Here is a 144,179-nt window from a genome sequence, read left to right on the forward strand (position 1 = left end):
CAGCTCAAAAAAACCCTTAGAGAGATAAAAGTTAGGGTTTGGGACGTTCTCCCCCGCTCTCTTTTTCTTTCCTTTTGCTCTTTCTTTTAATTAATTCGTCCTGTCGCCACGAACATGGCCGTGTTGGGAACACGGTTTGGTGTTCCTAGCCGTGTTACTCTCTGTGGCCGTGCTCCCTAAGAACTACTTATTCTTTGATGTTTGATGCACCCAACACGGACGTGTTGGTGCCTGTGTTGGGAACACGGCTAGTGTTGAAACTAACACGGCCATGTTCAGCTTCCTCATGCTCGTACTTAGCTTGTTTCGGCAGCTTCGGCATCTAATTATGCTCCAATTCTTCCCTTTATCATCCTTTGACTTCTTTTGGACCTAATGCACACAAACAGACGCATAGGGTGAGTGTTGGGACCAATTCACATCCAAATGTCCATAAAATCAATCTTAAAAACCCCATTTAGATGTGTGTATTTTATGCATATCAAATAACCTCACACTTAGCTCATTGCTTGTCCTCAAGCAATCAAAAGTAAAATAAGGAAAATAAACCACTAAGGAACAATACTTAAACTGATAGACAAGCTAGAGAGCTCCTGCACATATCCTTAACAAGCGTAAGTCAAACAAAAAGAAACGAAGCAATCAATTCAAGTATCACAACCAAGATGCCAATAAGTCGCAAAATACTGTCTCAACAAAATTATCAGAACCAACTCCTCACCAGATTCACTCTAAGTCACTCAAAGTGTTTAAAGGGTAGTGTTTAATCGCTCAATGCATCAACTACTGCCTTACTTACTATAAGCTTGCTCTTAAATCCTACTCCTACCACTTATGGAGAGTCAACAACCATGTCAAGAGGTCTTTATAAGGGTTGTAATGAGGATTAGGTAATGGTAGGTAAATTTGGTCAGAGTTGAACCTATGGTGTTCTGCAATGAAATACATGACCTGCACATAAGCCACAATGATCACAAGGGGTAAGCAATGGACAGTAGTCCAAGGTGGGAAATAGGAATCAAGTCAAAATGTGAACTCCCAAAAGCAATTAAACAATTAGCTCACTTACTTTCTTTCTTTTCATCACCCTTCCCTCGATTCTTCTTTTTTTTTCTCTTTTTTTTTTCATAAGGGAAGAACATTCACATAATAGAGTGAATTTCTTTTGGATTGAAGAAAGCTGCTAAAAGATTCCACACTATTCCCAAGATAAAAATTCCAAATAAAAATAACTCATGCAAAATCATAACCTAAAGCAGAATAAAACTAAGTGGTAATGGAATATGATAAAAAATGGTGAAAGAAAGGGTTATCTACAGAATCAATAAACGAATGAAGGCTATTTGGCTAGAATGAAAAACCTAAGTGCCTCTATCATACCAAAGTGTTAAACTCTCCTTGTGGCCCTCATAAGCATTACCGAGCAAGTTCTAAAAGTAAAAACAGTAATTGGCACTCTCAACAAGAATTAAATAAAAGCATATAACGTGTATGCTTACAATTTAGGCTCAATTGCTCACAAGTGTGCTTTTTGAGTAGGTTCCAAACAAAAATCATCAAAACAGAATTAAATAAACCAAAGCAACTTATTGCAAAACTCAAACTAATTATCTTACATTCTTCCGCAAAACTCAACACTATCGGTTTTACCCGATCACATGGACATAAACAGAATTTCAAAAGCAAGTCAACAGTAAGAGCATTGAAACAAAGTGAAAAATTTTCAAAATTTTACAAAAAATGCACAAAGAATAAACAAATAACTGAGATGGGATAAATTAAATGCGATATATACACTAGAAAAGGATCTGAATTTCATATACAAAACAATAAAAACACGAAACAAGTGTATATAAATATCACCAGTCCACACTTGAAGGACACACTGTCCTCAGTGTACAAAATATAAGAAATGAAAAAGGAAAAAGAACTAATACTGCCCTGACTATAGCTCCGGAGTGAAAAGAGGTGCATCGCCAGTATTGTGGTGGAGGAATGGCTGCTCTCTGGGGATCGGAAGGAGTGTCATATGCAGGAGCTGGTGGATCAGCAGGAGCAGCGTCAATAGGAGGCTCGTCAGGCTGTTGTGTTGAAGGGTGCTCAATCGGAGAGGGAGGGCCAGCTGGATAATCCGCTAGAGGGATGTCAAAATGGTTCTGCTCTGGAACTCGGCTCTATGGACAGGCAGGTGCAAAGTCTGTAGCAAAAATATCATCAAACATGTCATTGGCCATAGAGGCCTCTAACCTACCTCCCTGCTCAATCAGGGCCTGAAGCATAGCCCTCTACCTCTCAAACTGAGCCATCATCTGGCTCTGAAACTCAACCTGACGCTGTAAAAGGTCCTGCTGAAAAGCCTCTTGTCGAATGAAATGCTGCTGCTGTTCCTCCCGCCAACCTCTCAGACCACTTGTAGTGCAGCTCTCTAAACTTAATTGGAGAGACTCCTAAAACGGTGATGAAGAACCGAAGGAGTCAAGTAGATGGTCTGGAGGAAGACTCTGAAATATCAGAAGAAGGTGGGACATCCTGTGTACCATGGGCTCGTGGGGCAGGTCGCTCCTCTCTGAGTGCTGCCAAGAGAGCATTCCTCAGTCTATACTCTAGTCCTAGCGGATACGAGTCACCATCCCCATACTAACCAATTGGGGAAGTCCCAACGTCTCCATCACCCCCAGCTCTGTCAGATGTGGTATCGCCTCCTCCAAAACTCCTAAGCTCCAAACCAGTCGAGTAATGTAAGTCCCAAAACAGAAAAATACCATCTTTGAGTTGTTGCAGAAGGCACTAATCTGTCTGGCCAACAAGTATCCCATGTCGACGGACTAGTGCTGGTGCATGCTGTAAAGTATAAATAGGTCCGGCTGGGTAACTACACCACCGCTATCTCCCCTTGCCAGTGATGGTCCTAGCTAGCAATGCATGCAAGTACCGCAGTCCCTCAAGCAAGTTAGATGCCTTGGACTGGCTGGCACTGTACCCCTCAATTTCATCAGAAATCTCGGCCCACATCTGCGGATATGACACACCAGACGTGTGTATACAGCGACTATAAATCTCTCCAGCTACATCCTCCTCAGTCCACAAGCCCAAGTGTACCCCAAACTGCTGTACACTCATCGTGAAAGTCTGCTTTGCTAGTCTGAAACTGATCGCATCCGGTTGTTGGAAGTCTCGCAACTGGCTCTGTAGAAAGAAAGTGCTGGAAAACTCCACAGTCAACTCCCTATATATTGGTTCAACTATCTCAAAGAAATGCTGAAATGGGGGCGTCTCAAGATATCGACGAACTGCAGTTGCAAGTCCGACGGTTTCCAGTGCTGGCCAGTCTATCCTATGCCTCTTTCCCAAATCTTTGTGCCTTATTGATTGATATCTCTGCTCAAAGGTGGGCTGCCCTTGGAAAAGTAGGAATCGATGGCGCTGCGGTGGTCTAATTTGGCCTGAACTAGTCAGTGCAGCACCTGACAATCGAGAGGAAGAGGAACCATCGGTCCGCCTCCTCTTGTAAACTCCTGATCCTCGTCTGGTGGACATGGTACCTAAAAAAGAAATTTTTAGTACTAAGGATCAATGAAATTCTGGCAGCATAACGACATAAAATGGATAAACCGAACGATTTAACTTGATAAAATTAAACTGCTCAATGTCCTGCAAAGAAAATTTAATCCACAAAACTGCCAACCAATGCTAACCAATTAAATTTTCAATTCATCCACATGGAATTTAACTTCGCCATAATCCATCACAAGGCAAACCAACATGCTAATATAAAACAGATACAACAGAGTCCACTGTAAATGACAGAGCCTATTGTTTAACTGCCAACAATAATAATAAAGAATTAATCACAATCATGAATAATGGTAGAAAAGAAAAACGGAAAATATGAGCAAGTTAGGTATATAAATTAAATTAAAGAAAACAAAAGAAAATTAAGCACAAACATGAATATAAATGCATGCACTAAATAATAAATAAGGAAATAAACTAAAAAAAAAATGAAACACAAATTCGAACACAAAGAAAAACATAAATTCGAACTAATATCAAAATAAAATAACGAAAAATGAAGTTGGAGGGTACTTACTTGACAAACGCAATATCCAAAGCCTTCGAGATGAGAAATAAGAAGTGAGAGAGTAAGAGAGGAAAGAATTGCTAAAACTAAAAGGAGAGCAAAATTTTTGGCCATTTCGAAATGAAGTGGTATATATAGGCAGTGTACGGAACACGCCCGTGTTCACCAACATGGGCCGTGTTCCTCAACACGGTCTGGATATCGCGTCGTGTTAAGCGAATTAAAACGTGCTGACTTACCACTTCTGAGAACACGCCCGTGTTTATGGAACACGGGAGCGTGTTGGGGATACGGTCGGACATAAATGCCCGTGTGGCCTACTATGAACGTGTTCATCTTAGTTTGATTTTCTTCAATTAGAACACGGGACGTGTTAATGAACACGGTCCTGAACACGCCCGTGTTGATCTCCAGAAAATGCAAAACTTGCGATTCTCAGCACTTTCTCACTCTTTCTCACCTGCACAACCTATAAGTCCTCAACTCATACACTCAACATAAATAAAACTTACTAAAAACAAACTGTAAAATCTAATCAAACTAAGTCCACAATAAAGGGTAAATTATTAAAATTGAAAAATAGAATTTGGGGTGCCTCCCAAAAGCGCTTCTTTTTTATGTGATGAGTCTTCTTAGCTGGACTCATAGTGAAAAGCAAATGGTGGGGATTGACGACCATCCATCCTTCTTCCAAGTAAATGGCTTCAAGTATCCACTTAAAGGGATAATCATCGATTTCCTCTTCCCGATTGTCAAGCAAGCTGCCAGTATGATGGGCAAGACTTGCTCCTCGTATAATTGCACGTAGTCATGATGCTCTAGGGGCTCTTCCAATTTGAAAGCTGAAGTTTCACCAATTGGAAGGATCGACGGTTAGGCAATTTCTTCAGGATCGTTAATGTTTTTCTCCAGTCCTTAGCTTGGTTCACTTGCTAGAAGAAATTCGAGCTCCTCTAAGACTTCTTCATTGGATAACTCGTGCTCATCTTCCATCATCGAAGGGAATTATGGAAAATCCACCAAAAATTCCTCTAATTGCAACTCAGCATCATCAACTGTACATTCCTGTTGATAGTCTTTCAGAGGAATCATATTCGCCTTTTCCTTTTCTGGTTCCATCTCCATGTTCAAGAATTTGTCCTGCACAGAAGCATCATCGCCAAACATAGTAGATAAACCAGAAAAATTCTCACCTGAATGCAAAGTAATGGCGCTCAAATGTTCCTCGGATTCAGTAGCGTTTGATGGAGTTCCCAATTGCTCTTCAACTAGTAACTTGAAGATCAAGCCTACTTGATGCTCTATGTTCTTAATTGAGGCTTGTTGACTTTCAAGTACCCTCTCTGTTTGTTGGAATCTATCATCAACATTTGTAATGAACCTCATCATCAGCTCCTCCGACACTAACTCTTCATCTTGAGTTAAAAGTGCAAGATTAGGCTGCTGAAATTCTGGTGGTTCTTGGCCATTTAAGCTCCATCCATAGGGTAAATGAATGCTCAACTCTTGATTGTAGGTGCTTCCATACGAGTCATTTAGCCAACTTTCCGTATAATTCACCTGTTCATAGTTATAAGAACAATGAGCAACATCACTATATAATGGACAATCATTACTCAAATGTAAACCAAAATAAAATTTACAAAAAACTTGAGATGAAAGGATAGGAGTGGAGAGTTGATCGGTAGCCCTGCAAAACGATTCCACTCGAGCTTCTAAAGATGCATGGGTATCCCAATTTTTAGCACTCTCTTGGTTCCTAATACCATTTTCCAATGCGTCATACAAAGAGTTTAGCATTGAACCTCCTTATCATCCATTATCTGAATCATAAACTTAACTAAATAAATATGTAAAAATAAAATAAAATAAATAAACAAATAAAAATAAAAATCATAATGTAATAAGAAAAAAAATTGGCTAAATTAACAAATAGCGAATTTCACTCTAGTTTTCAAACAATTCCCCGGCAACAGCGCCAAAAACTTGATGTGTGCTACTTGTGTTAGCTACAATCTAAGGCAGTGTGCCTATCAATGCAGTCTAGCACTAATGGCGAGTATCAAGGTCGTATTCCTTGGGAAAGTGAAAGCCCAGAGTTACTCCTTTGTTCTTTGTTATATTAACCTAAAATGAATGATGAATAATTTCTAAACTAACTAATAGCTACAAGCTAAGTTCTAAGGGAGATGCAAGAGTAATTGATAACTAAAATAACCAAGGCAAGAGAGCAAACCCAAAGAGAACCTAAACTAGTTGGCAATCAAACAAAAGATAAAGGATTGGTGAGTCTAATTATGCTACTCGTGGACGAATTCTTAATCGAATTCGGTTTCTCTCTCGAGATAACCGAATTCCTAAATCTAATAACCTAAAGTTGGAATCTCTTCCTAACGATTGATTCTTAAATTAGCATTAAGCTTTAATCTGCCTCTATTAAGCTTTGTTAATTCTTAATCCGGCTAGTTAATTATCCTTATCTCTAAGCGATTATTAACCAGTTCTTGCTATTCAAAATTCCAATTGCCAAATGGACTTCTCAATCACACAAAGCAATCTAAACACATAATTCACAACGTCTCATGAATAATATATTATCTTATTAATACTGAAAGCAAGAAGAATACAAAACTAACTCAAACAATCCAACAATATAACATTAAGCCAACATAGTAAAGAAATCCCAATGGATTTAATCAATCTAGCTAATCATGTTCATTATACACAAGAATACAATTATAACAAAGAGTAAAGGTAGAGAAACTCGATTGCACCCTTGGATGAGAGTAAACAACCCCAATTCCTCTTGCTCGAATTGAATCGATTCTTGTTCCTCTTGCTCGATTTGAAAACCAATCAACGAACCTCGCCCAATCTTCAATCTTTCAAGGGAATCTGATTGAAACCTTGATCCAAGTCTCCTTTTCCCTTGGTTTCAGCTCAGAAAACCCTTAGAGAGATAAAAGTTAGGGTTTGGGATGTTCTACCCCGCTCTCTTTTTCTTTCCTCTTGCTCTTTCTTTTAATTAATTCGTCTTGTCGCCGCAAACATGGCCGTGTTCCTGGCTGTGTTGGGAACACGATTTGGTGTTCCTGGCCGTGTTACTCTCTATGGCCGTGCTCCCTAAGAACTACTTTTTCTTTGATGTTTGATGCACCCAACACGGACGTGTTGGTGCCTGTGTTGGGAATACGGCCAGTGTTGAAACCAACACAGCCATGTTCAACTTCCTCATGCTCGTACTTAGCTTATTTCGGCAGCTTAGGCATCCAATTATGCTCCAATTCTTCCCTTTATCATCCTTTTACTTCTTTTCGACCTAATGCACACAAACAGATGCATAGGGTGAGTGTTGGGACCAATTCACATCTAAATGTCCATAAAATCAATCTTAAAAACACCATTTAAATGTGTGTATTTTACGCACATCAATACTCTAGTCAGGAAAGTGTCTTTATAAGCTTGGAAATTGCTAAGTTTTTTGCAGGTCAGATTGTTGAGAAGCTCAACATTCTTATCTTTCAGAAGAGATGAGTCTCCTATCAAATGGAGGGAAATCGTAAGAATTAGGGTTGACACAGCATCTTCAATAGGATTTCCTAGCTCATCTAAAATAGGGGTCCCTTCTATTGTGGTTTGGATGGCACCTAGGATTTGCAGCTGCTGTGTTTGGGTGAGATGGTAATCCCACCATCCTTTAAGCTGGCCTGAAAATTCGGTTATAAAGAGTTCAGCTATAGCTCTATCAGAGGTACCGCTTTGGGTTTTGTAGGCATTAGCTGCCATGGTCATCTGTTGTAAGAGACCAAGAATGTTGTATTCAGACATTCCATCTATATTCCATTCATAGACGGAGGAAGCATTGAACCTAGATTGGGTAAGGACATTATTTATGTTTTCTATGCTTAAATCTGGGGCAGTATTCCTAGGAGTATGCCAAGTTAATCTAGGGGCTTGCCATCCCAATCTACTAATTTGAGAGGGTTTTCAGTGACACTTTCGAGCTCTGAATCATTAGATTCATTGCTTTGGGCTTGATCTATAGCACTGATATTTCTACTGCTTTGAGGAGTGTCTGGTATTAGGTTCTTGGAAGACTCAAAAGTGGTTAATTTGCTAAGCTGTTCTCTAACTGCTATAGCAAACTCAGTTTGCTTGTGGAATTGGTCTTGACTATGCTTTGAAATCTGGTAGGGTTTGAAGATGGGGTTTTTTTGAGTTTTTCTATTTGACTTACCTCTCTTTGATGAACCAGTATTGGGGACAACAGAGGTTAAGACTGTAGTAGGTTTCTGGATTTGGCTTTCTATCCTAACCAGCTGTTTTCCTATTGTGTTAAGCTAGGTATTTGAGAAATTGTTCTGTTGAACAATATTTTTGACATTTTTCTCAAACTCTTCTCCTACTAATTTGTAAGGTGCGGCTTCGATTTTGTTTTCTCCATAAGGAATAGTTATCTTCCTAAGGGGAGGATGTTCAGACTGGATGGTTTGGTTTTCTCCGACCTTCCATTCTGGAGCTTGTTCCTAACGGTAACTGGACTAATGTGTTTATCTTTAAAAGGATAAGAGATACTGTTTTCTTTGCAATAAATTTGAAACCAATAAAAAAATGATTTGGATCTTGTTTTGCATGCAAAATTCATAGTATTTTTCTTGGATACTATATTTTTCTTGTAGAAAATTCTTAAAAAACCAAAGTTTTTTGGAATGGTTTTTCTTTGAATAGAAATCTTTATGTAAAAGCTTTTTATTGATTTGAAAATCTTTTGAAATCAATAAAAAGCTTTCTGCCTCTAGATTTTGGGTTATTGCTGATGGTGATGGTGAAGAGGGGGTAGAGATGGTTTCTATATCATCATCTTTCTTCGGTTCATTGTAAACGGGTCTAGGGACATTGCTCTGGTAATCAACATTTTGTAACGGGGTGTTTGAGCTTGGTAAATTTGATGTTGAAAATCTCGGTAAATCTGATGTTGAAAATCTTGGTAATGTTTGTAATGAAGTTGGTTCTTTGTAAGGGGCATAGATAACAGAGGTATATTTGATACCCTTCCAATATCTATGGTCGAAATTGAAGAATTGTCATAAAAAAATCTAGAGGAAGTTGATTTCCTGTTGAACGTGAGTTTTACTTTCCCATCCGGCACTCTTTTCTCACTATATATATATATATATATATATATATATATATTTATATATTTATTTATTTATAATTCACTTCTATCTATCTTACCTTACTTTTCTCTCAAACCATTCTCTCCACTTTCTTTGATTTCATGTTCATTTCTCAACAAAATTTTGCAAAATCAATCTTGAAATGGCTAGCTCTTCATCAAGATTCTCTGGACGTACCCAATTCACACCAAATTGGGAGTTTTCAATTTCTCACTGAAATGATATTGGGCTTGTCAAAGGGGAGGAAATCCCTCTTTTGGCGAAATTGAAACTCATTGGCATTTTCAGCCGTCGAAAAGGTATTCTTCTTACATTAAATCTTGTTTCCTGTGATTTATAAACTAGACAAATGTTATTTGCTCGAAATGCATGAAAATTGGATGAATTTCTTAAAAAAAATGTGTGCCCTAACCTACAGAGCAGATTCAAAACCATTGTGCACGGGCCAAAAGCTAGTTTTTAGGGTATTTTGACAAAAAACGATAATAAATAAACAATATATTTTTTAGCATCCATTTCTGGATCTAGATATTGAGAAAATTATGGAAAATCCTATAATGAAAGTTATTGCCTTCTTGGGTCTCGGGAGATGAAGGACGGGCAAATTCGAGGTTAGGTTTGAGGTAATCCAACTAAAATCACCTATTTGAAATAAATTTGGATTTAATTGTTAAGAAAAATGAAGTTTAATGGTCAAAACAATGAACTCCACAATGTTCGGGAACTGAATTACAAATTATCATGAACTTTTCCTTTTTTAGAGCTAATCAGCTCTGTATAGAGTCGTCAGGTTCCTTATAGAGTCGAATCAGCTCTACAAAATCCATCAACGGTTTGGTGGTAGCCTCATCCTCTTGCAAGTATGCAACCAAATCTCTTTTCTTTTATTATTATCATTTTTACCTAAGCCACCCGTTCAGATTTTCAACTTAGTAGGTTTTTATCTTAACTTTTTCCTAAGTCGCCTTTTCGGGTTTTCAACTTAACAGACTTTATCTTTGCCTAAGTTGCTCTTTCGAATTTCAACTTAGCTTTTTTCCTTTTTTTCTCTTTCTTTTCTCTTTTTCTTTTTTTTCCCTTTTTGCAAGGTCGATACATTGTTACCCTACAGGACCTGGATAATGAAAGGCATTCCAGACACAGTCATTCGCTGGTCTTGCTCCTGGTGGAGGATTAAGCATGTCATGCTCATGGTGTATGGTGACTACATACCTTTATCTAGACTGCAGGAATCCACCTTCTACACACCTTCAAGAATTTGCCGCCAGTATGGGTAGAAGCAATGAATTCTAGAATTCCCTCCTGAATTCGAAGGCTTCCCATTGAGACAAGACTGAGAGATTCTAGCCCCGTCGAAACATAGAGTGCAATGATTTCGATGGTGATCTGACCATCGATGATAACTTCAAAGCTTGGGTCTAGCTTCAAATTAGCACTTCTCATGGATTTTCCAGGATCAAAAGGACTTGAGAACTAGCTGTTGAGTCAAGGAATGTAGATGCTAAAAGTAGAAAATGAAAAACATACTTCTTTTTAGATCTCATTTATTTTGTTAAGGACTTTTAGCTTAGTTTTCCTTTTAGTTAGAGCTTAGAATGATAAACAAATATACATGTAACGATTCTAAACAATTTATTCATCTAGTAAAGGCTTAGGTAGGTACATTTTGATTTCTCATGATATAACTCATGTCATCAGCTAGTCTTTTCAGATCTAGTTGATTATTCTCTCTTATTGCCCTAATTTTTATCTAGCCAACCTTTTCGGGTTTTCTAATCAGTAGACTATTTTTTCTATTATTTATTATTTTTTATACATAGTATTTTTTGAGACGATCTAGGTTAATTGGCTTAGAGAAATCATTTCATTCTAAGTCCGAGATCTTAGTGGCACCCTTAGGCAGGATTTTCTTTACCAAGTACGGGCATTCCTAGTTAGGCTTGAACTTCCCCCTCGTGTCAAATGCAATAGGTCTTATGTGCTTCAACACTAAAGTACCGACTCTGACCTTTCCTGGCTTTACTTTCTTATCAATTGCCCCGGCTATCCGTTCCTAGTGCAACTATATGTGGTATAGGACTTTCATCCTTTTCTCATCGACTAAAGCCAGCTATTGATATCTTTGTTGGACCCACTAATATTCTAGTATTTCAGCCTCCAATGCAACTCCCAAAGTTTTCAACTCTAACTCAACCGGCAAGACTGCTTTAGTCCCATAAACCATAGAATATCATGGGGTCTGCCCAGTTTAAGTTCATTCAATTGCTCGATATCCCAAAGCATGAAGGATAAGCAAAACGACCAATCCTTGTGATTCTATACCATCTTTGGGAGTATTTTCTTTAAGTTCCTATTAGCTGTTTCTACCACTCCATTCGCTTGAAGTCTGTATGGAGAAGACCTGTGATGCCCGATCTTATATTCTGCTAACAGGTTTGCTGCTTCGCCCATAAACTGCATGCCATTATCTATTACAACGTGATGTGGGACCCTGTATCTACATATCAGGTTCCTTCCTATAAACCTAGCCATTTGCCTTGCCCACACAATAGTGAACGACTCGGCTTCAACCCATTTAGAGAAATAGTCGATTGCCATTACTATGTATCTATGACTATTCAAAGAAGGTTTTATCTCTCCGATGATGTCGATTCGCCAAGCTGGAAAAGGCTAAGGGGATGTTAAATTATGCAGCTCAATCGGAGGTATGTGATTCAGGTCACTGTACAACTGGCACTCATAATATTTCCTTACCAAAGCTATATAATCCTTTTCCATTATTAATCATTAGTAACCTTGACACATAACTTTTATAGTTAACACTATGCCATTCATATGAGACCTACACACTCCTTTACGTACCTCTTCCATGACCACTTGTGCTTCTGTCTTAGTTACACATCGGAGATGCACACTTGAATCCATCTTTTTGTATAGTACTCCTATACGGCTAATGTAATTCCTGGCCCAGATCTGTAGCTCGTACCTATCCTTTGTAGTCACTTCCTCTAGGTATTCGCTGTCTTTTATAAACTTTTTCAGATTATGAAACTAGGGCTTCTGTTCTTGTCCCATCTAGACTTGCATTACTTGATCCTCTTGATAACAAGGCGCACCCAATTTTATTGGGAGTTGAAAGGGGTTTTCCCAAATTAACGATAGGGTAGCTAGTCCATTTGCCATCTAGTTATCATCTTATGGCAAATGTATGAATGAACACTTAAATAAGTTGCAAACCAAAGTCCTTAAGTAATTGACATATGGCCTCAATCTTTCTTCTTTCACATCCTATTCCTCGATGGCTTATTGAATCACTAGCATGGAGTCCCCATAGACCATCAGTTGTTTCGCTCCTGCTACTGTGGCTGCTTCTAATCTAAATAAACATGCTTCATACTCTGCCATGTTATTGGTCACTTTAAGATCTAATCTCTTGGCTATTGGTAGCATCTCTGCCTCCAGCGTGATTAGAACTGCTCTTAATCCTGCTCCTTTTACTTTCACAGCTCCATCAAAGTACATCTTCCATTCTTGAATCTCTATTGCCCTAGATTTTCATGAGGAAACTCTAGATCCCAAGGGTCATTACCTTAATCCCATTCTGATCTAAGAATTTTGCTATAGCCCTACCCTTGACTACCTTATTAGTAGCGTATTCAATGTCGAATTTCATTAGGAGCACTAACCATCTAGCCAGCTTTCTTATAAGAGACAGAGCTTTAAATAAATACTTTAGCAGGTCTATTTTTAAGATTGCTTGAACTCTATAAGATTAGAGATACTGTCTTAATTCCTTATAGCCCATATCATGGCTAAACACGTCTTCTCTACGAGATTATATTTGAATCATAAGGCAAAAAATTCTACTGAAATAATAGACCACATGCTCCATGTCATTAGGTACCATTACCCCCATAGCTTCTTTTTTTAAGGCTAAATACAGAATCAATGACTTTCCATATTTTCACGGTTTCATCGGATACTCTTTAATCTTGCCGAAGACATTCTGATAGTGTTCATTCCACACAACGGGTTAGTATTTCTTCAAAAGCTTGAATATGGGATCATAAACCATCATGAGCTTAGAAATGAACCTGTAGATATATTGTAGACGTCCCAAAAATACTTTGACTTCTTTTTCTATCTTCGGCACTGGCATCTCTTGAATGGCCTTAACCTTATCTGGATCGATTTTTATCCTCTATTGACTCACTATGTGCCATAAAAGCTTCCTTGATATTACTTCGAATACACTCTCATTTGGATTTAGAATCAGGTTATACCTTTTCACTCGTCCTAAGAACTTATCAAGAGCCTAGAAATGCCCTTCCTTTATGTTAGACTTTACCATATCATCTACATACACCTCCACCTTCTTATGCATCATTTCGTGAAATAAGGTAGCGGCTGCTCTCTGATAAGTTGCCCTCACATTCTTTAGTCTAAGAGGCATAACCTTATAGCAGTATGTCACTATGTGCCGTTTCAACTTGTCCACCATTGTCATCATGATCTTATTATATTCGAAGAACCCATCTATGAAAGAGTACATCGCATTCGAGGCGGCACTGTCAACTATCACATCTATGTGAAGAATAAGAAAATCGTCTATAGGGCATGCCTTGTTCAAGTCTTGGTAATCCACACACATTCTAACCTTACCCCTTCTTTGGGACTAGGACAATATTCGCCAACCACTCAGGATAGTCAACCACATCGAAGAAATTAGCCTTTACTTGCTTAGCGACTTCATCTCATATCTTCTCTGCCCATTCCGGCCTTAATCTTCTCATTCTCTGCTTGACTAGCTTAATGTGTGGATAAGTTGGAATGTGGTGCTCCGCTATTAGCCTATCTAACCCTAGTATATCATCTATGACCAAGCGAACACCACTTTTCTTTTCTTTTTTATTATCCTTTCAAATTATCTCCTCTCTTAAGGAGTCATATAATGAGCTATTAAGATATTCCTTACATTTGCATATGTGCCTAAATTAAATGAATCAATTTGGATGGAGTTAATGTCAAATATGCACATGTCATGTACACTACCGTAAAGAAAAAACATCACACGGATAAGCAAAACTATTATTCATATCATTGATCTTTGAAATAAAAGAAACATCATCCTTATAAAGATCAAATGTTATTACATCATCATAAAATACATTGACAATATTTTCTTCTATCAGAGCAGCTAACTCTTGTTGACTCAGCTTCTCAGCCAGAGCGATGAACTCTTCTAGCTTCAGCTCCTCTACTTTAGTGGTGACCTTTTTATGAACTTCCTTAATGCTCTACTCGATCATCTTATCGATGATCAAGTTCTTGAATATCTCAAATCTCGGCATCTTAGTACCAGCTACTGTAATAGGTTCGAGGTCCCTAAAGACGGCTTGTACTCCTGGAAAAATACGTCTTTTAGAGTTTTACCCTTTGGTTTACCCTCATCTTCATCCTCACGGTAACCCAGCCCATGCCAAGTCTTTTGACCTTTGAAGTCCGATAGCTCTCCGATACCCTGTTGGTTTTTTCCTAGCCCTATTCTAGGTATGAAGTCCATCTTCTTGAACATGTTGGCTACTTTAGGATCCATGTAGTTCTCGTAAAGAACAACAATTTGGAATCCAGTAGGGGCTTCCAGCTCCTTGATAGCTTCTTGAATGCTCGAGACAACCTTACTACCTTTCGCATTAATAGTCACTATTTCGCCTTCATAAGGGAACTTGACCTTCTAATGCACAGTGGAAGGAACTTCCCCTAAGGCATGGAACCATGGCCTTCCTAATAACAGTGCAAAATTTACTAGGATGTCTAAGACAGTGAACTCCACCTAGGATTTGGTAGGACCCTTCTTTACTAGTGCTGAAAATATTCTTTCCATGTCTCTCTTTGTCTCATCATAGGCCCTCATAACCATATCTGACGGTTTCAAGTGTTTTATAGTCATCCCTAGCTTAAAGAGTATATGATAGGGACACACATTGATGGCTGACCCATCATCCACCATCACATATAGAGTTCTTTTCCCTTTAATCTATGTTGTTATATAGAGAGCCTTGTTGTTGTCTCTTCCCTCAAGTGGTAAGTCTTCGTCTGAGAAACTAATCATCCCGGTGATCTTTATTTTCAAATGTTATCTTTTGTATTTTAAATTCATAACTTCAAGTAATTCATTATTATCTATATAATGCATGCCATTATCACAATTAAAATCATCATAAGAGTGGGATATGGAATATACCTCATTGGAGTAATCCTCTTGTGCTATGAAACATAGGTTGGCCACTTCTTCATCTTCATCTTCACTTGAGAAGAGTGATCCTATGTAGCTTTGAAGCAATCAACCTTAATGTGTTCATAATTTCTTTGATTCTCTTAGAAAGCATGGATAGTTCTACATCCTCATCTTCACTAGACTCAAATGCACTAGAGCTTTCATTCTCTTGTTACCTTGTAGAGCTCTTGAGAGCCAAAAGCTTTCTTCTTGATTCCCTTTTCTTTTCTCCTTCTCCTTCTTAAACTTTTTATTTTTGCTCTTGAAGCAATCAACCTTAATGTGCCATTGCTTCCCACATCCATAGCGAATGAGATCATTTTTCTTCTTCTTGCTTTCCGTGAAGCTTGAGTTAGAGTTGGAAGATGACTTCTCGAAGGGCCTCTTCTCTCTCTTTCTATTCTTCATAATTTCTTTGACTCTCTTAAAAGCATGGCTAGTTCTACATCCTCATCTTCATTAAACTCAGATGTACTAGAGCTTTCACTCTCTTGTTACCTTGTAGAGCTCTTGAGAGCCAAAGGCTTTCCTCTTGATTCCCTTTCCTTTTCTTGCTCTTCTTTTTTTAAAGAGCCATCTCATGGGTAAGGAGGTTACTAATAAACTCATATGTTGACAACTTATCCAAATCTTCATTACCTTCTTCAATACTTGTTACCTTGAACCATAGTCCTTAAGTGGTAGAGCCTTGAGGATCTTGTTGACATTTTGATGGGCGTAGACTAGGTAGGCTAAGAAATAGAGTTAATCTAAGTAGGAAAAGATCTTGCTTCATCTTGAAGAGTTCATACTTCGTCACTAAGAGCTGGATTTTCTTAGATTTAACTTGCTTGGTACCTCATGGTAGTTCTCCAAGGCCTTCCAAATTTTGTAAGCGGTAGAGAGGTGTTGAACTCTCTCATATTCCTTTCTAGATAGTGAACTAAGGAGGATGATTATTGCTCTTTTATTTTTACCATCTACTCTTTTATGAGCATCCACCCATTCATCTCTAACACGAGGAATGTCTACACCATCTTCTTGCTTGGTCGGTGATCTCAGTTCCTTTCTTATACAATCCTATACATCCACTATCTTACTATCCAAGTACATCTCCATTTGTACTTCCAATGGGCATAATTAGACCTATTAAAATATGGTCTAAGGTTGTATATTCCTTCATTGGCCATCTTGAATCTGTAGCTCACGCATTTATGCTTGATTTGTGAGTACAATGCTCTAATACCACTTGTTTGCCCTTAGCAACTAAGAAGAGGGGGAGGGGGGAGGGGTTGAATTGGTGAATTATAGAAAGGATGGGAAATAAAAATTTTGATGATAGAGGGAACAAAAATTGAGAAGAAAGAACACTATTACTTATAGTGGTTCGGATATTAATCAACCCTATGTATACTCTCCAATATCTAATTGGGTATTTAGTATACCTTCAATAAATTATAATGGAGTTTTCACAAGCTCACTCCAAACTTAGTGTCTAGGGCTCACATAACATCTTTTACAATTATGGTTTTATGGCTCACATGCAACCCCCACAAGAATTTTACCTAGGCTAACTCTCAAACTCAATCTCAAGTATTTAGGCTAACACTCAAATCTCACTAGAGCATTCAAGCTCTTCTAATAAACCAAAGATTGTTAGAATTGATTGCAAGAAGGAAAATAAATTAATGCAGAATAGTATAAGCTTTTGAAAGTTGTTGATCAACCATTAAAGGTATTTTGAGGTGGTTTTTATAGCCTACCAACCTTAAGGATCTGTTGCTCATTCTTTCCGAAAAACTTCACTAACTTTTGCTTTAAAAGAGTGCATTAAATGTACTATTAGAGTGCAAATCGTGATTGCGCTTCTTGCGTTATGGTTGCGAATCTTGATAAGCCTCCAATGGTTATCTAATGTGGCATGGAGACATTAGCTGCTTCAAATGTAATCGTTGGCGATTTGTAACAATCACAATGCTTCATGAATTTTATGGTCACGCCTTTTATGGGTGCGGTCGCGATTCTCAACTTTAGAAATCGTTTTTATCTCTGCCTCAGAAGTTCTTATTTTCACAGTCGTGCCTTTCAGGGTGCGGTTGCAATTTTTAACCTTAAGTCTTCAAGTGCTTCTATCCACAAATTTAAGCTTTTTGTGATTGTGCCTTGGAGGGTGCAATCATGATTTTTAGATAGACTTAAATTTTTAATCTTGAGCAATGCTACACAAACAACACTTGAAAACACATTAGTCGAGACTTAATTTGAGTGACAAGATCAAAATTAGAGACTTTAGCGTTATAATAAATCATATAGGTGAACATTACTCTTGTAGGACTAGGAGACCCTCAGTCCCTATATAAGGAACTACGACATAACATGTCAAATACATGCAACTTTACATAATCACTATATATTATACTACCTTAAATCTTTACTGACTTAGCTATCGGAGTGAGTGACTTGACAACTCCATCTGGCGCATTCTAATCATTGTTTCAAGAACTCGTAACAGCCTTGAAGACCTTGTTGGTAGCTTATTTCATTTGACTAAGTATCACATAGAATTTAAATCGATTAATTATACTTAAAATGTATTTATTACTCAACAACAACCAAATAAACCAATCAATTTAATTAATTAAAATTAGTCCAACATTCACACTTAATTTCGACGTTGCTGGAAATAAAGATGGAGGACCAACGTAAAGCTCTCGATGAGATGAGCCCAACCATATAAGAATTGCCGCCTAACTCCTTACTGTTGTTGCAAATCAGGCCGGTGAAGAGTTGGCACCTTCTAGCTCCGATCACCAGTCAAACGATAAGGAGAACGGCTGTAATTTTCCAAATTAATATTTTAAGGGGCGGGAAGTCATTCTAGACTAGTCTCGAGTGCTGGTGTCGCCTAGAACGGCAGGTACAAAATGTGGTAGTCATTTAACTTTTTTCTCTCTTCAAGCTCGATTTTTTGACGATTAAATAGTTTAGAGGGTTATAAGGGTGACATTTGCTCGTCATTTCATAATGATCGGCAATGAAATGGGTGGTGGCCAGAGTTCAAAATAGAGAAAGAAAGAGTGTGAATATGAAAGGAGAGGAAGAGTTGAGGGACTTAAAAGCTCTTTTAGAAGTTTTCAGAATATTTTTTAATACCCAAATAAATATTCTCTAAATTGAACCCTTATTTAATTAATTAAATATTTATTATATGGTATTTGTACAACTAAAAAGCTTAAATGCTTAATATGTAATTTTTAAGTCTAAAAGAAATCATAAGAATAATTAACACATACTAAACTTAACTCTAGTTATTTTTAATAAAATAAATAAATAAATAAATAAATAAAAGAAAATCAATTTCTTGATAAATACATAATTCACCTACAAAAACTAATTGAATATATGTGTATGTATATGTATTAGCAAACGAGGTTAGTTATGAAATAAAAAGAAGAATAATAATGGTAAAAATAAAATAATTTAAAATGAAATAAAAAAATAATATGCCTTTTACAATTTTCTCCCACTAAAAGAAATTTATTTTTAAAATTTACATATTTAAAGATGGGAAAAGTTAAAGGATGTTGGACATACATATATATGTTTCTCTCCCAAATCACCGATCTTGTTTGAAGTAGTTGTGCCATAATGAAGGAATCACCATGTCTCTCAAAATCTTATGTTTTCTGGCTAAAATCTCAACAAATTCTTCCTTACGAGTCAAATTAGTTTTCAATTCTACCGGTTGCCTTTCAAGAATATGGGACAAATTACATTTGCATCTCCTCATCATAGGAGTATGGAAGTCATAATAAATCTAGACAACTAAAGGATTAGAGCTAATATGTAAGCAACTAGACTAATCCTATCTATAATTTCATATGGCCAATAAACTGAGAAATTAACTTTCTCCATTTCCAAAAGTGCATTATACCTTTCTAGGATAAATCTATAAGAACACCTTGTCTCCTAGATCATATTGAATACCTTTCCTCTTTTCAAGTCTACTTAGCCTTTAGTCTACCTTGGATGGTTTTAGTTTGCACCTGAGCTTCTCGTACTGTTTTCCATCAGGGTAGGCCTATCTTGAGAGTAGCCAAATTTATCTAAACTATTAATTGTCAAACAATTTGATTTTAGACCCAACTATTTGTATATCCGAATTTTTTTTTCCTTAATAATGATTATATTATTAATAATTAATAAATGAGTTTTTATTTAAATTAGTTTTATTTTATTTTTATTTGGTTTAATTTGAAATGATTTAATGGAAATTTTAATATTAGAATGAGTTATTTTCTATACCCAATTAGTTTGATTTTTAAGGAGTTAATTAAGTAAATTATTTGAGGAATAAATTATATTTTTGGTTATTCAAATTTTTCCCAAATGTATATATATATATAACTATATATTGGAGAATTATGAAAGAATTTGTAAAGGGTATTTTTTATAAAAGAACTTTGGGAAAATTGGTATCTTAATTAGCTACTGGTATTTAATTTTAAGTTGGAAAATATTTAGCAAATTGGCTATTTAATTTAATTGTGTGTTAGGACTAAATTAGAAATTTATTTTGAAATAAGAATTAAAAGTATAATTTTATTAATAGGCATAACTATAGCTATCTCATAATTATATCTATCTATACTATATATACGTATCTCCTTTTACTGCAGTTCTATTTTGGACAGCGCATGCTCTATCAAAATTTATGGGGTTTTAATGGAAGTTTGTAAGTTTGGTATTTTTATAAATAATAATGTTGGCAGGGGTATATAGGTAATTATGTATTTTCAATAATTTTAATTTGGCCCAAATTAATTAGTTAGGGGCTTAATTGAAAGGCTAAAGGAAAGTTTAGGGTTAATTAGAAATTTTGCTGAATGAAATTATAAGTAATTAAAAAAGTTAAGGGGCTAAATTGTAATAAAGAAAAGTTCAGGGGTCAAATGCCAGTATTGAAAGGAAAGAAATCGGAGAAAGAAGAAAAGGAAGGAATGAGATGCCAGGGAGAGAGAAACCAGCGGGGCACTACTGGCGCCGGCGAGTCTAGCAGCGAGGAAAAAAAAAGCGAGAGAGAGGCAACGGCTTTCGAAGGCCGTTCCGACTGATCTCAGTGGCGATCGGCTCCCCTCGAAGAGAGCTTTCTTTTGGCGGCAGCGCCGTCGGTTTTGGTGGCCAGAGGAGGGAGTTCTGGCGAAGTAGGTGGCAGTCACATTTTTCAGCTTTTTCGGCGAGCTCCGGCGAGCTATGGATGATCGAAGAGCGTATCCCGACTCTCCTCAGCTCAAGCTTCGCAATGGCACCGATTTCGTGGCGATCGGGCTCTATTTACAAATCGACGACCGAGATTGTCCGAAAATCTCTCCGGACGGTCGGGGGTCAGATCGGAAAATCGGAAGTGGGGATCATCGTCAGAGCGTCGTTTCGAGTCCGATGGTGTGCTCGGATCATCGATCGGACTCTGGCGGCTGGAAGCGAGTCAACCAAGCGATCAAGTGTCTCGGTAATTTTCTCTTGCCCGTTAATTTTGGAATTCTTTGATGTAATTTGTACTTATTGATTGTGCTGAGTATTAGATGATATTTGTGAGTCGAAAATAATTATCTGTCGGTTTGCCTGCCCTTGTGTTTTGTGCTGTGTGGCAGATTCGGGAAAATAGTGAAGTCTAGGGACCCGACTCCCGTTGTTTTGAATTGTTGGATATTTGAAGTGTTTTTCTGGCAGGTCCTGGACCTTTTTTACGGGGGGTAAATGTCTGTGTTGTAGGGGAGGTTCTGCCGGATTTTCGATAGAATTCTCTTGAGTCGAGATTCTTAGACAGTCAGTCCTAGGAATCTAGACCTAGGGTTAATTGTCAATTGTTCAGCATAATTGATAAATTGTTTTCCGTGATTAGATGATCTTTCTGTTCGGCTCACTCCAACCGAGGCATCGGAGTAGAGCTAGGAGGTTGCCAAATCTGTGAGTTAAAGTCACTTAATCGTTGCACTATTGCTAAGTCTGAATTTAATATGCTATTTTAGAAATTTATGCTTAATATGATTATTAGTATCGCAATATAAATAATTTCGCTTGATTATTAATTATTGAAAATAATATAAATATTGTTATTAGTAACGTCATAATAAAACATATATTATTATTTTTTCGACACGAATTGCACGTTGCCTTACCCTAAATTTTTAATCTTTATTTCGATATGTGTTGAATAATTTCATTAGACAATGATATTTATTAAATGTGATGATTGTGTTTTGGGAAATGTGGCTTTCGTAGAACATGCCACCTGGTGGGTTACATCAGGACCGCGTGCGCACCGGTAATGATCATAGACATAAGATTATTATGGATTTGTTTGTCCTGATCGAGCATTGCTCTGCCTCTAGCTTATTTGGAATTCAAGTGTTCAGGCTGGAGGTAAGGATCCTGATCGAGCTTGCTCTTTGAGCGCCAGACCTATTGGACTAAGAGAGCCGAAAGGCTACTAGAATTTGGGGTTAGGGTTCTACTGAGCCACTCGTCCCGTAAAAGTAAAAATATATTTTTATTTTTTTATTTATTTTCTATTATGGTATGATGATATTATGATTTGTGTTCATGTTCAGGGTTTGATATATTGATTCGAATAACTAATATTTTCTGTGAAAACTGCAATAGTCTCTAGATTATTTGATTTTAACTCACTCTCGAGACTAACAGTCTCATTTTTACTGTTTTTCAGATTCATGACTGTTAGTCTTCCCGTGATTCTTACTTAGTAACCCGACTTCTTCATTATCGGTTGGTGTTTGATTTGATATGTCAAATTGTAAAAATTTTAGATTTTCCGCAGTAGTAATAGTAGAGGTATCAGTGGTAATTTTCTGTAGTTTCGGATCTCGCCTAATTCTTCTGGCAGACCGATTCAATTGTGTAAGATTTAATGTTAAGATAATTTGTGGCTTACATAATATTAATTTGAGATGAGATTTAATTGAGTCAGTGAGAGTCAGGCTTACTATGGAATTCGGTGGCCTTACACCTACCCATTCCCTAGTGCCGGTCACGGGCCCACAGGTGGGGTCGTGACACTATTAGTCTTAAATTCTTGTGCATTTACACTCTCTTAAAATATACATTCTCATGAATGCTATAATCCTAATCTCGTAGTTCGTTGCTGCGATATAGCTCTAATTTATTTTAACTCTATTTTATTTCTCTTTTCATAAACATATTATATCCATATACATAGTCTAATTTCCAGTATAATTACCTAATTCATGCCCTTCAATTTCTATAATAAATCTCTATTAGGCAATTCTCTCCATGAACTTGCAACTAACTAAGTCTTATTCTCACCTTACTGTATATTCCATATATGAAAGCAATATACTTATGACTAATAAGATCCTATTTCACATTCCAATTGACATGGATATTTATGTCCTTATAGTTTTCACAAGCACAAAAGATCTTGAATTTAATTCTCCAAATACATGCATCTTAAACCAACTCATGCTTAGTAGGATCCATAATTCGAGTATTACATGTAATTCTACAAAATCGACAGTGCAGTCCCAAACTGCTGCTGTCGTAAATGAGTGGCTGGCACTACAATAGCTTTGCTCTACTCTGTTATCCGAAAACACATATTCAATAGACTAGACATGACTAGAGAATTGATAAAATTTCTATTGAAGTGTAACATTCAAGGGTCTGAGAACTTAAATTAAATATACATAATACACCCACTTCAAAAACTTTCATAAAACACATAAATTCGGCAATATTAGTCATAAAAGATGCACATATAAATGTCTCTAACTATATCATTTTGAAAAAAAAAATTTCATAAGATTGACCTCCAATAAATATAAAAAAAAATTAAATTGTAACTAAAACACTATTTAACATAAGTCATTTAGAAGATCCAATCTAATGTTTGTTTATTACTCGAAGTAATAGAGATTTAAAAATATTTAATAAAAATTATTCTATCAATTAAAACGCTTTTTCTGATTTGTAACTGCATCCTTATATCGAGAATCAGTAATCATGATATATCACTAAATATGTGTGACCAATGATACTATATAAACTGAATGACATAATTTTACATATAAATAGTCAAATTTTGAAATAATAAAAATTTATTAAGAGATTTAAATTTCAAAATTTATTTATAGAGACATTATCAATAACCACTTGCCATTCAGAGACTTGCTCGTTATAATTAGACCTAAAGCTCTCAAATATTTAAGATACGTAAGAAAAAAAAAATCACTTCAAAGCTCTACTGAACTGGAATCTTCTTTTTTTCTTAAGACATGTTTCGAATGTATAATTCCATTGGCCTATAAGCATTTCTGCCGGTGCCTATTCTGACTGTTATCGAGAGACGCCGTTCATTGTTTGTCATCATTATTTTTATTTATCTGGATGATGAGATTAATTGGAAGATGGCAGTGGAAGTAGAAATTTGAATCTTGTGATTCTTTACTTCACTACCTGTTTATTGGTCTATGGTCCGCAGCAGGTTATATATACATTCACGTGAAAGGTGAATCAAAATCAAAATCACAATTTTGTTCATAGGTACAGAGCAATTAGAAAAACCAATTATTTATGCACTTTAAGATTAACCATTTTAGAAGTTCTTTAATTGTTATATTTATTTCTTAAGATTGCAAATTCATCAACAAATATAAGATTCTTTCAAAATATTTCATACTCAATACTGAGGCTACAATATCAGTTTATTTATATGATACAAATGAAAAAGAAAAAAAAGGAACTCGTCCATAGTGAAAATAAATAAACAATTAAAAATCACAAAACAAAATTTCTACTCCTCCCATGTTCTTCTCAGTCCCCCTTGTACTCTTAGTTCTCATTGATAAGGGCTCCCTTTCTAGTTTCGAGCGCTGCAAATGCAGTTGCTCTCTTGAATTTCTGTTCGGTGTGCCTGTCAACTTAGATTCTCCTTGCATCGTATCAGCAACAGATCTGACTGGAATCGAGTTTGGGGATCTGTATGGAGGCTTGTTCCCGTTCTCATCTGAGCTATATTCCTCTACTGCATTTGACTGGCCAATGCTTTGGGTTTCACTTGTGGGAAAACTTGGCTTTGTATAAAATCCAACTCCTGGTGCTTTGGTGATGGAATATTCCAGTCAGAATCCGAACTTAAAGCAGATGGTTTCCTATCTATTCCAAGTTTATTTTTGCTCTCTTTCAATTTCCTGAGACACATTCCTCCATTGTTCTCTGCCATGTCTTCACTTTCTGATTCGGAGTTCGAATAGTCAACCAGATGGATTTTTTTAAATACTGACGTGTCATTTGAGTTTCCATCTTCTCTGGATCTTCATATGCTATCACTAATTTGCAATTGGTCGGTCCTGGATGACTAAAACCGTTATGATCGTCTCGATCACTTTCCTGACATTTGGGTCTTGAGAGTTCGACAGCAGCTCTTGCAGCTGACGCTGCATAAGCTGCTGATTCAAAAGCCTCTAGAGCAGCAGCAGTCACATCTCTGTACTTATTCCTTGCTTTCGTCGACTTAGATAACTTCTCAACAGGGTTCAACACCTCAATCAAAACAAGAGGTTTATCTTGAGGTTCAGTCTCATCAATTTCTTCTTGTTGCTGCTGCTGCGGTATCATCTTCTTCTTCTTGTCATCTAATTTCTCCTGAAACCATCATTCAAGGAGTCAAGCATCATCTATGTGCTGTAAATGTTCTCCAGAACCTGTAACTGTTATATGATTTTCAAGTTTCCTACCTCAGCAACAACAGGAGTATCTTCCTCCAAATGCAGGACAATACCCTTCTCAGAAGCAGTCTCCTTCAGGACTTTCATTCTATTCTCCAAGCTTGGCCGTCGCACCGATAGCTTCTGTATGATCTAAACAGAGATAAGGGAATTATAAGGAGATAGATCACAAGAGACTTTAGTGTAAAACATTCAACAATTGTACCTTGGGATTCACTCCACAATTATTGCGCAGCTCGATAGCACGAGCAGCAAATTCTTTCCCAAATTTGGATTCGAAAATCCCACGAATTTCTTGAAGTTCAGGAAATTCTCCACATCTGGAAGATGCAAAGATCAGGGTTGAAATAGCTTCCTTGACCTCATCATGGCATTCTCTATTTATATAACCAGAAAACAAATTCAACGAGTTTAGCAATCACATAACAAGTATCAACCAGGCACTACCAAAACACAAAAGTGTAACCAAGATACACAAGAAAAATAAAAAAACAAAAAAAAACTAACTTCTCCTTTTTAAGTAGCGTAATCCTGTCTATAAGTAAGTAGCAATAGTCTTCTATCATAATAAAAGCATCCACCAAATTCTGCTCCTTGATCATATGCTCGACCTGACAAGTAAAGTCCATCAGCACCACATAATTAAACAGAGGAAGAGAGAAAAGAAGGAAGCGACACGCAAATTACACGAAGAAGAGCTCGTTCTTGATGACCACAATTCAGGAGCTCAACAACATCAGATTTTGCATGGGAATACCGGACTTGTTTCTGGTTCTTGAGGATGGTGACTCTAGAGATTGCAAGCTTTGCAATAGTCTTGAATTTAGAGGCCTTGAATTTCCTTCCGAGAAATACAGCAAGAAGAGCACCCATATCTTGCTCTATCTGTTTCTTGAATCTTGTTTAAGCACCTTCAAGAACCTGAGGAAGAAGGAACCCTTTTCAGGAAACTTTTAATACCTCAAGAATTCTAGACCCCTGAAATTGCCTATATATTTGTCAATAGCGAGTTTGAGAAGTAGTTGTATCAGAGTCACTTTTCTTAAGCTAAACACGTATGGCATTACTGTGAGAACCAAGTGTTGCTTGGCGATTGGAAGTTAGAAATAGAAAAAATACAGAAGGGTTACTATAATATCCTCTAATTTATTTTTATTTTCTGTCTTTTGTTTACTTTTGAATTGGCCAAATTATCTTTTGCCCACTTCTTGGTGACTCCTTTAGTCTAGAACAAGAAAGCGTTCAAGTTCCTGATAGTCCCAAAGCCAAGAACCTTTTCTATGGAGCGGCAGACTTTAGCCCCGAGTGGAACATGCAACTGAGAAAGCAATTTTTCTATCGAACCGAGAGAGAAAAATTTACTAAAAAAAGTACGTAAAACCATTTTTAAATTTTTTAAATTTACAATTTTTTTTATTTCAAAAAATTCAAAAAATCTTTAATTAAATATACTTCACTTTTTAAACTTTTCTATTTATATTAATATGCTACTCTGCAATAAAAATAAGTAAATTGATAATAATATCGGCAAAAGGCGGTGAAGATGGAGTCGAACTCAAAAAACTTTTCATAATCCTTTAAAATAGAAGCTTTTACTTTACTTTTTCTGGCTTGGGCGTTCACTACATAATAAAAGTGTATAATATGAAAAAGAGATGCATTATACAAAAAAAAAATATTTTTGCCTTAGAAAGTATTGATAACATTAAATGGTTAGGCTCTCATTCACATTGACTTATTATGTAATTAATTTATAGTCCTTTATAAAGAAACAAGGAGAAACAGAATTTCTATTTTAAATATTTTGTAACATGTCTTTTGTCCTTTATTTACTCAATTGATTTTTAGCTTGATTATTGTTTTCATTTTTCATGATTTCACATTTCTCATTTGGAAGCTTCTTTAAGTGTATAGAGTGGACATATATACATATATATATGTCCAATTCTCTATGAAAATTGATTGACCTTTGTGATATAATTTGCTAAAGATGTGGTTGAATACTGAAGTTAGGTTCAGCATTGCTTCGAAAAAATTTAGAGATATAAAAAATTTCAGAATCGTATCAAATATTAATTTGAATTTTTAGAATTATATCATAGCATAAAAATTTCCATCTCGAATCGTACAAGGCAATTGAGATTTGAAAATATTTTATTTTAAAATAATTAAAATTATTTTTTTAGTTTAAATCAATTGGACTAAAATTAATTTAAAATTATAAAATAGAAAATAAAATCATTAAAATTACATTGTACTTATATTCAACAATTATATAACAGAGAAGTTTATTTTGAAGTTAATATGCTGATAAAATATTACAAATTAAATAAATATGTATTTAATACTTCAAATCCACCAAGCTGAATATTTATAATATTTTATTGTCTAACCGATAAAAACATTTCATCTCACTTCTTTAATACAATATATTGTTGTTTTGTTAAAAAGCTAATGAGTGCTAAAAGTACTTACTATTGAGATCTATTCTATATTGATTTTTACTTCAATTGAGTTTAATTTATTTGTTTAAAGCTTAGTCTGTAATTCTTTTAGACACTTTGAGGATAATGCATGTCAAGAAAGTGGTTAGAATCGAAAAATATAAGAATCGGACAAAGAAAAGATACTTTTATCCAAGATTAAATTTCAAACGGGCATGACACCAGAAGCCATATGCCCATGTCACATTATGGCGTGAAAGTTTTTATCCTGACACAGGGAGCACACACCCGGGTGGCTTACCTGTGTAAGTTCGCAAAATAGGCAGAATTAAAGAAAGCTTACACGGAAAGATGGCGCATGTTCCTTCTCGTATTACCTAATCTATATTGGTCAAGGCTCTATGGGATTCACACGGGAAGCCTAATCGCTCCTGTAATCCTCCCATGTGACCTAGATGGGAAATTCAAGCTATAAAAAGTCAAGAACATGAAATGGCCATGTAACTACCCGTGCAGTCTTCGTGTGGGATGTTGTATTTAACAATTTAAAGGAAATTTTAGGTTTATTTAGAGAGAATTTTATCATTATTTCATTTCTAGAGAGAGAAACTATAACAAAACTTATTTTTCTTTTATTTCTTAGGATTTTATTGGTTATTGTTCAAGGAAGAATATCATTTTCACATTTCTTTTCCAAGATTGAAGATGGAAGATTGAAGATTTTTATGTACTTCTCATCATGAATAGTTTGAGATCTTCTTTTCCTATTTTCCTTTTCTTTATTGCAATGTGTAGGAACTAGTTTCTTGCTATTTGAATTTTTATGAACTCTAGTTTGTATTGTATGTATTGATTCAAGTTTATGCAATTAAAGCTTTCCTATGAGTTATTTTATTCTTTTGATTGCTTAGTCGTCTATTTCAATTGAAAAGTGAACATGTTGATTGGGATTTCTTTTCATAAGTTGATTAGAGATAACTATTTATGAAACGATCACATTTAGGAATTGAGGATTGATTGGGATACTAGAGATAGATCTACAAGATCCTTTTATTAATAATTCCTTAACCTTAATGCATGACCTAAGTGAGTGGGTTTGAGAAGAGATTTCTTTCTTTCCTCTTAGGAATCAGGGGTTTAATCGCTTAAGAAAGGTTTTTTCTAATTTTACGGAATGCCAATTCAACTTTTAGGTTTAATTTAATTGCTAATTGATTCATGAAGTATTCTACTTATTTAGGGCGATTCATTTCCTTAATAGGCCTTATCCTTGATAAAGACTCCAATTCATTTAATTCTTACTTTTAACTTAATTTACTTTAAATTTTCTATATCTAAACAATATCTTATTTACTAAACATTAGTATATGTCTGAAAATAGTGTTCAAGATTAGTTTCCAATGGAACAATACTCTTACTTATCACTTTATTACTTGTTATGATCGATACACTTTACTGTGTGCAGATAGCGCACATTAAATTTTTAGCGCGGTTACTAGGGATGTTTATATTATGATATTATTAGTAATTCAAAAGCTAGTGATTTAGTATTTTATTTTTATTTGATTATTCTTGTTGTGTTTGTATTTTCTTCAAGTACTTGAATCTGTGTATTACCCGAGCTAGTTTAACGGAACTATTCGCCTATGAACCAGCAAAAAGAACTTTGGGGAAACAACAAAGAGAAGAGAGAGAATGAGTTTTTAGCCGAAATAGTGGTAGAGTTACAAAACCATAATCCAGAAGATCGGGAGGAACCAAACTAAGAAAGGAACTAGTTAATAATGGCAGCTCCACCTAGGGAAAGAACCATACAAAAGTATGCACACCCAATTCTAAATGGGGCTACATCAAGTATTGTTAGACTGAATATCGTGACAAATAATTCTAAGACTAAGCCCAACATTATTCAGATGGTGCAAAACAATTGCATGTTTGACGGTTTGCCAAATGAGGATCTAAACACTCATTTGGATGATTTTCTTGAGATTTGTGATACCTTTAAGATTAATGGGGTACCAGATGATGCTATTAGATTGAGGCTACTTCCGTTCTCATTGAGGGACAATCTGAAAAAGTGGTTAAAGTCGTTTCCAGCTGGAATATTTACAACGTGGAATCAACTGGCTGAGAAATTTCTAAAGAGATACTTTTGACCTTCTAAGATGGCTAAGTTGAGGAATGATATAGCAGGGTTTCTTCAACAAGAGAATGAAACTTTGTAAGATTGTTGAGAATGGTTCAAGGATTTGCTGAGCAGCTGTCTATATCATGATTTACCTTTATAGCTGCAAATTCAGACATTCTTTAATGGACTAAATTACATAAGTAAATAGTATATTAATGCAGCATCAGGTGGATTATCGAATAATAAGACTCTAAAGTAAGCTATAAATCTTATTGAAGATATGGTAATCACAAACTATTAGTGGCAAAATATAAGAGAGTAAGTTCGAGTCGAAGGAAGTGGAATCCATATAGTGGACCCTATAGTAGTTGTAAATGCACAGTTAGAGGCCATGAGTAAGAAGATGGATGCTTTGACTATGTTTTCATCTAGAAGACAAGCACAAGTTATAACTTGTTATTGGTGTTGGGGGTGGTCATCAAAATCAAGATTGTCAAAATGGCAATACTTTTGCTGAGCCTGAGTAAGTTGATTTTGTGGGTAATGCTCCAAGGCAACAGAACAATCCCTATAACAATACTTATAATTTAGGATGGAGATCATTTGATTTTCTCTTGGAGAAATCAGAATTAGCAAAGACCTCCTCCACCAGGATTTCAGCAGCAAAACTAGCAGTAGGGTCCTCCTAGAAGGAGTAACATCGAGGAGATGATGGAAAAGTTCATTTCAGCTTTTAAAACTCAGTTTCAATCTACATAAACCACTCTTAAGAACCAACAAGCTTCAATTCACAACTTGGAGATTTAAGTGGGCAGATTGCAAAATTTTTAAGTGAAAGGCCCTAAGAAAGCTTGCTAAGTAACACAGAGGCAAATCCTAAGGAGAAGCTCAAGGTTAATGCATTGAAGAGTGGTAAAGAATTGGGAACTAAAGTGAATGAAGCAAATGAGAGTTTGACTACCGTTGAAAAGGTAGTTAACAAACATAAGGGTGAAGAGGCTAATATGGAAGAGAAAGAGGAAGCAACACCAAAGCCTACCCCTATTGTAAAGGAGTATCAACCGAGGGTGCCTTTTTTGCCCGTCTTCAGAAAGACAAATTGGATACGCAATTTGGTAAGTTTTTAAAATTTTTTAAACAATTGCATATTAACGAACCTTTTGTCGAAGCTTTGTCCTAGGTGCCTAAGTATGCTAAGTTCTTAAAGGAATTCCTCTCTAATAAGAGGAAACATGAGGAAGTGTCAATGTATATCGAAGAAGAGCTCAATAGTCATTTGGAGGTGATTACCCAAGAAATTAAAAGACCCAAGGAGTTCCATTATTCCTTGTTTTAATTGGTAATCTAAATGTTGATAATGCATTTGCTGATTTAGAGGCTAGCATTAATGTTATGCTTTATAATTTGTTTAAGAAACTAGGACTTGGAGAACCTAATACAACACTCATAAGCATTCAACTAGCTCATAAATCTATTGTATATCCTAGGGGTACTATTGAGGATGTATTGATTAAGGTTCAAGAATTTATTTTTTCTATGGATTTGTTATTATGAATAAGGATGAAATTGTTGATGTTCCCCTTATTTTAGGAAAACCCTTTCTTACTGCAGCTACAACCATTATTGATGTTCATGATGATAAGCTTATTCTTAGGATAAGGGAAGAACAAGTAACTTTTTAGATTTTTAATACTGTGAAACATCCACTTTTACTTGATGACATGGATTTTAGTAATGATAAGATTGAGCATGTAACTATTTATTTTATTTCATCTATTGTTGCTAAAGATCCTCTTGAGTTGTGTCTTGTATATGAGTAGGAAAATATGAAATGCAAGAAGCTTTAGAGCAATTAACACATCCCGAGGCAGCAAAACCAATGAAAAAAAGGCAATTCAGGTCTATTAAGATGCCAAAGGAAGAGAGGATGAAACCATCCATTGAGGATCCACCTACTTTAGAACTTAAGGAGCTTCTGACTCATTTGAAATATGTTTTCTTAATGAAATGGTCCAAACTACCAGTAATAGTTAGTTTCGAGTTACTTGAGGAACAAAAAGTAAAGCTATTAGAACTGTTGAAGAGGCGACAAAAGGCAATAGCATGGAAAATTGCATATATCAAAGGGATTAGCTCTTCCTTTTACACGCACAAGATCCTTATGGAAGAAGAGTTCAAAACTGTGGTGCAATCTCAAAGGCATCTAAATTCCAACGTGAAAGAAGTAGTAAAGAAGGAAGTGATCAAGCTTCTTGATGCAGTGATAATTTATCTCATTTCAGACAATTCTTGGATAAGCCCAGTATAAGTAGTGCCTCAGAAAGGAGGCATGACGGTTGTGATCAATAAAAATAATGAGCTCATCCTAACAAAAATAGTAACACGATGGAGAGTGCACATCGACTATAGGAAGTTTAATGATGCTACTAGAAAGGATCAGTTCCCATTACCCTTCATTAATCGGATATTAGAAAGATTGTTAGAGCATAAGTATTATTACTTCTTAGATGGTATGTATGTTGGGAGTTGAAATTAAAATATAAGAAAAGGCACAATGGAAGTAATTTAAAATCTTTCTTAATTCGCACCAAGGATCTCATTGATTTAGATAGTTATAACACACAAAAAAAGTAAAAGATGGAAAAGGCTTACAAAGGGTGTGTGCTGCCTATTCCAAGGAGTGCTTCTTACTTTATTGATTCTTGATTCTTCAAGGATGATTGATGCACTTGAAAAAGCTACTCAAATGACTAGCCTCTAATGGTAATCTACACAAGCTTCAAAGTTGAAATCTCCTATGAACAATCCTTCATAAAATAGAGAATGGAGATAATGAGGAGTGAATGCTAGTTCCAAGCTAGGATGAATCTTAATTAATCTAATTAATTAAGTGTTGATGGCATCATTCTCCTTCATATATATATACCTAGCCGCTCATCATACTCCATATATATATACATGGGATTTAACCTAGTCTTATAACAAGCAAGCCTTACTTACTCTTAAGTTGCGCCTTAATTGGGCTTATTTAGACTATGTTAACTTAATTAATACATAAATATTGTTATAGGGTCCTTATAGCCAAATATCATAGCCTAATATGTATTAGACTAATTAAATTTTAATTAGGCCCAATGTATATGAGTTTAAGTCCAATCTTAAGCCTCATTTTAATCTCAACTTTAAGCCCATTTTTGTGTAATCCAAAACGTTGCTAAAATGTTGGCAATGAATTATGAATTATGAATTATGAATTAAACCCTTTTAATTTAATGCTAATTCTCTAATTAACTTAATTCATATTTCATATATCAAGATTGGCCTCTACCAATACATCATGACCACCCAAATTTAAGAAAGGATTAAAGTGCTTTAATCAACCTTTACAGTGAACAATCTCACAATGTAGTTCAATCCTTTCATTGTACTTTTATCCCAATTGATTCATAAGGCATGGATGCAAGTGTCAACTCTATAATTGAGTCAATCATATTTGTTCTTGATAACTGCATTTAGCATCTTGAATAAGATCTATGAAACACTTTTCATAATCTTCATTCAAACAACATTGGCCAAGGATTTCCATGTTATAGCATATCAAGAATCATTAGAATAAGGTCCCATGACATACTTGGGCAATGAACTTTTTATTGATAACTTATTATCTTCATATAACTTTAAGTATATCAATGACTATCTGTTGAGTGCTCCATGGATAGGAGAACATAAAATAGTATCAAAGTATAGTAATTCTCATACAAGATAATATATTGTTATATCAAGTCTAAGGAGTAAATTTTACATGATTGTCACACGAGTATTGTCCATAGACACTTGGGCTAAATTCCATATGGACTACCCCATAGGGTCATGTTCAATAAACTTACTCTTGTAACAAGTACCCATATTCTTATCTCGAAATCCCTATTCCTCAACATTATGAGACCGATTGCTTATTTCACAAGTAAGTGATAACACATTATAGTAGTCTCGAGCTTTTGATTAATATCCAATGTTCAATATTTAATTCTTGATCAAACATCGACTATGAATAAGGTTTAGGAATGTATGTAATGAGAACCTCATCATTAATTTCTCTTATATTTGTGTTTACATTCCATGGTATTCATTTCTAATGGTTTAGATTATTCCTTAATAATACCCAACTATTCATACCATTAGAGTCGAACAATGCCTTTAATATAATTATATGCCATCAATTGTGATGTATAAATTAGCACAGGTCATCTGGTAACTCTTTGCCTTTAGAAAATACTCTAACAATGTCAGGGTATTTTCAGATTCCAATAGCCTTGAGGATCAAGAAAAGACCACCTTCACATGCCCCTATGGAACCTTTACCTTTTAGAAGACTGTCATTTGGTTTGTGCAATGCACCTGCCACTTTTTAGAGGTGCATGCTGGCTATCTTTAATAATTTGGTAGAGGATATTATGAAGGTCTTCATGGATGATTTTTTTGTTCATGGGGACTCATTTAAGCAATGTTTGGAGCGTTTGAGGAGGGTATTGATTGGATGTGAGGAGACCAATCTAGTTTTAATTAGGAGAAGTGTCATTTTGTGGTACAAGAGGGCATTGTCTTAGGCTATAAGATTTCGAGTAAGAAAATTGAGGTGGATAGATCAAAGATTGAAACTATTAAGAAATTGCCACCTCCTTCATCTATTAAAGCTATTAGGAGTTTTCTTGAACATGTGGGGTTTTACCGTAGATTTATTAAGGATTAGCCTAAAATAGCTAGATCCTTCACTAGACTTTTGGAGAAGAATGTCGACTTTGTGTTTAATGAAGAGTGTATAGCAGGCTTTTGCTCTCTAAAAGCCAAGCTTATTGATGCCCTAATTATGGTAGCACCATATTAGATTCTATCCTTTAAGCTGATGTGTGATACGAGTGACTTCGCGGTTGGAGCCTTCTTGGTCAAATTAAGGAAAAGCACTTTTAGCCCATCTATTACGTAGACTAAAGCACAAGCAGACTACACTACTACTGAAAAGGAATTACTTGTAGTTGTTTTTACTTTTGACAAGTTCTGATCATACTTGATCTTGTCAAAAGTGATTGTGTATACTGACCATTCGACATTAAGGTATTTTTTCTTTAAGGTTAATGCAAAACCAAGATTGATAAGATGGGCTTTGCTTTACAGGAATCTGAATTGGAAATATAAGATAAGGGAGGAGCGAAAGACCTGGCAGCTGACCATTTATCATGACTCAAACCTCATTTGGAAAAACTACATAAAAAGGACATTAGTGATCATTTTTTAGATGAGCAGCTGTATGCCATGGTAAGTTTGGTAAGTGATTCAGATTTACAATTTTATGGTATGCTGATTATGCGAATTATCTTGTTATAAGAGAACTACTAAAAGATTATTCTTATCAATAAAAGAAGAAACTCTTTGCTAATTTAAAATATTACATTTGGGAAGATGCTTTTCTGTTTAAATATGTGCTGATAGGATAATTAGGAGGTGTGCGGCATGGCTAGAAACTATAAGCATTCTTGGTTATTATTATAGTGGACTAGTTAGAGAACATTATAGAGCAAGTAGAATAACTTAGAAAGTGCTAGAATCAAGTTTATTGGCCAACTCTATTCAAGAATAGCTAATCATTTGTGATAAGAATGTGATTGTTGCCAACATAGAGGTAATATTTTGTCTCATAATGAGATTCCCCAACAAGGTATACTTGAATATGAAATTCTTGATGTGTGGGGCATTGACTTCAAGGGATCCTTTTCTAACTCTTTTGGAAATAAGTATATCTTGGTAGCTATTGATTATGTGTCTAAATGGTTTGAGGCACAAACTTTGCCTCGAAATGATACTAGAGTAGTTGTAAAGTTCTTCAAAAGATTTTCTACAGGTTTGGTATCCCTAAGGCAATTATTAGTGATAGAGGCATATGCTCTTACAATGATCAGCTAGAGAAAGTGTTAAGAAGAGTTGGCGTCACAAACAAATTTGCCATCCCTTACCACTCTCCAACTAGTGGCCAAGTAGAGAACACGAATAGGAGAATTTAAAAGAATTCTAGAGAAAATCGTACAACAATCTAAGAAGGATTGGTTAATGAGACTTGATGATACCATGTGGGCTTATAGGACTGCTTTTAAAGTAGCCCTAGGCACCACTCCTTATAGACTAGTGTATAGAAAGTCTTATCATCTACTTGTTAAAATTTCACATAACACTTTTTGGGCTATTAAACAGATTAATTTTGATATAGCTAGTGCAAGTTTAAGAAGATAATTGTAGGTTAATGAGTTAGATGAATGGAGGCTACACGTATATGAGAATGCCCATCTAACTAAAGAACACACAAAGAGGTGGCATGATTCTGGAATTAAGCCAATGAGGGATTTTCAAACTGGATATAAGGTACTTCTATTCAACTCGAGACTTTGACTATTTTCAGGCAAGTTAAAATCATGTTGGTCAGGTCCAATTCTGGTTAAATAAACTTTTCCATGTGGAATAGTTGAGTTAGCACATCCTGAAAATGGTGAATCTAAGGTTAATGGCTATAGATTAAAATTATATGTTGGAGAAGAGTTTGATTCAGAAAAAGAGGTGTCACAACTTCTTGAGTCAAGGTGAGAAAAATGCCTGGATGTCTAACTAAGATGACATTAAAGAAGCGCTTCGTTGGAGGCAACCTACTATATTTTTATTATTTTCTAATTTTTAATTTTTACGTTTATGTTTATGTTTATGTTTATATTTATATTTATTTATTCATTTATTGTAAAAAAAATTTGTATAAGGAGTGGTGGGCTCAATATTTGCCATTAAATTGGGCCTTAGCCCAACTACCCTTAGATTTTAGCCCATAAGTCTTTTAGTTAATTAGAAATAAGCTTGTATTTGTATTCTAGTTACCTTTCTTTTTCTTTTTCTTTAAGGATTAGTAGTTTAGTTTTAATAAATAACTAGAAAATCATAATCATAGTCTAATAAGTTTTGCTACTTTAATGAGGATTAGAACTCTTGAGATGTGCTCTATAAATAGAACCCTCTCCATACACATTGGATTTTATGTTCTTTCTACTTTTGCCAGAGCCATGAGTTCTAGGGAAACTCATGTGTATGATGTCACTTCCTCACCAACACCATCACCACCTAGAGTTAAGCATAGGTCAAAATCACCATTAAAAGATCACCCACACCACATCCAACTAAGTATGGAAAGCGAGATTTTTTCACACCCTGCTCATCATCGAAGTTGGAAGCCATATAATAGGAAGAGAAATCCATGGGATCCAAGACCATAAGAGTTTACTGCCATGTTAGCTTATGAAAGAGCATACTCAAAGCCCAATGAGTATACCTCTTTGGAAAAAATAGTGGAGAATGAACGTCAAGAGAGAGCTTACCAAGAAAGTATCTCTATGAGGACAATACTTTGGATAGGGCTCCAAAATGTGATAATAGTATAAAGAGTGATCTTAGTGAACCTAGTGATTAAAAAGGGAAAGAAGTCACTCCTTCTACTCCAAGATCTCTAGGACGCCCTAGGAACCATGCTCGTATTATCTCAACACTGACGAGGACATCCAAAGAAGGTTGAGCAACCTTTTATGTTTAAGAGAGGGAGAGGATGCCTAAGGAAGTAATTGAGAAGTCATTAGATACTAGATTTGGAACAATGGTTGGATTAGTTATCTTAGATTTTCTTTTCATTAGCTAGTTTTTCTTTTAGTTATTTAACTTTCTTTAGTTTAGGTTTTGATTCAAATTTTTAGATTTTTGTTAATTTGCTTTCTTTATCAATGAAGTTTAGCTATTTTTAGTTGAATTTCAATTGTTATGTGGTTTTGTTTTCGATTATTTTGGTTTTTATTTTATTTTTATTGAAATAAGGCAATGGGATAATTAGTGTGGATGCTTAGGTTTAGGATTTTTTAGAAGAAGAAAATTTCCAAAATACATCACACGGGAAGCCATATGGTCATGTCACCTAGCCATGTGGATTAGGGAAAACCAACCGAAGAAAATTGCACTAATACGGGGAGTCCATACCCCCGTGTCTCCATTGTGTAACTTAGAAGGGGTTAATTGCACCGCTGGTACCAAACCTTCGCACTTTTTTCCAAATGGTACCAAACCTTTAATTTGTTTCTTTTTGGTACCACTCCTATTATTTGTATCTTCGCGATTAAAGAGGAATCCGGCACTTATTTCTTTGATGTGGGTACGGATTTTGAATTGATAACACACCACTTGCCATATCTGTTGCTGACTCAACAAATAGTTATCCAACTCAGCAATTAAAAACATCTAGTTTTTATTCCCAATTTATAACCCTAAACCCCAAATAAAAAACCCTAAATTAGGAAAATTCCCAAATTATGAAACCTAGTTTTTATTCAAACCATTGTCAGATATGTAGAAAAATGGCGATAGGAGGCTGCACTAGCAGCAGTAGCGAGGATGAGCAACTCCCTCCTCAAGCTCGATGTGGAACGGCGAGGAAGGAAAAAGAAAAAGGGCAGCGCCAATGAAGGACGTAGGGAGGAAGAAGTTTCGGTGGCTGGTAGTAGTGATGGGTGGGGAGAGGTGTAGCAGGGCAGGAAAAAGGAGCAAGAGGATGGGGGCTTGAGTGATATTTTCCAAAAGATAAAAATTTCCATAAACATCCCTTCTAATTGCTGACTAGGAATTAAATTGTTGAGTCAGCAACAGGTGTGGCAAGTGGTGTGTTATCAATTCAAAATCCGGCAGCCACATCAGCAAATAAGTGCCGGATTCCTCTTTGGTACTGGCGGAAGATACAGAAATAATAGGAGTGGTACCAAAAAGAAACAAATTTAAGGTTTAGTACCATTTGGAAAAAAGTGCGAAGGTTTAGTAGCAGCGATGCAATTAACCCAACCTAGAAAAAACACCCGAGTAGGATGCTCAACATGGGGACCTCACACGCCCATGTCACATAGCTGTGTGACCTACTACAAATGACCCGAAGATATTCATTTTCACATGAGGAGATCGCAGAACCACGTCCCTTCCGTGTGCGTCAAAAATATAAAAAGTTTGAATTTCAAAGACACCACGTGGGGAGCATATTGCCGTGTCTCTTCCCCTGTCGTTTTGTGAAAACATAATAAATAAATATTTCTTCCCTTTTTCATTATAAACCCTAGACTCCATCACTTTTCTCTCAATTTTCCTTGCAATTCTTTTCTTTTCTTCTTCTTTTCTCTCCCTTCAAAACGATGTCACTCTCAAAATTCCACCATAAACACTCATCTTTCTCACTTTTCTTAATCTCTTTCGTTATTCTTCTTCTTTTCTTTTGTGAAAAGCTATCATGGGTCCTAAGAAAAGTGCTTTAAAGAAAAGACCCTCTTCTCAAATTCCGTCTAAATGCCTAAGGAGTAGAAGTTCTTCCTCTCAAGCACTACCATCCTTTGACCATAATCATCCTTCGGTCTAATTTAGTTACAACATATCAATGGCTTGCTTTGAAAATCTAGCAAACAAGAAGTTCTCCCCTATGCGTCACTTCGAGTGGGATTTCATTCGCTCCATTGGGTTTGAACAAGAATTAAGAGGGTGGGTGTGAGCGACCGACTTAACGTCTTCTTAAAATGGAGTTTTTTCCACCACTGTGTTGGGGGTCCACTCTTCACACTAGGCCTATTATGAGATGAGCCGTTCTGTTGAAGGCCCTAAGTATTACGAAATGGCCTTAAGACTACTTCGGAGAAGGAGTCGCCACCCGATAGGTTTGTTTCATAAAATACTTAATATGTTAGGGGGATTCACTACCTAAATAGGTTTTATCCTTGATAAATTTACCAATCCTTTTTATCTTTGTTTTCAAGATTATTTTACTTTTAAATACAATTACACCCAAACAACATTTTGATTACTAAACATTAGTATAAGATTGAAGGTAGTATTCATAATTAGGTCCCTAGTGGAACGATACTCTTGCTTATCATTATATTACTTGATATGATTGGTGCACTTTGCCGTACGCGGATACTACGCATCAGCTAATGATCACTAATAATTGTTAATAATCGGTAACTCTAGATCTAGGAGTTGATGATGTATATGTAGAGCTAAGGTTAGGAAATAAAACGATAAGTTCTAAGTTTTTAAAAGTTTTTCTTAATATCAGTCAATAATATCCATTAAAAATCTTTAAAATCTTGATAATTATCATAAAAGAACTTCGAGAAACTCATTTTGGCCATTTAATGGTCGAAATACATACAAAACGACATATGATTGTGAAAAGTTGCCAATCAGTATTATATAGAGCCGATTAGCTCTAGGAAGCAAGAAAGTTCAAAAGTTTTGCAATTCAATTCCTGAACTTGTAAAAACTATCATTTCACCCCTCAAACATAATTTTTCCTAACAATTAAATCTAAATTAATTCTAAAAAAGCGATTTTAACCCAATCACTCCCAACTCTAATCTCGGATGCGTCCGCCCTCGGTCTTTAAAACTCTAGAAAAGTAGTAAGTTTCATCATAGGGTTTTTCATAATTCTCCCGATATCTAAATCCAAAAAATGGTTACTTACAGCTGCCCTCAGTTTGTCAAAATCTATAAGCATGCATGTGATTATATAAATTGAGACAAGTTATAATATCAAGGATATGACAAAAAGGATATCTTGATGAGTAGTAAAGGCCATGCCCTATAAGCTTGGATTGATGTGGGAATTTGATAGGGACCATGCCCGCTTGAGTTTTAAGGACTTCACCTACAATTTAGGAACCACGCCAGTCGATTTAGGAATCACACTTGTGGATTTTGGAACCATGCTCGTCGATTCAGGAACCATGCTTTTCGATTTAGGAACTACGCCCATAAATTTAGGAGCTACGCCCGTTGATTTAAGAATCATGCCCATCGATTTAAGAACCACACTTGTTGATTTTTCGTTTGCATAAACTTTCCTCTGACTACTTTCCATTTCACGATAGAATTTCATTACCTTTGCCACTTTGGATCAATTTGGTAAATTTTCATTTTTAGGTACTTTTGGTTAGAAATTCCCACTTTTGAGTGTGATCTGACTTAATTGATGTCCTTTGAATTTATACTGGCACTTCGCCCATCTAGGGACTAAAATGAAATTTTAATGGGTCAGGGACCATAATTTATTAAAAAAACCCTACCTTGGGATGCAAATTGACCTTCCAAATGTCTTCTAGACTTGTGTTGGAATCTGGTCCATCTAGGGACTAAAATGTAATTTTAAAAGGTTAGGGTCCTAAATGACATTTTGCCCCCCCTTTTGGACATATACATTCGTCATTCATTCTACGCATTTCCTCCTTTGTTTTCTCTCAAATTCCTTTTTGCTCTTTCTTCGATTTCTTTCTCATTTCTTAACCAAATTCTGCAAAATCAGTTTTGAAATGGCAGCCTGGTCTTCTAGATTCTCAAGACACACTATGATTGAACCAAAGTGGGAGTTTTCACCATTGATTTCTTGTCAGAATGATCTTAGGCTTGTCAAAGAGAGGAAATTCTTCTTTTGGAAAAATTGAAAACTTACCAAGCATTTTTTACCGTTAGAGAGGTATTTTTTCAGCTTTAAACTTTATTTCCTATCACTTATACACTAGATATACATATTATTTGCCCAAAACACACATAATTTTTATGAAAATTTGCAAAAAGTACGATGCCCTAACCCATAGAGCCGATTCAATTATGCACATAGTCGATCGGCTATATGTTGCGCTAATCGACTTTGCACAGTCTGAATCGACCATGCACAGGCTTAAAATTGGTTCTTAGGGTGTTTAGCATAAAATATTAATAAATCAATAACATACTTACTTGCTTAGAATCTTTTGTGTATGCTTCGTGTTTACATACCTACGTTTGCGCTTTTTCTAGAGTGACGTTGTATCGATCCGAATCATCAAAAATTTCTATGGGGTTCGTGAGTGGTTTGATGAGCTCTTAAGCTCTGCTCAGGCTAGGATTAGAGACACTAGCTTTTGTCAATTTGTTGTTATACTTTCGTCGGTCATTGGGAGGACGAATCACACCTTAGTATATGCCCTTCTTGAAAGGTGGACGGACACCACCTGTACTTTCTGTATCCCTGTGGATGAGCTAAGTCTTTCCTTGCTATCCTTTGCTGCCATTACAGATATAGACTTCACCGATATTCATGTAGCCTTTGATGACTCGATTCATGACCATCATGCCTTGGAATGCTCGAGAGGTGGATCAAATGGCCCGAGCCTTCTTAGTATGTCCCTTCGGGACCACTTTGTTTAGTGATTCAGTAAACTCACTAAACTTCCACTATTTGTCCCCTCTACAGGATCTAGACCAGGTCTCCTCTTATAATTAGGGATTTATGGCTCTCGCTTACTTGTACCACCAGATAGACATCACCGTTTGTTGGAGCAAGAGGATTTGCGATCTTTGGCATGCTATACATGTAAGTTCCGCTCTGCTTTCTTTATTTATGCCTTCCTACATTTGCACCATAGCCACTGACCTTTGTTTTGCAAGTCTGGGCCTTGGAGATTGGACTTTTGGCAGTCTCACATCCCATTTGCACATCTCGAGTCTTTCATCACTTGAGTAACTAGGGCTCGAGCAGGATCGTCCTGCTAGAATGGGCCTAGGTCCATGTGTACCGCATGTGGATCAACTCTCTGACTTGGGACAAGGTAAAAAAACATTCATTAGTTACATTTGTAATGTGTATGTATTAGTCACTCACCTTTCTAATTTACAGATTCACAACGATTGGCTTAAGGAGCGCCATCATTGGGATCCCTACATGCTATTTACTACTGACCTTGAGCATAAGAGGATTCTATTAGCTGGACCTGCCTATTGGGCATGGTATTTGGGTGAGAGGGTCTATGGATAAGAGTGGGGCCCAGCAAGCACCGAGTCCCTTGGTGCTCTCCGTAATCTTTAACATATCAATAAGTTTAGGTATCGTAGTATCCAACTTATTCATATGAAAGTTCATAACAAACTATGAATAATTGTTAGGTAGAGATTACAAAATTAAGTCTATACTTAAATTCATGGTCTATCACAAAATCAAGACGTCTTAGATGTTCAATATATCCAAACATCTTTAGTCCATATGCATTCATAGATGCACCTTCGACCATCTTGCATCAAAACAATTCCTTTGAGGTCTCATAACTTTCAGTCCTTGACTCCTCATCAAAAATTTCTTTCAAATGTAAGATGATAGTCTAAGCATCCATATTCTCATGTTGTCTTTGTAGTTCAGAAGTCATACTTCCTAACATCATACAAACAACTTGGTCATTGACTTCTTGACACTTTTTGTACTCTTGGACCACCTCCTTGGGTGCACCTACGGTAGGAAAACGCAATGGAGATGTGTCTAGCACATAAAGCTTCTATTTTTGTTTGAGAATAATTTTCACATTGCGATGCCAATCAGGAAAGTTTGGCCTAGTAAGCTTATTGGTGTCAAGGATAATATGCAAAGATAGATTGTCATTCATATTTTCTTTCAACCTTCCAATATAAAGATAAATGAATATAAATTAATTTATACAAGTAACTAGTAGAGGTCTTGCAACCAGTTACTTATGCTCCCACTATTTTTTGATACAAATTAATATCCTTCAATATCAATTTGGGATGTTAACAATTTAACTATCATAGTCGACTAGAATCCTATCTATTTTAATATGACCTTGAATAACTCAACAAACCATATTAAAATAAATTAGGTAGACAACTATTTATCAATTGTATCTCTATACAACTTCTAGATCAATTAGGCGACAACGGTGTTTGTCTAAATATATTTTATGATGTTCTAAACATTACATATGTTTCATTTAATTCATGTCTCTATCTTCATATAAACATGAGTGACTCATCTGATGTATATAAGATAGTTAACTAAGACACATCAATTAAAATAGAGAACATACCCAAGTAATAGGTAACCTTGAGTGACTCAATAAATTGACCTATGAACAGGGCTCTCGTTCCTATTTTAATTATCGAAGACAACTCAATAAATGTTCTAAACATGTGACTTAATATTGAATGAGGGATTTGTTATTAAGCGATGATTAAGGTCTCATGCTTTGGCATGAAAATACAAATATCGAATATAAGGTTTTCATGCTTTGACATGATTATGTATATATCATACATCACATATATAATATAAGCTAAGCATGTTGAACTACTATGGATGATTATGGACTTTCTAAACTAGTTATCTCAAGCCATCAAATATAACTAGATGGTTAAAATCTAGATATTGCCTTTATGATCTCCAAGTCTTGAAGTAATATCCTCTTAATCTCTATTTGGTGCCATATCTCCATCTAGATTATATAATAAAATTCTATCTAACTAATCTAAAACTATATAACTATTACATAAGATTTAGAGAAATCTTGAGTTGCATTACAACCTAGAGAAAATTAGAGAAAGACAAGGAACGCAGTCCTTATTTCAAAAGTATCAAATCAAAGTATTCAACCATTCAACACAATCACATTAGTCTTTATAGTCTATAATCATCCATCATGCCAAATAGAAACAAATTATATAAAGCATGTAAAAGAATCAAGATAGAATAATTCAAGTTATTTGATCATTAAATGCAATTTGGACTTAATGGGGTATAGAGAATTAAAATAATTAAATCGAATTTAAAAATAAAAATTCTCCTCATTTTAGAGTGTAATTTTTAGTCACAACAAAAATTAGGACATAAAGTCAACCTTTGAGCAAACAAACTTTACTAATCCTAGTCATATTAGGAAACCAAGATTTAATCTTAGTTGAAGAAAGTTATAGAGAATTAAATTTAATTAATAACTAATTTCCTTTAAAATATTCTTAATTTTAATTTTATGTCCTCTTAGGATACAAAGTCAAATATTAAAACATAAAGTCAAACTTATATCTTAATTACGACAAACATCCTAGTTATACTATGATACTAAGACATAAATCCTAGAATAAAATAAATTAATGAGAATTTAAATTATTTAAATCAAATTTAAAATATAAAATTTCCTTATAATTTATGTAATTTTCGGCTAGATCTAGAATTTAGGACAAGAGTCAAACTCTTGTCTTAATCTAGACAACTTTCTAGTCCAACTAGAATTCTAAAATTACAAGTCCTTGTCCTAAAAGATTAATAGTACTTGTATTAATTAAACAACATTTTAATTAATCTCCTAATCATATTAGGATAAGTAATTATAATATTAAGACAACTAGGATATGTCTTAATACAAAGAGTCATATGCCAACTAGGATATTTCATCTAGAAATCCCTATAAACAAAGACACTTCTTATTTAATAAGATTTAAAAATCTAAAAAGGTTAATTAATCACATTAAGTATTAATTGAGTTCATCAAGATTTATCAAGATCCATCATCAAGAAAATTAAATATTCTATAAAACAATTCAAGATAATCAAGATTCGCATAGCAATCATCAAGAAACAAGAAAACTTTGCAAAGAACATGACCAAGATTTAAATCAACCTTCAATATTGCTTCAAGAAATCATCTTATGCATGATCTAAATCTGATGTTCTTCCTTGAAAGGCTTATCATTAGATCAAGAATCACACATGTGCCGAATTCTAATAAGCAACCCATACTATATGCATAACTCATCAAATCAACACTTGATTTGTATATTGTATGCATAAATGGTATTCATGAAAATCAAATCTTAAATATCTAGAAATCTGAAGGTACATTATTCATCTTCTAAATCATATTCATTTTTCTCCAAAATCAAATCAATGGTTTTCATGAAAATCAAATCTTAAATTTCTAGAAATCTGAAGGTACATTATTCATCTTCTAAATCATATTCAATTTTCTCCAAAATCAAATCAAATCAAAACCCATACACATTCTAAACCCTTAAGATGTGTAGTACATGCATAGTTTTGCTTCGATCATCAAAAATCTAATTTCCAATTATTTTGAACGACTTTTGAACATCAAATATTCAAGAAAAGTTGTTATAATAATCTAATTCCCATAGTTTTGCATTTATTTCAATTAATTTTCCCATCTATATTTGATTAAAGATTGGGTGTTGTTGATCACATCAAAGCTATCTATGCACATGGCAGGGAGTTCGAATACCCAAATCCTAATCAAACAAGATCCAAAAATTCTAAAAAATTCTAAATCATAATTTCTATCACTTGCGGTTCATATGCAATAAGAATCACCCATTGAAGTATAACTATAGCAACTAATAAAATCTCTAAAACAGCTTAGAAATTCCAAATTTGCATGCTTTTGATCAATTAACAATTATGAAACCATTATGACTAAATTAATCAATGGAGACTTTGATACCATTGTTGGGAAGCAAAATTAAAACATAAGAAAAGGCACAATAGAAGTAATTAAAAGTTTCTCACAATTCTCACTAAGGATCTCATTGATTAAGATAGTCATAATGCACAAAATAAGCAAGAGATGAAGAAGGCCTACAAATAAAGTTTTTGGCCAATCTAAGGAGTGCTTCTTGCTTTTCAATTCTTAATTCTTCAAGGATGATTGATACACTTCAAAACTACTTAAGTGTCCAGCCTCTTTTGGTGATCCACGCAAGCTTCTAAGTAAAGATCTCACTAAACCACTTTCAAGAGATTGAGAAAAGATGTTGGAGATTGAATGCTAGTTCCAAAACAAGGGGGATGAATCAATTAATCTTTAATTGATTCACCTAGGTTCTTCTTCTAAAGAAAATGTTTTTTTTTCTCTTTTAGATGTTCCACTAACGTTCCACCATTCACCTTTAACCTTGTCATTTCATATGCATCTCTTTCTATATATATGGCCTTCAATCAAAGTCCTTAAAGTTTTAGTATTTTTATAAAGCCCTAGCTTACATTAAGTTGGGCTTTATTATCCTAAATGGGTTTTAATTAATAAAAGAACTAATCCATGTATAATAACCCATAATAGGCCCATTATCTAAGGCTCATTAGCTCTTAATTAATTAACCTTTAATTAGGCCCAATATATATGAGTCTAAGCCCAATGCAGCCTCCTTTTAATCCTTACTTAAAGTCTATTTGTGTATGACTCAAAAATTTTCTAACATGTTGGCAATGAATATGTATTATGAATTAAACTCCTTTAATTTAATTTAAATTCTCTAATATAACATAATCCATATTCATAGGTCAAGATTGGCATCTAGTAATGCATCATGACCATCCAAATGTGTAGGAATGATTAAAGTGATTAACCTTTACAATGAACAGTCTTATAATGTAATTCAATCCTTTCATTATACTATTATCCCAATTGATTCATAAAGTGTGGATGCAAGTGTCAACTATATAATTGAATCAATCATATTTGTTCTTGATAATTGTATATGATGTTTTGAATAAGATCTTTAAAACAAGTTTTATAATCTTCATTCATACAACCTTTGCTAAGAATTTCCATGTTAAAGTATATCAAGAATCATTAGGATAAGGTCCTATGACATATTACCTTGGGCAATAAATTCTTTATTGATAACTTATTATCTTCATATGACACTTACTATACCCAATGACTATCTCTTAAGCGCTCCATCGATAGAAGAATATAAGATAGTGTCACAATATAGTAATCCTCATATAAGATAATATATTGTTATCTCAAGTCTAAGGATCACGTATTACATGATTGTCACAAGAGTATTGTCCATAAACACTTGATGTAAATTTCATATGGATACTCAGTAAGGTTATGTTTAATGAATTTGTTCTTGTAACAAGCACCCATATTCTTATCTCGGAATCCGTATTCCTCAACCTTCTGAGACAGATTGCTTACTTCACAAGTAAGTGATAACGTATTATAGTAGTCTCGAGTGTTTGATCAATATCCAACGATCAACATCTAATTCTTAGTCAAACATCAACTTTGAACAAAGTTTAGGAACATATATAATGAGAATCTCATTATTATAAACTCGTTTTATAATTTCTCTTAGATTTGTATTTACATTCCATAATGTTCATTTTTAATAGTATAGATGATATAATACCCGACTACTCATACCATTAGAGTCGAACAATGCTGTTAGTATAATTGTTTCCCATTGACAACCTTTAATCTTTAGGGCATACTCTAACAAGGAGAAAATTATGCTTGGGGAAAGCTTTATTTATGTCCTTGTAATCTATACACATTCTAACTTTTTCATCTTTCTTTAGGACCGGGACGATGTTCGCTAACCATTCAAGGTAATCGACTACATCGAGGAAATTGGCTTTTACTTATTTACCAACCTCTTCTTGGATCTTTTCTGCCCATTTCAGCTTCAGCCTTCTCATCTTCAAATTGATAGGCTTGATGTGTTGGCAGGTTGGGATATGGTGCTCTGCTATCTTTCTATCCAGCCCTCGCAATTCGTCGTATGACTAAGCAAATATTGATTCTCTCTTTTTAAATATTTTTTCAAATACTCTCCTCTCCTCAAGAGTTATATCATGAGCAATATAAATATTCTTGGGGTTATCACTTGTGCCTAAATTAAATAAATTAATTTGTATAGAATTAATGTCAAATATGTACATGTCATGATTATTAAAATGCATAGTACCATTAGAAAGAACATCATATAGGTAAGCAAAATCAGAATTTATATAATTGATCTAAGAAATTAAAATGTTATCATCCTCATAAATACTACACGTTATTACATCAGTTTCTTCATAAAACACATCAATATTATTTTCTTTTACTAATGCAGCAAAACCTTGCGGGCTCAAGTCCTCAGGCAGGCTGATGAATTCTCCAGCTTCAGTTCTTCAACCTTAATGACTTTCTTTCAGACGTCCTTGACGCTTAGCTTAACCATCTTGCCGATAATCAAACACTTGAAGATCTCAAATCCAAGCACCTCAGTCCTAGCTACAATAATGGGCTCAGGCTCTCAAGAGTATGGTTTATACTCCTTGATAAAAACATCCTTTAAATTCTTACCCTTTGGGTTTTCTTCATCTTCATCCTCATTATACCCCAGGCCATGACAAGTCTTTTGTCCCTTGAAGTTCGACATTTTTGTAACTCCCTGCTAATTTTTCCCTATCCCCATTCTAGACATGAAATCCATATTCTTAAACATACTAGCCACCTTAGGATCCATGTAATCCTCGTAAAGCACAACAACATGAAACCTAGTTGGGGCACGATAGATGGCACTCCTCCTAGCATGAAATTAGGGCCTTCCCAATAACAATACAAAGGTTACCTTGATGTCCAGGAAAGTGAACTCAACTCAGAATTCTATAGGGACTATTTTCACTAGAGCTGAGAATGTCCCTTCCAAGTCCTTGTTGGTTTCGTCACAGGCTCTTAAGACCATATCGGATGGCTTTAGATCTTTTTCAGTCATTCCCAGTTTATGAAGGACGCGAGAATGACAAACATTGATGGCTAACCCATCATCTGCCATTATAAAAGGAGTCTTTTCCTTTTCACTTCAACTGTAATGTTAAGAGACTTACTATGATCCCTTCCTTCTAGTGGCAAGTCCTCCTCCGAGAAGGTGATCATCCTAATACTCTTGTCAGTTACCATTTTGATCATCGCTATTAATACTTATGGTAATGCTGGATAAGGCCTGGGTCAAAGCCTTCCTATGATCTTGTGAGTGCATCAGCACTTTCCTAGATATCAGTTGTCTTCTTATTGTTCTTCAGCTCTTTTAATAGCCTCTTATCCTCTTCTTCTGATCCTTTCTCAACCTGCTTCAACTCTTATGCCCTCTTGTCACTGCTCTTAGTTTCCAACCTAGTCTCTTTGTTGGAATCACTATCTCTCCATATATCTTTTGTGTTGCTATCTTAGACTTCACACTCATCCCCAAAACTGTATTAAATATCAATGGCCATGACCGACTTCTTTTCCCTATTTCCGTACTTCCATAATTCAAGTATTGTCAACTAATTGCTCTTCCCTATATGTACCCCAACCACTTGCACAACGTCCTCAATTAGAATCTCAGCTAAAGAAGGCTTGGAATAGTGGACCTTGTAATCAAACTTGCCTGATGGCTGCCCCAGTAGGTCTTCACACTCATCCACTATAGAATTCTGAGGAAATCACCCTACTTGCCATTCTCTACAGTCTACCAAGTCTTGAACTTCGTGCCTTAAATCGTACTGGTCTGTCATATGCCCAAAGGTCATATGATACTCAAAATACTTGCCATTATGAGTGTCACGACCCGACCTATGGGCCTATGACCGGCGCTAAGGAATGGGTAGGTTTAAGGCCTCTGAAACTCATAACAAGCCTAACTAATCAATAACTCAATTAAAATATAATTTTATATAATATTTCATTTACTAATATTCGACTACACAATTACTACATAATTAAGTCAGTCCATCAGCATAATTAGTTAGACCTCCTCTGCGGGGAATCTAGATCTTTAATAATTAGGTATAAAAATAAAATTAATTACATTAAGCAGAAAGGAGTAAGTCGGGCTACCTAAGGAGAAGAATTGCGGAAGACTTAGCTAATACCTAAAAAATTAACTTTGAGACTATTAGTCTCGAGAGTGAGTTAAAATCATATAATCCAAAAATAAATACAACCATCTAAATAAAATAATTATTTAAATAGTAAAAAATCTTATAGAATTATAAAACGCGTGTCATGTCATATATCATAAAAATGCAATTTTAACATATACGGCATGAGTACCTCAGTAGAATCCTAAACTCCAATTCTATCAGTCGTTCGGCTCGCTTAATCTAATAAGGGTGGCATCCAGAGAGCAAAGCTTGACTAGGGTCCTTAAAGCTAGTCTGGTCACTTAATTACCAATACAGTCGGCATTCAGAGAGCAATGCTCGATCAAAGACCTTTGCAAGCCTAGAGAGCTATGCTCGACCTGGGCACATCACATAAACATCTCCCTATTACCTATCTTTGATTTGTACTGGTATGCATGTGATCCTAATGCAATTTATTAGGTGACATGTTCTACTGTCGTCTCATCCCAAGATAACAATCATAGCATCAACCATTTTAATAATAGCATAAATGTCAGCACCTATTTTCTGGATCAAGATATCGAGAGAATTACGGAAAATCCGATGATGAAAGTTACTGTCTTTCTCGAGCCTCGAAAGACTGAGGATGGGAGAATCTCGGTTAGGGTTGAGAGTAATTGAACCAAAAATGCTTCTCTAGAATCAATTTGGATCTAATTGGCAGAAAAAAAATAAGTTCGAAGGGTAAAATAGTAGTTTTTACAAGTTCAGGGACTAAACCGTAGGAATCTTCAAAACTCTTTACTCCCTAACACAAAGTCGATCAACTTAGCATAGAGCAGAATTGACTTTGTGCAGTGTTAGTCAGCTCTGTGCAGTGCCAGTTGGCTTTTTGCATTGCTGATTGGTCCAAAAATTAGATTTTCGCATCTTTTTTTATATTTTTCACTTAAAATGATAAATTAAATAAAAATAAATCTTCTAGAATATTTTATTGATAATTATCTGAATTTTTAATAACATTCTCAATATTTACCATTAAATATTTTGATAAATCTAAAAACTAAGTTTTTTTATTATGGATATTTATCAAATAAATTAGAATGTATATCTAAGTCTCTATGGTTTCCTTAAACCTTCCCCAATAAATAGAAAAGGAAACCTTAGGCTTAAGGAGGAGCTGAGTATATAACAATTGGTAAGATTTTGGCATATGTATTGTGATTTCCAAAAGTAAACATAAAACCCATTAAACACTCTAGATTCCTAGCCCATCTTTGGATCAACTTCCTCCTCTACTCTTGAGACTCAAGGATCTACACAATACGGTGACAACCTGAGGGTTTCAAAGCATCCACATCATCATTTTTTCCTTATCTTCTAATTCCACATCATCATCTTTTCCTTCTCTTCTAATTTTCTTTATTGTTTTTCCTATTTTCTTTTTTAGAAATATGTTAGAGGTTTGTGGTTTCTTTCTATGATTGTTATTTCTTTTAAGGTTATATGTGTTAGAAATAGATTTCTTGCATGATTTATTTGTTTTTTTGGAACGCATATTTTCTGGATTTTGAAACGGATAACTCTTATGTTCTTAGGTTTTGAATCTGATAACATGAATATGTAGGATTTTGAATCTGATAATATGATTTTATTGGATTTTGAATCTGATTAGTTAATGAGTAGGTAAACATAATTGATTTATATTTCTATGTAATTGTGTTAGATTTTAGGGTTATATATTTGAAATTTGAAATCTGTCTTAAAATATTATATTTGCATACTGTTTGTTGTAATTTTTTTAAGGTTTGTATTATTTCTTTTAGTTTTTGTAGTCAAATTTCATGTATTTATGCTTCTTATTTCATTTTATATGTTTTAATCGATCTTTTATCTTCTGTACATGTGAAATCAGCTCTTGGGTGTGAGAAACTGAAAGAAAATCATAGCAAGATCATTCGAAGCCCGACAATTGGCTTAATGTAGATCTATCGGCTCTATGCCCTAAGCTGATCGGCTTTGCACGTCTTAGATCTTGATTTTTATATTTTTAATGTATTTTGGCGATTTCATGTTCTATACTTGGTTTTTAGGCAATTTTCTTTCATTTTTATTTCTTAGTTGTAGGTGGGTTGTAATAGTTAGATTTACTTTTTGCACCTTACTTTTTGCTTTATTTTGATGCATGCCAAATATATGATTAGATGATTGCCTAGTTAAATATTGACACATAGACATTAGGCTTTAAAGTTATACTTGGCATGAAAATTGTATCCATTAGGTAAATTAATGGTAGTTGTGCTTAAATTCTAAAATCAATGTAGACCTAGTAGGCTTTGTCATGTTTTAGTTAGGATATTGAGCCATATTAGATTTAAGATCACTTAATTGAGCTTTTTTATAAAAAGTAGTCCATTAGGCTTAAAAGTTAAAATTTAAAGCATAATTTATAATTGCGCTAGACTAAGTGAGTCTTGTACATAACTAATTGGTAAATTAGATTAATAAACATGGATTGGGCTTAATAAAAATAGGCTAGACTTATGTGGACCTCACATGTTGTAGTGCTTGATATGTAGAAATATAATTGTTGTATTTACAGTTAAACAATAAAATTAAAGACAATGATACACAAATATAGAAGTTGACTTCTAGACCCATCTTTGGATTTGTGGCGTAAGCTTCTTTATGGAATCGAGAAATATCACTCATTGGTAAAAGTGTCCCGGTGAATTACCCGGGTGGCAACTCCCATCTCCTTGCTAATCTCTATGACTAATTAGCATGTTCCCAATTAGATTGAAAAGCTTTGCAGTACAGTAGTCACTAAAGACACTTGGGTGCGCACCCGAAAAAGTCGCCTACAATGGCGACTCCGTTGGAGATAAGAGAAGTTGATTCCAATGTATGTTTGTCTTTAATTTTATTATTAATGAGTGATTCTTGCATCACTGTACTTTCACACATTATGCACTTTTGTCCCTGTAGCCCCGATGGCATCGGTTAATAGTTTTTTAGCTCCACTCGTACCTTAGAATTATGACATTGGCTAACCATCACTCACAAGTAATAAGTAAGCTTATTTCGTCGCATGGACTGTTGAGTGGGGAGACGAGTAAAGGAAGACTATTCTTTACTTATGGGAGCCTTTTATCCTTATCCAATACTCAGCCCATGGTAATGACTGTAGTAATCTCCCTTAGGAATCCTATTGCTTGCTATTTGAGATGTTCCTTTTTGTAAGTACTTTAGCCCACAAATTGAAAAGCCTTGGCCTAAAAACATGCGAAATTAGGCCCAAGACCCAAAATATGCAAACTTCATACTTATACTGAGAAACATTGCCTTGTTTACTTTAAGAGATTATGGCATGCGCGTCAGGCCTACTATTCCTTTTCGGTAGAAAGCCCAGAGCTAAAATTCTAGAAGAGAAAGACTCACCATGAACCATATGTGGGAGTAATAAGATTGGGAGGACATTTTGTATAGTAACTTGTTTGCTAACCCTTCTCTTTATCCTTGTGCATTGCACGTGCGTCATACATACTATGAATTTCATGCATCATATTAACTCTTTGTTTTGAAGCCATTTTATTTATCATTCTCAGTTTGGATAAGACAAGGGTTTCAAGAAGACTATTTCACCAATAATCAAGGCAATACTAGATAAGAGCCCAAGAAGCCCACTAATTTCAAAGATGGCCTACGAGCAAGACATTGATGCTATCAAGACTGCAATTATGGTTGACCTAAGGATTATGATCCGAGAGGAACTCCAGCAAGCTTTGACTGAGATTTTTAGGAAACAGACTATCCAAAAGATTGCTGCTACTACTGTAACAACTACTCGTGATGAAGAAGCACATGGTAAGCACCTCTGAATCTAGATAACTACATGCTAGAACAAGCTAAAAAAGAGTATGCTCTTACTGAAAAAGATGTTATGGAATCTGAATTGTGCATATTATAAAAAAAAGCTTGACAAGATGCAAGATATGCTAAAAGATCTAGGTTTAGATTCAACTTTTGATTTCGATGAACTAATGCTGATTAGAGAAGACAAGTTGCCTTCCAAATTTCATATGCCTAAAATGCAGAAGTTCAATAGAACTGGAGATCCAAAAGTGCACTTGAAGTAATATGCTACTATCATAACTTCTACTCATTTGGCTAAGACCTAAATCATCAAGCTGTGTGCACTATCATAAGAAGGGCTAGTTGTGAACTGGTACCATGGTTGAAAAGGTCAATCAAGTCTGATTAGAATAAGCTTTGCAATGCTTTTGTGTAACAATATGACTACAATGTTGACCTAGAAATCTTTATAAGAGATTTTTAATCGACAAAGCAAAAGCCTAATGAATCCTTTTCTGACTTCTTGACTAAATGGAGGAACAAAGTAGTTTTATTGAAGAACAAGCATTCTGAGAAGGATCGAGTTCGGATGATAGTTTGAAATGTTCTACCATCTTAGGTAGAAAAGCTGCAAATGATGAATCCCAAAACCTTCGCAGGCTTGTATGATGATGGCTTACAAGTAGAGAAAATTGAAACTGCTAGAGTTGAAGGGTATATGGAAAACTATGAAGCTAAAGAGATTTGAAAAGATACCCATATAAGGATGATGAAGCTTCACAAGATTCAACTCTTTATTTATTTTAAGATAAAAACATGATTATGCTTTTAGGATCAATGAAATAACTCTGATTTTTTACTTATGTAATATTTATCTTATATGTGACAAGAAATGATCCCTCCTTCTCCAGTATGCTAAGACTGACTTTTTATCATGTGAAGAAAAAATCCATATTCTCATAGAAAGGAAAAGACAAGAGAGAGAGAGAGATACATTTTCTTGTCATGCCCTGCAAAAATGATTGTAAAAAACCACCCAAACAAATTAAAATTATGCAGCAAGGAATACATATAGGAACATCTTTTTATCTTCATTCTCTTTTTCATTTTTATTGATTCTTATTGCCTATGCATTCTTCTAGTCCTCATGGAAAGTGGCCTCCTTCCCACTTTTGAATTTCTTGAAATCATTTTCTCTGCAAAATCTTTATGATGCTCATATTCAAGTCCTGATATTCCTTTAATAGGATCAGCTTTTATCAGCGGGTTTTCCTTCAAAATCTGGAATCTAATTTCATCAGATAAATCTCTATCTGCAACTTCATCAGGTTTCTTGTTTCTCAACCTTTCATTTGGTTTCAGGCTACACTCCCCATTAAAACCAGACTCGCCGGTTTGTATCATTACTTTCTCATTCTGTTTCCTCAGAGTAGCGCCATCATCAATTTGTATAAAGACTTTCTTTATTTCTGCTTCCTTCTTTCTTTCTTCAGGTTGTATAAGATAGCTGAAGTTATTGTTATCTGCAATTCTTTCAGTTCCTGCTTTAGACCCTAAAATGCCATTAGCCTTACCAGAATCTAAAGAATCATTCGGATGCTTATTCTTGCTCTCTCCCGAAGCTGGATTCTCATCCACATGAAGTTTAGAGATCATAGCTTCATCAAAGTTAAAAGCATACCTACCTTTAATTGAACTGTTTTGGCTGTCAGGACTTTCTCTGGGTTGTGACACTTCAACCGAAGCTCTAGCAGCTGCGGCTGCGGCTGCATGTGCTGCAAATCTAAAAGCTGCTCGTGCTGCAGCCCCAACATCTCTGTATTTCTTCCTTTCTTTTGTTGTTTCAGAGAAATTCTCGTACGGTTTTAGCTTCATAGACAAGTTTTGGATATCCTCTTGACTGTAAGGATCCCCCGCGTTAGCTGATTGCATATATTTGATGGGCTGTATTTCCTTCTTGTTAACATTATACTTCTGCTATCATCATGTATCAAATCATTCCAAAATCAGGCATAAAAAATGTTTATTTATGCACACACATTATCATTGGCATCGTCATTGTTATCATTTGCTTACCTCAGAGAACGTAGATGCCTTTCTCTCCAGCTGCAAGCTTGTAGGAGCAATTTCGTTTAGTGTTTTCAGTTTGCTATCTAAACTTGGTTGTCGGGTTACGAGTTTCTTTGCAATCTACAAGAAAATATGACAATGAATGTGAATAACTAGGAGAAAGCTATAGTGATCCCAAAACATCCAACTAACCTTAGGATTTACTCCACAGTTATTGCGTAATTCAGCAGCACGAGTAGTGAATTCCTTTCCGAATCTCGATTCAAACAAACAACGAATCTTTTGCATCTCTGGTAATTCTCCGCATCTGGAAGCTGCAAAGATCAGGCTCGATATTGCTTCCTTGAGCTCATCAGGACATTTTCTGTATATAAACAGAATCAGGATTACAAAACGAAAACGAGAAAGAAAGACAAAACTTCCGAATAACAATCCAAGAATTGCAGAAACCAACTTTTTATTTTCAAGCATCACCACCCGCTCCATCAACAGATGACAGTAGTTGTCAATAATATCATAAGCATCCAACATGTTTTGCTCCCTGATCACATGCTCAACCTGGTAAATTATGGAAACTAAAACAACTTTAGCTATCAACAAATAAAAGAAACGGGCAAAGAAGTGTCTAGCAATAAGTAGGAGATGTTACACGAAGAAGAGCACGTTCCTGCTGACCAACATTGAGGAGCTGCACGACGTCTGCGCGAGCTTGGGAGCATCGGATTTTATGTTGTTTCTGAAGATATGCAAGCCTTGAAATGGCAGAACTGATGAGGTATCTGAATTTGGAGATCTTGAAGGATTTTCTGAGCAGAGCTGCTAGCTTTCTTTCCATGTTTGATGTTTAGTTTTCTTACAGGTTTTGAGTTCTCGTACTATCTCGGAGATCAAGTGCAAGTACTCTTAGTTTTAATTATTTTTTTGTTGCTGTAAGCCTTTATAACCATTGATCATTAACCAATGACACTATTATTTTTCCCCCCGTAGGCACGAGAACGTCGGCAGGCAGCATTACTGCATTGTCCAGTTCCAATCTAAATTGACAAAGACTATCAGGCACAGTAAAGTGGTGTACAAGCAAGACATCAAATATTACATTTTAGTGGAAAAGTGATCGTTACCACTTTCGCATCAGTGTTAACAGAGAGAAGTGTCATCTTAAAAATGTTTATGGAAGCATATACACATATATTCATTGAGAGTAGATTTGATATGTTTTAATTATATACCTAAAAACATACAAATAACAGTTGGGAACTGCTTTAATATGTATATACAAAAAGGTGTGTTTAAAGATATTTAAAAAAATAATAATTCCTTTCCTTTTATTTCAAACGAAATTGAAATTTATTCAAATTGTTACATACACTTAAACTAAGTATGTGTTATAAAGAAAATGTTTTCAACCTTAAAAAGAAAACAGACGTTTCTATATGGGCACTTGAAGTTGTTGCTCCTCAGTCTTATCTTAGAGTGAGTTCTTAAAAGTTTACATTCTAATGAAGTCTATTTAAGACAATAGCTTATCTGAAAGTCAAAATAATTGAATGAGTCCGTAAATCTTCTTGACTTGTAAATCTTGTCATGCAGAATTGATGCGGACTTGGAAATGTAAATTTTATTGACAGAATTTTGTAATATTAGCATACATTTCCTTCAATTATTGAAGTCATGATTTCACAGTTTTATTTGACACGAAAGAATGGCTTCAGTGTACCCCTTATTATTATTTGACAAAAGATGATGTGAACCTGAACCATCATGAAAAAAAATTAGTAGGATTACTCCTAAAGTGCGAGCAGCAAAATCTTGTCAAATGGAAAAGAAGATGGTTGTGTTTTTGGTTTTTAATCTCCTTTCTCCCTTTTCAGCGTCGACAAGCAAGAACTCACTCAAAAAATAAAGCATCATACTACTAATTCCCTCTACTCAATTATACTAAGAAGCCACAATATCTGTTCATTCAGTGTTCGTTTAGAATTTGTATAAACAAAATTTTCTAAATTAAACACAATTTTATAACAATCGGAGGATGAATATTACAACAGAATATTCTTGTTGCAAAAAAGATAGAACTTCTAAACCATATTTTAGAAGAAACATGTTTTTTTCCTATTCCACTCGAGTCACTTTACTTGATGTATGAAATATAATAGATAATTACTATTGAGGAAAAGATATGATGCATCTTAACTGTGCTTACTAAGAATTATATAAAAGAAGAATTTGCATTGAACCCCCAAAAAAAGTAGGAAAAACTCGAGGGGGACATATGTAGAAATCCTGCAAGAACAAGTAAGCAAAGTCACGAGTCATGACCACTGCCTCAAGGAACTGCAGTCATTTCAATGGTAAACTCCAGGCAAAGGAAAGTGATCAGTGACCACAATCAGGCCCACATTTTGACGAAAGAAAAAGGGCAAGGCCGGCCATGTTCAAATTAACACTCTAAAATCATCAGAATTTGTTCCTCCGTATCAACCAGGACCCCACCTTACACCAGTAATTAACTGCAAATATCACTTCTCATCAGTAGGACAGCAGACCCAAAATCAACACCGAATGGAAAATTTTTGTCAAAACTAATAACACCAGATCTTAATTAATATCACCTGAAAGAGCCAGCTGGGAATAATTATTACATTTCCTAATGCTTAACCATCTTGGAAAATTTTACAGGAGAATAGAAAATAATCTGTGACCACATAGTAGAGAATGTGACGGCATCCTTCAGTAGTGTACTGGTGTATCCAAATTTCAGTAAATAGAACTAGAATTGTGTAGTAAAAAGGTGAAAGAAGTCTCATTAGCCATATTCCAACAACAAATATTAAACAGAAGAGAGTGCCATGTTCGTCCAAGAATAAAAAGCAGGACTTATCTTGACAGTTAGATCCAGAGATTCAACAAAAAATATATTTAGGATAAGATACATAATGATAAAACAAAGTTCACCCAACATGAGAGAGAAGAGAAATAAGGGATACTTGCTTCATTCCTCAAAATCATGCATATGATCTAGTAGATAGTTAGCCGCCAGTTCTTCGTTCTTGTTGCATGCAAAGAATACCTCCAATACTATGGCTCGATCAAAGCCCATTGCTTCAAGCTGCCAAATTCATGTGGTCATGAATACCAACACAAAAGAGTAGCTTAAAGAAGGGGGAAAAAGAGAAAAAAAAAAAAAAAAAAGGAAACCATCTATGGACTCTCGATGTTTTTCAACATCTTTTGAGTCCGCAAACTACAATTGTGATCTAAGTTGTTTTAGATGATTACAGTTTCGAAAGTATGACATATAACAAGAGGTCACAAGACGCTACAGTAAATGATACAAAACAAAACGACCAAAAACTTTAGATCGAGTAATAAGAAACTTTAAACTTACACGCTCAATTGCCTCACGCTCCTCAGGGGTGACAGAAACAGACTGTGGAACTGCTGAGGCCAACTGGCCAAGTAGGTTCCTGGTACCAATGGAATAAGTGTATTCAGTATTTACATAAAGGGCGCGCTCATTAAGTATTCCAAGCAGATTCATCTCACCCGTCTCCTTCAACAGGTTCATTTATCAAGCGTAAGAAATCAGCCTGATGCTCTTGAATGAGCCGCATAAGATGTGGATTTTGCTTCCCGAGTTCCTGAAGCATAGGCTGTTATACATGATAATACCGTTGGTTATCCAATAGGTTTATTGGCACAGACCAAACATCTGCCAACAGCGTTAACAAGGAAATGAATCATAATGACAAAAATTACCTGTAGGATTTGGGGGTTTGCTTGAACCATGGCTCGCAGAGCTTGGAACTACCAAAAAAGTTAAGCACCTTAGAGACCCAAGCTAAGCTAACTAACGAATGTTAAACTGATCTCAGGGTAGAAATGTCTTATATACCTGTTGACTATTGCGCAAAAAATCCAAGGTGCCTGCACTAGTGGTGGAACCGATAGTGGGGAGGCCCTGGTTCCATTCAAATTACATTCATCATTTAACTCCATAATTCTGCTCAAAAGTTATATATGAAGGAAGTAAATACCTGTGGAAACAGATCTAAAGGGTTTGCATTTGGCCCACCACTGGTAGGTGCTGCTGGTTCTTGAGCCGTGGCAGATGGAATTGCAGCCTGTCCACTACTTGGAGCTCGAGGAAGTGGTTGGACTTCAGGTTGCTCAGGAATGCCCTGAAATTACATTTTAAAGCAACAATATGAATTCAGTAGAATGCAGCCAATTCATATGGACCTATGCATCAGAAAATCAGTAGAAACAAATACAAGAAAACTGTGAAGTGTTAATCTTATTTTCTGTCTTCCCAAAGAATAGAAAACTGAAACAGGTTATGTTGAATATCTAATGAGAGCTATCAGTACTTAAGCTTGAAACAACAAGCCTTTTTGCAGCTGAGCATATGCTCGATCCAGTCACCAGGTCATATTTAAGGACCAATACTTGATCGACTTACAGAGTAAAGATATTCAACAGCCCTTTCAGGGTTATTAAATGCAGCACGTAGAGCACGCGCAACAGTTTCACGGTCCCAACTTCCTCCTCCCATGTCAAGTATCTGTTGAACAGTAGCCTCTAAATTACTTCCTGCAACAAGATTTGATGCTGCTTGTCCATAAATATCTGTTTCTGAACTGCTTCACCACCAAGAATTGAGAAAAATAAACTGTAAGAGAAACATGATGAAAACGAAGCATTTGGGCTTGTGCATGGACTCAAAATAGAACAGAATACTATAAAACTGGCACAAGATACTCACGAAACAGGATTAACTACAGGTGTAGATTCAGCAGCAGATTGTGGTCTGCAAAATTAAAAAATTCAGAGTGAGTGGTGCAAAGCGAGTTCGGTAATGTCACAAGAATGACTGTCTGATATTATTCTTTGGAAAAAAGAAAAAAAACAAAACAAGGGAGAAAGAGAAGATATGAAGAGATCTAGCACTTAAATAAAACTAAAAGAAAAAAAGGCAGCAAGTTCAAAACCCACAGTTCTGCAGTTACAGCAGGAGCTTGAGCGGTTGTTGATGGTTGTGTTGCACTAGGAGGCAAAGTGCTTGCAGGTTGGGCCTGAAGTGCAAGCAATTGTATTAAATGAACTTCAGATGAAAACTTAATGGCATGAGTTTTTCATACCACCAACAAGAAATGCAAGTGAATCTATGGATTTTATTGTTCTTGCATTAAGAAAAAAAAATGAAAGAAAACAGTCCATATATATATAAAAAGAAGAAGAAAGGAAAAAGACTGCATGTCATGGAGATAATAATAATAATAATAAGGTATCTTTGACATAGCCCAAAAGGTATCAAATGTAAGGAAATGAGAAAAAAATATCAATTGCACAATTAATCATAAAATATTAGGAAAAGGGGAGAGGAGGTACTATAAGGCAAACAAACTGTTAGCCCATGCTGCAAAATCCATTCCACTGTTCCAAGAATCCTTAAGAGGAGAAGATAGAAGAGGCAGTAGTAGTCACCCCAGACAAAAAAGTAAAATAATATAAAATCACTCGTATTGTATTTTGCAGGAATAGCCATGCTATCCATAAATTTTTTAACTCTTTTATACTACATTACTGGTCCTCTGCTTGAACCATTTATATGATGACGAGTCTGAAAAATAACTGCAGGCTATTGAAGTATGCATACGCCATGGCATAACTAGTACAAAAGATTTTCTAAGAAAAGATTAAATTAGTTAAAAGCCATAGAAGTGCACATGCTGGAAATCCAATATACAATATCTTAAAATCATCAGCAGTTTTTACTAAATGAATATAAGCATCCATAGTAGGTCATCAAACAAAAACTAGATACAAGGTTTTGTCAAGTATAACATGAATAAAATTTTCAGGCCAAAACCAATCATGCACTATTACAATCACTATGATGCTGCGAACTCTTTCAATTACTATAGTGCTGCAAGCAACAGCATCTGAACCAAGTAAATTTGGGTAGCACCCAACGAGTTTGGTATTAAAGCATACTTGAAGTGAGTATTTTATACTTACTTGGCTTGGAGGTGCGGATGAGGCAGTTGATCCTCCACTTGGTGAAACCTTTCTCTGCAAATGTGCCAGTATGCACATAAGATAATCCACTTTGTATCATGTCATGCTTAACAATGAAATACACTTAACAAACACATTAATTATCTAATTTGCCCCTGTATCTTTTTTCTGTTTTAGGTTGGGCCGGTAGCATACAGAACTAAGTCAAGGTTTAAAAACAAGAAAGCACCTTAGTCCCACTTCCAGCAATCCACCATAGTTTTAATATTTTGGTAACTGCAACGTTATATTTGGGACTATGAGAAAACTTTTTAAAATCACTCACAAAGTTCATTATAGACCAGTAAAAGGATCAACAAGACCACTGAACTTGCATTTCTTCATATCTAAACCAGGGACTTGAGTGACACAGAAACACCCCAGTTCCTATAGTGAATCCCTTTATCTTTCAACAGAGAACCAATTCTTATGATGCAGTACCACGCTTGAAGAGATTGTGCCTATGCGGTTACAGAAGGACTCAACAACAGTGAGCTTCCAAATTATTCAAAGGTACAAACCAATGGATTAAATGCTTGTGCATATATATGAGAAACCCTGCACCTGCATAAAACTTTAATTTCTGTCTAACACATTCCGAGCATGGAATGGAGAAGGGTAGTGGCAGGGTAGTCTCTGTAGGATAGCTTAAATCCAAAAGTTGGGTTGTTCTTCAACTGATGGGGATGCGCTAGGCTTCTACTACTGTAGTCAAACTCAGAGAGCAACTTTATTCTCTTTGAGCTTCTATGATGTGCTCTCATAGAGAGCATTTTACTAACCAATTCCTCAAATCTAAATACTTGATATACATTGTAGACAAAGAGAAATGAGAAAGAGCAACCACTTCATGTAAGATCCACTTCAAGTTGAGATTTATTTTTCCTTTTCCATCTTTAATTCTTTTGTTTTGTATTTTCAGGCTTTCCATCTTATGCACCTCTTCAACAGAGTCAGGAATCCCCACAAACAAATAAATAAACACACATATGTAGTCACATTTTGCAAACTGAAACTGAGAAGGAGAAGTGCCTATGAATCTAACAAAACTATGCACCTCCACATCCAAGTGAACATCAAAAGAGCTTAAAGTCACCGAACACCATTTAATAATGATAAAATAAACAGATGTTTCAAAAGACTAATCCATATCATTTAAATTATCATAAATAAAATTAAATGCATTCATCTCTATCCTTCCTCTTCCCCTAATATCTTTATTATGTAAAACAGATTCTACTACAAAGATTTTTTGCAAAACGAGAAGAATAGAACTTGTTCAAATAATTCTGATCACATGGGATCATTAACTCTAAAAGTTAAATTCTTTATTTATTTTAACTGAAAATTGATACATTATGACTGGAATTCCAAACTCACCTTGCTTAACATAATGACAATAAAACTATTTTCAGCAACTTTATTTTCCTCAAGTGTTGTACCATCCTTAAGAACTTTCCCTTGATGAATTAGCATCTGTTGTGAAGCAGGGTAAACATCTGCACCCTGTGCTATCTCTATATTATTTTTGACATCCTCCACCTGAATTTATCAAAATCAACTTTATTATTCTCAGCGAGCCCAAAAAAAAATGCCAGGGAAAGCCACAAAAGCAAACATTCAGTCCACTAGCAAGCAGCTGTGCCAATAGTTTGATAGAATGAGCAGTATCGGAAATTCAATGAAAAGAAAGTATAAAGCTAAAGTTATAACAATATAACAAACATTAAAACGACATAAATTACAAGTTTACAACCCAAAAGTGAGTACACAGAGTGACAGCGCTGCCAGCATGCCATCAATCTCAAAGGCAATTTTTTTTTCACCCTCTATCCTTCTTTCTCATCCTATAAATCATCATTTCCCACCTCTTCCTTTGTTTTCCCAAATAATCAAAAATATTCCCTATAACAATTTCCATTTCTCTTCCTTTTTAATCATAAGATATTAACTTAGATAAACCAACTTCGAAGCTCCTATTTTTGCTAATTTCTCAACTCAACCTTAAAATTACAATCAAATGGAGATAGAGAAAGACATAAACTTGATTGAGTTCAATATGTAAACGACTAAAACCCTTATAAATCCCTAAACACAAAAAAGAAAAAGGACTTTCAATCTCTATATAATCTACTTAACTATCATAAGACAAAGAACCAAGAATATAAAAATATATAATAAAATTACTAAAAGAAATCATTACCGTGTCTTCAGGTTTAACGTCGATCTCAAAGTTAGTTCCTTTCAAAGTTTTCACAAAAACCTTCATTTTTTAAAAGCTTTCTCAACTATACCTCGTCGGAGCGATCCTCCGATTCCGCCGGCGAGTCGCCGATTCCCGGTGGCCGCCGCCGGGTAAAGTTTTTTCTCGGAGATGGAGTTAGGTGTAAAAGGTCGGCTTTTGAAAGCTATGTACTTTATTTAGTAAGTAATATTAAATGATCGAGTGACAGCACCGTTTACTTCAGTAGCAAGAAGAAGCCAAGTAAGAATTGCAACGTAGGATAGATGGTTATTCAAGTAGACACGTGTTGCGTCATTATTTGTTGGTGAGATAATTATAGAACCAGTGATGGGACTTGTAATATGAGCCGGTAGAGTGCTGTGGGAGAAAATCCGAAATTTAGAATTAGGGTAGATGTTATATGTGATTTTGGGCTGAAGGGGCAATGTACCCCCTGAACTCTTACCGATGGGCAAGTTACTCCAAAATTAACTTTTGCAACAAATTACACTAAAACTTTACCAGGAAGGGCCAGTGTACCCTAATTGTTAGTTGGTATAATACGTCCCTTACACACACTTGATTAATAATTTAAAATTTAATTGTTTTATAATTGGTTTAAAATAAATAAAAAATAAAAAAATAAAAAATGCAGTATTCCATAATTTCTTTTAAAATTCAATTCTCATTCTTTATGTATTAGTCTATAATTTCTTCTAAATTTTCTTCAAAATTAAATCACATTCTCTATGCACTATTTTACAATTTCCTTCAAAATCAAAATTAACAAGATAATCATCGATTGTTACCACCATTAACATCTTCACTAAGTCTTGTTCTCCTTTACTTTTCAATCACAACACAAATGCCTTTTCCTTCCAATCTCAAGCAAATTCCCTTCACCAAATTAGCATATAATTCCAACCTCATTGACCTTGACTTCCTACTGTATTCTAGAACCATAAAATTTTGGTCAAAACACCTATGAATACATCATTGGTTCTAAAATATCCAGGGTAGTTTCTCCTCTGCATGAGGAAGGAGTAGAGGCAAGAGGGCAACCTCGAGCCCTTAGGACTTAAAATGAAGGATTTAAGGAGAAAATGCTCAAGTCCGTAGAGAAGCTTGAGAAAAGGATGGACAAAACTTATAGTGTTTACTTGGACATGAGGGAAATCTAAAAAAAGACCATTAGAATAACCTTTTGTGATGTAAATGAATGGGATACAAGTGAAGAAGAAAAAGAGTAAGAGGATGAGGATGAGATTAGAAGTGCCACTTTTCTTTTTTATCTTCTATTTTTTCTAATTGGTCCTTTTTAGGTTTTTCACCTTATCTTCTTCCATTTCTCTTTAGTTTTCTCCACATTTCATGCACCTTATTTTGATCAAATATATATTTGCTCATTCATAACGAAATGCAATCTTTTATTGTTTATTATGTACTTGTTTATTACTACCTTTTTTACTCTCTTTTTTTTATTTTGACAAAGGAGGACAAAATATTATATTGAGATTGATTTATTAAGTTAAATCAAATTGTTAAAAATTAAACCTAAGAGGGAAAGATATGGGGGAGAGAATATTGGGCTATAGGGAGAGCATATTGAGTTATTAAAGTTATTCTAAGAGGGAGAGATATTAAAAGAGTTATTAAAGTTATTCTAAGAAGGAAAGATATCAAAAATTGTACAGTGATTTCGAGACTAAACCAGCGGGTAAAGGTAAGGAAGTCGGGGTACAAGAGCTGAAGCGAGAGAATGAAGCACTTGAAGACTATTACTAGAACGTGGAAGAAGGAGAAGAAGACATCTGATGTCTGGGAGCTGCCGATGCATTCATTAGACCACATAAAGGCTTTGATCCAGGCCTTATCTAGTATAAGTGTCAGCATAACAGCTACTCGTGAAGAGATTATCAAAACGATAACTGACAATACCATCAGAATGATCACCTTCTCAAACAAGGACTTACCACTTGAGGGAAGGGACCATAATAAGGCGCTTTACATAACAGTAGAGGTAAAAGGGAAAAGAACCTCATGTGTGATGGTTAATGACAAGCCAGCTTTCAATATGTGTCCATCCCACATACTCCCTAAACTAGGGATGACTGCCAAGGACCTAAGACCATCAGACATGATCATAAGAGCATATGACGAGATAAAAAAAGACGTAGAAGGGATATTTTTAGCACTAGTGAAGACGGGTCCAATAGAATCCTAAGTGGAGTTTATTGTCTTGGACATCCCAGTAACTTTTGCACTATTATTGGGAAAGTCATGGTTCCATGCCCTAGGAGGAGTCCCTTTTGTAGTGCATTAGAAGGTGAAATTCCCTCATAAAGGCGAGATCGTCACTATTCACACAGAAGGTGGTAAAGTCGTCTCAATAATCTAGGAAGTTGTCAAAGAGGTAAACAACCCTACTAGATTCCAAGTGGTTATTCTCTACGAGGACTACATGAATTCTAAAGTAGCCAACATGTTTAAAAAAATAAATTTCATGCTTGGAAGACGAGGGCAAACTAAAGGGCAAGACTCTAAAAGACGTGTTCATTCAAGAGCTCAAGCCCTACCTTGGAGAGCCTGAACTTGTTCGTGTACCTGGGACTGAGGTAACAGGGTTTGAAATTTTCAAGAACCTAATCGTTGATAGGATAATCGAACTGGGTATCAAGAAAGTCCATGAGAGGGTCACCACCAAGGTGAAAGAGCTGAAGTTGGAAGAGTCTACCACTCAACCGTAAAGAATCAGCCAAAAGGAGCTAGCTGCTCTAATTAAACATAATATCATTGATATATTCTATGACGATAATGTAATAATGTCCAACATTTATAAGGATGATGTTTCTTTCTTTTTTTTTAAATCAATGATATGAATGACTTTGCTTACTTATGTGATGTTTTTCCTGATGGTAGTGTGCACTTTGATAATTATGACATGTGCATGTTTGACATTAATTCTATACAAATTGATTCATTTAATTTAGGCATAGATGCAAAACCACAGAATATTCTGATAGCTCACGATATAACTCTTGAGCAAAGGAGAGAGTTTGAGAAAATAATAGAGAAAAGAAAATAGGTATTTTCTTGGTCCTACGATAACATGTCAAGTATAGATAGGAAAATAGCAGAGCACCATATCCCAACTTATTCACACATCAAGCAGGTCAAGTGGAAAATGAGAATACTAAGGCCGGAATACGCATTTCTCAATATGGTTGACTACCCTGAGTGGTTAGCGAACATTTTTCCAGTCCTAAAGAAGGATGGTTAGGTTCGAATGTGTATGGACTACTAAGACTTGAACAAAACATGCCTAAAGGATAACTTTCCTCTTCCACAAATAGATGTGATAGTCAATAGTGCTGCTTCAAACGCAATGTACTCCTTTATTGACGGGTTCTTCGGATACAATTAGATTATGATGGCAGTAATGGACAAGCTGAAGACGTCGTTCATAACCGAGTAGGGGCAAACTACTACAAGGTTATGCCTTTTGGACTAAAAATGCAGGGGCAACTTATTAGAGAGCAGACACTACCTTGTTTCACGACATGATGCACAAGGAGGTGGAGGTGTATGTTGATGACATGATGGTAAAGTCTGAAACAAGAGAAGGGCACTTTCAGGCTCTTGATAAGTTCTTAGGATGAGTGGAAAGGTATAACTTGAGACTCAACCCGAAGAAAAACATGTTCGGAGTTACATCAAGGAAGTTGCTAAGGCACATAATTGGTCAAAGGGGTATTGAGATTGACCCGAATAAGGTCAAAGCCATTCAAGAGATGCTGGCACCGAAGACGGAGAAGGAAGTGAGAGGTTTCTTGGGACGACTGCAATATATTAGCAGGTTCATTTCCAAGCTCATGATGGTTTATGATCCCATCTTCAAACTTTTGAGGAAACATCAGCCTATTGTGTGGGATGAACACTGTCAGGAGGCCTTCGACAAAATCAAGGAATACCTAATAAAGCCACTAGTACTAAAGCCGCCAAAGGATGGCAAGCCATTAATCCTATACTTGGCATTGGAAGATGAAGCTATGGGGGGCAATGGTAGCATAACGCGGGCTTAATAACATGGAAAGTCTATTAACTTAGCAAAAAGCTACCTTACGAGTTAAAGCACAACCACGTAGAAAAGATGTGCCTAACCATGATATGGGCTACAAGGAAGTTGAGGCACTATTTCCACTCTTATAAAGTGCAAGAAAATTTAAAAACAGACTCTTTAAAGTACTTATTCGATACTCCATCTCTTACAGAAAAGCTGGCTAGATGGTTAATGCTCTTAACAGAATTCAATATTGAGTACATCACTAAAACGATAGTCAAGGGTAGGGTTGTGCTTGAGTTTCTAGTCTAGAATGCAACTAAAGGGGACGACCTTTAGGATTTAGAATTTCCTGATGAGAATCTAGGGGCAATCGAGATCTAAGAATGGAAGATGTACTTCAATGTAGCCATGAACGCAAGAGGTGCAGGCTTAGGAGTGGTTCTGGTCATGCCAGAAAAAGGAGATGTGCCAATGGCCAAGAGGTTGGACTTTAAAGTGACTAATAACATGGCAGAGTATGAAGCATGTTTATTTGGATTAGAAGTGGCCATGGTGGCAGGAGCAAAAACATCTAGTGGTCTATGGGGATTCAATGCTGGTAATTCAACAAGCCCTCGAGGAATAGGAAGTAAAAGGAGAGAAGTTGAAGCCGTATGTCAACTATCTCAGGACTTTAGTGTGGAACTTCTCCAAGTGTTCCTTTATACACTTGCCTTAGGATGAGAATTAGACGGCAGATGCACTAGCTACTCTGTCATCCATGTGGGTTAATCCTTCGCAACTGTTAATAAAACCTTTAGTGATCGTGAAGTCAGGTGTGCCTTGTTATCAAGGGAATCGAATTATGCAAGTTAATATGGGACCAGAAGAGAAGCCTTGGTTATACGATCTAAAGACGTCCATGAAAGACGAGGAGTATCCAGAAAAAGTGATAGCCAAGGGAAGGTAAGCGCTACGAGTCCAAGCTAGGAATTACATCAGCCACGAAGAAGTCTTGTATAGAAGAATGATGTTGGGTGTACATCTTCGATGTGTAACTAAAGTAGAAGCTCAAGTAGTAATAAGAAAAATACACAAAAGGAGTATGCGAGCCTCATATAAGCAGAATTGTATTAACCAGGAAGATCATGCGGCAAGGCTATTACTGGTTGATAATGGAGAAGGATTGTATAGCGTTAGTGAGAAAATGCCGAAAGTGCCAGCTATACAGTGAGTTGAGTCACGTGCCTCTAACCGAGTTGCACAATTTGATGTCTACTTGGCCTTTTGCAACTTGAGGTATTGACATTATTGAAGAAACAAAGCCTCCTTCGAATGGCCACAAGTTCATAGACGTAGCCATCAATTACTTCTCGAAATGGGTCGAAGCCAAGCATTCACCACCGTAGAGGCAAGACAAGTGGCCAAATTTATAGAAAAGAACTTAGTCTGCAGATACAAGGTCCCTCACCATATTGTGACGAATAATAGGGTGCAATTCATTGGTAAGACAATAAATCTGCTAGCAGAATACAAGATCGAATATCATAGGTCTTCTTCATATAGACCTCAGGCGAATGGAGCAGTAGAAGCAACCAATGAGAATCTGAAGAAGATACTCTCGAAGATGGTATGGAATCACAAGGACTGGTCGTTTCGATTACCCTTTGCGCTTTGGCGATATCGGACAACCGATATCCAGAGTTGTATTGGAGGCGGAAATACCCGAGTATCAGTGGGTTGAGTAAAGATACCAGCAACTGGCCTTGATTAATGAGAAAAGGATGAAAGCCCTATACCACACACAATTATATAGAAAATGATAGCTAGGATATCAATAAAAAAGTAAAGCCAAGAAATATTAGAGCTAGTGACATGATTTTGAATATAAGACCTAATGCATTCGACCCGAGAGGAATTTCAGGCCAAATTGGGAAGGCTAATACTTGGTAAAAAGTATTTTGCCCAAAGGTGTCCATAAGATCTCAGACCTAGAGGAGAACGAGTTCACTGAGCCAGTCAATATAGATCATCTCAAGAAATACTATGTGTAAAAAAAGGAAAAGATAAAGATAGAAAAAAGCCCGGTGATTAGAAAACCTAAAACGTCTGGTCAAGCAAAAGTCAAGGTAAAAGAGAGAAAATAGTTAGCTAGAAAATTTGAAAAGACTAGTTAATAACATGAATTATATCGTGAGAAATCAAAATATTCCCATATGGACTTTTATTGAATGAATAAAATTGTCTTAAATTATTATCAAACATATATATGTTTGTTTGTCATTTACACACTAACTAAAAGAAAAACAAAACTAAAAGTTCCAAGCAAAGTAAATGAGATCTAAAAAGGAGCATAATTTTTATTTCCTCTTCGTATAATTTGCATCTACATCCTTAGATAGAGCAGCTAGTTCTTGAATCATGCAGGACTAATCAATATTTGAAGCAGTCAAATCTACAAAAAGAGATAAGGAAAAAAGGAAAAAAGAACAAAAAGCTAAGTTGAAAACCTGAAAGGGCGACTTAGGCAAAAGTTAAGATAAAAGCCTGCTAAGTTGAAAACCCAAAAAGGAGACTTAGGAAAACGTTTAGGCAAAAGCAAAATAATATAAAAGAAATTTGGATGCATGGCCTCATAATGCAATTTGAAGCGCACAAGTTCATATAAAGACGGAGATACAAAAGATGAGAAATGGGGGCAATATGTTTTGTAACTTCAAAAATAAAAAGTCTACACAAAGGTTTCAAGTTTTACATTCAATCAAAAAAAAGTACAAGCAAAGGGAAGTCAGAAGTGAAGTTCGCTCATGGACTATCCAACTCCTCGTCTGATTCAGCATCCATCCCTTGGGTCGGTAAGGCTAACAACTGGAGAGTCAAGGTATCAATCCACTATTGTTGAGCATCAAGCTAACATTATTGGTCGTCTAGCTACCCCTGCAGTCCCTCATGGTCCCTCTAATGAAAACCCAAAAGGAGAATTAGTTTGCATATTTCATGCATACATTTTGCATTTCATAATTTTTAATTTGTTCTTACCCGCCAATCCTCACCAAGGACGAAGAATTGTCTCCTCGTAGGCCTAACCAATCAATATATATGCTCAAATTGGTCTCTCTGAACTTGTACTTATATATATGTTACTAAACTTTTCAGGAAAGACAAAACGATGAAAATGCAGAATGGAAGAAAAAGCTTACGTGGGTGCAATTGCTTGAGATGACCTCTGGAGGAAAATACTGATCCATAATAAGATGATGCTCTATCACATCGAGTGGACTCTAATATAAAACCATCGGATTAGGAGGGAATAAGACAGTCCCTGAGATCATATCTGGCATAGCATAGGTGGTGCCTCAAAAGTCACATCGACGGATGAGCCTGCAACATGGGAAGGACGAGTGCATCGAGAAGATCGTTCTTCAGTCAGTTCATGAATAGCAGGGGCCTGGTAAACAAGCTGTAAATAGGTGAATACAAGAGCAATACATGATAAAAAATAGAGAATTCTAAATAATTTGAGAAAATACTAGGACAACAATATTATTACTAAAAGGTAAAGTCCCCAACAGTTATGGGATGAACGAGGTATAACTGATCAGTAGTGATCGGATGGTGAAATCCTCAAGCTCGTCGTACCCATTCAAGCATTCTACTAGTTCCTCTCTAGCGAGATCCACTGTCTAGAACATAGAAAGATGAGGAGGCAAAGGAATTCAACGTTTGCTGGGACTATGCTCCCAATTATAAATCCTCTCGCTGAGGTACCAAGCCCGATAGACAGCCCTACCAGCAGCACTTTCCTCTGCTCGAGGTTGGCTGCAAATAACATAAAAGGCTCCCACTGGTCGCGTTCCCCTAGCTAATCACTCAGAATTTGTAAACCAGAAAAGATAAGTGACAATATAAATAAAACACGAATATAACTAACGAATTATGTTTACTATGTCTCAGGTCAAGTCGTTGCTCTTAATAGAATTTCAATCTTCTAAAGACAATAAAGTAAAAGATACCTATACAAACGAGCTTTTAGTATAGTGGATTGCTAAAATTATACTAAATATCATTGAATTGCCATACGCGGGATTAAATTTGCATGCATATATGTACAATGATCCTGTTCATAAGAGATTAATGGTGTCAGTAGTGTTATTAATTATTAAGCTCTCCTTCAATGAAAAAAATAAAAGAAAATGTATTATAGGAAAGTAACTAAAGATCACAACGAACGTGTGGGCATATGAAAGGAATGTGCCTAGAGAAGGTCATAATGGCAGCAGAAGGTCAATCCAACAAAGATGTAAAGGGGGTTAGGGATGAGACCATTAAGGAAAATCTTGGTGACGCTAATTTTAGGACCTAGATGATGGTGACAAGAAAAGGAAGGCCATGGATAAGGAAATGAGTTGATCAAGGGGATGACACTTACAAGGAAAATACTAATCAGGAAAGGAGAGGGTCCAAATTTGATATCCTAACTAAGTTAACTAATATTGTGGATATGGAAGCTCCAATCAATGACTATTCCTATAGTCACGTGAATATTAATGAGGATTCAAGTTCTAGCAAAGCAAACCCAATGCCACATAAGAACCGAAATCATAGAAATACCCCTACTCATAAAAATGAATCCATGCAAGCACACGTCTAATAGCAGACCATCCAAAATCAGCCCCTTCTAATAGACATTTCAAACTAAGTTTAGTTATTATCACCCACTCTCAAACTACTCTAGACCCTCAGAAACACACAGTTCTTACAGTTAGAATGAATCTAAAGGCTAAAAGTTTAAACCCTTCTAATAAATTAACAGAGCCTATAGACAATCACCATCCTTAGAGGGGAGGGAATGGGGATAATGATGATATCTCTGAAATCCCTCATGATATAAGAGTCATGGATGAAGACCCGACTCTAGAGGATGATAGAGACAAGATGATTGGTAGTAAGGGGGAGTTTGATGATGATAATAGTAATAAGGATGATGAGGACTACTATGATGATGAGGACAATATTGAGGATGATAATGGGACGGACAAGGTGGTCCAAAAGTTCATCTAGTTTATTCTTATATTGTTGGCTCTATGTTTTTATTTTTATTTTTTATGGGTAGACAAAAAGTAAGAATCATAATATGGAATAGCCAAGGTGTGGCATCGATGGAGTTTTTATGAAACTTTAGGTTTTCTATTCAATGTTATAGACTGTTGATTGTTGCATCATTTGACCCTCGAGTGAGTGGACTTAAAGCTTATGAGTTTGTCCAAAAAAGCAGGTTTAATAGATCTTACCGAGTTGAAGCTTTAGGTTTTTCTGTGGCGGTGTGGCTGCTTTAGAAAGAGGAGGTGAGTGTTGAGATTCTAGAAATTCATAAATAATTCATTCTCTTTTGAATGGGTTTTGACAAATACTTTTCTCTAGTTACGGTGGTGTATACTAGTCCAGCTTCAAGTTTGAGGCGTTATTTATAGGAGGAGTTATTTCATTTAGCCCATATATGTATGGACCCTTGGGTCATTGATGGAGATTTCAACACCATCATGCATCATAATGAAAATTTTGAGGGGTTAATAAGAAATGGTGGTGTTTCTCCTTTATTTAAAAATTAGGTTTCAACTGTGCTATGCATGGTCTTGGTTTTTTTTGGCTAGAAATTCACTTGGAAGAGAGGGAAAGTTTAAAAGAGACTTGACTATATTCTTTGTAACAACTCATGGTTTATCAAGTATGACAATGTTGGGGTGGAGCATCTCCCTAGAATACAATTAGACTATTGCCCTCTTCTTCTTAGGTTTACATAGACAATATCTAGTAAGGCAGTGGAGCACCCTTTTCGCTTTCTTCTAGCATGGTTAAACCATGACCAATTTAGTTGCTTTGTGAAAGATAGTTGGGAGTAAGGAGGGGAGGTGTTCAAAATAATTAAGAAGTTTGGTAAAGCGATCAGGGATTGGAATATGAATGTATTTGGTAACGTATTTAAAAGAAAAGAATTGTTTTAAGACTTGGTGGGATCCAAAAAGCGAGGCTACCCATAACTTTAAGAACCTGATCAATCTAGAGTCTAAATTGAAAGTTGAGTTAGAAAAAGTCCTTAAGCAAGAGGAGCTTTTATGGTTATAGAAGTCTTGAGCGGAGTGGCTTATTGATGGTGATCGTAACACTAAGTACTATCATCGTATAGTTTTACAAAGATGTAAAAAGAACCATATTGTAGCGTTGTTGAATAATGCTAATGAGATGATGGATCTGAATTCGTTAAAGAAAATGGTAGTTAATTATTTCCAATATATTTACCAGCATGATGGTTCTATTTTATTGGGGCTCAACTCTTTAAATATTTTCCCTTGTATGGATAGCAGTAATCAGTAGAAGCTTGATTAGGAGGTGTCAGATGATGAAGTTTACGATGCCCTGTTTGATATAAAGCCCTTAAAAGCACCAGGTATAAATGGGTTGCATGCCTTGTTTTTCCAAAGTTAGTGGGTGTTGGTGGGTCTGAGTGTTTACAGTTTTGTAAAGGATATTATTCAGAGTGAACAAATTCCCTATGATTTAAATAGAACTCTTATTATCTTAATTCCTAAGTGTGAGAACTCGAATAAATTGAAGTTGTTTCACTCAATTAGTTTGTGCAATGTTTTGTACAATCTCATCACCAAGATTATTACTAATAGGTTAAAATTGATCCTTCTTGACGTCATTGGTCCTGCCAAAACTAGCTTTGTTTCAAGGAGAATATTAATGATAATATTATTCTTGTACAAGAAATTATTCACCCCATGAGATAAAAAAAGGGATGAAGGGCATTATGGCAATCAAGGTGGATCTTGAGAAGACGTATGATATGCTGAACTTGAATTTATTAAGGGCACCTTGTTTATTGTGGGTATTCTTGAGAATTTGGTACGAGTTATTATGGATTGTGTGACTTCAGCCTCGATGCAAATCCTTCAGAATGGGGAGTAATAAGAGATTTTATCCCGACTCGAGGTGTAAGACAAGGTGACCCTATCTTACCATATCTATTTATTCTTTGCATTGAATGCTTGGCTCATGGGATATATAATACTGTCAATAATGGGGATTGGAAGTTAATTATGCTGAATACAAATGGTCCACCAATTTCATATCTATTCCTTGTTGACGACTTGTTACTTCTTATGGAAGCATCTAATGAGTAATGTAATGTTGTAAAGGATGTCCTAGATAATTTTTGTCATGCCCTTCGTTAAAAGGTGAGTGGACCTAAGACAAAGGTTTACGTCTCAAATAATGTTGGAGCGAGTAAAGCTAGAGTTTTAGCAGAGAATTTAGGGTTTAAAAGAACTAATGATTTAGGAAAATACTTGGGGCTACCGATGATTCATGTAGAATTACAACACAAAATTATCAAGGAATCATTGATAAAGTGCATAAAAAGTTATCAGGATGTAGTGCTTCGCTTGTCCTTAGCGGGTTGAATAACCTTGGCTCAAACAGTTATTCCTGTTGTTCCCATTAATGTTGTGCAAAGCATATACCTATTGAGGCATGTTTGTAGTAAAGTGGAGCAGAGCTACAAGCTATTTATCTAGAGGTCATCAAATGATAGAAGGAAAATGAGCTTGGTTAATTAGGAGGAGATTTATCAACTAAAAAGTAATGATGGGCTTGGTTTTAAAATTTGAGGATTATGAATAGTGCCTTGTTGATGAATCTTGCTTGGGACATTTTGTTAGATAAGGACAAATTCTTAAGAAGCAAGTATAGAGTGGTGTCTGATGGAATGCAAAATTCAGTTACCCATTTGAATGCTTTTCCCTCGTGGCGAGCTCTTTCAGGTTTTTGGATGTCAACTTGTGAAGGAGTTTGATGCACGATTCGTAATGGAATGAAGGCCTGTATTTTGATTATAGATGGTATGGGAAGGAGCCCCTTATTCGATCTTGTATAAAAGAAGTCCTATTTAACTTCTTAGATCTCTCGGTAAATCATTTTGTTGATTCTAATGAGAGTTGGAAATGGAGTATGATTTTCCTCTACGTCCCTTATATAACCATGTTGCAAATAGCAGTGATACTGCCTTCTAATTTGGGGGAGGTGGTGAGGACACTGTTTATTAGGCTCACTCTTCCTCGGGAGGCCTCACTTATAAGTTAGCTTATAGCATGTGGAGCTCTAATATGATGTATTCAGAAGAGAAGATGTATAAAGTGGTGTGGAGTTGGTGATAACTCTATTTATAAGCATATAATTATGGTTTTATAGTGTGTTATATTAGGCAACATGCTTATAATTTATAGAGTTTTTTAATATGATTTAGTTACTTAATTGTTATTTATGTGTTTTAAGGTATTTTGGCAATATTGAGAAAATTTGAAGCCTTTTTGAATATAAATTGGCTCTTGGATCAATTTAGGAGAGTGTCATATGCTGGAGGAGTGACTCGAATCACAAAATCAAGGTTTTAAGTTGGATTGCTCACCAACCGATTTAGAGGAAGCAATTGGGCCAGAACTGGTCGAAGGACCGGTTGAATCTTGAAAAAAAGATGAATTTCTGTTGTGAACCAATTCGACGGTTTAGATGCTTAAAAGGGGTCTGGACCAGTTGGAGAATCGGTTCATATCGAGAAACGAAGTTTATGAAGAAAACAACGAATATTAGCATTTGTCACATTAGTTTCAGTGAGGTTTTCCGTGATCATAAAGGTTTAGAATTAAAATGTAGTCTGCATAAACTTTGCAGAAAACTATCTAAGCTCTAATTCTCATGAAGGGTCTAACTCCATATCAGATTGCTAAGGATGAGAAAACTTGGATTAAAGTTAAAGGTTATGTAATCCATTTCTATTTAGGTCAATCTCAGTGTTTGGACCCTATTCTAGAGCTACAGAGGTCTGATTGAGGTGATCTAATCTTCAAGGCTACATGTTTTACGAGAAATTAAATCCAAATTCGATTTATATAAGATTCTATAATAGCCCGCAATTTAAAGAATGGGAAATGATATATTTATGAGTTATGTTTAGGTTTTCTTTATATTCCCTTATAAATACATCATTATAACTTAGGGTTTAGGGGCTGCTATTTTAGTTTTAGGAAGAGACATTCAATTGGAGGGAGAAAACACTTTTTAGAGAGACAAAGTGGAGATTAAAGTAGTATTTTTTCTAACTCTCAATCTTAATTGTGTTTTATTTAGTTATATATTGTGTTTATTGCTTATCTAGTATGAGTAACTAATCTCTCTACTAGAGTGAAGGATGTAGTTTAATGGATTCTTGATTGGATTTTAATAATTCTCTTTAGTTCTTAATTTAATCTTCCTGTGCTTATTGTGAATATTGTGATTGATTACCATAATATTTTTATTCTAAGGTTTATATGATGGACTGAAAAGAGAAGTATAAATCTTGATTTAAGAGATTAAACATAGTAATTTTAGATAAAAAAATAGATCTAATAGATTATGATGCTTGAATTGTTGTTTGATGTGTTTGATTATGTATATTACTCTTGAGAATCGATGATATCTTAATTGAATACAATCTAATAGCTTGAGAAAGTATTGGAATATCTTAGGAACAATTACATGTAAGAATTGAAAATTTGATTTGACTTCAATGATGATTGCCATTAAACAAAATCTGAATCTCTAGTGTTTTAAACTATTAAGTTTCATCCTTTTTATTAGTTTTTTTATTATTTCAATTCCTAATCTTTATAATTTGATTTTTTTAGTTTATACAAATTTTTAATAAATATCAATTGAGTTGTCACTGCGGGATCGATCTTGATTTACTAGTTTATACTGTAATTACCCTGTACATTTGCAGGTGAAGATTTTAGTGATCAAGTTTTTGGCGCAATTTCCAGGAACAATGATTCTAATTGTTATTTGTTCAAATCTTGTATTTATTATATTTTGTTTTATTATTGTTCTTCTTCTTTATTTTTCTCTTAGTTTTGTAGGTAGTTTATGCATTTGAAAAGATCTAAGAGTGTAGAGCGAGAAACAATTGTCCCATTTGATCTTGAAATCGAAAAGACTTGCAAAGCTAATAGGAGAAACAAGAAAGAACATATGGCAAACGAGAGGAATGTAGTTGTGGTAGTAGAGGAGAATATCCCTAGGCTTAGAGATCTCTAAAGGCCTAAGACTAATGCAAACCCATCATACATTAAACTATTTATGAATTCCATGAAGTATGAGCTGAAAACTATTCATTTGACAATGCTACCACATTTTGAGAGTGTGGGTACTAAAGACCCATTATCATTCATTCATGAATTTTATAGTGTGATGCAGACTTTCCCTATTGGGAATCTAAATAAAGGAGAGCTAAGAAAAAAGTATTTTCCTTACTATATGAAGAACTCTGCTAGGACATGGTTGTTAAATTGCCTAAAGGGTCCTTAACTACTTGGGATGAGGTGTATGATGCTTTTATGATGAAATACTATTCACCTAAGAGGACCTTGGATTATAGGTCTAGAACCTAAAGTTTCACTCAAAAAGAAGGAAAGTCTTACTGTGATGCTCGTGAAAGATTCAAAATTTATCTGATTCAATGCCCGCATCACAACTTCCCTCTTGCTCTATTGGTGCAGTTTTACTATGATAGATTGACTGTAAACTGTCAAACCTTAGTTGATACAGCTTGTGATAGTTACTACGGAGACAAAACTATTGAAGAAGTGCGATAGATTTATGAAAATTTAGCAACAAATTCTCAGCAAAAAGCCATTAAAGGAAGGAAAGATATTTATAAGATTAATGCCCGGAGTGATATGGCAATGCAAGTAGCTAATTTGACTAAGCAAGTGAAGTTGTGCTTAATAAGGAGACTTCTAACAGGGAGGTGTGTGTTTATTGAGGTATGCATGGGCATACGTCTAATACATGGATGAATATTGACATGTCAATAGTTGCATGTGAAAGGGTGAATCATATGGGGACTTATGAGCAACTAAAGAATGACCCTTTTCAAATACTTACAATCCAAGGTGGAGAAATCACCCAAAGTTTTCTTAGAGAGACAAGGAGCTGCAAAGCCTATAGGGCCACTTAAGGACGACAATTTCAACATCAACAACAACCCCCTCAGAAAAAGAAGCCTTCTTTGTAGGACGTGATGATGCAATATATGGCTTCTCAAGATACTAAATTGAAGAAGCTTAATGTAAAAATTAATAAAGTTAGGCAAACTAATCAAGCAGCAATCCATTATCTAGAGTTGCAAGTAGAGCAATTAGCTAAGAAAATTGCTAAAAAAGAGTAAGGAAAACTACCTACTGACACCGAGGTGAATCCCAAAGAAAGAATTATGTCTATTACTTTGAGGGATGAAAGGGAATCACTTGAACCTAAGGTTGAGAAGAAGAAGATAGTAGTTGAAAAGAAAGATAATGATAAAGAAAAGTCAAGTGAAGAAGAATGGCAAGAAAAGATAAGCAAGAAAAAAGAAAAGAAGGAATATGATTCTTCTTTGGTAAAGCCTTATGTTCCATCAATCCTATATCCAAAAAGGCTTAACAAGAAGAATAAAGAGAATAAATTTCAAAAATTTCTTGATATCTTTAAGAAAAATTATATTTATATTTCTTTTGCTAAAGCTGTGCTCAAATGGCATCTTATACTAAGTTCTTGAAGGAAAATGTTTTCAACATGACAAGTTGGAGGAATATACTACAGTCTCATTGACAAAAGAATGTAGTGCTATCCTACCAAAGAAGCTGCCTCTTAAACTGAAGGATCTAAGGAGTTTTTCTATTCCTTGTTCTATTGGTGATATTAGCATTAAAAATTACTTATATGATTTAGGTGCCAGTATTAATTTGATTCCTTTAGTACTTGTTAAGATACTTGGTATAACTGAAATAAAACCAACGATGTTTAACATTGAGCTTGAATGAGAGAGATGATAGTGAGGAAATTGTTGAGTGTGTTTTAAGGCTAAATGAGGAGGGTGTAAGAACTAATAAGCATAATTTAATATTAGAGAATCTTGGTCAAGGAAACCAAAACTAGATCACTCAATCAAAACATCACCTAAATCTAAATATAAAAACTCTCATTTCATCTTACATTTGATTTTTTGGGTGCTAATAATACTTCTCTTGTAATTATTTCTTCTTACTTAATTGTTATAGAAAAGGATAAATTGCTGAAGAAAAGAAAAAGAATAAGAAGACTAGTTCTTGGGACTTTCAAAGAGTTGTTAGCAAGGTGTGGAGGAAGAAGTTGAAGGAGCCACCTTAATAAAGAAAAAGCTAGGCCAAAGTCAAGCTATGGGCTATAAACAAGCTCTTCTTGGGAGGTAATCCAATTTTTTTTTAGTTTTTTTTTTTCTTTTGCAGTATTTCTTCATTTTTATAGGAATAGGACAAGACAAGATGATAGTCCACTCAATCAATGGATCCTAAATGGAGAAAAGTCTAAACATGTGTAATTTTATAATGATTCTAAAGACAAAAGGGTTAGATATGAAGGTGGATGTGCTTAAATCAAAGGAGTTTTCTTCTCTTTTATTTGTGTATGATTGAATAATTTAACATTGGGGACAATGTCAATATTAAATGTAGGGAAGGAAACAAAGCTAAAATTTTTCTAAATTTTAATTTTGTGTAGTTTTCTTTTGTTTTGTGTTATTTTCTTTTGTCTTTAAGTATCTTATCTATTATTCGAATTCTTTCTTGATTAATTCCCTTAAAAATCTATGGTGAACATATTGTAGCCAACTTTTAGTTTAGAAGGTTGATATAGTTTTCCATCATTATGTAGCATTTAAGTTCTATAACTATTGCACAGAAGACTTTGACATGATTAACAAAGATAGCTGAGAAAATTATAGGTTATCATTTTATCAATTGTTTTGAAAAATTAATTGTTGTTTTATGCTTATGTCTCTAATTATTGCTAGTGATTGAATGAGATTTTGACTTAAGTTTATACTCCGTTAGTATTTAATCACTTGGTAACTGGGGGTAATCATCACAAATATTAATCTTCATGTCAAATGGTGATTAAGCATTATGAGTAAGCAAAATTTTCTTGGTATGTTATATACTAAGTAACCGGGTGCTTTCACCATAGGTGTTAGTGTTCGCGTCAAAAGGCTATGAACGACTGTAGAAAAGAAGTGTGTTCATTCGAAGTGAAAAGAATTATTAAAAAGGATGAATGAAAAAAAAAAGAAAAAGAAAAATAGTATAAAGCTAAAAATCTCTTAGGTGAAAATCGAAGAGCATGAGTAAATGATGATACTTGGGGTCCTAGATGAGCAATAAACATAATGAATAACTAAAAAAAATATAATTAATATTGAGAGTTAAAGATACTACTTTAGTCTCTAAGGAATTATGAAATCTCCCTATAATCCTGTAGCAATCTTTCTCTCTCTAAAAAGTGTCTTCTCCTTCTAACAGAATGTTTTTCCCTAAAGCTAAAATAGTAGCCCCTAAACCCTAAGTTATAATGATTCATTTATATGATAATACAAAGAAAATCTAAATATAACTCATAAATATAACTTTTTCTATTTTTTATTTGTGGGCTATTATAGAACCTTATATAAATCGAATTTAGAATTTATAACTCATAAAAGCTGTAGCCCTTCAAGAGTAGATTATTTTAGACTTTTAAATCACCTCAATCAGACCTCTGTAGCTCTAGATAAGGCCCAAACACAAAGATTGACCCAAAACAGAAACAGACTGCACAACATCTAACTTCGATCTAAGTTTTCTCATCCTTAGCGATCTGATATAGAGCTGGACACTTCAAGAAAATTATAGCTTAGATAGTTTTCTACAAAGTTTATTAAGACTACATTTTAATTATGGACCTTTACAATCACGAAAAACCTCACCGAAGCTAATGCGACTAATGCTGAATATTATTATTTTCTTTATAAACTTTTTTCTTGATATGAACTGGTTTTCCAACCGATCCTGACCCTTTTTAAGCATCTACCTTAGTCATAGAATCGGTTCACAATAGAAATTCATCTTTTATTCGAAGTTCAATCAGTTCTTCAACCGCTTCTGGCCCGATTGCTTCTTTTAAATCGGTTGGTGAACCGGTTCAACTTAAAACCTTGATTTTTGTGATTCAAGTCATCCCTTCAACATATGACACTCTCCTAAATCGATCCAAGAGTCAATTTATATTAAAAAAGGCTTTAGATTTTCTCAATATTGCCAAAATACCTTAAGAACATATAAATAACAATTAAATAACTAAATCATATTAAAACTCTTAAATTATAAACATATTGCCTAATAAACACACCATAGAACTATAATTATATGATTATAAAATAGAGTTACCAGACTCCTCCATACTTGAATTGTTACTTATCGTTAAGTAATAACTACCTATAAAACTAAAATAATTCTAGATATTACTCAAAAATTTTACTCTAATCAATTCCTAAGAATATCAATCTCATAATTGCCAACCAACAATTGAACAAGAAAAGCAAAGACAATTATCCAATTCAAGTTTAGCAATTTAATTGAGCTCAAAATATTTGTGTGAAACCTTAAAGCACATTCAATATAAATAATTGATTTAGTTACTTATGAAATCATTCAATACAATCTAATAGCTTGAAAGAGTATCAAAATATCTTAGGAACAATATGCCTTTAAGAATTCAGAATTTGATTTGACTTCCATGATGATTGCCATTAAATAAAATATGGATCTCTAGTATTTTAAACTATTAAAGTTCCATCCTTTTTATTAATTTTTTTTTATTATTTCAAATCTCAATCTTTACAATTTGATTCTTTTAGTTTATGCTAGTTTTTAGTATCTTAGGAACAATATACTTTTAAGAATTGAGAATTTGATTTGACTTCTATAATGATTGCCGTTAAATAAAATTTGGATCTCTAGTATTTTAAACTATTAAAACTCCATCCTGTTTATTAATTTTTTGTTATTATTTCAAATCTCAATCTTTACAATTTGATTCTTTTAGTTTATGCTAGTTTTTAGTAATTATCAATTAAGTTATTCCTATACGATTGACCTTGATTTACAAGTCTATACTGCAATTACTCTATCCACTTGGATGTGAAGATTTTAAGGATCAGTTAGTCTGGTCCTTAAAGAATTAAAACCTTCCTTTGGCTTGTTTTCAAGGATTGTTTAATGACAAATGAGCACCGAGTGAAACGACATTTGAGTAATGATGATGGTGTCAAAGGTGTAATATGGGCATTGAAGGTACATTGAATGTCTTCCGTGAGTGTCCTATTGCACGTCAGATATGGAATTGTTTGGTGCCTCAGATAAATACAGTGCTTTTGTTTGTTGGAAATGTGAAAGAATGGATTATGAAGAATTTGCTCAACTATCTCGAGATCTCATGAGAGGTGGATTGGGCTTGTGTTTTTGGTATAACTTTATGGAGGTTGTGGAAGTGGCAAAATGAGGCCATCTTTGAGCTGAACACGGAGGATAAAGATCTTAAGTGGATGAGATTTTATGTTGGTCTCAGAATATTAAGGTGTCCATGGAGGATAAGGCGACTAGTGCGGTCATGGGTAAGAGGAGGCGGGTTTCGTTGATTAGCTGGAAAGCTCCAAAGGATGATTGGGTTAAAGCTAACATTGATGGCAGTGTTATAGAAGGATCCTTCTTAGCAGCTGCAGGAGGTGTCATTAAAGATAGCATAGGAACATGGAAGGGAGGTTTTGCGATAAAAATTGGTATTGGATCGGTGATTGGGGCTGAATTACTGGGTGCTTTTCATGGACTGTCTCTTGCTTAAGATCTAGGATATAAAGAGTCATTTAGAGATGGACAGTCTTTGTGCAATAAACTTCATTCTTAAAAGGGAAGCAGTAATTGGTCTACGAGAATTATTATGTTAATTAAGAAATTGATTGAGAGAGATTGGGAAGTTTTTGTTAAGCATGTGTATCTTGTAGCCAATCTCGTAATTGACTTCATGGCGGAAGTTGCAATGAAGTTGTCATTTGGGTGTCATCGGTTCTATAATCCTTCTGGTGGTTTGGATGTTTGGTTGAAACATGATATCGTCGATGTTGCTTATCCTAGAAGTGTTGTTGCCGGTCTTTAGGCTTTTTGCCTCGTTTTTTATACCAAAAAAGAAAGTAAATAAAGATAGTATCAAAAAAATAAAAAGAAAGAAAAATAAAAAAAGTAGATTCATGTCATAGTGACTTAGAAAATATAATTAGTTAATGAATAGGAGAAAGAATATAGAATAAGAAAACAAAATGAAAAAAAAGTTAGATGTGGAGGCAATTAGTAGTGGAAAATTTGTGTAAGATTATAAAATTTTAATCATATATAATTAGATCCCCTCTATATATATATATATAAGTTTTAATATATTTTTCAAAATAGGGGGCTGAATTGTGTATTATACAATACCTTAGAGGTAAGGTCGTAACTTTCCCAAATAAAAAACAGTCGTCACTTTTAACATAGGAATCTGGTTTCTGCCTCTGCAGGCAGGCTAGAGCGCTCTATCTCGAGTTTTGTTTCTTTTGCTCTTCTCATTCTATGCCTGCAGTGTGCAATAGATCGAAATTAAGGAACTGAAACCATACACTACACTTGTTTGACTATGCAAAAATCGGTTGGAAAGCGACACAAATCCTTAGAGTATGATCTCTTCTCTTCATCTACCAATTTTATAAAGAAAATTTTCTTTTAAATTCAATTTTAATTGCTTATGTGCTTTCTTATTAAATGGAAACATATTTTTGTTTTTGTTTTTATATATACAACTTGCATCTGATTTGAATATCTTATTAACTGAGGTTTTTCTTTTACTAATTTTAGTTGATTTTTCTTTTGTACTGGTGATAGAGCTAGTTTCTTTATGGGCCGCGCAACCAGGTGAGAGTATTTTTATATGCAGAGAGAGTGAGAAATAAATGGGAAAGAAAGGGGTAAAAGACAAGGTACACATTGCTAGTGATAATGATGATTTATGCCGGCTGTTCCTTCACAAAGGAATTAAATCTTCATTTCTATGTATTGCCGTGTTTGGGCTGTTAGTTCGAGTGGCCGTGTCACTCCATTTATATTCTGGTGCTGCCAATCCTCCTAAGTTTGGTGATTATGAGGCACAGCGCCATTGGATGGAAATCACACTTAATCTTCCGCCCAAGGACTGGTATCGCAATTCCACTGTTAATGATCTTACTTACTGGGGACTTGACTACCCTCCCCTCACTGCCTATCAGAGCTATGTTCATGGCCTTTTTCTTCGATACTTTGAACCCAAATCAGTTTCCCTTTTTACTTCTCGCGGTCACGAGTCCTATCTTGGGTATGCATTATAATACTTCAGTTATCTTCAACTGATATTTGCTATTGTTTGTGCTTCTCTTAACTGTCTTTTTTTTTTTTTTTTTGCTGTTGCTCATCCTTGCAGGAAATTGCTCATGAGATGGACAGTCTTATCTTCCGATGCCCTGATATTTTTTCCTGCTGTTTTCTATTTTGCTCTCGTGTATTATGGTAACCGCGCCATTGGACATAAAAGCGATGTAGCATGGCACATTGCTGTTATTCTAATCAATCCATGTTTGATCTTAATTGATCATGGTCACTTTCAGGTTCTTAAATCTTTTGCTTTTTATCCTTCTTTTCGATGTCTTTCTTTTCGAATTTCCGCGGTATATATATTCTCACCCTTACATGGTTCTATTTCAGTATAACTGTATTAGCTTGGGCCTTACTGTAGGAGCTGTTTCTGCTGTTCTTTCTCAGAAACATCTTGTAGCTTCTGTACTCTTCTGTCTTTCTCTCAACCATAAACAGGTGCCTTTTGCTTCTTCTTCTTTTTCTCCTCCTTGATTCCTGTGGAGGATGTCATTTATTAGATTAACAAATGGCCACCAATGGTATTTTGATAGTTGGTAGATATGTAGATGAGTGATTTATGTTGGTTTGCTTTATCTCTTCATTGAAGGAGTGTCCACATATATAATTAGCAATATTATCTAGGTTTCCCTTCAAACTGCACAACATCATGCAAACTTATAGTACTGCTGCATAAACATGACTGGATACAGATATAAGTTTGGGGATCTATAGCTGCATTAGATATAGAATTACGAGGTTTGCCGTGAGCTCTTGATCATGTATACTAAATACTTGAAAAGGTAACTGTATAATGTGTAATCTAGTAGTTGGTTTATGTAAGTATATGCAAAGGGTTGTTTAAAAGGAGGCCACTGGCTGAGACTGTTTGAAGGTGGGGAAACAATAATAATTTTTTTGTATAACATATGCCTGATGACCTTGAGGTATGTTAAGAGTCTTGTCTTTTATATATTATCTACAATATTCGACAAATTTGTATACAATACAACATGTACTTGATTGATTACAAAATTGAACTCATAGTAGTTTGATTTTCTTTTACAACTGGAACCTAGAATTTCCTTGGAGTAATTAATTCCACTGTCATCTCTCCTATATAGAGGATATATATTGGCGCTACCAATCATCTCACATTTAAAATCTGAAAACTTGTTGCCGAGTAACAATAAGTCCTTTAGTACGACTGCTTGTGAAATGATGGTAGATTTAATAGGAATTCTGGAGACAAATGTATATAAGTGGATGTCTGGTAGAGATTAAATTCAACTACAATGAAGTGCGGCGCAGCACATAACTCTTGTAAGAGAGGATTGGGTCCATAAGTGGTAGTAAGTGCTTCTTTCATGACCTAGTTTTGTAATTGAGAAGGAGGCTGAGATGCTATCATCTATTGAAAGATTGACAGGATTCATGAGCATGAGAAGCTGTTGATGTCATTTTTGGACAAAAGATGTCTTTTTTGCTCATAGACTATGAAGCATCGACACTTCTAGGGATTGCTGTATGCATGTCGGACACATCAGGAACATGTATGGGACACGCCAGAAAATATGTCCTTTGCTTTATTTTCCTTTTGCAAGTGGGAACATGCGGGGTACACGTCGAGGACATAGAAAGTAATACATTTTGCAAAGTTTTGGGGCAAATATGAAAAGATTGGGTACTTTTTAAAATAACTTGAAAACTAACGAATCAAATTATAAAATATAAAACATAAGTCTTTTAAGAAAATCCTTGACCACACTTTATTTCAATACTTCTCACGCTTATTTCAAGAAAAAGAAATCCCTCTCTCTACCTCTCAATCTCTTTGATTTGTTCCTCACTTTTTCTCCACCTCAAAATCTTTTCTACAAGTTCTCTTTTCCTCTCAAATATTGTTGTTTGTAGATGAAGTGGGTGAAGATGAAGAGATTGAAAATGCTTTAGACTTGTAGTTGAACTTTTACAAATGTTATTTATATTACAATAATTATCATTATATATGTATAGAACTAATTATAAATTAAATCTTGAACTTTACACTCTTTAACAATTTTATCCAATTGTTTCAAAATTTTAAAACAAATACCCCTTTTTCAATTTGTTTTCAAAAATACTTGTCGATGACAATTTTTGAAATTTCAAGATAAAGATGATGTGGGAAGTCGATTATGTTTACTAAAAGAATGACAATTATGAATTAGCAAAAATAGTTTATCCTAAATTTAATAATATGAATATTAAAAATATCACATATGTGCATTTTACAATATATTTTACATCTAAATATAATAAATTTTTTATTGGCTCACTAATTTTTGTGTTAGTAAGCAGAATTGACTTGCCACGTCATTTTTCTCATTGTAAAGTTTCAAAAATTATTATCAAAAAGTGTTTTTGAAAATAAATTGAAAGTATAGATATTGATGTTAAAATTTTGAAACAATTAGATAAAATTGTTAAAAAGTGTAAAGTTTAGGATTTAATTAGTAATTAGGCCTATATATTAAATTTGTTGTCTCTCCGCCATATCCATGTATCACTTTTTCAGAAAATTCTGTGTCCTGTATCCATGTCCATGCTTCATAGATCGTAGATTTTCTCTATTCTATCTATGAATCTTGTTGATAAATTCATTTGTGTCAGTGATGTAGTCAAATGAGTTACTTTTTCATTTGTAAATTTTCAGGCATACTTCCTTGAATAATAGTTTAGAACTAATCCAGGGACAGATAAACCTTGCAGGCACACATATGAAAATAATTATATTTATTCTGAAAATATAATAGAAAGATCCATCATTTAGGTCTATCCTATAATCAAAGATTTAGTGATTGAAGCTATAATGTCTGACTGAATCTAATAGCACGGTTCACTTGCGATGCCAAATAGAAAACTCTCAACTTACACTAACATTGACTGACCTCTTTCTTTGTACTTCCAGTATAGATATTGCAAATTTCCAAATAAGTTTTATTGCTCGTAAATGGGAAATTTGTGCAGTTGCAGTAGCTCCTGTGTTTCTGGTGGGTGCCATAGTCTCAGTTTTAGAGAAAGAGATGTATGTAAATTCTTTTAGAATGAGATGAAAGTAGATTCATTAGATTGCTAATGGAAAGATAGTAACAAACCTAGAGCAGAAAGGTATTATGTTCTTTCCTTGTTATCATATAGAATGTGATCAAGGATCCTGAAAATCTTAGCTTTTAGTTTAGACTTGTAAAATTAGTTTAAGTACCATTGGTAATTTCCAATCAAGGTAGATCACACTGTAAATGCTTTGTATTTTGCGTGCACGCATGCCTTCTTGGCGTGAGAAATTAAAGTAGAAGTTTTGAGGAACAAAATGCAATCTCTTAGTAATGGAGAAAAAGAAAATGCAAATAGCAGAAAAACCTAATATTGTGCTTATAGGTTAAATATCCATTGAATTATGTTCTATGTTTGATGCTTACTGCGAGTTGTAACGTTCTTTTTTTCTAAAAAACTTAATCCATTGCAGATGAGTGCATATTATGCACCTGCTTTTTTCAGCCATCTTTTAGGTAACTGCCTAAGGCGAAAGAATCCTGTGCTTGAGGTTTCAAAATTGGGATTTGTGGTCTTAGGAACATTTGCTATTATTTGGTGGCCGTACCTTCATTCAAAAGATGCCATTTTGGAGGTAAGCAACGATACGATTATAGATATGAAATAGTTGGTTTTTGTTTTGATTCCATTGGTTAATGGATATAGTTCTTTTATCAATTATACTCTTTTTTGGTAGTTCACATGTTCATCCAATGTGTATTAACACATTGACATTTTTGTTCTTTCATATCATATTTTAATAATCAAATGATTTACTATGGGTCCTAAATGACTGTTTTATCGATTAATTTGTCCTTGCTCTTCTTTCACGACTTTGGCAAGGACTTTCAGCCTTGGATTAGGTCTTCAATAGCTTTTTTCTTTTTGATTTTTTTGTGACTTTACTATGCATTATTTTTTTTGTATTTTTGTTGAGATTAGACTTCTAGGGTGAAAAATTTCAAAGGAAAAGAGAAATACGAACAAAGACTTTCCTTTTTGTTTCAGAAACTTGTGCTTTGTTGTGTAATAGATTGGGATACTTCTAATGAGTGACCATTCTGTTGGGCAAGATGTACTGGGGCAAGTGGGAATACAACTACCCCAACTTTCAACTATGCTCATTTGTTCCAATTATGGGTCACTTCCCAGATGCTTTGGGTAGATCCTGACACCAAAGTTCTTATCACATAGGTCAAATCCTTTCCTTCTTTTGTTTTTGTAACCCTAGGATAATGGGCTCTTGTGTTCGTTTTAGACCCCTAAGGGCATAGAGGGCTCCTTCTAAAAAGATTTTTATTTGATGTGTTACTGTGAGTTCATTTATATTCTAAGGGCCATATGATTAAGATTGAAATTATTCTTTTTAATTTTTCATTTGGATTTGTCACCTTTTGTATTCTCTTTTTCATTAGTTTCTTTGAGAAGGGGCTTCTATCTATTTAAATAAAAAAGGGAAAAGTATAAAAAAAATACCCTGTGTTTTGACACTTTAATACTTAAAAGACTTTTTTTTTTGGTGACAAATAAATATCCTGTGATTTAATTTTCTTTACATTTTTACTATTTTACAAGTTAATATCATTAGATTCCTATGATTTAATATTAGTATAATACTCATTTTCAATAACAAAATTATTTATTAAGTGATTTAGTATACAACTAACTACATTAAACTCATGTCAAATAAAATTAATATATAAATTTAAATTTTATTAGAAATAAAATGAGATAATTTTTAAAATAAAATTTTAATATTCTTAGAATTATCTTGATAGTTGATTTGATTGTAAATCACTTATAAATTTTTTATTATTATTGAAAGATGATATTTTATTGTTAAAAAAATAATAATATTGGTAGTAGGGTTTTAAAATGCAAGAAGATCAAAATATAAGGTGCTCCTTTGTCATGAGAAAAATCAGTCCTCTTGAGTGTAAAAGTGGTTAATCATAAGGTATATTTTTGTACTTTTCCCAATAAAAATTAACTTCAATTCATATAATTTCTAGATTTATATCTTTAATTTTATTTTTACTGGCTTCATACAGGTTCTTGCTCGTCTTGCTCCTTTTGAAAGAGGAATATATGAAGATTATGTGGCTAACTTTTGGTGCACTACATCGGTTCTCATTAAGTGGAAGAGATTATTTGCAACACAAGCACTAAGGACTCTCAGCCTAGCTGCAACAATATTAACCTGTCTGCCTTCAATGGTTCAGCAAATACTGTATCCCAGCAGAAAAGGTTTCCTCTATGGGCTTTTGAATAGTTCTTTCTCTTTCTATCTATTTTCGTTCCAAGGTAAGCAAAATATCCAATCTACTTTATAATTCTATATTTGATTCATAATTTGCATGCATTAGCAAATTTTGCATCATTACTTCTGATCTCGCAGTGCATGAGAAGTCGATTCTGCTGCCACTTCTGCCTGCAAGCCTACTAGCCACAGAATTACGTGGTCCATTTGAGTTATTAATGCATTATGCATTATTCTCCATGTTTCCTCTTCTGTCTCGGGACAAATTGATTGTTCCATATATGGCTCTATATGCTCTCTTCTTCCTTTTTTACTTCCCTCCCAATGGAAAAAGAGATGCTAAAATTCATCATTATGCCACCCCCACTTCCCTCTCAATTATGTTGGCCATTCTGTACCTGTTCTCTCTGATTCTTCATACAATTTACTTGACCACTCGTCCTCCAGAGAAGTATCCTTTCCTTTTTGAAGCAATAATCATGCTTCTCTGCTTCTCTCAGTTCATGTTATTTGTGTTTTACACCAATGCAAAGCAATGGATGTTGTCAAGACAATTTTCATCAAATGATAAAGAAAAGAAACTGAATTAACCTTTTCATGTTGTGAAACTAGGATTATATGACTGATATTATAGTATTTTGTTTGTGTTGGAGCCTTGGGTGGAACATTGATGTGGAGGTAGCAAATGCATATATACAAACATTTGCTGACAAACTCTACGTTGCATCGCTTGCGGGATGTAACGCAGCTCCATTGGTTTACGGCTAAATTATTTGTTCGAACAACATTCTGGTATAAGATATTATGCGATGCAATCGTTTGCCTCATTAATATACAACAGATCAATCAAATTACTGGTATGCACAACAATCAAGAGGAATTTTGAAATCCACGTTCGTTGAAATTAATTGAACAGGATTTGATCTTCATTGGAGTGCTCATTAACGTAGCATAATGGATGTTTTTTACTATTTTTATCCAAACTGAAAACAGAATTGCTGGCACCATTTTATTTTTTTTTGTGCGACAAGAAGCACCGTTTATGTTACTTGCATCATTGTTTGAGATCTTGATTTTTGTAAACTTCCTCCGCCATTTGCAGAATTTTTTTTTTCTTTTTCTTTTAATGGATTTTTTTCTTTTAATGCTCTCTTGTCCTAAATTCTAAATGTAATGCAATCTGACCAGAAAACCCTCTTCTGATGAGGATTGTCTGTGTGTTTGACAAAATGGTTCACCTCTGATAGATAAAAACAAGGGCTGCACTAAGTTTAGCCTGCAGGTCATCCTTGAGGTAGGGTAGGCAGTTTTTGCAAACAACTCCAAGAGGGAAATAATAGTTCAATGAAATCCTGTATGCAACTTCTACTTGGATGATGACTTTAGTTGTAGCTGGTGGTGATGATAAGAGCCAATTGTTCAAGCACATGGTTAATGGCTGGTTCAAGCTGAGCCATAACGATCTCAAACCGCAATTAAATTATGCTGTTGAGTTCTGGCAGGAGGATATCTGTTTTAACTAACCTTGGATTAAAAATGCATGGTCAAAACAAGTTTAAGCTTAACTGTAACATCCAATTAAGGTTTGGATCTGCTTGTAGGTATCTTTCCTTTTACCGGTTTAAGGCACAAGAATGGCTCATCACCTTAATAAGGTAATGATATCGAGTTAATAGCTCAGTAGTTGAGTGCCTATTTTGTGCTGTTGGATGATCATGGTAGGGAGTGTATTTAAGCTAATATGAGAAATATTGGTAATGCCATATTTGATTGAAATTCATAAAAAAATTTATTTTATTTGAAAAAAAATACTATAGAGAAATTAAAATTAAAATAATAAAATTAAAAATAATAATTTCATGTTATGGAATGTATTGGCTTATTAAGGTAGAATTTATTTGTAAATTTTACTAATCTTGTTAAAATTTAATTTAGCTATTACTAATTTCACACAAATTTAATTATGTAGAATAATAAATTAACTTTTTACTCTATTTAAAGCATTTAAATTTTAGTTTGCAAATGAATTCTATTAATTTTTTAATTTCAACCAAACACTATGTAAGCCAGAGTTCGAATTTTATAATATCTAACAGTCCATTTGGTATACTGATTTATAATTCTTAGGATTAGACTTAATCCTAAGCTTAGTTAAGCCATATAGGATCGCTTATATTAAATATTGTTTAGTACAAAGATGTTAATCCAGAGGATTAACTAATCCTATTTTTCTAGTCCTATATTTATTAGGATTGTTTAACTTGACAAATAAATTGTCATAGTAATCAAATTACTGAAACACTATTTGCATCTCCTAATTTTTCTCTTTTTTTTTTTTCTTAAAACGTCTTCTAAATTTGTCCATTTAGTCTATATCAATTTTTGGCTTGAACTATTATTTTTTACTCTAGGGTATACTGATATAAATATAGATAGTTGTGAAATAATTTTAAAAAATTAAGGCCATTTTAGAGAAATAAACTAAAAACTCAAGGCTATTTTATGATTAAGATTTTATTAATTATGCATTAGTAATCCTACTAGATATGACTTACTAAAGACATGGGTGGGTTTTGTTTTAGATAAGACTTATCTCATAGGTTAGTTAAGCCATTAAAATTGTTAAGCTTAACCTTTATCATATATATAAAAAATATAGTGTTATTTACTAATACTATGATTTAGTTAAGCAATCCCATATACCAAACGGATTGTAAATGTTTTAGTTTGCATTCAACTCAATAATTTTCTCCGTATATTTGTGTTAGACTTAACTACTTATAAAGAAGTTTTTTACAATTTCAAATTTCAGTAACTTAGGATATTGATGTAAACATGTTTAAATATAAAGAATAAAAGAATAATTTAATTAGGCTCGCATGCCTGATGAGTAGAATATTATAGAGTTTGAGCTTGGCTTATCATACTACTCGATTCATATTAACAAGTTGTTTGGTTGGATTGAGAGATTTCAAACGAGATATCTTATAAAATCTATGAATTTAATTTAAATATATTATTTGATAAGTAAAAACATAGTCTAAATTCTTCATTAATTTCTCACCTAGAAGGTGAAGTTTTTTCAAAATTTACCATTTTAAAATAACGAAGGATTATTAAGATATTCATTCTTTAATATTGTACCTAATAAATTCATATTATTTTAAAATTATTCTTAACGTTAAATAAAAATCTGTTATGTTTAATTAAAAAAATAAAATTTTAAAAATTTATAGATTTTAAATTAATAAATTTTAATTAAATCTATAAATTTCAGAATTTTTCGATTCAAATGATACCTATATTAATTTAGAGTATTTTTTGAATCAACTTTCATGAGTTGATTGGATTCAATTACAATCCCAACTACTTGTTTATAAACTTTCGAGGTATCAAAGGAAGAAGAAAGTTGGTGCGAGGACGGGTGAGATGGGAAGAAGGCAAGGAGACTTGCTAAAGATTAGTTCAAGAAAAATTCGAAAAAGAAAATGTCACTTGGGCCTTCTCTTTGGAAATCTATACGTAGTCAGCAATTTAGCATGTTATACAAAAATTGATAAAATAAAAAGCATTTGCTGCGATATCGAAACGTGTTCGATGCCTCCTCATTTCATCGTTCGTAACGTGTTAATATGCCGCCTCAGTTTTTCTCCATTTCAGGTTCACAACAGAAGAATACCTTTTTTCTTTTTTCTATTTTTTTCTTAAAATAGAGATTCGTTGGAGACAAGACTTGAAAAAAAGAGGAACAAAAAAAGAAAGATGATCCCCAATCTGGGGTCATCTCATCTGATTTCAATATGGTTAAATCAAGCTGACTTTCAATAATTCCGTATCATAAACTGTAGGTGCTAAAATGACCAAATAAGGTTAAAGTTTCAAGAGAACTTTTTTCTGTTTTTATCATATATATATATATATATGCATGGAATGATAAAAAATATTAATATGCGCCTCAAACCACATTGGATTGGGTTTTGTTTATATTGGTCATTAAAACTTAAAAAGAAAACGTAAATATTTATGAGGTTTCTATGCTCATTCTTGAATAAAAATTTGATGCTGTTAATCACCAACCTTTTGCTTGGCACATGCTGATGATATAAACTTATGACAAGTGAACCTCATAAATAATTTTTGTTTTTCATTAAGAAAGAATCATAATTTTTCTTTTCTAGATCATAAATATCACACCAGTGCTTCCTTAACTTTGATTTAAGACGATGTTTCTTTTTTTTTTTTTCTTTTTTTGCTAAAACTTTGTAAAAAAAGGGATAAATTGTCTAGCTGGTAGCAATTCTTTGGATCATGTTTCAAATTGATACCAGTATTTTAATTTGAATATAATTAATACTCAAATTACATGAAAATATATCAATTTTAGAATAGTTTCTAATTTTCAACCAACTGATGCTGATTTGATAATCTGAGGAGGTATGTTCCATTTGATTCTCCACCTCAGCATGTGTCATGTCATAAAAGTCAGTCCAATCAGCCAGCAGGTCCTACTCCCTAAATTCTCCTGAATAGAAACCAAATTCTCCCCAAATTGAACCCTAATTTGACACTATAAAAAACCTTAGCCCCAAATTGACCCTTGTATCGCTTTCTTTGTCTTGCTCATCTGGTAGAATATTTAAACAACTCGAAGAAGACTTTCATTATCCCTCTGTAAGCAATGGAAAAGGAAGATGACGAACTAGGTGAGCTGCTTCATGCTGAAGATGCAATACTAGGAATGTAAATTTCTTGAAGCGTATGTGGGAATTAACCTTGCTGTAGAGTATCAAGGATCGAAAGGAATCCTGGCTGTGAATTTTGGGGTTGCCCTTACATCAATATAAATCCTCTTTTAATAATAGTAATTAAACCTTTAGTTCTGTTTGATAAATCTTTGGTGTTGTGGTTGTAGGCTTCGAGTTGTGTTTTTTTCATATGGCACAATGAGTGGGAGAATGAGAGGACTGTGATGTTGTTGATAAAGTTGAGACAACTGAATTCAAGTTTAGAGAAACTTGGGGCTACTAGTTCTAGAGCTGGTGTTGGTAGGGTTCAGTCAAAGCAATTGAAGAAGGAAAATATTATACTGAAAGCCAGGCTGAAGACAACGATAGAGGAGTTAGCAACAGTTCAAGACAAGAGGGATTTTTACAAGATTGGATTGTTTGTTGTAGTTGGTATTTTGTTTTGTAAGCTGTTTGTGTATATGATTTAAATTGTTGGTATTGGTGTTAGTGTAGGACTTTTTATTGGTGGGATGGTGACAACTACTCTTTAACAGTTCTAGTGTAGTAGAATTAGAATGATGTATTTTTTATTAAATCAATGAAAGCAACTGCTATTTCTATTTATATTTATCTGTTATTTCTTTAAAGACACAATTTAGTGGTGTTGCAAAACTGTTAACAGTTACTAACTTTAAGTAATTACAAAATAATAATTTGTATTAAGTGTGGAACACAAAATATGATAATATAAATAAATAGTTGTATCATTAGAATAATGTGTAACCATAAAGAAACAACACATGTCCTATTGAAAATACTGTCTTTACACTAAACACAATCTAGCGGCAAAAAGAAAATCTATTCTAAAGGACCACAAAAGCATATTTGGTCCAAAAAGTAACAAAACAGGTCACACCAACAACCATGTAAGTATAACTTTAAGAGTATTAAATACATAAAAATATAGTTCCCACACATAAACAATTATAAGAATAAGCTAAGGCTTGCTCTTGTGTCCGAGACCTGCAGGCATCCAAGGCTTCTTCGTGTTTGAGGTTGCAGTCTCAACCTTCACTTTCCCCTTAGCCTTATGAGTTGTTGCCTGCACCTTATCTTTCCTCTTTCCCAAACTCTTATCTTTGAAGATGGTGGAACTTTCTCAGTTGCTTGAGCAGACTTAGTATGTTAAACTCCCCTTGACTTGATTGATTAGAAATTAGATTATGTAGCTGCATAAGTTAAATTCAATGTACATTAGCTTATTAAAAATATATATTTACTTACTATAAATATACATATAATATCAACTTATTACTTGTGCACTTGGGATTATAAGGGACAGATTTGTAAAATTTGAAGCAGTTCCAATTGGATCATTTTCTAAAACTGCATCATAAGGGAGTTGGTCATTCTCATTATGAGGAACTTCTTGGTTGCTACTATTGCTTGTCTGGTTTACTTTTCTTTTTACATAGTAAAATACTGTTCAAGGTGATTTTAAAGAAACTTAATGTACATTTTTTTTAAAGAAATTGCTCTTATAATTTTTTTCCTTCTAAGCCGTTTTGATCTAGATTTGCCATTTCCATGGTATCTCTTGTTGTGGCCTTTAGCCCCACAAATGGTGCAAGTCACCATTGACCATTTCTTGCTTACTTTGCCCTTTTTTTAGTAGGATTGTCAACTCATCCTCTTCTAATCTTCTCTTTGTAACAGATTTGCCTTTCTTTTTTGGTTGAACTAGAGCAAGAGGTAGCACAAATGGCGTTATGGCTCTTGGCCAAAAATTATAGCTAGTGGTAGGGTTTAGCAAGTGGCTATATATTTTTAAATAAGTATTTATCTTGTAATAATCATCTAGATAATTCTCAGGATTATTATGCTTGTACCAGATTGCACACACTGCATGGCAACATGGTATCCCAGCTAAATCAAACCTTCTACAAATACATGTTCTCTCCTTAATGTCAACCACAAATTGCCCCCCAAGACTAACCACCTGAAACATAGCCCCCTGACAACTCAGTTCTGAACATCTAGTGGAATTATTTAGACTTCTCTAACTTAGCTATAATCTTAGTACATTATTGACTTGCATTTCTTTTTATGGCAATATCTCTTTTTATGAATCCTTCTCATTAACTTTGTTCTAATGATATCATTCATTATTATAACTGTCTTAGTCCTTGACTCTAGAATAAAACTATTAAAACATTCATGCAAGTTGTTTAATAACATGTCACATTTAGGGGTTGTCCTAAAATGTGACATAGACTAATGCTGGGGATATATTGTTCATGTAGTTATGGCCTCCTTTAGAAATTTTTGTTAATTTATCCATTATTTTCTAGTACATTTGCATATAACTAGCCCCAGTAGCTCCCTAAACTAACTCTTTTAGACCTAATGTATCAAACTCTTTTTTTTTTTAAATTATTGTGGATATGTCTAATACAAAATCTATGCTCTATATTAGGAAACAACTCTTCAATTGCAGGAATTAAACCCTAATTAAGAATAAAAAATGATAAGCCACCATTAACAATTCAAACATATTATAGTTCACATAAATGCTAAACTAAATTAAAAGAAAATGAGTAAAAGCTTGTACCTTCTGTTCGTCACTCATAAAGGTCCAGTGGTGACTGTTGTTGAGTTCCAAGTCTTCTACAAGTAATTCTAGGAACCATTTCCAGTTGTCCTTGTTCTCCTTTTGGACAGTTGCCCATGCAACTGGATATATACAGTCGTTGGCATCAATTGCCACAGCTATTAGTAGCTGCCCACCATAAATCCCCTTCAACCAACAACCATCAATTGAGATTAAAGGTCTGCAATACTTGAACTCGTCCTTTAGGGTAGCAAAATATACATATAAACTATTGAACACTTGTTCCTTCAAGTCAAGCATAATTGTGGATTTAGGATTACTTCTTGGCAACTCAAGTTTGTAGTCATGCAGCCTACCCAATTGCTGCCTTTCATCACTATAAATGAACTTCAGAGCAATGTTCCTATCTCTCCAAGCCTTTAGCCTAGAGACATCAACTGCCATATCCTCCTTAACAGTTTGAATAATACCTTCAATTGCCCAACTTGGTCAGCTCTAAACCTCTCCATATACTTAATGGCAATGTAGTTACCATTAACATGTCTGTTATATCTCTAGCCATTACATCTGTCTCTAATCTTGACATCATATCAGTAGAATAAAAATCTATACTCCTAACATCCCTAATTTCTGGCCTACCCTTAACATCTACCCTAAAATAATGCCATTCTATACTGAAGTACTCTGTATGAGGTACTGCATATGTTAAAAATGGACAAAACAAATCAATTTTTTATTTATTACAAATTCTGTAAAATACTTGTATCAATCATTCAATACAAACGCTAAGTTATATCATACACAAAAAATCATGCATTATAAGGTCAAAACACCAAACACCAAACAATAAACACGCTTTGCTTCTTACCAAAAACTAAACAAAACCAAGTGGTATGAAATTTCTTTACATATAATATCACTGGTTTTCTCCTTAATTCTTTCTCTCCTTTACTCTTTCTATCCATTCTCTCCAACAAGTGGTATATTCCTTTTTTATCTTGACAAAGGGGAAGAGAATATGAACTCGTGCAAAAATTAGTGAACTCTAATATTAAGGGGGAGAGATCAACTCTAAGATAAATTTTTAATTTATTTACTCACGAGTTAAGGGGGAGTATATGCACTTTATGTATTCAATGTATAATCTATTTATTTTTGCTTAATTTAATTATCAAAATCAAAAGGGGGAGATTGTTAGCCTAAGACCTTTCATGACTTTAGGAACCCTTGATTTTGATCTTGACAATCAAATTGAGGTGTACTAATTTTATATCTTGAGTGTATTTATATAGTGTTATAGTGGCTTAAGTATTCGACACAAGGTTTTAGAGAAAATCAAATAGTTTTGCTGAAACTGCAAAAGCGCAAGGGTGCTTTCAAAAGCACGAGAGCACTTCCAAAGCGCATGGGCGCTTTTCTCAAGGTCACCTAGAAGTCTCCTAGTAAGACACTAACACCTGATAGTCAGAGAGTCTTCTTCCTTTGAAGCGCAATGGCACTTTTGGAGTGTAAGGGCACCTCCTATTGAAGAGAAAGACAAAGTATAGTAGAGAATAATGCAAGCTCAAGTGCGGTCCCGAGGCGCTCTTTAAGGAACTGCGAGGGCACTTCTCCAGAGTGGGGGTGGCATTCGCATCAAATGCTAAGTCACTGATCATTATTGCCGTCAGCCGATAAAGCAATGCCATGTGTGAAGAGTCGTTGGAGCTCTAATAACTATATTCAGAAAGCGCAGGGGCACTTTCAAAACATGAGGGCGCTTCTCTAGCAGAAAGTTACTTTTGTCCAATCATCTTTACTTTGTGTTTAATAAAGTGTGGGCTATTTGTAATGTCTCTAAGAGGTTGGTATGTGTATAAATACCCCTCTTAGAAACTTAGACAATAGTTGTTCACTTTTCTAGTGCCCAAACTATTGCAAAGTGATTTCTCATCTTTCTGTATTAAATTCTCTTTGTGTAGGTTTAATTATGAGTCATAAAACACTTGTAAAGGTTTGAGTGTTAGTCTTAAACACTTGGGTAAGGGTTTGAGAGTTAGCCTAGGAAGAAAAACTCTTATAAGGTTTGGTGTGCGCCAAAACACTAAGTTTAGAGGTTAGCTTGGGAAAACTTCTAGGGAAAAGTTTGAGTGTGAGCTTGGAAACACTTGGGATTGATCTTTCACCCATAAAAGAATTATTGAAAGTGAGAAACCAATTGTAAGTTGAGAAATCGATGTAAGGTTGGTTAATACCCAAACCACTATAAACCTTTGTGTCTATTCTTTTCCTCTTCCTTTTTCTTCTTTGCATAAATTTTCAATTTTCTATTAACTTTTCACAGACCAATTTAACCCTCCCTTCTTGGTGCATCAAGGGACAACAATGTTCCTGAATAGACTCAATTGAAGAGTTCATTTGATGAATTGATGTTGTCAGATTCTTGCTATATCTTTTGCACGGCAGTGCAAGATCTTCATCTAAGGCCTAGTTTATTCTCCTATTGTTTTGAGCACTTGCTTACTCGTCTTACTTAAATCTTTTAAGATTTTAGAATAAGCAGTAAGGTTAGCAGCACTAAATAGCAAAAGAAAATTATTACATGAATTTAAAGCATCAGGCCATGTCGAAATTGGTTGAACTTCCATTCCTTAGGGCTCGATTTTTAAGGAATCGGGCTCCTCTCCCTTCTCTATTCAGTTTATTCCATAAGTTAAAGGAACATAAGTATTGTGCCCTGTTGTTGTAGCGCACATTTTACGTCTTAAGATTTGATAGTATTTTCCAAAACACTTATGGTGTCTGGAGCTATATTTCAGAATTTCTTCACCAGAAAATAAATTAAAAATATGGAATAGATACACTGCCTGTGATGTGTCCCATCAAGCATTCCAAAAATATATTGTTTGTGGTATTTTTGGCCCTTTTATGTGTGTTTATTTACGACTCATTCCATAATCATATTACATTTATTACATTAATTCACCTCTAACACGCTCGATAAATGAACACATGTGAAATTGAAAATACTACAAACAAATTGTTATAAGAAGCTACATGATTACGCCTTTCCTAGCTTTTCTTTCACGCGCTAGCTTTTCTTTAAGTAGGACAAGTTTGGATTTGTTCACAATCATACTTTAATTCATGCAAATATTATAGTTTTTAACTTTTTATATAGTTTATTATTTTGTTAACTTGTCATCTACCCATATGTTGTATGACTATTTTTATTAAATTAATTATAAATAATAATATAAAAAATGTTAACATAGGCTTGGCCATGGTTCATGAATTGGTAGTTCCAGTTCACGAACTATCGGTTTACCATGGAACTGGCCCATTAGCGGCCCTCTCAGCGGTTCTAGACCAGTTCTTGAACCGATCAGTCCCGATTTCAGTTGGTTCCAACAGTGTAAAAGAAGAAAGTATTAAAAAAATCTAGATGATAATGTAAAAACTAAAATATAGAATATAATGTTAAAAAGTTGTATAAAATAATTTATAAATAATAAATAAATTATTCATGTATATAGTAATTTGAAAAAGAGATAATAATTTTTGGGGAGATAATTCTAGATAATAATTAATTATAGAAAGATATCATGGAGAAACATAAAATTTATAGATAATAAATAAGTCTAGAGAGTAATTATAGAGAGAGATAATAAATAAATTATATATTTATATAGTAAAATTTTATAACTAATGTTCTTCATAGTTTGGAATTAGAATAATTGATAACTCATTCGATTTCTGGATTTGACTCGTTTTCTTGTAGTTTTGATTGGTTCAACTTCTCATACCTAAACCAGCCTGTGGCCAAGCCTATACTGATAGGCCGACGTTTAATAACATTTCTAATTATTTTTTTGTGTTTTAAGATATAATAGCAATTTAAAATATATTCAAGTGCTTTCTTTAATAAAGCTTTAGTATTATAGAATCATATTAATACGGTCATTATAAAAATTATATTAAAATATCTATTAATTAGTTTATTATTTATATGTAATTTTAATATCAAATATAATTAAAATATAATTTGTAGGATAAAAAATTATTAAATAATTAAAAACTAATTCATTAATTAATATAATATTTAAAATAATTAGAATTAGAATCCTTGTATATTAGAAAAGTATTTTATCATTTAATTAATTAATTAATAATAACATAAAAAAATTACATATAATCATTATACTTATTGTAAGCATTCATTTTTCATATTTAGATATCAATAGAATTATAAAAAACTCAATGATGAAAGTTGCTGCCTTTTTCGGATATCGAAGAGTAGAAGACAGTTAAATCCTAGCTAGGATTGCGAAACCAAAAATCATTTTCTGAAATCAATTTCGACTAAATTGATAGAAAAATTAAATTTCAAGGTGAAATTTAAAACTTGGAAAGTTCAAATATCAAATTTATAATTTTTTAAAAATTGGTAACCTAGAGCCAATTGGCTCAGCATAGAGCTGATCAACTGTATATAGAGTCGATTGGCTCTACATAGTCTTGGTTGGCTCGAATTTCGAACTTTTATGTTGTTTTGGGATATTTTTTTTACTTTAAAATGCTAAAAATGATTAAAGTACGTTTTCTAGAATGTCTTATTGATAATTTTTTTAAAGTTTTTTTTATAATTTATTCAATATTTATTAATATTTATCATTCAACACAGAATTGATAAATCTAAATAATTATTAATTATTGATAATTATCAACAGTTAAAGAAATGTATATCCTAGCCTCTAGGTTTCTTCCATCATTCTTTATAAATAGAAAATGAAACCATATGCCAGGGGAGTATGCAATCATCGCTTGAGAACGACAATAAGTTTTGAAGCAACATAATTTTTTTTTGAAAACTAAACACTTAGCCAAAACATTCTGGATTTCTATCCAATTTTTGATTCAACCTCCTCTTCTACTCTTGAGACTCAAAGATCTGCATAATACAATGACAATTTTAGAGTTTCCACCTCTTTTTTTTTTTAATTATGATTTTCTATGAATTAGTAACATGCGAGAAATTTGTTATGAATAATTGCTAATATTTGTTCCACATGCTTTATATGCCTATATTTAGGATTATTATAATAATTTCATTAAGATTGTGTTCTTTCTATTATGATTATGTTTTTGAATTTTGAATCTGATAACTTTCATGTTCCTACATGTTCATATGAATAGATCAACATGCTAGGTTTATTTTTCTTTGATGATAATACACATATTTGTATTTTTAGATCTAGATTCTATTGGATTCACATGATTAGCTTAATGTCTATACTTTTTAGGAAATTGCAATGCTTAGGAAGTTTTATTTACTGTAAGTTTACTCTTGGTTAATTTGTGTCTTCTTGCCTTAAAAATAAGTTTACTTACATGATATGAATTCTTTTTTTACATATATTAATATTTTTTTTGTATTTTTGTGCATGGTTCTTGATTGCATGGGAGTTGGAAGCATCAAACTGTTAAAAGCGGTCTAAGAGAAACCTTAGAGTCGATTGGCTCTGTGACACATCTAATTGGATGTTCGTTTGTTAGTAGCTCGGTTTTGCTGATTTTGAGAATTGTTGTCTTTTTCACCAATTTTCACATACTTTCAGTTATTTTTGAGTTAACTACTTGTAGGAGGGTTAAATTAGCTTAATTTGTATCACTTTTCTTTATTTTTTTGCTTTATTTTTGCTTTTATATTTTGTGATTTGTATTCTGATGGACAAATGGCTGATATGTGAATTACAATTAAATAAATAGACATCTAGACCTAGAGCTTTTAATTGGACTTTGGCATATAACTTGTAGCCCATCAAATTAAGAAGATGGTAAACTTGGTCTAATTTATAAAAATCTACTTAGATTTAGGTGAGCTTTGCTATATTTAATTAATGAACTAACCCACTTAGACTAAGAAAACCAAAATAGGCCTTGGCACGAAAAATGTAGTCCTTTTAGGATTAATACCTAGTTACTGGAGCATAAATTATAATGGGGCTAGATTAGAAAGGTCTATTTGACATAATTGAATAGTTAATTAGGCTAATCAAATAAATAAAAAATGCGACTAAATCTAAAATGACTAGAATTAGGTGGTCCTTACATGTTGTATTGTTTGGTGTGTAAAATATTAACAGACTACATTTATAGGGACTGAGCTATTAACTAATAAAATTGAAAAGTAGGGCTAAATAAATAAGGAAGTTGGCTTCCGAATCCATCTCTAGATGTAGTGATGCTTCCTTATGGAATCTAGTAAGCCACTTAATAGAAAAGTTCTCCCGATGATTAGTTAGCGTGTTTCTAATTAGATTCAAAAAGCCTTACAGTACCATAATTGCTAAAAACACTTAGTGCGTGCTCGAAATCATCGTCCACAATAGTGACTCCACTAGGATAAGAGAATATGATTCTAGTGTATCCTTACTTTCAATTTTATCACTTAATAGTCTATTCTTGCATCACTACATCATTTTCACACATCGTGCACATTGGTCCCTATAGCTTCGATGGCGTTAGTTAGTGGTAGTTTGGCTCCATTCCAACCTTGTAATTACGACACTAGCTAATCATCACTCACAAGTACAAGTAATCTCCTTCGTCACATAGACTCTTGAGTAGGGAGATGAGCAAATGAAGGATATTTGACTTGTGGGAGCCTTTATCTTACTCGAGACTCAGCCTATGTTAATGATATTAAGAATCTCCCCTAAGTACCTAATTGCTTATTGTTTGAAATCTTTTTTCTTCAAAGAGTTTGAAGCCCACATCTTAGAGTGCGTTAGGCAAAACATTTAAGCTTTACCCTTATGTTGGAAAATATTACCATATTTGTTTAAATTACCTTGAGAGCTATTGGCATGCACGTTGTTGCTTACTATCTTACGTTGATAGTAAGCCCAAGCCAAAAATCCTAAAAAGGACAGACTTACCTGGAATTGTGTATGGGAGTAATAAGGTTGGAAAGATGGTTGTAATATACTTTATCTATTCTTTGACTTTGATGTGTTTGCTAACTTTTCTATTGTACATTACACATGCATCATGCATACTATGCATCTAATGCATCACATTAACCTTTTGTTTTAAAGCCATATAAATTCATCACCTTTGGTTTAGAAAAGATAAAAGGGTGGGAAGCTAGAATGGATATCAAAAAGGCCCAACCAACAATCAAGACAAGAGCCCGATAAGTAGCATTTTAAAATTTGAAACAAAGATGGCCCACACACATGACATTGATGCTATCAAGACTCTAATCATGGTTGACATATGGATAATGATTTGAGAGAAACTCCAGCAAGCTTTGTCAGAGATTCTTGGGAAACAGACTATCTAAAAGACTATTACTGCCCCTAGAACTATTATAACAACTACTCATAATGTGCAAGCACGTTGTGAGCACCTCTCGAATCTAGATGACTATATGCTAGAAGAAGCTAAGAAAGAGTCTACTGTTACTGTAAAAACTATTATAGAATCTGAGATTGTGCATGGTCTAATTAAAAGACTTCACAAGTTGTAAGATATGCTGAAAGATCAAGGTTTAGATTCAACCTTTGGTTCGATGAACTAATGTTGATTGGAGAAGATAAGTTACCTCCCAAATTTCATATGCTTAAAATGCAGAAGTTCAATGGAATTGGAGATCCAAAGGTGCACTTGAAACAATATGCTACTATCATGAGTACTACTTATTTAGCTAGGACCTAAACTATCAAGCCATTTGTACATTCATTAGAACCGCTAGTCGTAAACTGGTACCATGGGGTTGAAGGCCCATCAAGTCTGATTGGAAAAAGCTTAATGATGTTTTTGTGCAACAATATGAATATAAAGCTCACCTAAAAGTCTCTATAAGAGATTTGGATCGACAATGCAGAAGCCTAATGAGTCATTTTCTAACTTCTTGACTAGATGGAGAAACAAAGCAGGATTAATGAAGAACAAGCCTTCTAAAAATGATCAATGATACTACCAAGACTATGAACATGGTTGACCTGAGGATTATGATTCGAGAGGAACTCCAGCAAGCTTTGGCTGAGACTCTTGGAAAACATACTAGCTAAAAGACTATTACTGCCCTTGGAACTACTGTAACAACTACTCATAATGTGGAAGCATGCGGTGAGCACCTCCCAAACCTAGATGACTACATGTTAGAAGAAGCTAAGAAAGAGTCTAATCTTGCTGCAAAAGCTATTATGGAATCTGAGATTATGCATGGTCTGACTAAAAGGCTTGATAAGATACAAGATATGTTGAAAGATCAAGCTTTAGATTCAACCTTTGATTTGAACGAACTAATATTTAATTGGGAAGACAAGTTACCTCCTAAATTTTATATGCTTGAATGTAGAAATTTAATGGAATTAGAGATCCAAAGGTGCACTTGAAGCAATATCCTACTATCATGAGTACTACTCATTTAGTTAGGACCCAAAATATCAAGCTATTTGTACTTTCATTAGAAGGGCTAGTTGTGAACTGGTACTATATGGTGGAAAGGCCCACAAAGTCTTATTAGAAAAAGCTTTTTGATATTTTTATGCAACAATATGACTATAAAGCTCACCTAGAGTTTCTATAAGAGATTTGTATCGACAAAGCAAAATCCTGATGAGTCCTTTTCTAACTTCTTCACTTCATGGAAAACAAAGCAGGGTTAATGAAGAACAAGCCTTTTGAAAAGGATCAAGTTGAAATGGTGATCCGAAATGTTCTTCTATCTTGGATGGAAAAGCTAAAAATGATGAATTCCAAGAACTTCGTGGGCTTGTATAATGATGATTTACAAGTAGAGGAGATTGAAAATGCAAGAGCTAGAGGGGACATGAAAAACTATCAAGCCATAGAGATCGAAGGCCTACCATCTGAAGATGATGAAGCTTCGCAAGATTTAGATGTTGATTTAGAACAATGATATGATTTTGCTTTTAGTTAAGATCAATGATATAACTCAGTCTTTTTGCTTATTTTAATTGATGCATATCTTATTGGTATTTTATATGACGATGATTATTACAGAGCATATTTGACATTAATTCTATTTGAATTGGTTTATTTAATGTGGGCACAAATGATAATCCTAAGTGCATTTCTATTACACATAATATAACTCTTGAAAAGAGAGAAAAAGTGAGAGAATAAGAAAAAAAAGAAGAAGAAAATAGGAGATAGTGTTTGATATGCACGATTGAATTCAAGGTAATAAAATTATTTAACATACTGTGGCAAAACAAGAAGACCGAGTTCTTCCCTCATTATATAACAACCTTAAAGCAAGGACTCCTGAAGATAGAAGAGATTAAAGATTGGTGCTCTAATGCTGAAACATGCAAGGCTCCTTTAGATCGGGCTGCAAACTTCCATATCAATGAAAGAAAGGATCATATGTGTTTTCCCTTGGAACCAAAAAGGGGGACTGAATTAGTGACCTCAAATTGTGGAATTAAGTAGTTTTGGATAAAACATAAGGATTTAAGAAAAATTAAGGATAATTTAAAAAGAGTAAGGGTTAGAGAAGATGGCACAAAGGTTTATAGTGGTTCGGGAACAATCCTCCCTATATCCACTCCTCAATATCACACTTGAGTATTCTACTATAATCTTTAAGATCACAACCTTTAGGTTTGACAAGTTCACCTAACAACTTGGTGTTTTTTAAGGCTAACACAAAATCTATTTCCTTAGTGAACCAATTTCTCATTAAGTCCCTTAATCCTTGAGTATTAATGGTTACTCAACAATTAATTCCTTATATTTTTAAAATCTAGGCTCACACAACAACCCTTTAAACTTCTAATTAAACAAAGAGTTTCAATTTAATACACTTTACAAAGAAAGAAATTGAGTATAGAAAGTTAAGAAATAAATTTCCAAGAGTTTTGATATACCTAAATCACAAACATATTTATTGAGTCTTTAAAAATGGTATTTATACTCATACCGATCTCTTAAAGATATTACAATGGTTCAAAAACTCATTAATTGCAAGATTAATGACTTGGCAAAAAATTTCCTAAAGGTTTAAAAGCGCCCCCGCGCTTTCTAAAAAGAAACGTTGGGGCTCCAACGGCTCCAGACACGTGGCTCTGATGGGATGGCTAATATCTCAATGGATGCCATCGCATTAATTACAAAATATGCCCTCTGCGCCATAATAGCGCCCTCACACTTCTCTTCACGCTATCGTTTGCCATTTTCAGTCTCAAGCTCCAACATGAGGCACCTCGTGCTTCTTGAAGCTTTGGCTGCTAGGTGTCGCAATGCAATTAGCAAGACGTCAGGTGGATTTTTTAACGTCTTGTATAACTTTTGGGTTCTTTTACAAGACTTCTTTGAAAGCTTAAGAGTGCTTAGACTTTTGTTGGTTCCTTTAGTGCTCTGTCATATAGACATTTGGACATAAGGTTAGCAATGTCCAATTTGGGTGTTAAGATCAAAATAGAGATCAATTGCACCTTAGGTCAACAATATGCTCGAAAGGAGTTCAAATCTCAGGGGAGATAAGTTCAAAAGTCAATCTGGACGGTTTCATATACTATCTTTGAAGAAAAAAAATAGAAAATTAGAAAAATAGATCCTACTAACTAAAGGATTTCTATAAGCTAGTCAGGCAAACGTTAAGAAAATAAAGTGAAAAATATTCAGCTATAAAATCTGAAAGGACTAGTTGATAATTGGAGTGCTATTATGTGAAATAGAAAACGTCCATTTGTACCTTTATTAAATGGACAAAATTTGATTAGAATTTTTTTAATTTGCACATAAGTTTTCATTACTTGCATACTACAGAAGGAAAAATAAAATAAGAAGCATAATTTAATGAGATCTAATAGAAGCAAGATCATTCTCTTTAGTTCTCTTGTAGAAGAAATTGAGAATTTGCAGCATTCAAGTTTCTATTAGTTAACATCACGAGGGCAGGGCTTCTCAATTTCAATTCAAGAAATCTTATCTCAAAGGAAATTTTGAAAATCATCAGAACCATTTGTGAGCTTGAAAAAAGGGACCACAAATACTTCATTTCATACTTCTCCTTCAACCAGATCTTAAAAAAAGAAGAAAAAAGAAGAAGAAAAGACTACTGAGTTGAAAAGGGAGTTTAGGCAAAAAGTAAGGCAAAGTCAAAAAAAGAAAAAAAAAGAAAGCCTTCTAGGTTGAAAACCTGAAAGGCCAGATTAGGAAAAAACTAAAGCAAAATAAATAAAAGGAAAGGAAAAAAAGGAAAATTAAAAATAGCCTGTTAAGTTGAAAACTTGAAAGGGTGGCTTAGGTAAAATCAAGGTATAAAAAAAGAAAAGATTTGGTTGTTCTCTACATGAGATTGTAGGAAAGCACAACTATCACTGGACAAGTATCAACACAATACAGGGTAAAACTATTCAGTCTTGGCATACTTGAGTTATCTCTAGATCTATGCTTTATGTCATCCCCATGACTTATAGGTCTCTGATGTGCATCATTGTTCCTATCCTTTTTTTTCAACCATCAAACTCCACACCCTATGATCGAAGAGTAGAAAACCGACTTGTTAAAATGTCAATCTTTTGTTGATAAGCACCGGAATGCCTCTGTCCAAACTAAAGGATGATTTTTTAGAAATGCATTGTATGCTATACATAACATTATATAACACACATTCACTAATTTTTCTTGATGAGATCTCTATGTACACTTGTATATATATCACTAACCTATAATAGAAAAATGAAAGAAGTTCAAAAAGAAATAAACCGAAAGTTTACTTCTCGAAGCGGAAGATGCATAAGTTTACTTCCTAAAGCGGAAGATTTATCATTTTACTTCTCAAAGTGAAAGTTTATCAGCTTACTTGTCGAAGCAGAATATCATCATCACACGTCTCGAAGTGAAAGAACACCAATTTAGTCCTTGAAGCAAAAATTCCAAAGCATAAAGCAACCAAAAAACTCTAAACAACGATGGAGGTGCCTAACATTTAGAAATTTGAGGTTACGGAACACCGATACTCTGCTATATTGACTCCAAGATTCGAGTTATACAAATATGAGATATCTAAGAAATGAAGAGCATGAGATTGAAAAAGAAATACTTTATGTTAAGGTTAAAATATACAAGGTTTCGAAATAATAGCAATACCACTAACTATATCCATTTAGACACAATGTTTAATTTTTTCTTTCTACACTAGTGCTTGGTTAGTCATGACCTATTATATACTAATTAAGGTTTTAATAATAAATAATTTTTTTTATTAAATTAGTATAATTAGATGATGCATTTAGAATATTTCTATTGTCGTATAAATGTAATTAAATTTTATAATACACAATAATTCATAAGTATAATAAAAATTATATTAATGAGTCAACTTTATTTTATGTAATTGGAAAATCCTCATTTTATTAAATTATTATAGAATATATTTATTTATTATTTATTATTTTTATTGTAATTCTTACTAATAGTAATAGCTACATTTAAATATTGTAGTTATATTATTATTGTTATTTTGAATTTGAGCTCGAGCCTATAAACGAGCTTGCTCACGAGCCTGCTTGTCAAGCTTATAAACGAACATGTTCACGAACTTTATAGATGAGCTAGATTGCAAACCGATTCACGAGCTTTATAAATGAACCAAAATCGAGCTCGAGCTCACGAGCTTGTTCACGAATTTATTCGCGAGCTAGTAAATGAGCAAGTTCGCAAGCTAAAGAACCAAACTTTATCAAGCTCGAGCTTGGCTCGATAAAATTATCAAGCTCGAAATTAAGCTTGAGCTCAGCTCGTTTAAATTAACAAATGACCTCGAACAAGCTTTTTATCGATCCGAGCTTTGAATAGCTCGTGAGACGTTTGGTTCATTTACAACCCTAGTGGTATAACACCAACTTTCATATAACCATTCAAATAACTCCTTTCGAGATAGTGTATGAAATGCCTCCTCTTATCCACATTCCTTACTTTATAGGAGATTCTCCCATTGTAGTAGTGGATCAATTTCTGAAAGATAGGGAATTTGCACTGTAATTGATGAAGTACCATCTCTCAAGGGCTCAACATCGTATGAAGCATCAAATGGACCATCATAGAACCGAAAGAAGCTTCACTATTGGTTATTGCGTGCATCTCAAATTTTAGCCATACAGACAGCAAAGCACAGCTAGAAGAAGCAATCACAAGTTGTCCCCACTATATTATGGTGCTTATTGCATGGAAGATAAAGATGGAGAAATTTCTTTTAAGCTTAAGTTGCCTCAAGAATCTAATATACATCATGTGTTTCATGTATCTCAGCTCAAGGAAGCCATTTGTAAACATGCAAAACCCTAAGACAAAGAGAATTTTTATTTTTCATTCTTATTTCTATTTTGATTACAAGATACAAGTATATATATTAGAGTTCTATATTTAGTTAGCTACTTAACAACTCAACTATAACAGATATACAATTCTATTCAAAGTTAAATTAGTTAAACCTATTCAAACTTAACTTCTATTGAAACTTATCTTTCAACAACCATATCTACAACTGATTCTTCAGATTTCCACACTCCCCCTCAAGTTGGAGCATAAGATTCTGACATGCCTAACTTGCCAATAAGATTTTGAAACACTTTGCCAGTAACAGCCTTGGTAAGAGCATCAGCAAGTTGATTTTCAGACTTAACAAACAACAACTGGATTACCTGTTGATCAATTTTTTCTTTGATAAAGTGCCGATCAATCTCTACATGTTTAGTACGATCATGCTGGACAGGATTTCTTGCTATCTCAATGGCAGCCCTATTATCACAAAACAGTTTCATTGGCTTCTGACATTTAATCTTCAAGTCTTTAAGAACCCATGAAATCCATATTAATTCACATATCCCATGAGCTATTCCTCGAAATTCAGCTTCCGCACTTGATCTTGCGACTACTTTCTGCTTTTTACTTCTCCAAGTTACCAAGTTTCCTTCAACATAAGTAAGATATGCAGAAGTTGACCTTCGAGTTGTCTGATCTCCAGCCCAATCCGAGTCAGTGTAACCTTCGACTTTTGAACCGTCATTCTTAGAAAAATATAAACCCTTTCCAGGAGTTCCCTTTAGGTACCTTAGAATTCTATAGACTGCTTCCATGTGTTCAACGCTTGGTTGATGCATAAATTGGCTCACCACACTCACTGAATAAGCGATATCAGGTCTGGTATGTGACAAATAAATCAGTCTCCCAACCAGTCGTTGATACCTTCCAATGTCAGTAGGTACTTGATTTGGATAAATTCCGAGCTTGTGATTGAACTCCATAGGTGTTGCCGCAGGTTTACATGCAAGCATTCCAGGTTCTGTTAGTAAATCAATCATATATTTTCTTTGGGAAAGAGAAATACCTTCTTCAGTTCGTGAAACCTCTATTCCTAGAAAATATTTTAGACATCCAAGGTCTTTCATCTCGAATTCAGTTGCCAGACGCACCTGAAGTGATCTCATTTCTTCATCATCATCTCCCGTAACAATCATATCATCAACATACACAATGAGGACAGTAATCTTCCCATATTTGTGTTTAATAAATAGTGTATGGTCAGCATTACTTTATGTGTATCTGAATGTCTTCATGGCAACTGTGAGTCTACCAAACCAAGCCCTAGGAGATTGTTTCAGTCCATATAAAGCCTTCCTCAGTCTACAAACCTCATTTTTCTTGGACATTTCAAAATTAACACCTGGTGGAATATCCATATAAACTTCTTCTTCGAGGTCACCATTGAGGAATGCGTTTTTAACATCAAATTGTTTCAAATCCCAGCCTCTATTCACTGCCAAGGAGATCAGTATCCGAATGGTATCCAGCCAGAATCGGTGCAAATGTTTCTTGGTAATCAACACCATATCTCTGAGTGTAACCCTTCGCGACCAATCTTGCCTTATATCTATCCACACTCCCATCCATATTAAACTTCACAGTGAACACCCATTTGCACCCAATGCTCTTCTTCTCATCAGGTAATGGAACTACCTCCCAGGTCTGATTCTTCTGTAATGCCCTCATCTCCTCATTCATTGCTGCCTTCCACTTGGGATCTTTTAAAGCATCCTGTACAGTATTAGGAATAGGAATGTGCTCTAACTGATTTACCACAAGAGCATATGGACCTGACACAGCTCGATTTTGATTAGAAATATACACAGCTCGATTTTGATTAGAAATATAGTTAGTGATAGGATATTTCACATTAGAGTGTAAGTTTGGTTCATACTGTTTCTTTGCTATGCCCTTAGTTGATCTTTGGGATTGTCTAATAACAGGAATAATAGACTCATCAGATTCAATAGGTAATGGAGCACTTACCTGAGTGATGTTTTCAGATTGGATATCCTGCCTCTGAGCTTCGGTATATGGTGTTATCAAAGGTTGATTCATCTCGCCAGAAGTGCTGTCACCTCCAAAAAATCTCATTTCTTCACTTAGCAAACAATCATCACCTGTTGAGTAACTAATCTGTTCAGAGATTACCTCATTATCTCCACACATTCTCTCCCCCTGACTAGGAGAATTCAAACCCGTCTTGAGGTAATAGGGTTCAGTTTCCCTGAAAGATACATCCATACTCACCACTAGTTTCTTTTCCGAGGGATCATAACACCTATATCCCTTTTGAGAGTCTGCATACCCTACAAAAACACATCTTTTTGCACATGGATCAAGTTTAGTTCGTAAATGCTTAGGGACATGCATAAGCACGACACAGCCAAACACTCGTGGTTCTAGATTAGGCACATGATGAGTCTTACACAAAGAATTCAATTTTTGTTGAGGAGTATCAAAACCTAGGACACGAGAAGGCATTCTATTCATCAAATAGACAGCAGATTTCACAGCTTCTCCCCAATAATACCTCGACATATTCATTCCAAACAAGGAGGCATGAACAATCTCTAAAATTTGCCTATTCCTCCTTTCCGCCAAGCCATTTTGTTGGGGAGTATACGTACATGATGTTTGATGCCTGATTCCCTTCTGAGACAAATATTTTCCAAGAGTTGAATCCATGAACTCCATTGCATTATCTGTTTGCCATACAAGAATTGGTTTCTGATATTGAGTATTCACCATGCTACAAAAACCATAGAAAGCTGTACATACATCATTCTTATTACGTAATAAGGCAATCCATGTCATGCGAGTACACTCATCAATAAAAGTAACAAAATACTTGGCATTTGAAAGCGTAGAAATTTTTGAAGGTCCCCATACATCCGAGTGAATGACTGAAAAAGGTTCACTACTCTTATTCAAACTAGGAAAATATGGAACTCGATGACTTTTTGCTAATTCGCAAACATCACATTTAAAATCTGATTCATCAAATCTTGAAAATAAATGAGGTTTTAATTTCCTAAGGTAACTAAAAGATAAATGGCCAAGTCTACAATGCCATAACCATACATCTTCTCGTCTCTTAGTTTCATTATTCATCAAACACATCTGCCCTACTTGTTGTCCTTCAGCTTGCCCTAACTCCAGGTAGTAAAGCTGTCCTCTTCTAACACCATAACCAATTGTCCTCCGAGTCAGAGTATCCTGAAAAATACAGTAAGAAGACCAAAAAGTTACTGTACAATTTAAAGAGGAAGTAATTTTGCTAATAGAAAGGAAATTACACTCGAGAGATGGGACAACAAGAACTGAATCAAGAGTAAGACAGTCAATGCCAAGTCACCAATGACTTGGCATTGACTCCCATTAGCTGTAGAAACAAAGCTTTGAGAAGGTGATTTAAGTGTTTGTATCCTATTCGAATTTCCAACCATATGGTCAGAAGCTCATGTGTCAATTATCCAAGCATCATTTTCAGTGAAAGTTGATAATGCCTTACCCTTACCACCACCTGAGTGAGCTACATGAGCAGTTGGAATGTTAGACTTTGATTCTGAAAAAGAGTTATCCACAGCAGCAGCAATCTAGTTACTCTTCTTGCGTGGCTTCTTTGAGAAATCCCACCAGTCTGGATATCCAATCAGCTCTTGGAATGTCCAGACTCACCACAATGATCACATACATAGTTAGGTTTTCCTCCTGACTGATTCCTTCGATTCCTGGATGATCCCTTTTGATTTGTCGCTAGTGCTACACTTTCAGATACAGGAGAAGAAGATCCTCCCATGGTCTTCCTTTGCTGAAATTCACGTCGGACATATGCATAGGAACTATCCAAGTCAAGTTTGGGGTCCTTCCTAAGAATTTCCCCACGCACTTGATCGAATTCATGGTCCAATCCACTGAGAAAGATATGAACCCTAAGCGTAGACATAGCCGAATTCAACTCCACAACTCCATTTACAGTGCCTGTCGAAGATGAAGACCTTTGATCAATTTCCTGAAAAATTGATATAAGTTCAGTATAGTACGTAGAGAGTGGTCTTCCATCTTGCTTAATGGTGAATGATTTCTGATTTAACTCAAACAGCCGAGTTTCATCAGAACCATCATAAAATGTCTTCGATACTGCCTCCTAAACCTCATTTGCTGTTCCGAGACGGATGAATCTTTGCATAAGAGATGGAATCATGGAATCAATGAGCCAGCTTTTCACCTTCTGGTTGTCAGTAACCTAGCCTGCAAGCTTCGCATCATTTTCATCAGGCCTTTTTTCACTCCCGGTTAGAAAACCAGCCTTATTTCATGCCCCTATCCTCATCTCCATCAACTGAGACCATAAAGGATAGTTAGTTTCATCGAGAATGACACTATTAGGAAAGGATGCATTCTCTTGTTGTATGATGATTGGTGTAGGTGTTTCGAAGCTCATAGTTACGATAAGTTTTTCGAAGATTTGAATGATTTACAATCTGCCTTAGGTATGCTCTAATACCATGTAAACATGCAAAACCCTAAGATAGAGAGAATTTTTATTTTTCATTCTTATTTCTATTTTGATTACAAGATACAAGTATATATATTAGAGTTCTATATTTAGTTAGCTACTTAACAACTCAACTATAACAGATATATAATTCTATTCAAAGTTAAATTAGTTAAACCTATTCAAACTTAACTTCTATTCAAACTTATCTTTCAATAGCCATATCTACAATTGATTCTTCAGATTTCCACACCATTCTTGCTACAACATCTTCCTCAACTCAGCTGCCCACACCAATTTTCTCTCCTCTTACACTAATGGCTATCTTAGTTCATAAGTTAGTCAAAAGGGGAAACAATGCAGCCACCAAGATTTTGATTCAGTGGTCTGATAAACCTCCTAAAGAAGCTACATGAGAATTATTATTTGACAACCAACAGAGGTTTCCACAAATTAACCTTGTGGATAAGGTTCCTTAAGGAGCGAGAGTTGTTATATGCAAAATAATGTTATTGTCATTTTTGCTAGTCTTTGAATTGTTTAAGCTTTTAAGCAGTCGTTTAAGTTGTTATTGAGTTTTATTACGTGTCCCTTGGTCATTGGTGTTGTCTACAAAACCGTTAGCCAGGAGTAGTTGTCATTCCTACTAGTACAATGGGTATATGTTGGTCATTATCCTTGTGATGATTATCTCTTGAATTTTAGAAAAATCTCCTTCTTCTCTACTGAATTCCCTCTTCCTCTCTGTGCATTTCTTCTCCTTCACTTCTTCTCTCTTTCTTATCTTTAACATTTTAGTGGTACCATCTTGTCACCAGCTTAAATTTTTTAGGGTGTCATATTCTATTGATTGTTGGTGTAGGAACTGAAAGTAGGCTGACAAAAGAAGATGTATAAGTAGTGTTCTTGGTGGTGCCTTTCATCTAGTGCTATGCTTCTTCTTATTGTTGATGGGAGGGTAGGGATTAGTTGATGGAAAATCTCTACTTTGGCAAATGATGAGCTTATTTCCACCCTTGTCAAGTGAGCTTTGTTGTGCAAAATATTTTATTCTAATGGAGGCAATTTGTTCCTTATCCATGCAATTTTTCCACTTATGGCTTGATCAATATGAACCTGAGCGAAGGTGGTGATTATGGCTGCCCTAGGATTTCTTTCTAAGAAGATGGTGATATTTACTGAACGGTATGATTGTAATCTTTTTAGTTTTGTAGGCCATAGGGCATTGGTTTGAGACTTGGAGCCTAGTTGCATGGGCTATAAATCCATCTTAATTATTTAATCTCTTAGAGCATTTTTAATGATGCTCTTTATTGTAAATAGTATTTTTATTTTAAAAAAAAAAGCATATTTACTTATATATAAATATAAATAGTAGAAAACTTTTTTTAGTCCAATGCTCTTTTTATTTTTATCTATTTATTTTACTTTATTGAACAAGCAGTAATATTTTAAGTTTTTCTTTCTTTTTCGTAGAGAAGGAATGAGAAATGCTCTTAGACTTATGTTTAGTCTAATGTACTTGGTATGCTAACTTTGGTCATTTAATTAGTTTAATGCTCTAACTTTTGATGTAATTTAATAGACACATGAATTTATTTTTTATGATATTTTAATACTTACATGTATATTCATTTAAATGATCTATGTTTATTGCATGAAGGTGTTTAAATATCATCAAAAAATAAATTTCATAAATATATTAGGTTAAATTGAAAGTTAGAAGTCTTTAGATATTGAAAAAAATTTTCAGGTGTCTGCTAGATTAAATTGAAAACTAAAGTGTTAAACTGACAAATTGATAGAAATTCAAAAACATAAATATATATGTAGCCGTTTTTATAGTTATTATATTGGTTTAGGCTTTTTTGCCCCATTAGTGCCAGTTATTTTTCTGTTATTTAAAAAAGAACTTTTCGAATAGTCTTTATGTCAGGTTCGCACGCCGTATTTCAACTATTTCAACGAAGTTTGAGAGTGTAGCAATGCGTATTGTTTAACTTGAAAATAACATTTCCGACTATCTCTTCTTGAATGTTTAAAATATTTTAAGACATCAGATATGAATAGTTTGATCCGAACTGGATGACATCTTCTATTTCAAAAAAAAAGAAAATTCAAATATTTGCACAGTATTATTTTCGAGATGCAAAGATAGATGTACAAAGGAGCATGTTAGGGGTCCTTTGATTGGAAAATTTCATCCTCCCTTGTGTGGTAGATTTCATCTTGGCTCGTACAAGCATCTATACTTTTGACATGATGTAGGGCTAGGATCGAACTTGTCCTCCATTTTATGGGGACTTTTTGATGAGGCACATTGCCTCTAACAAGGGTACCTAAAAATCACTTCCCTCCACCTAGAATATGTTCTTATCCCATAATTTGATCAACATAACTAAATATTTATGCATAAGTTCATATCCTTCTTTCCCACCCTTTTTGAATGATTCAGTCAGCATATTCCTTTCTCTGTATAAAATTTATAGAAGAATTTGGTTATTAATTAATCGTTGATATATAAAGTTGTGCTAAAACTCTTACAATTGTTTTAAAAATCTTCATACTCCTGCTCAATAAATTTAATTATGGACATTAGATAAGAAAGAAATTTAATTATTGGCATATGAGATTAGGATTCTCTTTTACAAACTTTCCGCTATTGATGACAATTTCCTTTTCAATCTTCTTCTTTGTAACTTCTATTTACGTATCTAAACAAAAATCTTTTCAAGAAAAGTAGTTGCTTAAGTGTGTAGTGTCATTTAATTAGTATAATAAATGTTTAGATAAATTTTTACGCACCGACTCACCAATCACTGCGTAGCATTTATTATACTAATGCAATTGCAATTCCTTGTTCCATGGAACATATCTAAAGATGATACATATTACTAAGAGATTCTTGATGAGATTGATTCTTAATTTTCTTTTTCTGTTTTTCTTTTTTCAAAAAAAGACCCTTTCTTTTATCAATATTTGCAATTGCTAGATTAATTTTCTTTTTTCTAGCTTTCGGTCGGATTCCATTCATGGCTTTTGATACACTTTAGGTACATTTTTTTTTTAATATTTTATTAGCTTTATCATAACATTAGATGACTTTGTTCTATGAATGTTTTTGTTCTTTTTTTTTTGTTTTAATAGGAATGTCAAAGGAATTTGTGTTCATATTATCTTTAACTTTTAACGTCCTTTGCATGTGCAATGCATTGTGAAAATCTTTCTTTGGTTAAGTGTGTGTGTTCTAATCCAGAAGATGTTTGTAACTTTCGGTTTGCATATTGACAGGAGATATTGAAATAATAGAGGATCTATAATAGTTTTTAAGTATTGTAATTGTTGAGTCCAAATTATTAAACATATCGTTCATGTTGAAAAATTTGGATGTTGACTGCTAAAGTGTTTTAATATTATAAAATTTTCAAAGATCAATTGTGGTTAATCAAATTTATTTCTTTGAATGAACATAAAAAGTCACTTTTACCTTTTAATTTTATCTTTAGTTTCACTTTTATTTCTTAACTCGCTGAAGGCTCAACAGTTTTTATGCTACATAACTGAGTTTACTTTTTCTTACATTCATTATGAAAGATAAACAAACCCTCACCAAACTTTGTTGATAGTTGTTAAATGTACAAAATTACTCTTAGACCTCACTCAGCAGTTTAAGTTTTTTATTAAAATGGTTATTTGACATAATGTGAGTACATTTATGATAAAAAATATCTGAATCTTAATTATATCTTATATTATTATTATTTTAAAATAAATTGGACCGGTAATTATTTAAAATTTTGAGCTAAGTTACACCGAAATAGAAACAGGAAATACAACACTACATGATATGAATAGGAAAAACATAACTTAGAAAAAAAGAGACGAAATGCTAGCAACATGTTATATATATATATATATATATATATATATATATATATATATATATATGTAATGTTGGTAATTCAATATTAAAACTTTATTAAAATAAAAGAAAATATTTAATAAATTAAATACTTATAAATCATATGAGTAATTTTAAATAAAATTTAAATAAGTAATAATTGATTATAAGAATTTAAAATATAAAGAGCTGAGAATCATTTATAAATAGAAATTAAAATAAATAAAAAAAATTAAAAATTTCAGTATTTGAAACATGTCCGATATATAAACATAATTTATTTTAAATTTCATTATAACTTAAGTTTTGAATTGAATGGACATTTGCTTGTGATACGGTATTAGAGATCCAGAAATAGTATTTGTGAAGCCTTACCTGACAACCTAAAATTTTAAATAGAAAACAGTTTGACAACAAAACTGAAAGTCTAGAAGTCTCTTGATATTCGCCCAACAGCTGTGAATGGAAAACCGAATGCATGCATGGGCAAAACACAGATATAGAAGTAGACAACGATGCATGGGTTAATCAATACCACTGTTCTCTTCTGTTTATGACATTTTCTGAAATATCCATAAAATGTTTCTCTCATGCATGCATCCGTCTTCCTTAAACATTAATTATTGGGATTCTCTTCTCTTATTCAAGGCTCTTCAGTTGACCAAAGTTGTCTAAAAGACTCGAAAAAGAAATAGAAAAAAAATAAAAATAACAGTCAAAGGCATCTCCTTTGCCTTTATGAGTAATTGGGTTCTCAATTCTTGTCGTTTGAATGAAGCAAACGAAACTTTTATTATTTTCAAGTCTTAAATGTTGGGGCTGAATTGTTCGAGAATGAATAATTCTCCAAACAAGGATTCTGTGATAGTTAATTAACCTTTAAAATTACACCAAACATGTGCCGAATCAATTATATTTATATTAAAAACAAGTTAATAGTTTTGGGTTAATTAGTTATAGAAATAATTAAATTAGAAAAGATCCGAATCAAATAAATTGAAAAGAATTAGTCGAATAGAGTAGAAGTAAAACTATAAAATAATTTGCAGTGTTTTCTTTTTTAGTAATGGCTTATGCATCAACTTTTAAATTTAGTGATCAATTTAAAATTACTTCTACACTTCTCTACAGTTTATACTATTTTAGCTCGTTTTTCTATCTATTTTTATAAATTTTATGTGAAATTTTGAAGATTATATTACTAAAGAAAAATAGATCATACATGAAGCCTTTCTTAAAAGTTGATATTGATCATAATCTAACAAGTTTAGATTGAGATTAACAGTATGTAAACAATAAGAGGAAGCTATAAACTGATTATAGCGATATATTATATAAAAAAATTAAAATACTTGAAGAAATAGTTTAGATTGAGGGATTTTAAACGAAAGATTTTATAAAATATATTAATTTCATTTAATTTAATGTTTGACAAGTAAAAGCTAGCCTAGATGCATAGATTTTAAGTAATTCCTCATTCTCTTAATTTTAATTTTAATTTTTTAGAGTTTTAATATTCATCTTAGAGGTGGAAATTTTCAAAATCTATTATTTTAAAAGAATGATGGATTGTTATAATAATATTCTGTTTCAATATCATCCTTTATAAATTTATATTATCTTAAAATTATCTTAACCTTAAATAAAATTTCATTATTTTTATATTTAATCCAGACAAAGTAATTTTAAAATACATAGGTTCTAGAATTCCTTGATTCAAATAAGGTCGACTCTTCAATATTAGAAAATAAACTACTTGATTTATCAAAAAATAAAATACTTAAATTATATTTGAATGCATTAAATCAATGTGAGAGAATTTGCTCTTAAGATCCACTAAAAGAAAATAGCAAGTGCTAACGTAACGAAAGAAAAAATAATATATGAATACCAAATAATAATTAATAAAAAGATTAAACACTTAAGAGAATTTTTTTCCTTAACATAAAATAAAAAGTTAATTTATTTCTCACAATTACTTTTGACTTTCTTTTCTTAGTTTTCATTTTTTGAAAAGAAAAAAAATAGTTGATTTTTTCTCTTTCTTTTAATAGAAGATTAAGAACGTGATTGAGATGATTATATATATATATATTTACAATTTGAGATGATCATAAGGGGACTTAACTTTTATTATCAAATTTAAATTTAATGGTTAGGTTGTCTTAATAAAATCTGTGATTATTAACTTATAAAATATTTAAATTGAATTTTTAGAATATCAACTATGTATTTAACTAATGGTGAAGATTATAATATAAAATACACTAAAGTTTGATAAATCCAAATACCTTCCACAAAAGTTATCAAAATTTCTTGTATTTTCTTCATTTTTGGTCTTGTCATTGGACCTTGAAGGATAAAAGGGTCATTGGTTGAAGCAATCCTTTTTACATTATTACCATTCTCTTCGAAAGGATTTGTATTCGAATCAAGCTCATTACCATCTTCCTCACCTGCATCAAAGAAAGAAAGATCTACATTGAAAGATGCACTTACATGCCATCTTACTTGGCAAATCATGTTTGCCATTAGTTTAGATTTTCTTTAGCTTGGAAATCTCTCCTCCCTCAAGTGTACCCAAACCTAATCACCCGGTTCAAATATTATTTTCTTCCTTCCCTTGTTATGTTGCCTTTCATATTGAAAAGTCTTCTTCTCTATTTGGGCCTTCCTTTCTCATGTAAGCTCTTAACAAGATTAGCCTTTTGTTTGCCTTCCAAGTTGGCTCTCTCTATGAGTATTAGTAATAAATCTAAGGAGTCAATTTATTAAATCTATAAACAATCTTAAATGGTATTTGATTTGTCATACTATGTACACTTTTATTGTAGCAAACTCCCCATGTGGTAAGCATTCCTCCCAATTCTTCAAGTTTCTTTGAATGACAGTTCTCAATAATTGTGAAAGAGTCCTGTCGACCACCTTCATTTGGCCATTCGTTTGTAGGTGATAAGTTGTTGAAAAATAGCCCCATAGCATGTGTTAGAACCCCATGCTTCACAAAGTTTTTTGAAAGTGGCTAACTTCACGTTCCTATCAATTATAATTATTCTTGAAATTCCATGCAATCTCATAATCTCCTTGAAGAATAGCCTTGTGACATGGGTTACATCCTCTATTTTTTGACAAGGTATAAAATGTGCCATTTTGCTAGACCTGTCAACGACAATAACATAGAATCTTTCCTCCTTTTGACCTAGGTAATCCTAGTATAAAGTCCATAGATATATCTAACCTTAAGAATGGGTAGGGTTGTATACAACCCATAAGACATCACTCTAGATTTAGATTATTTACATGTAATACATCGCTCACACTTTTTCAACGTCTTTTCTTACATGTAGCTAAAAGAAATGCTCACTTAAAAAATCTAAATTCTTACTCACCAAATGCCTCATTAATCCCCCACCACGTGCCTTCCTTATAAGCAACTCTCTTAAAGAAGATTAAGGCACACACAACTTATTTTCTTTAAAAAGGAAGTCATCTAGCCTATAAAACTTGTAAAGATCTCCCTACATCCTATACACATTTGCAAAATTAAGGCTAGAATTATATAAGTGTTTGATAAATTCAAAACCTAACAACTTTGCATCAAGAGTAGAGATTTAGACATACCTTTTTTACTAAGAATCAACTACCATATTCTCCCTACCTTGCTTGTACTTGATGATGTAAGGAAATGATTCAATGAACTCTACCTATTTAGCATGTCTTTTACTAAGCGTCCCTTGTCCTTTGAGATACTTCAAGGACTCATGATCAATATGGATCACAAATTTCTTATACCAAAGATAGTGTTGCTAATGTTCTAATACCCTTATCAATGTATAAAACTCGTTTGTCATATATTGGGCAATTTAGACTAGTTGCACCAAGCTTCTCACTAAAGAATGCAATTGGTCTTTATTCTTGCTTTAGGTCTCCTCCAATACCTATTCCACTTGCATCACACTCAACTTCAAAGGTTTTAGCAAAGTTAAGCGAAGCAAGCAACAATGACGAGTTTAATTTTTCCTTTAATAAGTCAAAAGCAACATCTTGTTTTTTTCCTATTTTAATCCCATATTCTTTTTTATTCATTCGGTTAATGGTGCAATAATGGTAGAAAACTTCTTAACGAATCTCCTATAAAAGCTAGCAGGACCATAAGGAGTCCGAATATCAATGCACACTAGTAGATTCTTGCCACTCCATAATTACTTTTACTTTTTCTTATTCAACATGAGTTCCTTTATCATTAAGAATATATATAAGAAAGTAATATCATTAGTGCAAAAACTGCATTAATTAAGATTAACATACAAGTATTTTTGTTTTAACATATAAAAATAGCGCTTAAGTGCATCACATGATCATCTAAATATTTGCTATATGCAAGAATATCATCAAAATAACCACTACAAACTTTTCAGTAAAAGTACTCAAAATTTTATTCATCAATCTCATAAAAATGCTTTATTTTAAAATGTCATTACTAACCACTCATACAAACCATGCTTTGTTTTGAAAGCAGTTTCTCATTCATTACCCTTATGCATATTGATTTCATGATAATCAATTTTAGAAAACTCATAAGAACCATATAATTCATCCAACATATCAACTAGCCTAGGTATAGGATGATGATACTTTATCGTTATCTTATTGATGGCTCGACAATCAACACACATCCTCCATATTTCATCTTTTTTAGGCACTAAAATTATGAGAACCGCACATGGACTTATGCTTTTAATTACATACCCCTTATACATTAGCTCTCTCACTTGCCTTTGGATTTTTTTGGTCTCCTTAGGGTTACATCTATAGGCTCGCCTATTTGAAATACTTCCACATGAAATGAAGTCAATTTGGTGCTCAATACCATAAATTAGCGATAATCTTCTAGAAACATTTTTGAGAAAGAGGTCTCCATATTCCTGTAAAGTTCAAAAACAAAACTAGGCAAATTTTGGTTAAGATCATTAGTTATAATCAAAACATCCTTCTATATTAGTACATGTACTTGTTGCCTTAAGGTTAGTGTTTTCTTATATCACTTGACTTTGCATAGATATTCATTCTTTCACTATTTTCTCTTTTGTTTTCTCTCACCTTGTGTTTTTTATTACACTCACTTTTTTTACTCATCTTACCTTTTTCATTTTTCTCTCTATCTTGCTCCCTATCCCAAGTTTCCCCATTTGAAGATTCAAGCTCATCATATTGCGATTTTATCCTCATTTGATCATCATATGTGGTCTTGAAAGGTAATTTTCCAAGATTGTACTTTTCCTAATCCAAAATTAAAGAATACCTATTCTTGAAGTTGTCATACAAAACTCTTCTATCACATTGCCAAGGTCTCCTCAATAACACATGATCGGTATACATGAGAACTACATCACATAAAACCTCATCCTTATATATACTAATTGAAAATGAGATAAATACTTGCTTATTAACCTTCACAATACCACTATTATTCAACCATTGCAATTTGTAAGGCAGGATGCCTAATTGTAGGCAAAGTCAACTTCTCAAATGATCATATTGCACAACTTATTAGCATCAAACAATGAGCATGAGATAAATTTTCATGTTGCTACCCATGTTTATCATTTTTCACTTGCAAACTAAGTATGCATTGTACTACCAAGATATCCCTTTTAGCATACTCAATATCACTAGCATCCTCTAAAGGTGGTATGTCACCCTCATCCTCACTCTCATTTTTGACTACTCCATCCATAATAATCGTAGTTCTTTTATTTAGGCAATACGTGCATAATGTCCAACTCTTGAGCAGTTAAAACATTTGATCCCTTTGGTTTGATTCTTACCTTTACCCTTGCTGCCCATATCTACTTTTGCTTTAGAATCATCAATTTTAAGCTTAATAATGGGTTTGTCATCCTTTCTACTCCAATTCAATTTCTAAGAAGAAGAAGAAGTAGAACACAAGTAAGGTTTAGAATCATACTTGTACCTTTGCATTTGAGTTACTTCTCAATTTTTATGGCCACATTCACCATGTCTTCAATCTCGATAGAAGATTGCAACTCCACAAGATTAGCTATATTCTTATTCAAGCTATTCAAGAACCTTGCCATGATGGCTTCATAATCCTCTTCCACATTAGCCCTTATCATGGCTACTTCCATATCTTTATAATACTCCTCTATACTTTTGAAACCTTGTGTCAAGATAAATAGTTTTTGATGCAAGTCCCTATAGTAAAGACTAGGGATAAAATGCTTTCTCTTGATATGGTTCATCTCTATCATGTATTAACGGGCCTATTACCAATTCTTCTTCTTTCTCTATACAATTGATCCACCACACAAGTGCATAGTCATAAAATCCGACAAGATCAAGTTTTACATTCTTCTCTTTGAAATAATCATGACATTCAAATATCATCTCCACTTTTCTTTCCCACTCCATTAGGCATCCGGGTTATTCTTTCCTTAGAAGGAAGGAATCTTCATTTTGACGTTGCCTACATTTTGATCCACTTGATCAAATCTCGCTCTCCTATTTTGCCTCATAGGTAAAGCATCACCAACAATGGTAAGTTAATCATAGTCTGTATCTCTATCATACTTTTAATTATTAAGAGTTGGTTGTCTCTCTCTTGCTTCATCTCACAACTTTGAAACTGCATTATCATGTTTCTCTAATTTGTCTCTAACCTCGACCATCATTTTTAACATTCATTCAAACTATTATTGCATGGCTAGAATTATAATCATTTGATGAAGAACTCACATCCTTGTTATTAGACGTGTTGAAATATATAACAAGAAATAAGAACACAAATAAAAATTCTCAAGTGCTTACACTCAATTGGCTTTCACGGTACTAGTCTCACTACTCTGTCTTTTACCTCTCTTGCCTTTGCTTTGGATTCTTATATGCACTAAGTACCTTATAACAAACCAAATTTAAGGTCCTTTTAATCTTAAAATAATTTTGAAATAAATAGAACTTTATTCTCTACACTTTTGCAAATCTATTTTTTTTGTAATTTTAATACCCTTTTTTATTTGATAACAAAAAAGTGCAAAAATTAAAAGAAAAAACAAAAGAGATTAACACAAAAAGGGGACATAAATTTATCACAAGAATTTTGGCACAAAGAAAAGAAGAAGTAGATGAAGAATTAGAAAAATAAAACACATAAATAAAAGGATAAACAAAGCTCAATCGAGCAAGCTCTGATACCAAATTATAGGAAATCACCTCCTTAGCAACCTTATACTCCAATAACTAACAAGTTATGATATATAAAGAATGTAAAAAAATACCCTCCAATTAAGATGATTCCAAAATCCAAAGATCCCTCAAAAGAAGTTTATAAAACTGATTGCTATTGTTATTGATTAATAATGAAATTAGTACTTGAATCCAATCCGAATGCCACAAACCAATAGAGATTTGGTAAGTAAAGATTCAAAAATAAAATTTTAGTTAGAGAATGTGACAAACTAAAGTATGTTTAATAAGTTTAAAATTTATACAAGAAGTTAAGCAAAAACACTCACAAGTCTAATATATTATATCAATTATCAAAAGTTATCTACAAATGAGTTTGAGCTTGGTATCGCCAAAGCTAGACCTAAAGAAACCCTAGATATACTAAAACTCCTCTCATAACTCCCCACTAAAATAATCATAAAAATTATACTTGTGGTAGTCTTTAATCCCATATTTGTAACTCCCTAAATTTAACTATATCACTTTAAAATATAAGTTACAAATGGAAAGATTTAGTCAATACTCAAAATTACCTAACATATACCTAGAAACACTTAATAAAATGTGTATTAGACATATATAGGCTAATCCAAAGTATTTGAAAGAACTACATATCTTGAGCCAAAACCATATAGTGCCTATCATACCTATTGTTGCAGTCGCTGTGCTGATGTCATGCGCACAACCCTTTGTTTTGAGTTTGATTGATCTAAATGCCTTCCATGAAGCCTTATCAAAGCTCTTACATCTTCTTGATCTTTAATCTTATTATTGGGCCTTGAAGGATAAAAGAGTCTTTGGTTGAAATAACCCTTTTTACATCAGTCATTGCTTGCAAAATCAAGAATACACACTGCTACTATTAAAAGGCCAAGTTATAATTAGTTGTTACAACTAAGGCCGATCCTCGCCATCATTAGAGAAGGAAGAAACAAGATATTGAAGTTTTTGGTTAAAATATTTTTAGAGCTAATAAGACATTAATAGAAAACTTTATTGTAATTGTATCAAGAAACTAATTTTGAGACAAATTAGACCTAATAGAAAATAGTTCAGAGGCCAAATTGACCCTCTAACCATAAAAAAAATAAGATCATATTTCAACTAATAAAAGGTTTGAGTCCAAATCTTGAAAATTAATAAAAACTAGCATAAATTTATTTGGCAATGACAATTTTAGAGAGTAAGTAAATTTGCTATAAAATAACAACTATTAGAGACAAAAGACAATAGTCGCTAAGCTTATATAGCAATCACTTAGTAACCACAAATTGTGTCCGCCAAAATATTGGTCGTTGTAAAAAGTTGTATCTTGTATATTTCATTTGAAATTTATTACAATAATATCTATAGTAGTGATATTATAGAGATATGACTTGATATAGATTAGCTAGTTCAGAATACAACATAAGTAACTAACTAGATAACAATTAAATGCTAAATATTATATGTATAAAGGTATATTCATTGACACCCTCCCCACACGCAAAATATTGGTTGTCATGAAGTTGAAGCTTGTCTTGAGAAAGTAGAAAACATAATGCAGAGAATGATTTGGTCATTATTCACCACTTGATGAGTTGAACAATTAAAATTACCTATTTGCGAACAAAATAATAATCTAGCTCTATATCTCTTATATGTGCATAAAAGATAAGATTTGAAATTAAAAAAAAATAATGCCATTATTATCACACCAAAGAACTACTTCTAAAATGGAGAAGCCAAGCTCATAAAATAAAGACCAAAGCCATAAACTTTTTGCCATGGCATTGGTAACAACCTTAAATTCACTTTCGGTGCTTAATCTTGCTATTGGTGGCTATTTTTTGGCCATCCAAGACATTAATGATTTACTAAGAAATAAAGTATAACCATTCATGGAACTTTTATCATCATGATCACTGCCCTAATCATTATCTGTATAGCATTCTAGTTCCAGTTTACTTGGGATAGCAAAGAACAAACCCTTGAAATGGTTCTCTTCAAGTATCTTAATAACCTTTTCAAAGCCTTCTAGTGTTCATCTTTAGGATCATGTATGTATTAGAATAGTGTGTTGATGACATAAGATATATTATCCCTAGTGAGAGTCACATATTAGAAAGCTCCTATAAGTCTTTGGTATTCACCACCATTAACAACATTATTGCCTGCTGACTTGGTTAATGTTAGGGATACCACCGTAAGTGTCAAACATGGCTTGAAGTCTTGAATATTAGTGTGAGCACAGCTTTTTCAGGCCGTCCCAAGTGATTGTGGCTACGTTACCATATAAGAGATTGTCTCATCAGTACTAGGCTTAATGTAAAAGTGAGCCGTTCGAGAAAGGGTCTCAAAGGATCATGACAACCACAGTGATCACGAATTATTGGAGAAGAATGGAAGTAGCCACCCACGTAAAATAACCAAAAAAATAAAGAGGGGCATAGGATGGCGGCTTGGATTCCTTGGGGAGAGCCTAAATTTCCTCCCTGAATCAAAGATTTGGATTCGAAAAGTTAGATATGTACTAGGACGGGGTAGGCACCCCAACACATCTGGACATAAAGTCTAGCCTCCACTAGATTCTATAGCTTTTGGTTTCTCTAATCATACTATCCTGACTTAGTTTCTACCCATTTTATTATGGAAACATTTTATTATCTTGTTTAAACATGTAAAGGTGAGAAAAAAAAGAGACTATCCTATCATACATCTACCTAAGTAGGAAAGACACATTAGTGCCATCAATCCTAGAGGAGATACATTTAATCTTTAATTGATTAGGGGAATGATAAGTGAAAGTCGAGGGAACTCACTTTGGTGAGTTGATTTATTTTAGTTTAGCATGTGAGGTGATCAATCAATATAAATTCAATTTGCCTTTAACATATGAGGTGAAATGTATGCGTATCAAATAAAAATAAATCTAATCCAAACAGAAAAAGAGAGGAAATTAATAGGGATGAAAAAATGGATTAGCAAAATATAATGAGGAATTAACTAACATCCTAATAATTCAAACATATAACCAATAAAATAAGAAAACGATCCTAGCATCCAAGCTAAATTAAATTAACCCTCATTAAAGAGGTTTAAACCCATTTCGGCTAACCAAACATGTACTATGAAAATATATAATTAGTATGATGTTCATAAAATAATTAAATAATAAAAATATAATTAGACACATTAACCATGCAAATCACTTATAACATACCAACAAAAATAGCAGTTAAACATGCTTAACATAAAACTAATTCATTATGAAAATGAAACATAAAATGAAATCTTCTAATGATGTTATTAATCCTAATCGTCAGGTTAATCATGAATATTAAATCTAATTAAGCATGTTTGCATATATAAGCATATCTTTAGCTAAAAATAGCCTAAGTATACCAAATCACATTTAATCCATCTTAGGACCTACTAGATAAAAGCCTTTTGGACATAAAGATGATCAAGTATTACATATAAGCACTTTCAAAACTGTAAATCACTTAAAAGCTCTATGAAAATGGGAGATCCAAGCTTCTATGAGCTTACCCTGCGTGGGGTAAGCCTTAACCTACATGGGCAAAGTGAAAGCCCTTATAGATTAAGCCTTACCTTGTGTGTGGTAGGCTCTCAAAAGCTTGGAGCTTCTATTTTAGGGACTTTCTCCACTTAAATTTTTTTTAAACATAAAACAGACGTTAAATATGATAAAGAAAGAGTAAATATACACCAAATCATGTTTATTCCATATATTTTGACTATCGAGATATTACCTTTGGTGAAAAGAAGAGAGGTGTTTGGGTGGTAGAAGATGGTGAAGGCTTGTTGGAACACCACATAAACTTCAATGATCTCTAGGAATATATGGAAATATCCTGTAAAATATAAAAAATGTGAGTAAAAAGGAAAATGGGTGTTTTTGGGATTTTTTGTTATGGAGAACGGGTTTTAGATATTATTTTCTTAGTGAATGGTAAATGGATTGATGAAGGATCATAGGGATATTGTTGTTGGATAGGAAAATTGTTATGGTGGAGGCTTGTTTTGATGCGAAGGTATGGGTTAAAGGAAAAGATGGCAATGGCTTAGTTAGTATGCTTTGTGTTAATGGAAGAAAGAAACTTCTTGGTTTTTTAGTTTTTGGATGAGAAAAGGGTTTCTGAAAAATACATCTTGCTTAAGGTTTTTTCTTGATTTTTTTGCCTATTTCTCTTGACATGTGTCCTTAGGGTCTTGCATGTGTGAATGAGATGAATATATATGGGTATTTTAGGGTTTTATATAGGGTCTTTTGATTGGTTTAGGGAAATGGAAGGTAAAGAATTGATTTTGGAATTTTTAGGAAATGTTTTAGATGGATAGACATACCCCTAAGAAGGAATTTTCCTTCTACATTCGTATTTCTATAATGATTGCCTTTTGGAGCATTAGTCCACATAGGGTAATCGCCTAGCCCATGGTAAAGTTAGTCTTGCCCCACGTGGGCTTAGCTTAGCCCACATGGACCTCGCTAAGCCCGCTTGGACTTGGCTTAGCCCACATGGCATGACGTGGTCTTTCAAAGGTTTAAGGGTATCGTCCATCTTGGTTTAGGGCTTCTTGGGACTTTTATATCTCAATTAAGGTTTACGAGGTCTTATGGATTTAGTTAAGGGTTTACAGGGTTTTAGGTTTCCATATTTTTTTTTTCCTCAATTCCAAAGCTTCTCGATGCCTTTTGATGTCTCCGAGAGCTTTTTCCTTTCTACCTTAAAGCTGACTCCATTAGACTTATCCTAGTCTCATCGTCGAACTTATATAATGAATGAGAAAAAGTTAAGTAATAACAATTAGCTTTATCAGCAAGTTTGTAATGTATTTGGCTTGAGAAAGCACTATACCTGAAGCTTGCATGACAATCTCAACAAAGAAAATAATGGAATGTTCCTAAATCTTGCACTAGAAATTCTTTCTTGAGGTGAGCAATGATGTGTAGTAAGAGACTTGAATTAGAACATGTCACAATTAAATCTTTAATATAGACAAGATGAACATGATATCAACTGATAATTTAAAATAAATAATGAACTGTCAGCCTTAGATGGTGCAAATTGTAAGGATTGAAGGAAAAAACCAAGGTGTTGGAACCAAGCACGAGGTGCTTGTTTACAGCCCATATAATGATGAAGTTTACAAACAAAATGCAGATTGTTATTTTTTAGCCTAAGTCTTCTCCTTACCATAGGCGGTCTTGATTTTGACCTTGACAATTAAATTGAGTTTCTCTAACTTTGCTTTTAAGTGTTTTTCTTGAAGGATTCAGATATAACTCAGAAAGTTTAAGAATCTCTTCTGACTCTTAAATCCAACCGCCATCAGCTAGTTGTGACTGCAACATTCATATTCGTATAACTGTTGCAGCTAAAGTGGATATCACAATTGCAAGCCAAGTAATCATGCCCTGTGAAAAAGTGAAAAATTAAGGCAATAGGTTTAGCGGCTAGTGTAATGATCATAATAGAGCCCGCTAACTCAAATTCTTCATCTTTGGTAGATCGTGACTCAGCCAAAGCTTTCACAACGACAAACATCATAATCGTTAGAAAGACCGCTAATGTTCAATTCGGACATGGCGAATCATGGAATGCCACGTGGATTATAGCTATTGCTACTTTAACATTGCGATTGCAATAATGGAGTCTCGACCACGAAATGCAAGTTGCGAGAGCAAAATAGGTGTAGCGACCGTGACTGTGCTCTAACAGAGCATTTAATGCACTATCTAGAACTTGAAGCAATTATATTATCTATATTCATAGAGTAACGTCTTTTTGGTCTTTTGGGCTATAAATACTCCCTTTAAAGAACATTTATGGTTGATCAAGAATCTCTTATTATGTCATATTCATTATTTGCTTCTTTCACATATATTATATATTTTGTGAGTATAATTAATCTTGTAAAGGTTGATGAAGAGCTTTAAATGCTCTTATAAGGGTTTGAGTGTTAGCTTAAATACTTAGGATTAGTTTCGAGAGTTAGCCTAGGTAAAATTCTTGTAAGGATTGTGTGTTAGCCATAAAAACACAAGTGTAAAGATTTGGTGTGAGGCCTAAACACTAAATTAGGAATGAGCTTAGAAAAACTCCATTGTATTATGTATTGAGATAGTGAAATATCCAATTGGAGATTGGGGAGTGGATATAGGGTTGGTTAATACCTGAACCACTAAAAACCTATGTGATTTCTCTTCTTCCATACTCTTCTATTCTTTCTCATTAAATTTTAATCAGTCACCCTTCTTGTATTCACCAATTTAATACTCTTCTTAATTCATAAAGGCAAATAAGTGGTATCAGAGCTAGGACCCTTCATTAAGCTTAAGTGCAAAAGTTAAAAATCAAAATGGCCAATGAAGGGATACATCATCTAAGACTATACTTTATTGGGCCCAATTGTGTCCATTGGAAGTACAAGATGGAAATGTACTTGGATAGTGATATGGTAGATGTTTCAGATTGTGTGAGAAAAGAATGGAAGCCATCAACAATGTAAGAAGATGGTATAGACATTCCTCTTTAGAGAGATGAATGGGTCGATGCTCATAGAAGAGCAAATGGCAAAATAAAGAGCCATGATCATCCTCCTTAGCTCTTTGTCTAGAAAGGAATGTGAGAGAGTTCAATATCTTCCCACCGTATATAAGATTAAAAAGATCTTGAAGCACTACCATGAGGGTACTAAACAAGTCAAGTCCAAAAAAATCTAACTCTTGGTGACGAAATATGAGCTTTTAATATGAAGCATAATGAGAGCATCACCGACAAGACTAACTACTTCTCTCCATCATCAACAACTTGAGGATGTTGTGTAAGCATTATGAATTTGTTGATATTAACGATAAGATCCTCAAGGCTTTACCACTCAAGGACCATGGTTCAAGAGTGGCAAGTATTAAGGAAAAAAATGAGGACTTAAGGAAGTTGTCAACAGATGAGCTTATTAGCAAGCTAGTTACTCATGAAATGGCTCCTAAGAAAAAAGAGCAACAAGAGGAAAGAGAAGTGAAGAGGAAGTCATTGGATCTCAAAAGCTCCAAAAGGCAATAATAAGGGAGTGATAACTCTAAAGCATCCGAACTTAGTAAAGATGTGGATGAAGAATTGGCTATGCTCTCAAAAAGAGTCAAGGAGATCATAAAGAATAGAAAGAAAGAAAAGAGGCCTTTTAAAAGGACATCCTTTAACTCCAACTCAAGCTTCAAAAATAGTAAGGAGAAGAAGAATGATTTCACTTGCTATAGCTGTTGGAAGCAAAGGCACATAATGACCAATTGCTTCAAGAGCAAAACAAGAAGAAGTCTGAGAAGAAGAAGGAAAACATGAAAGCCTTCAAAGCTAAATAGGATGACTCCTCACCAAGTGAAGATGAAGATAAAGAAGTGGGTAACCTATGCTTCATGGCAGTTGAAGATCACTCTAATAAGGTATGTTCCACATCCCACTCTTGTGATGATTTAAATTTTGAAAATGACATGCATTCTTGATGATGAACTTATAAAAGGAATGAACTTAAAATTCAAAAAATATCGTTTAAACATAAAAGATTGCAAAGACAAATGCTTAAAGTTTGAGCAATATTTAAAATATCTTCATAAACAAATTTCTTTGCTTACATCTTTAAATGATAACTTAAAAAAGTCTTTAAGTGAGCTCTTATCTCAATCTCATCTTTCAAATCTCTTTCAAAAGAAAATGACTCTTTAAAAATGAAGGTTGAGGAGTTGAAGTGCTCAATTTCTAAATTTTATAAAGGAAAGGAAACTTTAGATACATTAATTGTGTCTCGAAAGCCTCCCTTGATTAAAATTGGTTTAGGCTTTATTAATGCATCATCATTTACCTCAACCCTTTCTATATCCCAATTTATGAAGGCCTCAACATCACAAACCTCTTTAATTGAGGGTGTTGATAAAAAGAAGGCAGTAGGTTTAGTGGCCAGTGTTACGATAGAGCCTGCTAACTCAGATTCATTATCTTTGGTAGATTGTGATTGCACCAAAGCTTTTGCCACCACAAAGATCATATCCGTTAGGAAGCTTGCCAATAGTTACCTTTGACACGACAAATCACAAACTACTACTTGGATCATAGCATTGCTACTTTAAGAATCACAATCACGACAAAAGTTGATTGTAGAATGCAAGTTGTAAGCATGAAATGAATGTAGCAACCACGATTATGCTCTAATAGTGTATTTGATCACTATTTATAGCTGGAAGTAATAATATAGCCTATATTTATAAAGTAACGATTTTTGGTCTTTTGGGGCTATAAACACCCATGCAAAGGATATTTTATCAACAATCTCTTATTGTGTGATATTCGTTGTTTGATTCTTTCACATTTTTTTGACTTTTTTGTGTAATTAACCTTAGAAAGATTTTTGAAGAGTTTTAAATACTCTTCTACATGTTTGAGTGTTAGCCTAAACACTTAGTATTAGGTTTGGGAGTTAATCTAGGTAAAACTCTTGTAAGGGTTGTGTGTTAGCTATAAATAGAAGTGTAAATTCTTGGTGTGAGCCCTAAATATTAAGTTAGGAGTGAGGTTGTAAAAACTCCATTATATTATGTATTGAGATAGTAAAATACCCAACTGGAGATCAGGGAGTGGATATAGGATTGGTTAATACCCGAACCACTATAAACTTATGTGTTCTCTATTCTTCCATACTCTTCTACTCTTTCTCATCAAATTTCAATCAGTCGCCATTCTTGTATTCCCCAATTCAATCCCCCCTTCTTAGTTCATAAGGACAAACATTAATATCTTCAAATCCTTTTGGTTGGTCCATATATATATATATATATATCCTTTTGCTGCATTTGCCATCTACTTAAAGAAGCAATAAAAATATCGTTGCCTTTATAACAGGGCTACAAGTTTTTCCTTATAGTCAATATTAGATTCCTATGTATAGGTTTTAGCTACATAATGTTCTTTATACCGATCAATTGTACCTTTTGCAAATTGTTTAACCTTGCAACCCACCTGTTTCTTACAATGTTAACATTAGGTGGACGTGACACCAAAATCTAGGTATTGTTGCTCAAGAGTGCACAAATTTCATCAAACATTACTTTCTTTCATTATGAGTATTGGTTGGGTTGATTGAATCTAGTTAGCCTGGTCATAAGATAATTTTATTTGATTGGAGAAATCTTGATTAATAACGCATGGTGTGACTGCTGGTTGGAAATTTGTGTTATGCATATAGCTGAAGAAATCAACAATGAGACTGATGCAAGTATATTACGTGGGATATATAAATATATATATATATATTGAGGTGAAGGATCCTCAGAAGAGGCAAGCACAGAGCATACGCTTGTTATAGACAAAGGGAGACAATAATAAGTTTTTGATATGCAGGATCCTCAGACGAGGCAAGCATAGAGTATACACTTGTTATAGAATATGCACAACAATGTAGAATGAAAGTAGCAATTTCTTATTAATAAACAAATATACAAACTTTGAAATGAAAGCTTTAAACAAAGAAATATAACTTACAAGAGTAGTAGAGTACAAGAGGAAGGGTTTTCTCTTTCTTTTTCCCACTATCACTCTCTTCTTACTATATTTCTAATGGTAGAACTTGAAGAATATAAGAGTTTCTTGTGATTTTTCAGTCTGCCTTCTTCTTTGATAGCTCCTCTATTTATAGAGGTCTTCAGCCTTTGGACTCAATAATTATTTCTTTGGATGCTTTCGATAATGGAGTGAGGGGCTCCATGACTTTTATGAAAAGAAGTAGGAATTTTCTGCCATGCTTCATTATTGTAGAGTCTTCATCATTTTCTTTAAAAAAGTAATGCTACAGAGTCTTTTGTCTTTTTTTCTCTTTTAAAAAGACCTTTTTTTTCTTATTGGATATTTGGCCCATTGCAGAAATTAACATGGGCTGCCATTTCTGGTTTTCAACCCAAAGGCTTTACAAAGATATCATTTATGGGCTTAAATACCCCCAAAACAGTCATCTTTATTCGAATCACCATCTAAGTCAATTGCTGCTAAGCTGGTGCTGGAAGAGGAAGATGAAGCTTTAGATTTTCTTTTTGAAGAGGCGGTTTCTGACAACTGTTTGATCAATTGTAGGAAATCTTCTTCTATTTGAGCCGCCGCTAGCTTTGGAAGAATAAAAGACTTATGTGCCAGGAAGGCAGTTTGTTCTTTAGGAGTTGGCAATAAGCTATTTTTTGTAAGAGAACTTTGTACCATCTTTGGGGATAGTTTTTCTTGGTGGTTGAATTTGTCCCACCATTTAACTTTGAACCTTTAGGTAAGAATGATTTCTCCATCTGCTGCTTGGTCGAAATGGAAATACCACACACATACCCACAGGAGGAAGAAGTTTGAACAAAATAAAAGCAAGGAAGGAAATCGTCTCTCTATTTTGTTGGGTTTGTAGTAAGCTTTGAACAGATTAAACAAAGGGAGAACCTCCGGTATTATGGTTTCTGGAACGTTACCATAATAATTCCACCATTGTTTAAATCGATATGGGATTTTGGAAGTTTGAATTGTGCTTGTGTCGAAGTAGAAAAGCCAAGAATGGCTATGTCCTTCATTGTGTAAGAGAAAGGTATTAAACCAAGCTTGCTGGTAATCCCAGTAGTTAAAGGTTGTATTGAGGCTTGAGGGGTAGGTGTTTTGGAGGGAGGTTGGAAAAGATCTTGATGAGTGTAAATCCATTCCCCAATCATAAGGGTGAAGGATTCTTTGGATGGTGCATGTGGAATAAGCTAGGTCATTGTGGTTTTTATGCTTTTTGAAGTGTTTGAATTTTGCAGAACCAGTTACCTCTAAGATAGACTGGTAATAAGATTGGGGTTTTGTTTTATTCCAGGGTTTAAAGTACCATCATGGAGGGAAAACTTTTGAAACTAATTTTGAGGGGCTTTCTATATAGAATCCTTCCTCGATAGTTAAAATGCTTTGAAAGTTTTGCTTTTCTATGTATTCATTAGTTTTGAAAAGTTTTGTTTAAGACAAAACTATTTCTTGTGAATTAGGCTTTGAAATGCTTTGAGAGTTTTGAGATAGGTTTTAAGGAAAAATTACTATCTCAGGTTTTGAAACAAGGATAGAGAGTATACCTTTACCCTTGTTTGAAGAAGAGGATGACTTTGGAGAAATTTCTGGCTGGACTTCAGCCACAGATTTTTTCTTTGAATATTCTTCGACCATCTTTAAAAACTCAAAAGGTTGTTGTGCAAGCCATTCCTGTATTTGGAATTATTTTTGGACTGGGCCTTCTTCGCTTTCATTTATTTCTTTCTGGATGATCTCAGTCCAGGTTCTGATCGGCTTTGAAGAGGACGGAAAAATCTCTTTTTTAGGGCTTTGAATAGCTTTTGCTGTTTGCTTTTTTTCTTTATCTTTTCCTCTCGTTTTTCGTGGCATTGTCACTCCTATTTTTGAAGGAACTCTCTAGTTAGAAAGTTTGGTATGGAATTCGAATCTCCTCTTATGTATTCGATTTCAAAATAAAAAACGGAAAGAATAGCTTGCCATATGGCAAAAATCTGTTTTGAAGCTATATTTTGGACATCTTTTTGCAACACTTCTTTGGCAGATTTACAATCAATCCTTAAAAGAAATTTTTGATTTAAAAGGTCACTTTGGAATTTTGAAATGCATAGTACTATTGAAAGGATTTCTTTTTTTATAGTTGAATAATTCTTTGAGTATCATTCCAGTGTGCAGAAGTAAACTGGACAATGTATTCTTTTTTGTTGTGAATTTGTTTAAGAATTCCACCATAACCTAAATCTGAGGCATCAGTTTCAACAATTTTGAGTGCAGATGGATCAGCCAGATGTAAATATGAAATTTCAGAAACTTGTGTTTTTGATGCTTTGAACAATCTTTGTATGCTCATCGGACCATGTAGGGGGATTCTTCTTTAACCTATCATGGAGGGGTTTAGCTAAACAGTTTAAATTTGGATAAAAATCCATGACATAATTTAAAATGCCAAGGAATCTTTGCAATTGAGTTTTCTCCAAAATTTTATTTGAAAATTTTGAAGTAAAAGCTAGAGATCTTTCAATTGGGGTGATTGTTCCTTGAGAGATGTAATGCCCAAGAAATCTGATTTTTGTTTGGAATAAAGATACTTTGGATTTAGAAATAACTAAACCATTTTTCTTAACAACATAGAAAAATGTTTCTAAGTGTTTGAAATGTTGTTCCAGAGAATTTCAAAAGATTAGTACATCATCGATGTATATAATGCAAAACCTTGAATAAGGATTAAAAATGTCATTCATAATTTTTTGGAATTCAGAAGGAGCATTTTTTAATCCAAAAGGCATCACATTCCATTCGTACTGGCCAAATGGAATTGTAAATGCAGTTTTGTACCGATCTTTAGGATGAATCTGGATTTGCCAAAATTCTGATTTCATATCAAACTTTGAAAAGATAAAAGCAGAATGAATCTTTTGAAGAAGATCTTTTTTGTTTGGAATAGGATATCTAATCCACTTTAAAGCTTTATTTAAAGATTTGTAGTTAATTACCAATATAGGTGTACCTCTTTCTATTTCACTATTTTTGTTGACATAGAAGGCTGCACACGACCAGGGGGATCTTGATTTGGTAATTAAGCCCCTTTTTTCTAAGTCTTTGATTTCTATTCTACAATGTCTTTCTAAAGTTTCATTCATTTGGATAGGCCTGGCTTTGGTAGGAATTTGTTTTTCACTAAATTCTTTTTCATATGGTAAATCAACCATATGTTGTTTTCTTTTCCAGAAAACATTTGGAAGGTCATAACAAACTTCTTTTTTGATTTTTTCTTGCAAATCAAAAATTCTTTTTTGGACAAAATCACTTTGCAATTGGCTTTGGATTCTTTTTAAACTCATATCTTATTTTAGATGGAAAAGCTGGGTTTGTTTTCCTTTAATTAAAGCGTTTATCTCAAAATTATAAATTGAGTGAGCTTTTATAAGATTGTGATTTCTTTTCTTGGGTTCTTCTAAAAATGGAAAAAGAATCTTTGAATCTTTAGCTTTGAAAATGATACCAGCAGTAGTTACTTTGAAGGGAGTAATTAAATTGATAAAAGGTGTTCCCAAAATAACAGTTTGTTGTAAATCCTTTGTAAGAATAAAAATATTTTTTAAAGCAATATTTTTATTTAGAATTGCAGTTTCAGTTTTTCCTGCAATTCTAATCTTTAAGTTGTTAGCAAAGGTGAGTCTTTCTTTTGTCTCTTGATGCTATCTTTTAGGAACTAGCTCATAATTGATACAGTTGAGGTCTGCTCCTGCATTAACCAAAACTATAGTTTCTATTTGAAAATCATCAGGAAAAATGAGTTTTATCTGAATCAAATATTTTCTTGAGGTTATTTCTTTTTAATAAAGTTTTCTGGAACGACCTCAGAAACCTCAAGATTTTAAAAATTATTTTCTTCTTCATAATCATATTCACTATTTTGTTTAAGAATTAAGCTTTGGAGCAAAATAGAATCATTTCGTTGTTTCTCTTTTAATTCTTTGAGTTCTGTTTTAATGGTTTTAATTTCTTTTTGGAGTTCTTGGATAGTAGGAAGAGGGCTCTTGTGCTTTTTCCCTTTTTCCAAGATCATAGGTGTTCTTACTAGAAAAAGGGATGAGGGTTTCAGTTTTTAGAATTTCTTTCAAAACTTGTTTTTGAATTTGAGGGTCATTAATATGCTTGACAGCTTCAAGAAGAGCTTCTTATTGCGTAGTGAGCATATTAATATTTTTTACAATATCATCTAATTCTGATTCAGAATATTCGGATGAGGTTTTGATTTCATCAATTTGAAATTCTTCCTCGTCATTAGAAAATTCTGATTCAGAGGTTTCAACTAGAAGAGCTGAAATTTTGCTCAAAATTTCTTCTTCTATTTAGAGTTCCTGAAGTTTTTTTAGAAAACTTACAATACTTTGAAGTGTGTCCTTTTTTGCCACATTTGTGGCAAATAATTTTGCTAAAATCTTTTTTGGAACTTTATTTTTGAAAATTTGAAGAGGATGGATGGTCTTTTGTAGAAATTCTCTCTGTTTTTTGGCACCTTCCTACTTTTGTGAAAATATTTTTTCTTATAAGGTTTAGAAAAATCTTCTTTGCATTTTCCTTTGCAGGTTGGGGAAGGTTCTATGGGATTATACTCAAACTGGTTACAAAAGCTACCTAGTTCTTGTATAGTTTTCTTCATTTTCTATTTGAGTTGTCTTTGAAGTTTAAGGTCATGGCAAATTTTTAATCTTTCTTTCTGAGTAAGGGTAACTAATTTGCCATAGGTGTAGAAATCATAAGGGATCTGGCCATTATGAGCTTCTCTGATAGTATTCCTAACTCTTTCACCTACTATTTTAGGTAAACCACCTAAGAATTTTTCTTTCCAGAAAGGCTGGTTTGAATCTTCCCTAAGCATTACTCTGGTCAGGAAAGTGTCTTTATAAGCTTGGAAATTGCTAAGTCTTTTGCAGGTTAGATTGTTGAGGAACTGAGGAGCTCAACATTCTTATCTTTTAGAAGAGATGGGTCTCCTATGAAATGGAGGGAAATCGTAAGAATTAAGGTTGATACAACATCCTCAATAGGATTTCCTACCTCATCTAAGATGGGGGTCCCTTCTATTGTGGTTTGGATGGCACTTAGGATTTGCAGCTGTTGTGTTTGGGTGAGATGGTAATCCCATCATCCTTTAAGCTGGCCAGAAAATCTGGCTATAAGGAGCTCAGCTATAGCTCTGTCAGAGGTACCGCTTTGGGTTTTGTAGGCATTAGCTGCCATGGTCATTTGTTGTAAGAGACCAAGAATGTTGTACTCAGACATTCCATCTATATTCCATTCATAGATGGAGGAAGCATTGAACCTAGATTGGGTAAAGACATTCTTTATGTTTTCTATACCTAAATCCAGGGCAGTATTCCTAGGAGTATACCAAGTTAACCTGGGGGCTTGCCATCCCAATCTACTGATTTGGGAGGCTTTTCAGTGACACTTTCAAGCTCTGAATCATTAGATTCATTGCTTTGGACTTGATCTATAGCACTGATATTTCTACTGCTTTGAGGAGTATCAAGTATTAGGTTTTTGAAAGACTCAGAAGTGCCTAATTTGCTAAGCTGTTCCTTAACTGCTCCAGCAAACTCAGTGTGCTTATGAAATTGGTCTTGACTAGGCTTTGGAATCTGGTAGGGTTTGAAGACGGGGTTTTTGAATTTTTCTGTTTGACTTATCTCTCTTGGATGACCAGTATTGGGGATCCCAGAGATTAAGACTGTAGGAGGTTTCTGAATTTGGCTTTCTATCCTAACCAATTGTTTTTCTATTGTGGGGATCCCAGAGGTTAAGATTGTAGGAGGTTTCTGAATTTGGCTTTCTATGCTAACAAACTGTTTTCCTATTGTGTTAAGATAGGTGTTTGAGAAATTATTCTGTTGAACAATATTTTTAATATTTTTCTCAAGCTCTTCTCCTACTAATTTGTAAGGTGCGGCTTCGATTTTATTTTCTCTATAAGGAATGGTTATCTTCCTAAGAGGAGGATGTTCAGACTGGGTGGTTTGGTTTTCTCCGACCTTCCATTCTGGAGCTTTGTTCCTTATGGTAACAGGACTAATAAGTTTATCTTTGAAAGGATAAGAGATACTATTTTCTTTACAATAAATCTGAAACCAATAAAAAAATGTAATTTGGATCTTGTTTTGTATGCAAAATTAGTAGTATCTTTTTTGGAAACTGTCTTTTTCTTATAGAAAATGCTTAAAAAATCAAAATTTTTTGGAATGGTTTTTCTTTAAATAGAAATCTTCATGTAAAAGCTTTTTATTAATTTGAAAATCTTGTGAAATCATGTTGATTTCTAATTCTAGATTTTGGGTTATTGCCGATGGCGATAGTGAAGAGGGGGTAGAGACAGTCTCTATATCATCATCTTTCTTTGGTTCATTGTAAACAGGTCTAGGGACATTGCTTTGGTAATCAACATTTTGTAATGTGGTGTTTGAGCTTGGTATATCTGATGTTGAAAATCTCGGTAAATCCAATGTTGAAAATCTTGGTAATGTTTGTGATGAAGTTGGTTCTTTGTAAGGGGCATAAATAACAAAAGGTATATTTGATAACCTTCCAATATCTATGGTCGAGATTGAAGAATTGTCATAAGAAAATATAGAAGAAGTTTATTTCCTATTGAACGTAAGCTTTACTTTCCTATCAGAAAACTGGGTTATGTTTCTGAGATTGGTGTTAGGTTCTGTCTGCTTTGGTGATTCAGGTTGGGTTGCTCCTTCAAGGGTTCATTCTTTTGGAAGAGTGATATCTTTCCATTGAATAGTTTTTGGAATTATTGCGTTGGCTTTAGAAAGGTCTGTTTGGAGGAATAATGTTTCTCCTTTCGGTGAGTGAAGTTTGTGTTTCGAACCAAAAGCAGAAATCATGGCTTTGTAATGTATTTTGAAAATCAATGCTATCAGAATAGATCCTTCAAGCATTTTGTAATTATGTGTTTTTATTTGGAGAACAATGCTCTAAAAAA

At 34.1% G+C, this 144,179-nt stretch overlaps 4 protein-coding genes, 1 non-coding gene and 1 pseudogene across 14 annotated transcripts; 1 reads left to right on the forward strand and 5 right to left on the reverse strand.

Annotated features, from left to right (window-relative positions):
* Window positions 1–24,190: 24,190 nt before the first annotated feature.
* LOC8261182 (IST1-like protein) lies at window positions 24,191–26,271 on the reverse strand. Of its 2 annotated transcripts, none has more exons than XM_015717745.3 (5): window positions 25,966–26,271; window positions 25,786–25,889; window positions 25,484–25,655; window positions 25,288–25,401; window positions 24,191–25,195 (listed from the first exon to the last, which is right to left on the reverse strand). In XM_015717745.3, exons 1-5 carry the CDS (start codon window positions 26,149–26,151, stop codon window positions 24,734–24,736), a joined length of 1,038 nt encoding a protein of 345 aa, XP_015573231.2. In that variant the 5' UTR covers window positions 26,152–26,271; the 3' UTR covers window positions 24,191–24,733. The 2 variants fall into 2 exon arrangements, with proteins under 2 accessions (XP_015573231.2, XP_002516729.2); XM_002516683.4 differs by having other exon boundaries at window positions 25,288–25,410; window positions 25,966–26,270.
* Window positions 26,272–29,893: 3,622 nt separating this feature from the next.
* LOC112534507 lies at window positions 29,894–30,000 on the reverse strand. The gene has a single exon (XR_003078797.1). It is a non-coding gene; the product is annotated as a small nucleolar RNA R71 (small nucleolar RNA).
* Window positions 30,001–55,257: 25,257 nt separating this feature from the next.
* Window positions 55,258–57,316, reverse strand: LOC112534502. Its single transcript, XM_048374757.1, has 5 exons — window positions 56,964–57,316; window positions 56,769–56,872; window positions 56,507–56,678; window positions 56,321–56,434; window positions 55,258–56,218 (listed from the first exon to the last, which is right to left on the reverse strand). Exons 1-5 carry the CDS (start codon window positions 57,147–57,149, stop codon window positions 55,364–55,366), a joined length of 1,431 nt encoding a protein of 476 aa, XP_048230714.1. The 5' UTR covers window positions 57,150–57,316; the 3' UTR covers window positions 55,258–55,363.
* Window positions 57,317–58,384: 1,068 nt separating this feature from the next.
* Window positions 58,385–64,815, reverse strand: LOC8261180 (ubiquitin receptor RAD23d). 9 transcript variants are annotated; one of them, XR_003078792.2, is made up of 14 exons: window positions 64,578–64,803; window positions 63,755–63,916; window positions 62,336–62,389; window positions 61,310–61,389; window positions 61,080–61,124; window positions 60,777–60,957; window positions 60,352–60,495; window positions 60,210–60,275; window positions 60,074–60,121; window positions 59,861–59,967; window positions 59,703–59,781; window positions 59,306–59,423; window positions 58,927–59,009; window positions 58,385–58,824 (listed from the first exon to the last, which is right to left on the reverse strand). XR_003078792.2 is itself a non-coding variant. In XM_015717753.3 (13 exons), exons 1-12 carry the CDS (start codon window positions 64,641–64,643, stop codon window positions 59,307–59,309), a joined length of 1,149 nt encoding a protein of 382 aa, XP_015573239.2. In that variant the 5' UTR covers window positions 64,644–64,803; the 3' UTR covers window positions 58,385–58,824; window position 59,306. The 9 variants fall into 9 exon arrangements, 7 of the variants coding, with proteins under 7 accessions (XP_015573239.2, XP_048230289.1, XP_048230290.1 ...); XR_007215944.1 differs by having other exon boundaries at window positions 58,927–59,084; XM_015717753.3 differs by lacking the exon at window positions 58,927–59,009.
* A 14,297-nt stretch (window positions 64,816–79,112) lies between these two features.
* Window positions 79,113–79,213, reverse strand: LOC125370228 (annotated as a pseudogene).
* A 5,793-nt stretch (window positions 79,214–85,006) lies between these two features.
* On the forward strand, window positions 85,007–91,910 carry LOC8261177 (probable dolichyl pyrophosphate Man9GlcNAc2 alpha-1,3-glucosyltransferase). The gene is made up of 7 exons (XM_002516678.4): window positions 85,007–85,271; window positions 85,479–85,944; window positions 86,050–86,233; window positions 86,331–86,438; window positions 89,488–89,649; window positions 91,106–91,358; window positions 91,453–91,910. The coding sequence occupies exons 2-7, from the start codon at window positions 85,547–85,549 to the stop codon at window positions 91,902–91,904; spliced, it is 1,557 nt and encodes a 518-aa protein (XP_002516724.2). The 5' UTR covers window positions 85,007–85,271; window positions 85,479–85,546; the 3' UTR covers window positions 91,905–91,910.
* The last annotated feature ends 52,269 nt before the right edge of the window (window positions 91,911–144,179 follow it).

This window comes from Ricinus communis, chromosome 5 (genome assembly GCF_019578655.1).
Source record: "Ricinus communis isolate WT05 ecotype wild-type chromosome 5, ASM1957865v1, whole genome shotgun sequence".
Lineage (NCBI taxonomy): Eukaryota > Viridiplantae > Streptophyta > Magnoliopsida > Malpighiales > Euphorbiaceae > Ricinus > Ricinus communis.

Bases quoted from the DNA above. Each gene is read 5' to 3' on its own strand.
- LOC8261177 (XM_002516678.4), top strand. From the start codon at position 85,547: ATGGGAAAGAAAGGGGTAAAAGACAAGGTACACATTGCTAGTGATAAT. The intron at 85,945-86,049 runs GTATGCATTATA...TCATCCTTGCAG, and splicing joins GGTCACGAGTCCTATCTTGG to GAAATTGCTCATGAGATGGA. The intron at 89,650-91,105 runs GTAAGCAACGAT...GGCTTCATACAG, and splicing joins CAAAAGATGCCATTTTGGAG to GTTCTTGCTCGTCTTGCTCC.
- LOC8261180 (XM_015717753.3), bottom strand. From the start codon at position 64,643: ATGAAGGTTTTTGTGAAAACTTTGAAAGGAACTAACTTTGAGATCGAC. The intron at 60,958-61,079 runs GTGAGTATCTTG...TTGGTGGTGAAG, and splicing joins CCTGTAGTTAATCCTGTTTC to CAGTTCAGAAACAGATATTT. The intron at 59,424-59,702 runs GTAAGTTTAAAG...TGAATTTGGCAG, and splicing joins AGCGTGAGGCAATTGAGCGT to CTTGAAGCAATGGGCTTTGA.
- LOC112534502 (XM_048374757.1), bottom strand. From the start codon at position 57,149: ATGGAAAGAAAGCTAGCAGCTCTGCTCAGAAAATCCTTCAAGATCTCC. The intron at 56,873-56,963 runs GTAACATCTCCT...ATAATTTACCAG, and splicing joins AGGAACGTGCTCTTCTTCGT to GTTGAGCATGTGATCAGGGA. The intron at 56,435-56,506 runs GTTAGTTGGATG...ATTTTCTTGTAG, and splicing joins ACTGTGGAGTAAATCCTAAG to ATTGCAAAGAAACTCGTAAC.
- LOC8261182 (XM_002516683.4), bottom strand. From the start codon at position 26,151: ATGGGTGCTCTTCTTGCTGTATTTCTCGGAAGGAAATTCAAGGCCTCT. The intron at 25,656-25,785 runs GTTAGTTTTTTT...TTATATAAATAG, and splicing joins ACGCTACTTAAAAAGGAGAA to AGAATGCCATGATGAGGTCA. The intron at 25,411-25,483 runs GTACAATTGTTG...ATCTCTGTTTAG, and splicing joins ATTGTGGAGTGAATCCCAAG to ATCATACAGAAGCTATCGGT.